This window comes from Acinonyx jubatus, chromosome A2 (assembly GCF_027475565.1).
Source record: "Acinonyx jubatus isolate Ajub_Pintada_27869175 chromosome A2, VMU_Ajub_asm_v1.0, whole genome shotgun sequence".
NCBI lineage: Eukaryota > Metazoa > Chordata > Mammalia > Carnivora > Felidae > Acinonyx > Acinonyx jubatus.
In genome coordinates, this window is record NC_069383.1 from 150873490 (window position 1) to 151000120 (window position 126631).

General features: G+C 50.8%; 1 protein-coding gene and 2 long non-coding RNA genes across 5 annotated transcripts in view; 2 read left to right on the forward strand and 1 right to left on the reverse strand.

Moving 5' to 3' along the window:
* Positions 1 to 4201: 4201 nt before the first annotated feature.
* Positions 4202 to 9640, reverse strand: LOC128314912 (uncharacterized). Its single transcript, XR_008297175.1, has 3 exons — positions 8887 to 9640; positions 7875 to 8553; positions 4202 to 7092 (listed from the first exon to the last, which is right to left on the reverse strand). It is a non-coding gene; the product is annotated as an uncharacterized LOC128314912 (long non-coding RNA).
* A 40409-nt stretch (positions 9641 to 50049) lies between these two features.
* On the forward strand, positions 50050 to 120290 carry CDCP1 (CUB domain containing protein 1). Of its 3 annotated transcripts, none has more exons than XR_008297177.1 (10): positions 50050 to 50247; positions 79551 to 79760; positions 84347 to 84709; positions 86282 to 86650; positions 94876 to 95097; positions 96567 to 96947; positions 99336 to 99701; positions 101874 to 101961; positions 109193 to 109522; positions 119932 to 120290. XR_008297177.1 is itself a non-coding variant. In XM_027038515.2 (9 exons), the coding sequence occupies exons 1-9, from the start codon at positions 50172 to 50174 to the stop codon at positions 104833 to 104835; spliced, it is 2490 nt and encodes an 829-aa protein (XP_026894316.1). In that variant the 5' UTR covers positions 50050 to 50171; the 3' UTR covers positions 104836 to 107724. The 3 variants fall into 3 exon arrangements, 1 of the variants encoding a protein (XP_026894316.1); XR_008297176.1 differs by lacking the exon at positions 119932 to 120290 and adding an exon at positions 117493 to 118164; XM_027038515.2 differs by lacking the exons at positions 109193 to 109522; positions 119932 to 120290 and adding an exon at positions 104421 to 107724.
* Positions 120291 to 125868: 5578 nt separating this feature from the next.
* The window catches only part of LOC113593534 (uncharacterized), a 3228-nt gene continuing 2465 nt past the window's right edge, over positions 125869 to 126631 (forward strand). Inside the window, exons 1-2 of the long non-coding RNA XR_003413738.2 lie at positions 125869 to 126158; positions 126588 to 126631. The exon at positions 126588 to 126631 is cut by the window's right edge and continues 85 nt beyond it. This is a non-coding gene — a long non-coding RNA (uncharacterized LOC113593534). The remainder of the gene's footprint in view (positions 126159 to 126587) is intronic.

Genomic DNA, 126631 nt, shown 5'->3' on the forward strand with positions numbered 1-126631 from the left:
CTGACCGTGATGCAGACAATGGGCCGCTGGGATTCCGGCTCCTTCTTGCCCCGTGGGCAAGCCAGCTCCCAAGTTCAGTGTAGGCACCACCGTGAGCGAGTGAGAGTGGGAAGGAAACCTCCTGTTTCCACCATTTCCCTCTTCTCTTCTCTCCTCCTGGGTCTGAATGGTGCAGGAAAAAAAGAATGCTAAACCTATTCCCTGGCTCTCCCCGGCAGGAGAATCATTCCTTTTGTTACTTTGTTATGATTCCAAGAGACTCCCAAAGAGTCTTGGGGGCTAGAGGCAGCTGTGGGGCTTGGATGAGTCCTTTACCGGCGCAGACCCAGGGCAGAACAAAAAAGATTCAGCCTTGACATTTCACAGATGGAAACAAATTTCTGCACAGTCACGGCTGGGCTCAGAGAGAAAGCATATTCATTCAGGCACAGGATGAAAACTCTCTCCGATCCTGGCACTAGCAGGGGCCCGCAGTACCCGCCCACGGGAGACCAAGGCTGGTATCACCTGACCCCTGACCTTCGACCAGCATCCCACACCCTGGGAGCCTCGGTTTCCTTGTCTATAAAATGGGAGACATCGAACACCTGCTCGTAGGGTCTCTGGCACCCAGCCGTCCCCACAGCACACAGTGTACCTGTAGCCCCTTCTGGTTTATCAGCCACGTTGCATTTTGTGGAGAAAGGGGCCCCGACTGGACCTCTGATATGTACTCTTATTGTTTTTTATGTTTATTTATTTTGAGAGAGTGAGAGCACAAGCAGGGGAGGGGCAGGGAGAGAGGGAGAGAGAGAATCCCAAACAGGCTCCGCGCTGTCAGCACAGAGCCCAATGCAGGGCTCGAACTTACGAACCGTGAGATCATGACCTGAGCCCAAACCAAGAGTCGGATGCATGACCGACTGAGCCACCCAGGCGCCCCCTGATGTGTACTATTATTAACAGCGACTGTTTATTGAGATGTTACTAGTGCCCCACTCTGTTCTGAGAACATAAAAATACGCAAGTAGAAGATTTTGGCGGTCCGCCCCCCCCCCCCCCCCCCGCCGTTGCAGACAAACGCCCAGCTCCTCCCAGGCCACATCATGCTGAGAAGGACTGAGCGCCCGGTGCCCCAGTGGCGGCACACACAAGCTGGATACGCCACTCCTGCTCTCTCCTCAACGGGTATTTACTGAGATTCCCTCCCAAATATACTCCTTACATCTGAGTCTCTTGGGATCTGCTTTGGGGAGCCCAAACTCAGTTAACGCATCATCCCATTGACTCTTTACAAAGAACCCAGGGAGGCAGATCCTTTGGTTTCCCTTTACAGGTAGGAAGTTGAGGTTTAGAGACATTTAGTAACTTGTCTTGGGTCCCACGGTGGTGATGCTGGGGCTTGAATTCTAGCATCTGGCTCCAGTGCCCCCAGCCAAGCCCTCAATCACAGCAAGCCGGCACCTGAGCCCAAGGCGGTGGCTTGCCTGAGAAGTCTGGGGCTGCAGAGGGTAAATGTCCAGCCCCCAAGGCCCCCCAACCCCTTTAGCCCCCACCTCCCTGACACCAGCTGTGCAAAAGTGAAGGGGAGGAGAGAGAGCTCCCAACGCGTAGAGCACCCACCACCAGGGGGCGCCCTGCCCAGGAGTCTAGCACCCAGAGAATCCAGATGCCAGGGGTGGTGATGAGATCTCACCAAGGTGTCCCCCTTCTGCCTTTGCACAGAAGGCAGGACCTGAAGTAGGTTTCTCAGAACTCCCAGGGCTTCTGAGCTGTTTGAGAAGAGCGTGCACTTGCCCACGCATGTATACACACACACACACACACACACACACACACACACACACAGCTGTTAGCCTGGAGGGCAGAGTGCGTTTCTCTCTGAAGCTGTCAGGATGGGGCAGTGTTCTAGGCACCCTCTCTGTGGTCACGCGGGCCAGCACCAAACCCCATCTCCATCCAACCCCCTCACAGTGGGACACAGGCACCCCCACCCCGCTTCCTCCTTCCCCTTGGCCTGTGGTGGACCTGGAGGGTGGGCAGCACAGTGATTTCAGTCGAGTCGCCCCCCTTCCAGCCTCTGGTCTCAACTGTTTGCTGGGAGGAGCAGCGGGGAAGCATGGGAAGCCCGTTCTCCATTGTCTGAGATGGTTCCAGCCCCCGAGGAAGTGACCATCCGTGACTTACAGGGATCCCCACCCCTGTTTCCCTGCTGTTCAAGTTCCAGCGCCCGGCTGATGTGCCAAGGGAAATGAGCCTGGCTTTATTTTTTACTTAATTAGCTGTACAAACCAACTCAAATCCCTCAAACCAACAGAGCCTGGTATTTTTTCAAATGTATTTTAACATTTAAAAACGTATCGCTGGCTGACTTAGGTTAGGCTCCCCGAACAGACGTTGAGATGAGCTTAGCCTGTAAGTGATTTATGAGGGATGTGCCCTCAGGGAAGCCCCTGCCAGGGTGCCATCTCAGGCAGAATCCCGTGGAGGGTGGCTTCAGGGTTGTCCCATCGTGGGCAGTGCAAGTGGCCCCTCGGAACCCCCTCCCACAGCGCACCCTCAGTGCACCTACACAAGACCCGTGCCTCCTCACACCCCACAAGTCACTGGTTCAGGGTCACCCCAGAAGGGTGTGAATTCTCAGGCAATACCTCCCCTAATAGCCCAAGACCGGGTGTCCAAAGAAAAGGCATAGGGATTGGCTGTTGGAAGAGGCAATAGGGACACACACACACACACACACCAGTAAAAGGGGACCGGAGGGATCTGGGCAGAGAGTATCAACATTGTCCTGTGAACCTGTCTTATTCCATAAAGGATTCAAAATTACGGACAATACAAAGAAATGAAAATGATGAATTGTTGGAATTGAGGCAAACGAGAAAAAAGGGTCAACAGTAAATATATCCAGAAGGAAACTTAGTACATTAAGGTATTTCTAGATAAAGATTGCAACACGGGGCACCCGGGTGGCTCAGTTGGTGACGCATTTGACTCCGGCTCAGGTCATGATCTCATGGTTCATGAGTTTGAGCCCCGAGTTGGGCTCTGTGCTGACAGCTCAGAGCCCGCTTGGGATCCTCTGTCTCCCTCTCTCTCTGCCCCTCCCCCACTCGCACACGCTCTCTTTCTCTCTCTCAAAAGTAAATAAACATTTTTTAAAAATTGCAGTTTTGGCACTGAGCTTCCCAGCAGCCAAAGCAAAGAGGGAAAATTAACTGAATGCAAAGTTTAAGATGCCTAAGGGTTTAGACCCTCTTGCTGGCCCCAAGGTTAAGACTTTTCTAAATATCAAGTCCCTACATATAAAAGAGTCTGGATAAGAGCTGTCCAGTGGAAATATAATCCACACCACAAGTGTGATTTTAAGTTTCTAGGGGCGCCTGAGTGGCTCAGTCAGCTAAGCGTCCAAATCCGGCTCAGGTCACGATCTCACGCTTTGTGAGTTCAAGCCCTGCGACAGGCTCTGTGCGGACAGCTCAGAGCCTGGAGCCTGCTTCAGATTCTGTGTCTCCCTCTGTCTCTGCCTCTCCCCTGCTTGCGCTCTGTCTCTCTGTCTCTGTCTCTGTCTCTGTCTCTCCCTCTCTCTCAAAAATAAACATTAACAAAAAATAAAAAATAAAAATAATTATATACAAAGTATTTACTAATTGGGTAGCTTATATTCTTTTTTTCATATTGAGTCTTTGAAATGCAGTGTATATTCTATACTTCGGCACATCCCAGTTTGAATGCCAAATTTTCTTTGGAAATACTGATCGGTATTTAGTTACTGTTCACAAAATTGGTTTAAAAAACAGATTCGCATACTGGGGTTGTTCCAAACACACCTAAAAGTTTTTCAATAACTGAATCAAATATCAGTTTTTCGGGGCTCCTGGCTGGTTCAGTCAGTAGAGCATGGGACTCTTACTCCCAGGGCTGTGAATTCTTGGTCCCAAATCGGGTGTAGAGATTGCTTAGGGGTTGTGAGTTCGAGCCCCACGTTGGGTGTAGAGATTGCATAAAAATAAAATCTTTTAAAAAATCCGTTTTTAAGTTAACTAAAATTGAAAAAATAAATTTAAAATTCCATTCCTTAGTCACACTAGTTCAATAGCCACGTGTGACTAGTGGCTGCCATATTGGACAATGGAGGTATGAAGAGCCAATGATAGTATGTTCCAGCTTTTCTGGAACAGTCCTGATTCCAAATATTTTTTCCCACTGTCCCTTAAGGATGCCTGGCCTTGTCAAGCTGGATCGAGATTTGTCCTTACCGTATGTGAGTGATACGGGTGATATCTGGAACCCTGGCATGGACCGCCCTTCCCCGGAACCTTCAGGAGTAACTCTCCCCTCAGCCTGCTCTGTGTCTTTATTCCCCTGGCTCCGAGGAAGATGGCAATGCCTTCTCCTATTCTGTGTGGGACCCACACACGACAATGAGGCCTACAGCGCTGTTCTAGAAAGCAATTTGGCATTACATTACAAAAGCCCTGAATATCTTCATAACCATCAACCACGGAGGTTCCCTTCTATGACTTTAACCCAAGAAACCAGAAAGGTACGCTGAGATTCATGAGCAAGCATTGTTCAAAGGGAGATGAGTTTAATGAAAACCAAATTGAGTTCAATGTAAATGCCCAACAGTTAAGGAAACGGGTTAACTAAATGATGGCACATCCATCCTGGCAGATGTTATGCAGCCATTAAAATTATGAAACAATATTAGGAGAAAAAACAAGAATGTCAATATTATATGCCAAATAGTCAATGAGAACGAGAAGCTGTAGTTTCAGTATGACAGATTTTTTTTTATTTTTTATTTTTTTACCATTTATTGATTTATTAGAGACAGTACGAGACAGAGCATGAGCAGGGGAGGGGCAGGGGGGGGGGGGACACAGAATCCGATGCAGGCTCTAGGCTCTGAGCTTTCAGCACAGACCCTGACGCGGGGCTCAAACTCACGACCTGTTAGATCATGACCGGAGCCCGAGTCGGTCGCCCAACCGACTGAGCCACCCAGGCGCTCCCAGTATGACAGATTTTTATCTAAATCAGGCCAGCAACACCCCCTACCAACCACCCTTCCCCTGGACAATTGCAAAACAGGATCATAACAGGTCAGGCTACAGAGTGAAAAATACCAGAGCAAGTGTCATTCTGGGGGCAAAGACAAGGTCTACAATAAATCAAACCATAACAGAGCTGTCGGCATCAGTAATCTGAAAAGTTCCTGACCCGTCGTCCTTTGTCCCATCACAGTCACCCAGCTCTGTAGGCTGAGGGAAGGAAAGTTGCGCCCCTGGGGAGAGATAAACACGGGAAGAAGATGATGATGAAGAGAGGCTATAAATCCATGGTCTTGGCACCTTTGTTAAGTGTGTGAGTATAAGCACCGTTCCATACAGAAATCCTTGTCAAATTGTGGTCATGTTCTGTCCCCATTTTAAGGCACTTAAAAGCACACGAGCTCATTTGATGTATTGGAGATTTGTCATCAAATGTCTAGGGAAGTGTAATTGGTCATACTTCAATGTTTAAGCATTGGGGGAAATCAAATTTGTTAATTTCTTACATTTCCATTTCAGTGGTAATGACTACTGCAGACATTTGGAATTGTTCATGGTTTGAAGGTTATAAAGTAACATAGTAGTGGGTATTCCTTCCCACAAGCAAAAGCGCCTCATGCGTTAAAGAATCCTGTCCACATACAAGATGTACAAATGTGCAGTCACAATAACGCACACACACAACACACATACAAACTGACAGGAAGGAAATAAACCAAGACGGTAGCAGTGGTTATCTCTATTCTGTGACATGACGGGTTGACATTTATTTTCTTCTTCTTTACAGTGTTGTTCCCCAAACTCTCTAAAATAGGACCCTATCACCATTATAACTGGAAAAAAATGAAGTCTGTTACTAAAGAAGTCATGAGTATCTTGTGGAGGTGGAGTTTGCCCAAGTGCACGTAATGTGACTGCCAACAAAATCCAAATCAGCTCCAGAGGCCCCATATCACCGCAGGCAAAAGATTCTTGTTCTTGCCATTATGGTATCTCAGAGTCTCCTGGTGTAAAATCATCTCCTTTTGGATAATTACTTCATCTTTGGGTTTCTCCATAACTACAAAGTTTTTCCTTTCACCATTCCAAGATGGCGACTTCTTGCAAGGGAAAGTTCCTTATTTTCAGATCTTCTGACTCAGTTATATGATGCTTGCAGGTTGGAGGCTCTGGCCGGCTGCCGTGGTCTTACCTGGTTCTCCCTGAGGCTCCTGCTTCCCCGAGGCCTGATCCCCCATTTGATCCCCAGTTTGAGAAGTCCATCCTTCAGCTTTGGTCACTCTGCCATTTGCCATGGTGACAACCTAGTGAACTCACCAGGTAGCACCCCAGCTACTTTTTGGGTCTTCCTGTGGCACACAGGAACTTCTGGACCTCCTCCACATTTCGTGCTGGACCGTATGTCATGAACCAGGGATTCTAATCTCACATCCAGCATTCCAAGCACCTCTCTCAACCATTTCTACTCTATGACTTGGGCGCCATGATGGATTCAATGTCAGGCTGAGCCCAGGGCTCCTCTGAAAGAGAAGACTCCTTAGGCTACACTCAGGGACAGGGGGGTACAAGTCCTGATGTTCTCAGAGTGCTTAAAACTACTGGGTGTTTCTACCTTCCCTTCCCTACTGGGGTTTGATCCCAATGGGTAGAGTGGGGGGAACCAGCACACTCAGAACTTGACCCCACTTGCCTTTTCTTGCCCTATTTCTCATTTCTTTCTCCAAGTCACAAGATACCCGTTCTTCTTCCTGTGAGGTAGAAACTTCCCTTTTGTCCTATCTGCATTCTGCCCTCCTCTATGATTCACCAAACGATCGTCCAACTTTTCTGAGCTTTGATCTTTTGATGTGTGAAAACTCCAGCCTTGGTAGTTTTAAGAAAACCCTTTCTCTCTCTGAAAAGTCTGACTTACAAGACCCGGCGTCTTGTATGAGATTTTAAGACTGCTTCCAAACTCAGAGCAGAGAAATGGCCTCTTTGATTCACACTGTAGCCACCTTCCTCTGCCTTGGAGAGTCTTGCCTCTGCCTCCTGGCCCATGCTGATTGGCACAAGCCTGTAAGAAGGGAAAGAACAGATTATGGAGAAATGAATATATAGTAGGTGATATTCAAAACATTACCCACTGCATTATTTAAAAACAGAAATACAGGGGCACCTGGGAGGCTCAGTCGGTTAAGCGTCCGACTTCGGCTCGGGTCATGATCTCACGGGTTGTGAGTTCGAGCCCCGCGTCGGGCTCTGTGCTGACAGCTCGGAGCCTGGAGCCTGCTTCGGATTCTGTGTCTCCCTCTCTCTCTCTCTCTGCCCCTCCCCTGCTCATGCTCTGTCTCCCTCTCAAAAATAAATAAACATTAAAAAAATTTTTTAAATAAAAATAGAAATACAAACACGAACCAACAATAAATATCACTCTGTACCTATCAAATAAGGAAAAGTGTTAAAATCTTCATATCTAACGCCAGTGAGAATGTGCTGCATCGCATTTGGTGAGAGCATAAATCTGTGAAAGCGGTTTGGGATCTAATTTAGCAATCCATAGCCCTCCAAGTTGAACGGATACCCTTTGCAGGAGTGGATATTCCTGGGAGTAGGCCCTCACCCATTTTCAGGGGGAATACTCATGTGCTAAGTTGTTTCCTACCACCCCATGCACCTGCTGAGTGGACAGGCGTGTAACCAGAGCCTTCAAAACATTTGGGGTTGCAGAGGGAGTATACAGGAGACATAAACCCACTCACTCCTCCCATGAGAATGGCAGTGGGCACCTTGTGCCCAGCAGAGCCTTGTCTTTTAAGGCTGTCCTTGCGGGGACTTGGGGGACCTGGGAAGCCTTACCTGTCTCTGGAGGCAGGCAGAGTTGCCTCCTGCTTTCTAGAACCATTTCCACGTGTTCCCATAACCGTCCTCACTCCAGAGACGTGACTTCCTCCACTGATGTCTGTTGCAAGTTTCCACTGGGCACGTCACGTCCTGTGGTGGCACGTCCTCGTGGCTTCTTGACACGGCCTTCCCGAAAAGACTCTCGCAGGGGCTCTTGGAAAGACTGCGCTTCTGCCAACAGTCAGGTCATCAAGATCCACAGCTGTAACCATGGGGAAATATTGCAAACTAGATCTGCCTCTGCCATCAAAACGGTTTAATCCACCTTCCCACCAATGCCTGAATTTTTGTCAGCCCCATATTCCCAGAAACGCTTCATCATCACCATAAGATCAAGCAGCACCTAAGACGATAAATCCTGGGTCGGTGAGTAGATTTCCCGGTATTTCTACATCACGTTCATTCGAGCTGTTCATTGAGCCAACGCATATTCTTTGAACACCAGCTGGATTCCCTGTCTTAACATTTGTGGATCGGGGAACTGGGGCTGAGGCTGAGCCTGGCTTAACCCCTGACCTGGATGGTCAGAAGGGAAGTGGGCAAAGGGGTGGCCCAACCCGACTCACTGTTAAATCTTGAACAAATGCCTCTGCATTCTTGGAGCCAGACGTCTGAATTCACCTTTGGAGGAAGTCTGCTTTTTTGGGGCGAAAAACACTAATGGATGTATGAGTCAGGACTTTTTTGATTGTTGAGGGCATAAAGCTATTTCAAACCAGCCTGGGCCAAAAGGGGGATTTTCTGGATTAAGTAATTCAGGCCCAGGAGGTGGGACCCCAGGAGGCCTCGGGGGAAACGGGAGCTAAGACTCATGACTCTCTCCCTCTGTCCCTCTGTTCCTTACCCCTGCTGTTCTCGGCCCCTTGGCTTCCCCCAGAAGGATGGAACCAAGTTCACAGCCATCGTCCTCCTCATCCTGGCTCCCCCCACACCTGCCCATTCCAGAAGACATCCAGGGAATGCCTACCTTCAAGTCTCTGTGAGGCATAGAGAAGGGGGAAGCAGGCCCAGCGGTAACAGTAGGCGAAGGCAGAGGTGAGGTGGGGGCAAATGGAGAGCATGTCTAGGTCTCACAGGCTCCACAGGACCCCCGGGAAGTGAGACGAGGATCAGGGCTGCCATGGACCGTTGTGTAGGTTATGCACTGCATGACTCTAGGGACACCACATGCTGGTGGGGCTGAACCCATCTCTCCGGAAGAAATTCCAGGGTGTTGCCCATGCTGAGAAAACAGACTACAGGTGACACAAGCCACAGACACTTGAGCAGGGATGCAGTACCAAGAGCCAATACCCAAAGATGGGTCAGATGAGCTGTCCCTCAACCCAGACCAGTGGGAGCCTGCAGAGAAGGACAACCCTACAGAACCCTCCTCAACTGCTCTCATATCGAGAGGAAAAACACTAGGGAAGATGCCTTCCTGAGGACAAAGGGCTTTATTTGGGAGCGTGTGCTCTACATTGGCTGAAGGACATAGTGTATACAAAGCTTTTGGTAAAGTGTTTATTCAAGGATCAGAAAAGGACATAAATCATAGGTGCCCAATTTGGTGCATTTTCATGATAAAGGAAACACACCCATGTAATCAGCACCCAGATCAAGAATCAGGACTTACCCGCACCCAGTGTCTCCCTAATTCCCCTTGCAGGCTTTACCCCCAAGTCAGTTGTACACATTTTTGTATGTAGGATATGAATGTGTGATATGATATGATATGATATGATATGATACGATGATATGATATATGATAGCTTCAAACCGCATAGACTGGTTCTGCCCAGTTTTGAAGTTTATACCACAGAAGGTGTACTTGGTATTCTTTCGTGATTGGCTCCCCTGGCCCACCATCATGTTCGTGGTAGGTGCCCATCGCGTGTGTGGGATCTCACCTGGTGTGGGACGCATCCCGTCTCCTGCGTTCCCATTGCCTGTGTGGTGTCTTCTAGTGAAGCGAGTGTGCCTGTCCCAGTCAGCTCAGGCTGCTGTAACAAAATACCACAGACCAGGGTTGGGGGGTGGGGAGGGGCTTAAACCACAGCCATCTATTCTGGAGGCTGGATGACCGAGATCAAGGTGCCAGCACGGCCGGTTTCTCCTGAGGCCAGCTTGCAAGATGGCCGCCTTCTCGCCCCGTCCTCACAGGCTTTTCTCTGTGCGCCCACACGTCTGCATCTCTGTGTATCCAGATTTCCTCTCACCAGGACACCAGGCAGACTGGCACGGGGTCCATGCCACCCGTCTCTTTTCATTGGAACCGTCTCTTTAAAGGTCCTCTCTTTAAATACAATCACATTCTGAGTTACTGGAGTTAGAACCTTCCATACAGGAATTGGGGGCGGGAGTGGGGGGCACGGATCAGCCCCCAATAGTGTCGCTGTAACCACTAAAGGCATGTGGGCCGTTTTTGGTTTCCAGCGATTACAAACAGGGCTACTATGATCATTCTTGTACATTTATTTCCCCAAACATAGGCACCCATGTTGGTTCACCGTATGCCTAGGAATGGCATTTCTGGGCCAAATGGTCTGTGCACGTTCAGCTACAGCAAACAGTGACAAATAGTTCTGCTGAGCTATCGAACTTCGCCCTCCCGGGAGCAAGGCAGGAGACACGTTGATGTTCCAGGTTCTCTCCAACACTCGGGATTGTCGCCTTTTGCCTTAGCCATTCCGGTGGATGTAGGCTGCTATTTCCTTAGAGTTCTCCGTCGAGCCTTGAATGGGGCTGAACTGCGTTCCCTCCAAATGCACACGTCCCTTGACGTTCAGCGTGACGGTGTTTGGAGAGAGGGCCCATAAGGAGGTCACCGAGGTTGGTTACATGAGGTCATCAGGATGGGGCCTGGTTGCAATGGCATTCGTGTGTCCTTAGAAGAAGAGACACCAGAGAGGGCCCCTCTCCCTCTCCCTCTCTCTCCCCCTCTGCCGCGTAAAGACACAGCAACAAGGTCGCCATCTACAAACCAGGAAAAGAGCTGGCACCAGAAACCAAATCAGCCAGCGCCCTGATCTTGTATTTCCCAGCCTCGAGAACCGCGACAAATAAGTTCCTATTGTTTAAGCCACCCAGTCTGCTATGGCAGCTGGAGCGAAGACCAGCCCCCCTTTGTGTACTTACTGAATAGTTGAATATTCTCTTTTGTCAGGTGCCAGTGCAAGCCATTTGTCTATTTTCTATCGAGCTGTCAATTTTTTCTATTGACGTATGTGAGTTCTTTATGGACTCTGAATCCTCTGTTGGATATACGTATTACGAATATCCTCCCTTAGCCCGTGACTTCTTTTTCACACCGCAAAGGGCGTCTTTTAATGACCCAAAGTTCTCCGTTTTAGTGCCGCCCAATTTATGCAATTTCCCCCTTCTGCTTAGTGCTTTCTGTGTTATATTTAAGCAACCCGTCCCTATTCCAGAGGCTGTTAGTTTTAAAGGCAATTTTAAGTGAAAAGAAATGAAGCTTCAAAGCAGAATGAATCATTGCGAGAGAAAATTCGCCGCCACATTTGTATGTACATCTGAGTTGTAATGTGAAATTTCGAACTCCACAACATCTATTTTAGACTCTAATTAGATTCTGAAAATGAGGTTCACTGGGTAGGCACTTTTTAAAAATTCATCATGGAATATCAGGGTTGGAAGAATGCTAGAGGTCTTGCCTTGCCTCGCTTTGATTCCGGTCTACAAATACCGAGTGAGCACCGCTCTGGGCCCAGCTCGCCGCTGGGAATTAGGAATGTGAGCAGGAGGGGAGTGGCTGCGTCTGCAGGGCGTGGGGCCCGGCAGAAATCATCAGGGTGTCGATGCCCAGGGGGAGCTTCGGGGTCCCAGGTACCCCATAGCCCCAGAGGAGAAAGGCATATCTGCCTGAGAAGGGATGCGGAGGGCATTTATCTCCAGGGACAGGGAGTAAGATGATCTCTGGGGTGTGTTCATAAAGGGCTGGAATTGAGCGGGGCACCTGGAGTCCGCCCTCCAAGGCTTCCGTGTGCCTCGCCGACCGAGACTCCACAGCAAAACTGCCAGACGTCCCTTCCTGAACCTGTGATGGCAGCAGGTGACCGGCTAGGAAAGCTGCGATCCTGGATCCAAAAACCAAAGCCAGGATGCTGGGTGGATTACGTCCCTGACTCGTGGCCTAGATCTGCTCTTTGGGAGAGGAGGTGGATGTTCAACTCACCAGGGGAAGACCCCCCCCTTGCCGAAAAGTTGGTTCGGAAAGCCCAAACATAAGAAGACGACTCTGGAAAGGAATCTTCCTTTGCTGAATCCCCCAGAGAGATAATTACCTGGCCCTTATTACAACCATGTTTTGACTATAAACACCTTGCTTCTTTAATGCACACCTGGCAAAAGAAATAAGTTCGAGACTGTCTGCACGATGCAATAAAGATGCTTGGTGGGTAAATGATGAGGAACCAGGAAGAGAACAGACCTGATTAAGCACCAATTGGATCCAAGGCTCTCCCAAATACTTTATTCATATTATCTCCCTTTTTCCAGTTTATTTATTTTTGAGAAAGAGGGCGGGCACAAGCAGGGGAAGGGCAGAGAGAGGGAGAGAGAGAATCCCAAGCACGCTCCATGCTGTCAGCGCAGAGCCCGATGCGGGTTCGAACCCACAACCCGTGAGATCATGACCTGAGCCGAAATCAAGGGTCGGACGCTTAACGGATTGGGCCACCCAGGCGACCCCATATTATCCCGTTTTATCAGAACACAGAGGTAGGTACAACGTTTACCCCTTCACAGTTTCCATGAGCAAACAGAGATGCAGAGAGGTTAAGTGACTTCCCCAAAGTCACACGGCTCGGGGGTGACGGAGCCAGAATTCATGCTGGGGTCTGAGTCCCACCTTCTCTGGCTGCCATTACAAGGAAGTAAAGGGCATGTGGGGTCTTGTAATTTCACTGCCACCTAAAAAAAAAGATAAATACCCGCAGGGAGGAGAGGGTGGCAGCACAGCGTCACCTTAGGGGACCTAAGTGATTCCATGAACAGGTCTCTCCTGGCCAGAAGCACCTTGCTTGCCCATGAATCCACTCTTCTTAACAGCCACATGGGAACGCCCTTGTCCCTCTGTTGTCCTGCCTCTGAAGGTTCCCATCCCGACCTTCCCTTTTGCATCATTCTCCAGGCTTCTAAACAGGACCTATTTTCTGTTGATAATATAAGAACATTTACTGTAATTATAATAATGATTATTATTAAAGGCTCCGATTCTAGGCCTGTTGCATATTATTATCCTTAACCGGGCTGCGTGACAACTGGCACTGATTCCCTTACAGGCGACCTGGGACAGTCCTGACATGCCTGCGGGCTTGGAAAACATAGCCTGAGAGCCTTTGCTGGTCTCCAAGTCGTTTTTATCTCCCTGGGTTCGCCCCCAGCTTTCCACTCTGTCCTCCTCCCCGTCTGCTCAGCCCCCATGTAATTAAGTATCTCACTGGTGTGTGCAATGCTCAGATCAAAGAATGCAGGATGTTCCCATCAGCCAAGTGTCCCCGGGGCCGCCCTGCATCCCCGTCAGCGTTCTGATGGATTTCTGCACTGCCTTCCTTCTTGAGAACTGTTAGCTCAACCCCTTTTTGGGAAAGGCTCACCCAGCAGGAAAGCTGGAGAGCTGGAGAGGTTTTCCGTCTGAGGTGCTGCATATTAAACAGGGTTCAGGAAGAAATGAGCCCGGGGGAGGAGCGGAGATTCAAGCAGGTAAGAAAGGTGGCTGAATGCTGATCAGGAAGGAGCATAGTCACCGACTGAGGCTGTCTTAAAAGAGGCCTTGGAGGAAGGCTCAGAAGAAGATTTCGCCCCGCACGGAAGACGCGGTGGTGGCTGTGTTTTCCAAAGATGGCTGCAACAACGTCTCCCGCCCCTGCCCGCCCCCCATGTGCTTCTAGAATCTTGTCCCCCGCCGCCATCGAGAGGTGGGGTCTAATTCCCCTTCCCTTGACATGAGGGGAGCTTTTGTGACTGGTTCAGTGAATGGTGTGCTTCCTTGAAGTGATGCTACGTGAGACTTCCCAGGCTGGGCCGTAAGAGATGATCCACATTCTACCGTGTTCCACCTGCCGTCCTCGCTGCGAAGCCTCCAACCAACTCCAAGCGTTTTGACTGCCCTGAGACCACCATGCTGCGAGGAAGCCGAAACTAGACGACAGGGAGAGGCCGCATGAAGGGACGGAGGTGGCCGGCCAGCCACCCGTGGCTTCAGCCCTGGCGCACTAAGTTCCAGCCACTGTCCCACAGCCACCACGTAAGAGACGAGGCGTCCCGTGGGGGTGCCCTCCGGGCCTGCTAACGTGCTGCGACTTCTCCCCTCCCCTCCCCACTTCTGGGGGCCTCCCCACTGCCACTGCCCCATATCAGACACCAAGGTGCAGGCCATGGGCGGGCCATCAGTGGTTCGGAGCAGAGGCCAGCCAGGGCCCTTTCCCCCTGGCCCTGAGACAGTTGTGTTTAGATCCAAGGCCTCAAATACTCCCCCTTGAACATCTTCAGTCTCGAATCCCTTTCTCTCTCCCGGGTCAAAGAACAAGTTCCCTAGCATCCCTCCCAACGTCCTGTGTCTCCTCCAGCCCATCCCCCAAACAAAACTCATCCCTCCCCCACTCCGTACAGATCCGAGCTCCCACGTATCCAAGAGATGCTGGGTGGGAGCAGACTGTCTTTTTGAGCATCCAGGCCCTGCACAGCCGCCAACGCTCTCTCTTAACCAGACCCGTCTCAACCAATGGCATCGACTCCACGGTGTCCATCAGACCTCGAGGAACCAGAAACTGAGAAAAGCACTGTTCAAATTGCATTCAGTGAAACGAGGGTGACGGAACGGAGACACAAAGGCTGGTGGCTTCCTGTTCCGGGAAGCTTACCTGGTGGGTGCTCTGGAAGCATTGTGGCAAGTTTCATTCGAGACTCGCGCGGACACCCGCGCCATGGCCGGAACGTAGAACAACAGGGTTATTTCTGGGGCGCCTGGGTGGCTCAGCCGATCAAGCTTCCGACTCTTAATCTCAGCTCAGGTCATGACCTCACGGTTTGTGAGATCGAGCCCCACGTCAGGCTCTGTGCTGTCAGAACGGAGCCTGCTTGGGATCTCTCCCTCTGCCCCTCTCTCTGCCCTTCCCCTGTGCGTGCCCCCCTCCCTCAAAATAAATGAATAAACATTAAAAAAAAAAAACCCACAATGGGTTATCTGCAATACCGCTTGGTTTCAAAATGCGTGTTAGGGGCGCCCGGGTGGCTCAGTCGGTTAAGCGTCCGACTCCAGCTCAGGTCATGATCTCGCGGTCCGTGAGTTCGAGCCCCGCGTCGGGCTCTGTGCTGACCGCTCAGAGCCTGGAGCCTGCTTCGGATTCTGTGTCTCCCTCTCTCTCTGACCCTCCCCCATTCATGCTCTGTCTCTCTCTGTCTCAAAAATAAATAAACGTTAAAAAAAATTTTTTTTAAAAATAAAATGCGTGTTAAAGGAGGCCATGCAGACAGAGTCTCCCCGGGTGAGAAGTGGCCAAACGCAACACAGCTTATGCTCAGCGGCTCAGATATCACCCTCCGCAGCCTCGCCCTGCCCTGGGGTTTGTAAGGAAATAACCAGAACCTCCTAAGAGCAGGGAGCGCTGTCTGGCCCACCATCTCGCTCCTCCCCTTCCTTGGCCACGCCCTCCATGCCCCCATCTTTCACCCACCACCCAAAGACCAGTAATCGAGTGTCTCTGCGCCCCCCCCCCCCCCCGGGGCCACCTGCCCAGTCACTCCTCCCAGGAAACCCAGTTCGGTGCCGGTAACCACCTCCCTCCGTGGGAGTTACCTGATCCGTGAGACTCAGCCAAGGTTGGCAGCTCTGCCCCCCTCGCCTGTGGCTGTTTTAGGTGGCACCACGCAAGGTGATTCCATCCAGCGAGAAACGAGTGAAGAGTTCTGGGGAGCTTCGGGGCGGTGTTTCACTGCTGTTTCACTCACCGGTTGCTGCCGGGTCCTCCGCTGCCGCTGGAACTGAGGCAGCCGTCCTGGGGGCGAAGCAGGGCTGAGGACGGAAAGGAGCCGGGGTCTTCCGTAGTATCGCTGAGCTGCTGAATTTTCACCCTTGGAGACATCCGAGCTTGGCTACTTTTATTGCTTAATGCACTTCTAGTTGGTGTTTCTGTTGCTCGTATTTGGAAATTGACTCAGTGACCTAGCCATTTCCCTTCCGTCCCTTCCCGTTCCTCCAGCTGGCACCCGGTTGTCTTGGGGAAAGGGGGGTACAGGTGCTCTGCGTCCACCTTTTTCCTTTTTGGTTCCTTTTGTGAATCCAAAGAGGGCCCTATTAATTGCTGGTGAGTTTAGGTGACAGCTCAACCTTGCACCTCTTTCATAGAGATAGAGAATGTAAGTTTTAAATGGTTATTTCTTTCGGGGGGGGGGGGCAGAGAAAGAGGGAGGGAGAGAGAGAATCCCAAGCAGGGGGTTCCTGCTGTCAGTGCTGAGCCCGACACCGGGCTCGATGCTCTGAACCGTGAGAGGATGTCCCGAGCCGAAATCAAGAGTCAGGCACTCAACCAACTGAGCCACCCAGGTGCCCCAAGAATTTAGGCTTTAAAGTAAAATGGGACATCAAACTCCAAAGCCTGGGCTCTCAATTCAGAGGTCACAAACACCTTTGAAAATCTGGTAAGAGCTAAGGAGTAGCGTGTTAGGAAAATACGTGCACCCACACAACGTGCCCGTTAGGCGAAAGCTTTCAAAGAGGCTCAGAAATCACTACTGAGAATCCCTACAGCTGCAAGGATGGTCATGGTGCCATGTGCCCGATCTATTCTGGATGCTTTCATTCAAGAAATGGGATGGTGGGGGGTGGGGCAGGAAGGCCCCAGTGGTACCAAGACCACACACAGCCTTGTGTTCAACAATGTGCCCAGAGGGACACGGTTCACAAGTGATGAGCTGGGGTCCCAAGTCATTCTCAGATCCATCAAAGGAAAGAAAGAGGTTTTCAACGTTTTCTTTTTTTTTTTTTTTTCCCTTCACTACTGGTATCTGGTATTTCCACAATATTATCTTCTGGGGTTTTTCTTAATGTTTATTTATTTATTTTGAGAGGAGAGAGGGGGGGGGAGGGGCACAGAGCGGGGAGAGAAAATCCCAAGCAGGTTCTGCACTGTCAGCACAGAGTCCGACAAGGGGCTTGATCCCATGAACCGTGAGATCATGAACCTGAGCCGAGATCAAGGGTCAGACGCTTAACCGACCGAGCCACCCAGGCGCCCCTTCCCTTCTGGTTTTTATCGTCCCTGTGCAATAATTCAGCGACGTGCGTTAAGCTTGCGCCCACATCAATCAAAAGTCTATCATTTGTGTAAGGTATTCAAGGTTGGGTTTTGGTTTTCAGATCCTGACGTCGCTTGCTTCCCCCTCTGGGATCTCTCACCAGGGGAGCTGTGCTCCCCAGAAAGGAGAGCCAACCGGCAAATCGGGTACTGCTGGGTAAACACGGAGCTCGAGCCCTGGTTTGCCCGGAAGGTGCCCAGTGTGTATGTATTTTCCTGGGGTCAGTATGATAAGTTCCCTTTCTCTCTCAAAACGCCTGATTTGGGTGATGAATCCTCTGAGGCTCGGCCGAGGCTCCCAGGGCGGAGTTCTGGCACCAGCTGGTTTGGAGGGAGGCGGTTCAAGTTAGCAAACCTACGTGGACGCTTGGTCCTCGCCTCTCAACACACGGGAACCTGCGGCCTTCCCCCTTGGCAGAAAGTGGACCAGAAAGAGAGGCCACTTTGCCAGGCATGAGTCCTGTGCGGAACAGAAAGTGGAAGACGATGGCTGAGACTACCCTGGGGTGGGGGTGGGGGGGGACAGACAGGTTTTGCTTCGTCATACTTACCACGTGGGGATGGGAAGGGCAGGAGGAGATTCACTAAAGCGCCCTCACCTCTGATGGCACGTCTTCCCAGGAGTCACAGTTCTTTGTTGTGCCTGTCCGATTTCCTAACCCTCCAGTAGGAACAGTAAAAGGCCAAGTGAACGGAAGAAGAGAGGAGGGCAGGCCCAGAGGGAGGGAGTGCCCCCTCCCGGGGTCGAGATGTCTAGCTCCTCCTGTTGTGGTCCCCAGAGGTATTTATATGGCTTCTGGCCTCGGGGGACCCAATTTCATGGTTTTCCCAGAACCACGTGGGTTTCCCTGGCTTCCCGAGTGGGCGATTCCTTGCAGTAACTGTAGTCTGTCTTAGTTAAGGGAATCTGAGGGCGTTTGTTTTTCTCGGAATCAGGGGCGCCCCCTCCCCTGCCCCCACGCTGTGACGCAGTAGAGCCCCGAAGAAGGACGAGCAGCGCTGGCATGGTTATGAGCTCCTGAGGGGACCCAGGCGGGCCCCTTCCCCTCTCTCTGCCTGGTTTTCAGTAGCTGCGTGAAGGCTGACGTCCGTGAGCGGTAACCCAGTTGGGACGCAGGTAGAGACGCTTGAAAGACCTGACCTCTGATTCTCCGGAAACCCCTGCACCTGCCAGCGTGACTCCTTAGAGGAGGCTCCTCCCCTCGGGGGGAGGGGGGGGGTCCCTGTCCCTGACCACCCAGGGTTTGTACAGTGGGCTCGGGAACAAGTAGCCACGTGGCAGAAATGGGGTCTACGCATGGCCTTCCGCTTCCCAAAGGTCATCTGGCTCTTGCCGCTGCTGAGCTGTGCCTGCCAGCGACAGACACCGAGACCCCAACACGGTATTAGCCCTGCAGGAGGGCAAGCAGCCACTTGGTGGGAAGCTAATTAGCCTACAGGGGGCAGTGAGCCACCTTGTCCAGGATGGACATGTATCCCAGCTGTGCGTCTACCCTGCCTGCCTGACAGGTGCCACTGAGCACCACGGCCACGCGTAGCCCTTGAAAATGCTCATCACATGGGGCGCCTGGGTGGCTCAGTCAGTTGGGCGTCCAACTCCAGCTCAGGTCATGATCTCAACAGCTCGTGAGTTTGAGTCCCGCATCGGGCTCTGTGCATACGGCTCGGAGCCTGGAGCCTGCTTCAGATTCTGTGTCTCCCTCTCTCTCTCTCTCTCTCTCTGCCTCTCCCCTGCTCACAGTCTCTCTCTCTCTCTCTGTCTCTCAAAAATAAATAAAAATGTTTAAAAATTTTTTTGGTGAAAGAAAATGTCCATTACAGGAAGCCCAGAAAGGTTCTAACCCAGTTTCAAGGATTAGTCTCAGGGGTAAAGGGGACAGGAGGTAAAGGAAGACGAGAGTTGAGATCCCAGGAGACCTTAGAACTGACTCCAGACTCCCTTGAAAGATATGAGCTCTGGCAGAAGGTTTGGGTGGCTTGTTCGACCCTTCCTGGGGTTCACGCCAAGACCACATCAGCTGAGTAAGTGGAAGACGCTCCTTATTTTCAACTCTTGTGAGGGAAGGCAGAGGTTGGCCTGTTTTCTTTCAACATTTCAGGCCAAAACGTTTTGTGGATGTGAATTATCCCAGTATCCATGCCCATGCTCCATTTCAACTCGCTGGAGAAGACCTGGTCTTTGTGCAGCAAGCAATTAAGAAAGAAGGGATTGGGGGGGCATATACATGTGTATATGTATATACATGTATATATATGTATATGTACATGTATATATATGTATATATGTACATGTATATATGTATATATACATGTATATATGTATATGTATATATATGTATATACATATATGTATATGTATTCATTTATTTTTGAGAGACAGAGAGAGAGAGAGCAGGGGAGGGACACAGAGAGGGAGGGAATCCCAAGCAGGTTCCGCACCATCAGCGCAGAGCCCAACTCGGGGCTCAGACTCACAAACGGTGAGATCATGACCCAAGCGGAAACCGAGAGTCAGATGCTCAACTGGCCACAGGCGCCCCTAGAGCTGTCTTTCCTTCATGCGAATCTGACCACATTAACTCCCTGCTTAAAAACCTTCCACGGCTCCCCAGTGTCCTCAGGATAAGACGATATGCTTTTGGCCTGGGAAAGGCAGCCTTCAGCGATGGCCCCCTGACCTCAGGAATGCCACCTCTCACCACGCTGCCACATGTACCACATGTTCCCCGAGTGTGCTGTGGCTTGCCTCCGGGACCGGCCGGTGCTTCTTCCCCCAACCGGTCTCGCAATCATCACCCGAACTTCTCTCTTCACTCTTCAGCTTAGACATCCCCTCCTCCAGGAAGCCTTCCCGGATAGCTTTTTGGTTGCTCATCTGACCACCCAGCTTCCACTCCCTCTCCCTCGGGAGACAGCCCCCTACATCCTCCAGAGAGGGACGCACTCCCCAGTTCTGGTGCGTCTGCCGGAGCCTGCCGAGACCAGCCCCACTGTGGGACTGCAGTGGGGGGTGGGGGCACTGCACACCCTTGGCCACCAGGATGGCCTCCGGCACTGCCCCCGCGCACGGTGAGACTCCGGGCAGCTTTGGCTGAGTCAGAAAGAGCCGGGAGACCTGGAGCTGAGAGACGCCGGAGGTGGGTGCAGCCTTCTCAAGGTCCCCAGCGAGGGGGGGCAGGGGAGGGGGGAAGGGCTTCTCAAGGTCCCGTGAGGTGGAGGGAGCTTCTCAAGGTCCGGGGCATGGGGGAGGGGGGAGGGGGAGCCTTCTCAAGGTCCAGGGAGGGGGCCCGTGAGAGAATCCAGCAAATGTGCAGGGAAAGTAAAACACCAGAATAGGTCTGGGGTGGGGGAGGAGGGAGCATTCCAGCCGTAAGGAACATGCAAGCCAGTTACCCCCTGTGCTCGTGCCCGCATCCACCTTTGCTGTAAACCAGTTTACTCGAGTTTTCTGTCACTTGCCCTCATCCGCCCCACCTGCCTCCCTACAGACGGCGGTTCCCAGGGCGCTCTGCATGGGTCCCTAGACCCAGCACCACAGTTCCGTGTTTTCCTAAGTCAGATCTTTCCCTGGACGATGTCCCGGATCACTCATCTCCACACCTCCTTTGAGTTCTATCAAAATTCCAAGGAGTGTATAATCCCAGGAAAATGGGGAGGCCGGTCTTGGTCCCTGGGGACACCCACAGTACTGTGACACCCGCTCCCTGGGGCTACTGCTCCTCCCCAGCCCCGAACCCATGACCAGGGTCGCCTATCACAGGAGGGTCCCCTGGGGAACCCTGCCTGGGAAGCCTCCTTATGTTCAAGCCCTCTACACTTAACGCCCTGCCTCCAGCCGCCCCACAACCTGCTCCCCTCGCCTGACAAGGGAGCTTCCACTGACTCAGGCCCCGCCCCGGGACACCACCACACGCGTTCCTTGGAAGGAAAAAAGGCCTCAGCGAGCCTCCTTGTCCCTGGTGCCCCCCTGAACCAGAGAAAGTTTACTAATGGTGTGTGTGTGTGTGTGTGTGTGTGTGTAGATGGAGGCAGATGGTCCTTGGGTTTTTGGTTTTGAGGTTTTTCTGAGATGAAACTTACATGATAGAAAATAAACCATTTTTAAATGAACATCTCAGGGGCATTTAGTACATTCACAGTGTTGTACAACCATCACCTCTACCTAGCTCCAGAACCTTCCCCAAACCCCAAAATAAAACCTGGACCCGTGAAGCACTCCCTCCCCATCCTCCCTCCCACAGCCCCTGGCAACCATCTGTGTTCTGTCTCTATGGATTTGCCTGCTCTGGACGTGTCACCTACGTGGAATCACACACTATGGAGCCTTTTGTGACTGGCTTGTTTCGCTCTGCACGATGTTCTCAAGGTTCATCCACCTTGTGGCGTGAGTCAGTGCTTCGTTCCTTTTTATGGCGGAGTGCCACATGGCTGTTGTCGGGATATGGCACTTTGCTACCCATGTATCCGCTGATGGACACAGATGGGTTTGGGGGGGGGGGGTCGGAAACTGTCTTGACAATTATGTGTTTTTAAGTCTGTTTATTTTTGAAAGAGAGAGAGCGCGCGCAGGAGAGGGGCAGAGAGAGAGAGAATCCCAAGCAGGCTCTGAGCTGTCAGCACAGGGCCCGACGCGGGGCTCTAACCCACGAACAGCGAGATCATGACCTGAGCCGAAGTCGGATGCTTAACGGATTGAGCCACCCAGGCGCCCGTCTGTAATTACTTTAAATGAGCTAACAGCATTTGCACGAGTTCATGTAGGTGTCCAGCTATGCCTGGAAAATCAGACCTTGAAACCTGCGGCCCAACCGACCGCTGGGACAATCCTAGGGGGTCCGAGAAGCACTCTCCCAGCCCCTCCCTGCCAGTGCCCTCCCTTCCTGGCTCCCATTCTCAGGCCCCGGCCTGCACCCCCCCCCTCCAGGCTCCCTCCAATCTGGCCTCACCCTTAGAGCACAAACCCAGGCTTCTGGGGAGAGGGCAAAGGGGAAGGGGCCTTTTCCTTCTTCTCTCCTTTTGAGGACGAGACATCACTGCCATCTCTGTGGAAGGGGGCCCAGCCTCCAAGCCACCAAAGCCACCTGCAGTGGGGGCCCCCAGCCCAGTCACCAGCCTCTCTTCCCCGAGACAGGGGCTCTGTGGGGGCACGGACTGTCCTGGTGAGGCCCGGCCAGGGGGTCAGCCAGGTCCACACCCGTCCTGCCGACCGTGTCTCATCCCCACAGCAGCTGTCACCCACGTGTGGCCACGCACCAGCTTCCACGGACCCCCACCACCCCCAGCACAGCATGATGCCGCACACCTGCTCGAGTCGGAGGAATGAGATAGAAAGGTCACCTCATGGGTGGGGGCCTTGCCCACCCCACCCTGCCCTTCCTTGGGGCCTCTCCTTTCATGCTTTTCATGGGCCTTCCTCCCCGCACTGGCTGTGGCCTCACATTTTCCCAGCTGGGGGGGCTGGGAAGGAAGTACATACCCATATTATTAAGGTTGTTGAGTGCGCTCACCTGCGAGGGAAGAAGGGCTAGAAGGACCTGGAAATGGGAGTCCCCCACCCCCACCCCACGCCCCCTCCCCCCCACGAACACCAGGCCAGCCCCTCCCCCATGGGCTGGGCTTCCCTGGGGGCTCTCTCCCTCTGCAGGCCAGCCCCCTCCCCCTCCCCTCCCTCCCCTCCCCTGTACAACTGAGGATGACACTTAGCAGCCCCCATGGGCATCAGGCATCAGCTATTTAATGTTTACAGTCGGGTCATCACAGCCTGGGGGCTGTTTCTGCAGGAGCCCATTGGGAGCAGCTTGTAAATCAGAGCAGGAAAGAGCTGTGCCTGGAAAAATACCAGCTTGTAGAATTCGGGGCCCTTTCATTCTGTCATGTTGGGAAATGGTACCTTTGGAGGGCTTGTGTGTCTATGACTTAATTTCCCCAAATGCGCCCAGCAGGGCCCCGGATAGCTCTTTCTCCCCCTCTAGAATCGAGTCCCAAGATCCTCATCTCACCTTCGTGGAGGCAGAGTGAGAGCCCCGGGACCTGGTAGCCGGGATACTCACCCCTGTACCGCCTGAGCCCTTGGGACAACTTTACAGAAGACAGAATTTCCCTCTATTATTGGGGGGCTTTGGGGCTCCGAGCTCGCCAGCAGCTTGCCCAGGGTCTTCCGGCTGCCACGAGTGGGCATCTGCCCCATCTGCCCCACGGTCTGGGCTTGCCATTGTCAGCAGAAGCCCCCAGCCACTTTTGGGTTTGGGCATAAAAGCTTATCTGTTGTGTTTCATCTGGGAGCCTAGGGTTGGGCTTGTTTCTTTTTCTTTCACCAAGTGGATCCCCATGTGAGGCCCTCTGGCAGATGGACCCCATGAAGCTGCTCAAGAGCCCCATTTAATGTTTAGTGTCTGTCGGTGGGGGTGGGGTACAGAGGATCCGAAGTGGCTCTGCACGGACAGCAGAGAAGCCCGATGTGGGGCTCGAACTCACAAACCATGAGATCGTGACCTGAGCCAAAGTCGGACGCTTAATCAACTGAGTCCCCCAGGTGCCCTTGGAGCTCCATTTAAAAGAAAAATTCCCAGGGTGCCTGACCAGCTCTGTCGGTGGAGCATACAATTCTCAATCTCAGGGGCCGTGAGTTCAAGCCTCCCCCCCCCCCCCCCCCCGTTGGGCGTAGTGGCTACTTAAAACCTTTTCAAAAAGGAAGAAAAGAAAAAGTGCATGTCCATAGGGCTGGTGAGAACAGCCTTTTACAGACCACCATAATGAAGGGCAGGGGTCCTGACAGGACACAGACACTTCTGGCTCCTGGGCAGGGAGGATCACTCTGGCCCCAGCCGCCAGCCCGTTAACCTATTGCTGGGGTGGCTTAGAGCCAGCAGCCTGGGGCTAAGCGCATGGAGAGACGCCTGGACCCCCCACCCCACCCCAGGCTTCCATCAGTACACCCAGCCAGCACACTGCCAGGACACGCAAGAGGGAAGACACCGGGGCTCGGAGCCCCCGGCCCTCCACCGCCACCCCACGCACCCATTCTCCAGATGGAGCTCTCCCCTGCCCCATGTCACCTAGCCGGATGGCCCCAAATGCAGTCCCTCGTGCAGGTTGGCACTTCCTAGGTCCTCTGTAAGTGGTGGGTGGTGTTATCAGAAGGCGAGAGGCCTTGACCGCTTGTGGCGGGGACGCCTGTTCCCCCCTGGCTTCATATTGAGCGCCATTGTCCATTTTTATCTTTCCAGATTCCCCAGCCCGCAGGGACAGCCCTCCACCCTAAGAGAAACCAAGACTTGGATGAGTCAGGACATTCCTCCCCGGCCGACTCGCCCAGCCCGGGATCAGAATCAGCCAACACCCACTCCGAACCCACTGGTTACACCGCCCACTGCTATCCTCCCACACCGATCCCCACCCAGCTCTGCCGTTAAGGGTGCCACCCGCCTTGCCATGCTCTCTCTGTGGCTTTACGGTGTCCACTGTAACCCTCCCACAGAAGCACAGAAGAGATTATCCTGGCCCCCGGGAAGCACCCGCAGTTCTCAGGAGGCAGGTCAGTGAGGACTGGTTTCTACTCCACAGACCTCTAAAAGGACCAAAGTCTGCTGTTTACAATAAGAAACAAAGAGACAAGCCCCTATTAAGGCCAGAAATGAAAGAGCAGTAACAATGTCACGAAGTGTTTGCTTGGCAGAAGGCAGGCATTTCTTGTATCAGAAATCCTGATTTAGAAAAAGCACTGTAATTTACAGAAAAAAAAAAAAATCTTGCTCTGAGCCTCCTAGCAGGCAAGGCAAAAGTGATTTGTGTTGCTCTCGTTATCAAATTAAAAAAAAAAAAAAAGTATGCCATATCTTCCCAAGGACCCAAACTCCTAGCAAATTTTTCTAATACAGAAAGAGGCTTCAAAAAAATAAGTGTGTGGAGGGGAAGAAAGGAATGCAAACTCAGTCCTAGTTTTGACACCCTGACTGCTAAATTAATTATCACCCGGAGAGAGCCCTGAATAAGCATGGGCAGGATCATTCATGGGAAGTTTTACAAAATAGGCTGAGTTATTTTCCCTCAGCAGTTTCCAAATCGAGTGTGGAGCCTGTGAAAATGCAAATTGCTGACCCCTGACCCTAGATCGCTAGAATTGGGAGATCTGGAGGGAGGGGACCTAAGAATCTACATTTTACCTCCTATTACCCCATGCAAAACTTGGGCACCCTAAAATTGCAGAACTCATTTAGAATTTCCCTGCACTTAGAACCTGCCTTCCAAGTCGGACTCAGGGAGAGGAGCCCCCCATCCCCTTGCAACTGTGGCTTTGAGCACCAAAAGAGGACCCCACTCCCAGGATCATGCCCGATGTAAAGAAACTAGTTTGTAAGTCAAGACTGCCGACATTTCGCTCCCGTTCCCGGCCCAGCCCTGCTGGGTTAGTCCGGGCCCTCTGGGAAGTCGATGCCAAGGAGGGATTAAACGTGCAAAGATTTTATTAGAGGAACTGCATGTGGGACAGAAAATTGAGAACAGAGGAATCTGCAAGGTGAGTCAGACCCCAGTAGGGTCACCAGATTTAGCAAATAGCCCGCACACACAGGTAAATAATTTTAGATAAACGGCCAACGATTTTTTAGAATAAGCCTACCCCATGCGGTATTTGGGACATACTTATACTAATGGTTTGTGTTCATCGGAAACTCACATTTAGCCGAGTATCCTGCCTCCTGGGATACTCTGCCTCCCTGGCCCCCCCCCCCCCCCCAACAAGCACGCTCGCCAGAGAGTGGGGAATGTGGCTGAGTACTTCTTCACCCTCGGCTCAAAGAGTAGGTGTGTGCTGAGTGGATCGGCCTTGCCCAGAATCAAGTCTCGCATGGGGACGGGACCTTCTGCGCAGGGGCACCGCCTCAGCCCTTCAGAGACCTCCCCCAGCATCCTTGGCGGATGTGACCATGCTGAACCCCTTTCCCACAAAGGTGAAACCCTGAGTCTCTGAGCTTTCGCATCTGTCTCTGGGAACAAAGAGAAAGGAAGCAGAGAGGAGGAAAGCAGAGAGGAGGGAAGCTTCCAGGGAGCTGTCCCAGGGAAGCAGAGAGGAGGTCGGGAGGGCCGGGCTGGCCGGGCCTGGAGGAGGGTGGGTCCAGCAACAGGTGCAACAGCACCCTCCCTCCACCGGGTGGCAGAATGACACGGGAGGGGACCTTAGCCAGGGAGTCCAGGGAAAGAGCTCCTCAAACACACTTACTTGCAAGGTGGGAACAAAGCTGTACCACATTGTGGTGGCTTTAAAACACGTCCCTAAGGGGTGCCTGGGTGGCTCAGTAGGTTAAGCATCTGACTTCGGCTCAGGTCATGATCTCACAGCTCGAAGGCTCATGAGCTTGAGCCCCGCTTCGGGCTCTGTGCTGACAGCTCAGAGCCTGGAGCCTGCTTCAGATTTTGTGTCTCCCTCTCGCTCTGCCCCTCCCCCCACTTGCTGTCTCTGTCTCTGTCTCTCTCTCCCTCTCTCTCTGTCTCTCTCTCTGTCTCTCTCTCTCAAATATAAATACACATTAAAAAATAATAAAAATAAAAATAAAACACATCCCTAAATTATTTGATATGTCTCCCTTTTATGTATTTTTTTTCATGTTTATTTATTTTTGAGACAGAGACAGAGACAGAGAGCAAGCAGGGGAGGGGCAGAGAGAGAGGGAGACACAGAATCCGAAGCAGGCTCCAGGCTCTGAGCTGTCAGCACAGAGCCCGACACGGAGCTCGAACTCACGAACTGTGAGATCACGACCGGAGCCGAGGTCGGACGCTTAACCGGCTGAGCCACCCAGGCACCCCGAAATATTTCTGCCTTTTAAAGCTACTCCCCCTTCCCTGAAGCGTGGTGTACCAAGTAACTGGCTCCTAGTAAGATGTGGCAGAAGTGACAGCGTGTGATGCTCAAGATCGGGAACAAAAGGCATTACGGCTTCCTCCCTGCTTTGTCTCCTGGACTGCTTGCCCGGCTGCCATATGAGGGGCATATCCCAGCAGCCCTGTGAAAAGCCCAGTGGTAGGGAACTGAGGCCTCCAGTCACCCCTGGCCTGAGTGAGCCTGCTTAGTATTGGCTCCTCCAGCCCCAGTCAAGCCTTCGGATGACTGCGGCCCAGCGATCAGCATGAGCCCAACCTTGAGGGAGTCAATACCACCTAGGGAGGCTGCTCTCAAATTCCTGGCCCGCAGAAGCCGTCCTAATAAATTGTTGTTTTGGGGCACCTAGCTGGTTCGGTCGGTGGAGCGTGTGACTCTTGATCTCAGGGTGGTAAGTTCAAGCCCCCCACTGGGTGTAGAGATTACTTTGAGGGAATTTCCCCCCACCATCCCCCGCCCTCCCGGCCACCTGAGGCCAATCACTGACTGATGTGAAGGACAGGTGTCAGCTCCTTCACCTCCAGCAAAACGAGCCCAGAACTCCCCAAAGGATCAGGCCAAGGCTGCCGCTTCACCTGAGCTCCCCCCCCCTTGCGGGGCTCCCTCACCTGCCGTTCCCGTTCCCTTCCCAGTTGGCACACAAACCCTTAGCCCAGGTTCTGGAAGAATCTGGCCTGAAAGTGTGACGACCCACTGGTCAGTACCTCCCAGGCGCCACGCCAAGGGTTACCGTGATCGGACACTTGCTTCTGAGTTGGCCTGTGCCCTCCACACTTAGAGCCAGATGCCAACGCGAGTATTCAGGGATGGCACGTCACATCTGGAGACACCACGCATTTCAGAGCTTAAGAGACCAGCCCAGGCCCCGCAGCAAAGGAAAGTGCCAGGACTCTGTCTCGGATCCGTTCCCCCAAATCCACCCTCCTGGCCGCCCCTCCCCGCCTCCCCCATCCGGGCTGGTTGGGACGTATTTCCACTTGTTTGCTTTTTTTTTAGTGGCCCAGGTACACGGTTGCCACTAAGACCACATATGTTCCGAGGAAGAGGCAGCCCCTCAAAGCTCAGCCCGTTCCCGGCGGTGCTGGGGTCCCAGGGGGGTCAGTTCCATCCCTGGCAGAGCTTAGAGGCGATGCTGCCACCCGCTCCGACCGCCGTGGGGTTTGGTGTTAAATGTGGCTGCTGGTGATGGCCGACGCCAGAAAACGGTGCCCCAAAGGCCCTAGCAGGGCAGAGAAGTGTGCTTTCCAAACAAGCAACAAATCCCAGCTCCAGACGGTCTAGAGAGATGTCCTCGGCTGGAGGCTGTGCCCAGCAGGCCCTGGAAACGTCCCTGGGGGAAGAGCTGAGCCTTCTCTGCTTCCCTGAGTTTCCTCAGGTAATCTCAGCCCCCTCGTGGTCATCTCCACGAACTTTCTCTCACTTTGTCCTCCAGTGACCCCGAGGACACACACAGCTGCTTCCCCACTCTGGGCCTTCGGTTGGGCTGTTCCCCCGGCCTGCACCGCCCTCCCCACGCTTCCTGACTCCGCACACCCTCTCCTGGGCTGTTCATTCAGCGGATGGCAGGGTGACGTCGTGGTTAAAGGCTTGGGATCAGGCTCTGAAATCCTGTGGCCCGGGCTCCCTTCCAGGCTCTGTTGCCGAAAACTGTGTGACCCCGGTTAAGTTCTTCAGTTCGCATGCAGCTCTCGTGGTAGAGTCTTACAGGCCAGGCGCTGTCCTGGGGTAGACACGATGTAGGCCCGACACTTGAGACACAAGGCAGGCCCTTAACGTTTAACTGTAATTGACAGGAACTGACTCGCTCGCACCTCACCTCGAGCTGCAGAGTGTGGTTTGTTAGACCAATAGACAACCAAGAGTATGTTGGAGCTAACAACTCAGACTTCCTGCGGCTGGGTGAGAACCTCTCCGGGGGGGGTGTTCCCTTCAAACCCCAGCTCCTCCCTTTCCAACTGAGTGACTCGGGACAAATGTCTGATTTACCTCCCAAGGCTACGGGAAGGACCGATACTGCTTGGGGAAACAGAAAGCAAGTGCCATACCCTTGGGAAATGTGAGTGGCAAACAGCGGCTTCCCGGAGATGAAAAAGAAACAAAGATATAGCATTCTAATGGTGAAATTCCAGGCACAGGCAGGCCAGAAGAAGAGCTGCTTTTGGAAGTAGGGACCTTCCCAGTGAGCTGGAAAATCAAGTCCTGGATGACTCAACGCTGAACAGTCTCGCATAAAGCGGATTCCGGGCTCAGCCAAAGCTCCGCCAGTCCATCGGCAAAGAACTCCATGAAACCCGGGCATTCAGAGTGAAGAAGTCTTGAGAACATAAAGCTTCCATTCAGGAAACGCTGTATGTGGAACTATGCCAGGCACGTCTATCTCGTATAGCGGCCTGATTACGCTTCACGACAACTCTGCAAACCAGATGCCGTCATCCCCATTTTACAGATGAGGAAACTGAAGCTCAGAGGCTCGGTCACCTGCCCAAGGATATGCACTCCGTTCACGGCAGATTCCAACCAGGATTCCAACCCAGAGTGGATGTTTCCAGGGTGAAAGATAACAGCCGTGACTTACTGTGTGTTACAAATCGTGGGAGCTAACATGAAGGAAAAGGCCAAATCAAGCCCCTGAAAGTGCCCGCCTCTCACATCACATCCCAAGGATACAAAGATGACGGTCCCCTCCAAAAGCCAGATGGACCCTGGAAGACAACAGTGAACTTCCTCAAATCTAGCCAAATAGCAGCCCCAAATAGCAGTTGCCAAATGCAGATTAAGAAGACATGAGTTGCTGGGGTGCCTGGGTAGCTCAGTCAGTAAAGCATCCAGCTCTTGGGTTCAGCTCAGGTCATGATCTCAGGGTTCATGAGATCGAGCCCTGCATTGGGCTCTGCACTGACAGTGAGGAGCCTGCTTGGGCTTCTCTCTCTCTCTCTCTCTCTCTCTCTCTCTCTCCCCCTTCCCTGCTCACACACTCTCTTTCTCTCTCAAAATAAATCAATAAACTTAAAAAAATAAAATTTGCTTTAAAATTAAAAGGAGACATGGGGCGCCTGGGTGGCTCAGTCAGTTAAGCGTCCGACTTCGACCCAGGTCACGATCTCGCGGTCCATGAGTTCGAGCCCCGCGTCGGGCTCTGGGCTGATGGCTCAGAGCCTGGAGCCTGCTTCCGATTCTGTGTCTCCCTCTCTCTCTGCCCCTCCCCCGTTCATGCTCTGTCTCTCTCTGCCTCAAAAATAAATAAACATTAAAAAAATTAAAAAAAAAATAAATAAATAAAATTAAAAGGAGACATGATATACAGGCATTAATCTGGCAAGTGCATTTTCTTTTTCTTCCCCCCATCCTTATCAGAAACACCTCACTTTCACTTAGACAGCAGCACACACTGATGATCCTTCCCGAGGGTCACGTTACCTCTCCCACCCTCTGTCGTAATGGAGTCCAAAGGGACCTGCCCCACTGCATATCCCTCAGGACACCATCAGTCCATTACATTGACGAGATCGTGTCATAGAAACAGACTCGGGCACCCACCAGACGTTCCAGCCAACAGCCCCCGCTGGGGTCTTACCCAACAGCCAGTGTCAGCCATCAGCCGTGTGAGTGAGTGAGCGAGCTTTCGGATACTTCCTGCCCCGGCTTCCGGCTGCCCCAGCTGTCGCCATAAAGGTGAGCAAAATAAAGGTGGCGGTGGTTTTCCCCTCTAGGCCCTGGGACCGTTTGCTCTGCAGTAATGGGTAACCGGGCACAAATCCACAGCCCCGGTTCTGGAAGATAGACTGACCCGCCTCCTGACAACATGCGGCCAAGTACAGAGTCTGGCACAGCCTAGATGCTGCCTACCTGTCAGATGCTTATGCTGCTCGGTTTCAGGTGGAACACATCAGGTCCGAACCCGTTTCAAGCTCCGAGCTGTGGACATCACAGAGCCCAGGCAGGGCAGCAAAGGGAGGCTTCACGGAGGTGGAGGCACTTGGGTTGGGAGATGAGGAGGAGAATTTCAAGCGCAAAGGGCAGCACAGATCACAGGCACTGGGAGCCGGAAGGAGCCTCAGAGCCCCTTGGTTAAGGTTGGCAGCGTGAGCCCCAGAACCCAGGTCTCTGGGGTCCTATCCTGGGCACCTCCCTTTTCTGGCTGCCTGGATGCTGTCTTCAGGCGTCTACACCCGCAGCCCTCCTCTCCCTGGCGGGTAGGAGGGATTTGACGTTTGTCCCCGGGAACTCATCTACCGGCTGATTTTAACTGTGTGCTCTGGCTGCACTCCTTACCTCTCCATTCCCCACCTTGACCCCTGCAGGGCCCGGCAATTTCTCTTTACCTACTCAGTGCAGAATCCAGAATCCGCCGCGCGGTTAGCTGCTCAGATGTCGTCAGGCTTTCATGGACGAACACTTCCCCTCTTGCTCCCCCTCCAACGTTTCAGCCTTCCCTGGGGACTGTGGCTTAGGAGGTAGGTGGTTTAGAACCAGCTTCCCAGATGAACAGCTAGTTCGCATGGCTTTTGAAGTTATAGAAGCGAGATACGCACATTACAGAAAATGTTGGAAAATCAAGAAAAGCAATCACCCACACTCCCACCTCCCCGCTGTGCGAGCCCGTTCTGCTCATCTTTGTCTATTTTTCCCAAAACCTACGGCGTTTTTTAAAAACCTGTTGTAGTCCTACTTTCCATTTCGGTGTGAACCCTGAGCCTTCCATTTAAAGCTGTGGTACACGCTCTTGTCATAGTTTTCTTTCTTAATGAATACATAGAGGCATCGAGCGGCTGAACCACACTGTCTGTAAGGTGGTTCCGCCCCCGTTTGGCAATTCGGGTGTTTGCCAGTTTCTACCTGCAGCGAACGTCCTGCCTAGAACTTTTTCCGAAAGCAAAAAGGACTTCCTCGGACCAGATTCCTGGAAGAGAAATGACCGATCGGAAGTTGTGGGTATCTTCTCGGCTCTGGATATACATCCCTTGTCAGATGGTCACAGAGACTTTATTTTGAATTATGATTGTCATAGCCAATGCCATTATTGTTATGAAAGTATAGAGCGAATAAAAATCAACCATCCCCCCCCTTCTAAAGTAACACGTTGGCATAGTCTTTTCCCGTGTTTATTTTTCTTTATGTAAGTTTCAGGGTTTTGTGCTTGTTCTCCTGCCTGTGTGAATTCACATTTAATTGTGGTGATACGCTAGATAAATGGGAGATCACAATTTTCCTTAAGCGTTATAGCTAAGCATTTTCCATTTATTGCAAACTCTTCGTCAATACCTCGTTTAAGAAATGCATAATTCCCCGCTGGGGAGACAAATCCTCATTGACTTGACAGTTTGGGGCCCTTAAACTGATACCAAATTTTTGCTCTTAAAACCATTTTCTATGAATACATTTACAAGTTGCGGCTTACAAAGCGATTTGGAAGTTGGGTAAATAGAGAAATTATGGAAATGCACAATAGGAGAGTCCACTAATTGGTCTTGATTGTGGAAAAGATTAATTCAAAAACTCTTTCCTTAGACTCATGAATGGAATTTAAATAACCAAGGGTGGTTTTGTCTTATTTCATTTTTTTGATACTCAAAGCAAACCACTGATCCGAAGTCAGGAAACCTAGTCTCCCGATGGCTTCGCTTCCCGCTGCATGACCTTGGGCAAGTCCCAAGGCCCCTAGTGACCTGATAAGACGAGCAGAGGAGAGGGTGCTGGCCCTGGCCACAGCATACTCCCTAGCGGGTCCCTTTGCTGCGACCACACCTTTGTAGACCGCACCTTCTTCAAGCTCTCCTGGATTACCGCCTTCGAGTTGCCACCCACTTCCGGCCCCCTCCAACTCACACATGGCAGCCTGGGGACACAAGTGTCACAGTCTGCAGGCTTGGGGCCAGATGGCGGCAGCGCCCCAGAGCAGAAAGTGCACTTGGTGCACAAGTCATTACAAATGATTGATGTTGCTTCCTCTGTGCAGACGTGGAAAGATAATGGAGAATTTTGTTAACACTGAAAGAAGGAAAGGAAAAAAACCCCGAGGGACAGAGCAGGTGAACAGTATGCTTCGGTTTGCACAAAAATAAAATGCAGCCAGACACAGACCACACATATTTTTTAAAATGGGGAGCTCGGGACCGGGCAGGCAGCGAAGTGCTACGTGGTCACGGCCGACAATCACGAGAAGCGTGGACACTTGTTCCCCAGGTCATCGCTTTATTTTCCACGTGGAGAAATGTGCTCGCTGAAGGGCTCCCCTGGGAAATAACACAGGCGTAGTTGGACAAAGCAAAGCCAGTTTCCCCCAAATGCTTCCTGCCCCCCCCCCCCGCCCCGGTGGCTGCCCTGTGGCTGAGACCCCACCCCCACCCCATCACCCCTCACCCCTGCCCAGCCCCATCAACAGGTCCACATGCAGAGCCCTTAGAAATGATAACCAAAAAGAGTCAGAAGGAGACAAAGAGAGGCACAGGGATGGGGAGAGAAGGGGGACGTATAGGGAGGGAAGGGAGTGAGAAAAAGAGACACTGGCCATCTTCTGAACAACCAGAAAGATCCTGGCGAAGTTTCAGTGATGTTTCATTTAGGATGAGCTTGTTAACGTTATAGTCTTTAAATTTTTTTGAACATTTAGTCCTTTTTGAGAAACAGAGAGAGACAGAGCACGAGCAGGGGAGGGGCAGAGAGAGAAGGAGACACAGAATCCAAAGCGGGCTCCAGGCTCCGAGCTGTCAGCACAGAGCCCGACACGGGGCTCGAACTCGTGATCCGTGAGATCATGACCTGAGCCAAAGTCGGATGCTTAACTGACTGAGCCGCCCAGATACCCCTAAAGTTACATTCTTTAAAGGCCAACTGCCTCTCAGGATGTCTTTCTAGCTCTTAGCAGCTCAGACAGGCGGGGACATTTCCTGGCTGGGGTGGGACCTGAGGCCTCCAGGACCAGCCCTGTCCCTCAGACACAGCTACAGGTGACCAGGCCCTGCCAGCATCCAGCCTTGGGGAGAGCTCAACACCAGACCCCCGTTAGCTCACCTACTAAAAGGAGCCTCTCCAACAACCTAACAAAGCTTTGGAACAAAGCCACTGAAAATGCTAAGGCCCCGAGAGGGAAGATAAGAAGTGACAGAGTCAATATTCTCCAGATGTCCTTTTTCTTATCTGTCGGGATTAATCTTTGGCAACAGAGCAGCAATTCAGTTGGACAGAACACGTGAGGCAATGAATTATACAGCAGCCGTCCGGAATCTTAGGGGGAGGAGGTGGGAACTGAGGGGGGAGCATGGACAGACAGAGTCCATGGACTCCTCCATGGGAGGGGACCCTGAAGAAAACCATTCTCCTGGGGCCCGAAAGCCACTGTTTTTGACTCTTTTGGCTGCCATTTTGACAGCCTCTTCCATTCAAGGGGCTGGGTTGGGCTGGCTGCAGGAGAATCAGTTTCTTGCTTTCTCCCTTCACTTTCTGGCTGAGGTCAAGTCCGGTGGGGGGTCCAGTGGGCCCATGGTGAGAACCCAGAGTGATGAAACATGGCATACTTCCCAGCTTGCTCCAGAGTTGCCCCAATTGGCCGTCGCGTACCTGAGTCTCTGCAGTTCAGAGTCAGAAGCATCCAGCGTGCCCTCAGGTGTCTGTTGCAGACTTTTCATGCCCTTGGGAGATGCCCCCTCCATTCTTGATTACCGCTCTTGACAGACAGCTCTTTCTTGAACCAAACTAAAAGCCTCCTTCCTACTACATCCAAACCAAGCCCGGAGCTCTGCTCGGTAGAGGTATAAACAAGAATTCCAGCCTCACCTCAAGAAAACAGACACCTTCAGACATTAAAACCAATCCTCACATGCCCCAAACCTGCTCTCATCTGGGCTAAAGCCCCTCGTGTCCCCAAGTGCTGCCTATGTCGCCTGTTCCAGCCTCTCATTCCCCTTTTTGGGGTTCCTCCATGGATGATTATTAGGCCGCCAGGTACCAGAGTGATAGCCTTGTGTCCACCGGCCCTGAGTTCTGTCTCTACCCGATAATTATTCTCTCAAATCCTGACCACAATGCCGAAAAACAGACATTGCGATGAGCACTTTACCTATAAGGAAGCTGAAGCTCTGAGCTGTAAAATAACTTGTCCAGGGCCACACAGCAGGGCGTTGGTGGAACTGGGATTCAGACCCAGGCCTGCCTGACCCTAGGACTCAGGCTCATCTCACCAAGCCTCCCCTGCCAGTCCTTCCTGGGGGCTTCCCGGACAGCAGATACTCTGGCCCAGAAGCAGCGGAACCTCCCTTGGCCTAGAGACCCTCCTCACCTAAGACTGGCTTAATCACTTCCAAGATGGCGGACCCCATGAAACCCCAGAAGGCCCGATCAGATAAATGCTCCCAGCTGCCACTGATCCCCCCGTCTCCCCCACTCCACTTTGGGGGTCGTGAGGATTGTCTGCGTTTTCTTCCCACACACTTTGCTGTTTTTGCCACTTCTTTTTCTCCCCACCCCTGCACACGCACTTTCCTTGGAACTGGCCTCGGATTATTGTTTGCAAAATGTGAACAACAGCCCTGGAAATAAAAACCACAACAGCCCACAGAGGGATGAAAATGTTCAGGAATTAGATGGTGGTAACTGACGCACAACATCGTGAAAACAGAAAACGAACACACAACAAGAGACCACGGAGTTGTACATTTCAAAAGGACATTACAAAGAGCCGCCCATTTTAAATTACATTTATGTGAATCATGTCTCATACCCTATGGTATATGAACCGTATCTCAAAAGAGCCATTAGCTTATCGGTTTTTATTTAATAGCCCATAAGGCACATGGTTGAAGGGACTAGAGTGAATGTGGAAAGGTCTGGAAAGAATGAATGAATACAAACCTCGTGAAATCCCTTAAATACCATCATCCTGTGGACATGTTCCATGTGTATAGATTGACCCTGCAAAGCTGACCATCATCTTTAGCATTCTCTCGTTACGGAAAGGAATGTTCGTTTCAGTCACTGTGGAAAGTAGGGCGGGCCGGGCAACGTGCTCTGTGAATCTGGGCTCGGTATTAAACTGAGGAACGCCGGAAGCCAAGGAGGCAAGGCCTCCCACTAGGGAGAGGTGGGGTCTGACCACCTGGCAGACTCAGTTTCTTAACACGGTTTCCACTTTTTACTGGTTCTGAAGAAGGACCCACAGATGTGCCGTGAACACTGCATCTCCTCAAATCTCAAATACCATCGAAGTATCTGATGCTGTGACGGCAGGAACTTCCAAGAAAGAAAAAAACATACTGTTTTCTTGCCCAATCAGCTGAAGATGTAGCTCAGTTTCAGAAATGGCTAACATGTGGGGGGAAAAAAACATGTGTGTCAATGGAATATGGTAAAAAGGCTTCAAGGCAAAATACATTTGGGAAACCTTTGAGTTAAACGGGCCTCCTTATTGCGGGACTTGTCAGAGCCTTTAACGTGCTCCCGCACCATGAGTCTCTACGGAGGGGTAAGGAATGAGCTAGTTTCTGCACGCACTGGTCCGTAGAACCCTTTCCGCCAGAGCATCCCAGAGAAGGGACCTTCTACAGGGTCAACTCAGAAAAAATACAGCTTTAAGGAAAAGAGGAGCATATGGGGACTGAGCCTAAAACCTGGGAGTACTTATATCTAAAGAGGAAAAAAAAACCCAAACGTATGTTGGAAAAGAGACATCAGAAAAAAGACTTAAGGAGGGCGAGGGAAGGAAGAAAAGATGGAGGGAAACACAGGAGGCTGACACTGAAAAAGAAATCCAAGCTCCACCCTAAATGAGAGGGAACACAACTCCCCATTCACTAAGTGTGGTCTGAGCATAGTGACTCAGTTCCAAAGAGCATTACATGGGAAGGGTGGAGGCAGGGAGGGAAACCTGACGAATACCACCTCAGCCAGGCACTCATGATGAATATTAACAGTGCTAAGTCATGTGGGTCATTTAGACCCTTGACAAGACGTGATGAAAATGTCCTCTGTGATCTTCCTGCCCAAAACTCACAAAGCCGGTCTAATCCCAAGGGGGCGGGGGGGAAATCGGAGGAATCCCAAGAGAGGGGCATCTTACTGCACAGCTGACCAGTACTCCCCAAAACCATGAAGGTCATCAAAAACAAGGAAAGTAGGGTGCCTGGGTGGCTCAAAGAGTGAGTCTGACTCTTGATTTCGGCTCAGGTCATGATCTCATGGTTCGTGGGATCGAACCCCGCATCAGGCTCTGCACTGACAGCTGGGAACCTCCTTGGGATCCTCTCTCCCTCTCTCTCTCTGCCCCTTCCCCACTCTCTTTTTTTTTTTTTAATTTTTTTTTCAACGTTTATTTATTTTTGGGACAGAGAGAGACAGAGCATGAACGGGGGAGGGGCAGAGAGAGAGGGAGACACAGAATCGGAAACAGGCTCCAGGCTCTGAGCCATCAGCCCAGAGCCTGACGCGGGGCTCGAACTCACGGACCGCGAGATCGTGACCTGAGCTGAAGTCGGACGCTTAACCGACTGCGCCACCCAAGCGCCCCATTCCCCACTCTCTTAAAGATTAGTAAAACTTTAAACAAAAGAAAGTAAACAAAATTACACAGCCAAGAGGAGTCTGAGGAGACATAAGAACTGTGATGTGGTGTCCCGAACGGGATCCTGGAACAGAAACGGGATATTAGGTTAAAAACTAAGGAACTCCGAATATGGACATTAGTTAACAATAATATGCTAATGTTGGCTCCTTAATTGTGAGAAATGTAACAGAGTCACATAAGATATTAACAAGGGAAACGGGGCGGGCGGGGAGACTCTTGAGGGGGGCACCCAAGGGGACTTCTCCGTACTATCTGCTCAATTTTTCTGTAAACCTAAAACTGTTCTAAAACATAACATCTATTAATAATAAGAAAGAAGGCAGGAAGGAAGGAATCCAGGGAGACGATTATCTGCCCTGTGGGAAGGAAAAGAAATGATAGGGCTACTTGCATATAACTGGAAATCACACACTCTGGTGTGGATTTTTTTTTAAGATTTTATTAATTTTGAGAAAGGGAGAGAGATAGTGAGTAGGGGAAGGACAAAGAGAGGGAGACAGAGGATCTGAAGCAGGCTCTGCGCTGAGAGCAGAGAGCCTGATGTGGGGCTCGAACTCACAAACCGCGAGATCATAACCTGAGCCAAAGTCGGACACTCAACTGAGTGAGCCACCCAGGCGCCCCTAGTGTGTATCTTTTGTGGTTCAGGCACATCTCCTGGCTGAGCCATCAGAAGTCCATGCAGGAAAAGGAACCAGAGGGTTGAACTACCATGAGCACGCCTTCTGATCCCCAAATCCGTTCGGAGACACCCTGAAAACAAGAATGTTTTAAAATCAGGACTCCTGGGGGCGCCTGGGTGGCACAGTCGGTTAAGCGTCCAACTTCAGCCAGGTCACGATCTCGCGGTCCGTGAGTTCGAGCCCCGCGTCAGGCTCTGGGCTGATGGCTCGGAGCCTGGAGCCTGTTTCCAATTGTGTCTCCCTCTCTCTCTGCCCCTCCCCCGTTCATGCTCTGTCTCTCTCTGTCCCAAAAATAAATAAACATTGAAAAAAAAAATTTTAAATCAGGACTCCTGTAGAAAATCTAAGGTGGGCAGTTGGGGGTATGTATTACTCAAGTGGAAAAGAAAGAGAGAGGCCACCGGTATAGCCACGGGAGGCTTCAGCTTGGCCGGGAGCAGCTGCCGGAATGTGACAAGAATCAGAGAATCAGGACGAGCAAATTAACTTGCTGAGAAAGGGAACCGGTTTGGGTTTTCAAACGTTTATCATGACGAGACCTCATCCCCAGTAAATGCTCTGTAAATATATATTGATTGACTGTTGGCTTCATTCCTCTGATAAATATTTTTGGAATAGTTGTAAGCACTGAGCTAAGTTCTATGAGGAGGTTACCCAGATAAATGAAATGAGATTCATGCCAGACACACAGCCAGAACTCTGCATTTCACCGATTCCAAGTCACATATTTTGAAAATTTCTAGTATCTCTGAAATGGGGAGGGGGAGGAGGGGGCATCCCGTTGCCCACCAATGGCGGCCTTGGCATGGCCGTGACCATACATTTGGCCATAACTGTTCATGTTGTGTGTGTCACCTTTGAATGAATGACAGGCATGGGTGGTTAGAGTTTACTTACCATTTAAAATAACATCTAGAGCGCCTGGGTGGCCCAGTCAGTTAACCATCCAATTTGGGGGAGGTTATGATCTCGCGGTTGGTGAGTTCGAGCCCCACGTCAGGCTCTGTGCCGACGGCTCAGAGCCTGGAGCCTGCTTCGGATTCTGTGTCTCCCTCTCTTTCTGCCCCTCCTCTGCTTGCTCTCTCTCTCTCTCAAAAATAAATAAGAAAAAAAATTTTTTAATAACATCCAAAAGATAGCAACATGATTCAGTATGGATGCAAAAAGCTGGTGTAGGCACAGAAAGGCATGGAAATAGGGCAGTGGGGCACAAATTAAACAGTGGAGTAGCAAATACTTGCCCTTACGATTCCCCAGGTTCTTGCAAAGCTACAACCAAGTGCTGTGGGTCTTACGAAATGTACCTAGAAGAAACAGAATTAGATTAGCCTGTGTTGTCACTAAGAAGTGTGCAAACGGACGGGCTCGGCACGTGCACCTGCAAAGCCTGCTTGGGATTCTCTCTCTCCTTCTCTCGCTCTCTGCCCCTCCCCCACTCGCTCACTCGCACGGGCCCGCTCTCTCCAAATAAATTAATAAACCTAAAAAATATTGTTTAAAATACTAAATAAATAAATAAATAAATAAATTAGAGAAGTGTGCAAATGGAGAGCAGAATGCCACAAAGACCTGGGGAGTGTTAAGCACGTTCGACATGCAGCCGTCAGAGGCGTCCCGCCGACTTTGACTGAACTTCCTACAAATGCAAGTCAACGGAGGAAACAATAATCCTCTGGGTTAGTGAAAAAGAAAAACGCTCACTCGACCCTGGTATCGTACTGACAGTGGAGAAGTTCCAAGTGGTAAGAAGCAAGGTGCCATAGCCACGGGGGTTGTCTTTGATTTGCTGGAATCTACTATGTGTGATGGGGGGTGGAAAGTGAGCTGTCTTCGTTTAGGAAATACCTTTGCCTTGATAAGGGAAGTCCTGAGAATCAGAAGGCGTTAGAACGGAGGTAACACACTGGGCGCCAACAGCCTCTCACGTCACAAAAAGGAGACAACCGGTACCTCCTGACCGAAGTCCCCATCCCCACCCGTGAGGCGGTCCTGCTGAGAAAACCAGCCGAGAATCGGATCAGGCCCCTCGACCCAAATATCCATTTCCAGCAACTATCAAAAGCAAAGGAACATGTTACGACCTGAGAAATACCACTGGACAAAGACTGGGTTTCTTCAGAAATAACTTTTGAGAAAAAAAACAAGAAAGATGGGGGGACCTGTTGACTTAAAAGACATATCGTGACATACCAAGACCTTAAAAGACATATCGTGGACTTAGTGATTTGCTTTCAAGGAACGGAGCAGGGAAAGGGGAAAGATGGTAACTTTATGGCAGAGAAGCCTGGAGACATTGTGTGACCTCCCTGGGGGGTCGTGGATGAGGCTCTCAGAGCCTCAGCCCCCAACCCTTCCCCACCCCCACCTCCTTCAAAAGCCATCTCCCTGTTCTCAGACCTGGGAGCACCAAGAGGAGGGGCTTTGGCCCTTCTGGGGAGAAAAGCAGCTGCAGAGCAGTGGGGGTGGAAGCCAAGGCAAAGGGCTGAGTGTCAGGGGCAGGTGACAGCATGCTGATGGGAAAGAGGGCAGGACTCATGTGCTCCTGGATAGACATCTGGCTTCTGCTCTGAAGGTCACTTGCTGGGTGACTTGACTTGTGTCACATCCCCTCTCTTGAGACTCTATCCAGCGGGAGGGGACAACCAGATGTGCTCCAAGGGCTCCAGCTCAATGAGTACATGACTCAATTCCCTCTCCAAGGGCAAGAAGATTCCTGAAAGCATCAGAGAGGCCCTTCCCTTCTGAAACTCCAAGCGGAAACGTAGAAAAGAAAGAAGCAAGGCCGGCAGGCACGGGCTCGACGTGGGTATGGGTCATATCCGAGGGCGGTGCTCTCCGAGGAAGGGCAGGGTGCCTTTCTTCGCCCTGCAGGGCAAGTGACTTACAGGGACCCACTTTCACGAGCTTTGAGAAGGGCGGAGAAGAGAGCACCGTCTCCGGTCCACCTTCCTCTCTTTTTGCCACCTGTCGTTTACCTCGACCTTCTAGGCAGCTTGGCTGGGGAGGTGACAGAATTATGTATCCCTGGGCTTCGGGGAACTCTGGGGTGAGCATCGAAGAGCTGGCTCGTGCCTGAGTCACGCAGACCCGAGATCACCCAGGGTCCCCCCCACCCCCCATCCCCCCCCCACCCCCAGCAGCCGACCTGCTCCGGCAAGATCTTCCTTCTTTTCCTTCTTTTGTCTTACTCATCCCAGGACTGCAATCGTACCACGTGGTTACCCTGAGGCAAATTACTTGGCCGGCTAAGTCATGCCCCACCCCCAACCCCCCAACCCCAACCACCCATCTCATCCCAAGACCACAGCGAGCTCCTCTGTCTCAAGACTCACAAAGGGTCTTCTGCCCCAAACTGGGCCTGGACAGTTTTCGCCCCGGAAACAGTAGTTGGTATCGCAGTGACACTAAGGGCCATTGGTGCCCCGAAAGAATCTCCACTTTTGTGAACTTGCTTCGTGGCCTGGAAAGCAAAGTCTCAGAGAAACGGCCTGCCTGATTCAGACGGATGTTCCTCCCACCCTGTGTTCAGAGCAGGTAAAGTCCTGGCTCACCAGACACTGGTCAATCCCACAAGGCTGCCAGACACCTGGCGGGAGCCACAGTGGCCTCATTCTGGAAGCTGGGGGCCCCGCCCCTTTTTCAAATGAAGTGTGCATTCACCCTCTCAGGGTCCCGGTCTCCAGGAGCTCCCCAGGCTCGGCCGGCTGCGTCGGCGGGGCAATCCGCACACTGGCCGGCTTGACGAGTCCATTCATCTCCCCGGCTATTTGCTGAACGCCGACTAGATGTCAAGCACTCTTTTGGGCACCAGGCACATCCAGATCAATAAAGCCGAGACCGCCCCCTCCCTTGGGGGAGCTGACACTTTCACGCTTGAATGAGACCGTGAAGATGTCTGTCTCCAGACCTCTCTTTCCAGAGCATTCTCTTCCACCCCCATGGCTTCCACTCCCGCCAAGCAGATACCTCTCTCCTGGAGACTCCCGTGGCGAAGGCAACCTCTGGGCTAGATGCATCACACGCTCTATCTCACGAATCTTTACAACGCCCTAGAAGGGTGCCCTCTCCTAGACCCAGTGTATGGATGAGGAAACTGAGGCACATATAGACTTGCACATGCTGGTAACTGGCAGGGCCGTATCTGAACCCGTCCGACTGGAGAATCCACACTGGCAGTCAAGGGGATATTGAACTTCACCCATTTAGGTCAGGTTCCTTTTTGGAGTGAATCACTTGGGTCTGCTCTCCCTTAAACATGCCAGAGCACCAGAAAAATCTGTGATGCCTGCCTCAGGACGAGGTTCGGTTACAAGAGACCAGAAGCCCAAAGTCACAGAAGCTTTAGGAAGAGAAGTTCACAATCCCTATCAAAATAACACCAGCATTCTTCACAGAGCTAGAGCAAACAATCCCAAAATGCGTCTGGAACCAGAAAAGACCCCGAATAGCCACAGCAATCCTGAAAAAGAAAACCAAAGCAGGAGGCATCACAATCCCGGACTTCAAGCTATGCTACAAAGTTGTAATCATCAAGACAGTATGGTATTGGCACAAGAACAGACACTCAAATCCATGGAACAGAATAGAGAACCCAGAAATGGACCCACAAACGTATGGCCAACTAATCTTTCACAAAGCAGGAAAGAAAGTCCAGTGGAATAAACACAGTCTCTTCAGCAAGTGGTTCTGGGAAAACTGGACAGCGACATGCAGAACAATGAACCTGGACCACTTTCTTGCACCAGACACAAAAATAAACTCAAAATGGATGAAAGACCTCAATGTAAGACAGGAAGCCATCAAAATCCTCGAGGAGAAAGCAGGCAAAAACCTCTTTGATCTTGCCTGCAGCAATTTCTTACTCAACACGACTCCGGAGGCAAGGGAAACAAAAGCAAAAATGCACTACTGGGACCAAAATAAAAAGCTTCTGCACAGCGAAGGAAACAATCAGCAAAACTAAAAGGCAACCGACAGAATGGGAGAAGATATTTGCAAACGACATGTCAGAATAAGGGTTAGTATCCAAACTCTACAAAGAACTTATCAAAGTCAACACCCCAAAAACAAATAAGGCAGTGAAGAAATGGCCAAAAGACATGAATAGACACTTCTCCCAAGAAGACATCCAGATGGCCAACCAACACATGAGAAAATGCTCAATATCACTCATCATCGGGCAAATACAAATCAAAACCACAGTGAGATACCACCTCCCACCTGTCAGAATGGCTAACATCAGCAACTCAGGCAACAATGAGATGTTGGCGAGGATGTGGAGAAAGAGGATCCCTTTTGCATTGTTGGTGGGAATTCAAGCTGGCACAGCCACTCCAGAAAACTGTATGGAGGTTCCTCAAAAAATTAAAAATTAGCCTATGACTCAGCAATAGCACTACTAGGCATTTATCCACGGGATACAGGTGTGCTGCTTCGAAGGGACACATGCACCCCCATGTTTACAGCAGCACCATCAACAGTAGCCAAAGTATGGAAAGAGCCCACATGTCCATCGATGGATGAATGGATAAAGAAGATGTGGGATACATATACAATGGAGTATTACTCGGCGATCAAAAAGAATGAAATCTTGCCGTTTGCATCTACGTGGATGGAACTGGAGGGTATTATGCTAAGTGAAATTAGTCAGATAAAGATAAATATCATATGACTTCACTCATATGAGGACTTTAAGACACAGAACAGATGAACACAAGGGAAGGGAAGCAAAAGTAATATGAAAACAGGGAGGGGGACAAAACATAAGAGACTCTTAAATACGGAGAACAAACAGAGGGTTGCTGGAGGGGTTGTGGGAGGGGGGATGGGCTAAGTGGGTAAAGGGCACTAAGGAATCTACTCCTGAAATCGTTGTTGCACGATATGCTAACTAACCTGGATGTAAATTTTAAAAATAAATAAATAATTTTTTAAGAAAAAGAAAGAGAACTTTATTCCTCTCTCGTGTCAAAAATCCAGGTCAGTGTCCTGGGCTGGTGTGCCACTCCATGGTGCCGCCTCCTTGTCTCTCACTGTGCAGCTGTATGTGGCTTAGGTGCATCTAGAAAGCACGGGTATGCTGAGGTACGAGGGGTATGCATCTCGGGCAAACACCGGTTTTAAAAATATGTATTTATTTTTGAGGGTGGAGCAGAGAAAGGAAGACAGAGGATTGGAAGCAGGCTCTGTGCTGACAGCGGACAGCGGAGAGCCCGACACGGGGCTCAAACTCACGAACCGTGAGATCACGACCTGAGCCGAAGTCGGACCCCTAACCAACTGAGCCACCCAGGTGCCCCAGTGGCCAACCACCATTATTATTTGAGGATCTCATCCATAAAAGTAACACGCCATTTGACTTCACCCTGTCCGTCTATTCCCTTGAGAGGGACCCCCACCATCCCTGGCCATACGTTTTACAGCCTGACTCCGGCTAGACTCAACTCTGAGCTCCGTAAGCCTGGTGCACATCTGCCTGGGAATTTCTTGCCTCTCCCGCCAGCTGGATCTTGTGTTTTCTGTGTCCATTGGCTAATATACCACAGGAGCTTAGAAAGCTCGAAGGTCACTGTGCAGCCCCTTCCAAGGGCATGTATGTACTCGCCCGGCCATATGTTTTTCTTGAACAATTTGCAAAGGCACATATGTCAACCGCAGAAAAAGTTCTCGCCCACGTCCCCTACATCACGCTTCCCCTTAGGCAATGCGGCGCTGAGTAGCTGTGGACATTTTGGGATCTCGGTAAGGAAAAGTTGAATTGGAGATACATTTAATTGGGGTTTGATGAAAGGCACGTAACTAATTCACAGTCACTTCCCCATACAGTTAAGTCATGACTTACTCTCATGCAGCAGGGGCTTCCAGGAATATGCCCACCCACTTGGCTGACTCAAGGGGTGAGGTGACCAGAAGGGGTAAGGTCAGAGGTGGTGTCCTATTACTCACTTGTCCTACGGTGCCCAACCAGCAGTACGTGGATGGTGCAGGAGGAGCCAAGTTTGACACGTACACAGCCAGAAACCCCTCTGCAGAACACTCTTCCAATTCCCAAAACCACAATTTTAAGCAGAATATTCAGTTCTTATCATCTTATCAAAAAACTAAAAGTTTTTCTTTCGGTCAGAAATAAATGGATTACGGCAGCACTTACAATGATAAGTGTACCATACTACTTTCTTCTCTGTATTTAACAGAAGTCACACAAACATAATTTGTAAGAATTCCTGTATTCGTAGGGCACAGCAGTGTAGGGTTTCTATGAACAGTGAGTATTTCTATGTGAATTCAACCCAATAAATCAAGATGTCATCTTAGCTCATCTGATGTATCTTGTCATGAAGTCCGGCAGTTCCTGAAGAAATTGCACACACATCAAGGAAGCAAAATCATTTGAAGGAACAAATGATATTGAGCTGTACCGATGAGTTTATAAATAAAGATACCATGATATTTGGCCAGATCTTGTTCCCATTTTTTTTCAAGTTTGTAGTTTGTGGGTATTTCTTTCTTCGTTCTAAATAATAGCCATTTTTCACACCTGATTTTGTTTGTAACTCTGTATTTTTTTTCTTAAGGTTATTAAGTTCAGCCCACAAACCTGTATTGATTCATCTGATTTATGCACTTTTTAATTAAAACATTTTTTTTAATGTTTAGTTTTGAGCGAGACAGAGATAGAACATGAGCAGGGGAGGGGCAGAGAGAGGGGGAGACACAGAATCCGAAGCAGATTCCAGGCTCTGAGCTGTCAGCACAGTGCCTGATGTGGGGCTTGAACTCACAAACCCCAAGATCGTGATCTGACCCAAAGTCAGATGCTTAGCCAACTGAGCCACCCAGGTGCCCCTGCATTTCTTCTTTTAATGGAACACATCCTCCAGTATTTTCCTGGCAATACGTGTGTGGGAAGGGATGCCTGGCTGGCTCAGTTGGTAAAGTGTGAGACTCTTGATCTCAGGGTTGTGAGTTGGAGCCCCACATTGGATATAGAGATTACTTAAAAGTAACAAAATCTTTTTTTTTTTAATTTTTTAATGTTTATTTATTTTTGAGAGAGAGAGAGAAACAGAGTATGAGCATGGGAGGGGCAGAGAGAGAGGGAGACACAGAATCTGAAGCAGACTCCAGGCTCTGAGCTGTCAGCATAGAGCCTGACACAGGGCTCAAACTCACGAACCGCAAGATCATGACCTGAGCCAAAGTCAGAGGCTTAACCGACTAAGCCACCCACGTGCCCCCCAAAATAACAAAATCTTTTTAAAAAAGTGTGGGAGTTTGATGTTTGGAATTATTTGTTTGTTTGTTTGTTTGTTTTACTTGTCTTGGATATTGGATATCTAAAAGTGCCCCTTTTCTACCTTATACTCAATTGGTAGTGTAGCTGGGTATAGAATTCTTGATTGGAAGTTATTAAGCCTTCAGCATTTGGAAGGTATTGCTTCACTATCTTCTAGCTTCCAGGGCTGTTGTTGAGAAATCCAAACCCATTTTGATTTCTGTTCCTTTGCATGAGACCAATTTTTTGCCTCTGGAAGGTATAGACTCTTCTTTGTTCATAGGTTTCTATGCCTTGATGTGACCTATTTTATCCATTGTGCTGGACACTCCATGAGTCTTTAAATCTGGAAACTCATATCATACAGGTTGGCGGGATTTCTTGAATTATATCACTGATGATGCTTTCTCTGTCTCATTTGCTCTCTCTCTGAGAAGAGAGGGCATTATTATTATTTGAGAAATTATTCAGATGTTGCATCTCCTATACTGGATCTCTAATTTCTCAACTTTTCTATTTTTTCTCTTTGTCCTTTTGCTTTACTTTCTGGGAAGTCTTCCAACCCTTCTATTTATTTGTTAATATCAACTATCATTTTTTTTTAAATTTCCAAGAACTCTTTTGTGGCTCCCTGAATCTTCATGTTTTATAACATCCCGTTCCTGTTTCATAGACATAATGTTGTCTGCTATCTCTTTAAGGAATTTAGTAATTGTTTTTGTTCTGCTTTGTTTTGCTTTCTTCTCCTTATATAGTCTCTTTCCTCCAAGTTGTTTTTTTGTGTTTGGCTAGTTGGTTGATTCTGCGTCTATCATGTTAGAAGCTCTCCTCAGATGTCTTGAAATCCTAATTGTCTAGTCATATTTAAAAGAGATTAAAAAGCTGAGTTGGTGGAGGTTATCAACTGGGAGCCTCATAATCGTGTTCTGGTTATTCTGTTGATGGGGACGAATGTCCCCATCTTTAGCTCTTTCCTCTTGGGCTGGTCAGATTGCAGGGAAGGGACAGAGAAAGAGGGAGACACAGAATCCGAAGCAGGCTCCGGGGTCTGAGCTGTCAGCACAGAGCCCCATGTGGGGCTTGAACCCATGAACCGTGAGATCATGACCTGAGCTGGAGTCGGACGCTTAACCAACTGAGCCACCCAGGCGCCCCAGGAACAGTCTATTTTTTTTTTAATTTTTTTTAACGTTTATTTTAGTTTTGAGACAGAGAGAAACAAAGCATGAATGGGGGAAGGTCAGAGAGAGAGGGAGACACAGAATCTGAAGCAGGCTCCAGGCTCTGAGCTGTCAGCACAGAGCCCGACGCGGGGCTCGAACTCACAGACCATGAGATCATGACCTGAGCCGAAGATGGACGCTTAACCAGCCACCAGGCGCCCTAGGAACAGTCTATTTTAAAACTCACCCTTCCATCTGTCATTTTTCTCTGGCAATAGACAGTAACCACCTGCATTTCTTTCCAGCTCAGAAATAACAACAGACTCCTTCCATCCAGCACATTTGTAAGACAAAACATTTCCATACCTTGACAATGCTTTGCTCACCTTCCGCTCCAAGAACCAACACATGACATCAGGACATCTTGACTTCCACTATGTAGTTAGGTTGTCACGCAAAGGATACAGAAATGCCTCCCTACTTTCCTCATCTCTGTCTCCTTGCCGCCGCCGCTGCCTCTGTCTGGGACCGTCACTGATCCTTCACATCTGAGAATTTCTGACATCATTTACAGAAAGTCAGTGTCACTATCCCAGGGAAGACAATTCAACAAACTTTAGAGAAAGAAGACAGTAACGACATAACTTGTTCCTTAGGCTTAAACTTGTCGAGCAGCAATTCTGATATTTTGAGTTCAACACACTGCCATTCCAATATTTATTATTATTATTGTCATTATTATATATGGGAGACAATGGTGCTATGGATGCTAGGAAAAGATGTTGGGGTATACATCCCTGCTTAGAATCAGGACACCAGACAAAATCTGCTTTCGCTCTCTGGGTCAGCGTAAACATTTTAAAAGGTTGCTGAGATTTTTCTCAAGATTTCTTCTTCTTGATGGAGTGTCCTCACTCATTCACTGGGGGAGACCCAAGAGCCTCCCTACTTTTCTCATCTTCCTCCCTCCCTCTAAGCCTCAGTTTCCCCACCTGTCTGCCTGATGAGGGAAGTGAACCGGAGGATAAGCTCTGAGGTCCCCACGAGCTCACAGTCCAAGCCCTTCTAGGGAGGGGAAAGGTTGGGTCATGCCCTCAGTCTGGACGTCTCTGCCTCCCCTGTGGACTGTGGGCTCCCGAGGGCTCCTATGGGCTCTTCTCATCCGTGAAGACACAGAAAAGGAAGGGCAGGAAGCTCCTAAGAGATGACTTCTCAGCCCGTTCACAAGGAGAGTAGGGGCTGCAGTGGGAGAGGTTCAGTGCCCCCCAAGAATTAGACAGAAGTTGGGGCCAGACAGTGGGCTGATGCTTTCGCATGTACTCAGGTTTCTGGCCCAGCCCTCCTTGGCTGTTCTGGGTGATCTTGGCCCAGCCTCTGGCGGCCCACAGGCACAGGTAGCCCATGGAGTCATTTTGGTGAACCCCTAGTCTGCCGGCTGAGAGCCCCTGAACTGTCTACTGCTTTTCTCTGTGGCCCTAGACTTGGTGTGTAGCCTACAGGGTGGAAGGGAGAACCTACAGGACCTCGAAAGCCCGATACAGGACGCACACAGGCAGCTGGGAGGAGGCAAGGAGCCCAGCGCCATCGACTTCTACTGCCCAAAGACTGGCTTGAATGCTTCATGCCCAGGTCACACATTTACTGCCCCACACTGTCTCCTCTTGGCCCTTTCCAGCCTCATGCATTCATGCACCCATTCATGCATTCTTCAAAGCAGCTCCGTTTGTCGAAAACCCTTCCTGTGCTGTCGAATCCTGCCTCTGTAGATGACTAACTGCCTTTGGGCAGGTAGCAGAACTCAGCAGTCTGCCCCATGTGCAACGAGGACGGGGGTGCTGCGAGCATTAGACCCTGTGCAGGTGAAGAGCCCGAGGCTGCAGACTCGCAGTTCTGCAAACAGGAACGGCGGCCCGGCTTTAAAGACTTGCGAGCCCAAAGCAGGTAGGAGAGGAGCGAGCCCACGAGAAACCAGGGCTTGGGTGACGCACAAATAGGATTCCCGTGCAAAACAGGGCTCACAAGGGCCTCCCTGTCGCCTGGACAGTGAAAGGAAAGCGGATCGGCCTCTCCAAAGGCGACCTTTGCGCCTGTAGGCACAAAGACTTGAGCACTCTCGGCCTTAGGAGGAAAGACTAGCGCGGGAAAGTGGCAACAAGTCCCGGCACCCTGGGAGGGAGAGGCGGGCGGCTGCGGCAGGAAGGGGAGGAGGAGGAGACAGAGGAGGGGACAGGCCGGCCCAACTCGTGCTCCCCCGCGCAGGGCGGAGCCCGGGCCCGCCCGCCCGCCCGCCCGCAGGTGAGCTAGCCAGGGAGGAGCCGGTGCCAGGCTCAGGCGCCCGCGGCCGCCGCTCCGAGCCACTGGCCACAGCCGCTTTCCCCGCCGAGGCCGAGGCGCCCCGGAGCCATGGCCGGCCAGACCCGCGGGGCCACAATCGCACTGCTGGGGGTCCTGCTGCTCGGCGCCGTGCGCCCGGGAGCTGGTGAGTGCGGTGCGGCGGTAGCGGGTGGCGCTGGGCGGTGGAAGCGGCCGGAGAGCCGGCGCCCGGCGGAGGGTGCGGGGGCGCAGAAGGAAGCAAGGTGCGGGGGATGCTGAGCCGGGGTGGGGGCGACACAGTCGGGATGCATGGACGGCGCGGGGTCCCCGGGACCGCCCGGCGCCTGGGCGCGCCGCGTCGGGCAAAGTGGCCGTGCCCTCCTGGATTCCGAGCAACCTCGCCCCGGGCGCAGGCCGCGGCACATGGGAGTGTCCCCGAGCTGGGAGCCCGGCGGTCGCGGGGATGAGCCCGGCGCCGACGGCTCAGGAGGAGAAAAGCGCGCGCCCCAGCTGAGGCCCGGGGACCTGCCGCGCATCGGGGGCTTTACCTGAGTGCTTGGGGGGCGCCGGGGCTGGCCGTGGGGAGGGAGCTTTCCTCTCTCGGCCCACCCTCTACCGCCTCACCTGGGGCTGGAAGAAGGGACAAGAAAACAGCGGTTTGGCCCCGGTAGCGCACGGGATCACCCTTTTCCCGGTCCGCACGCCCCATTCTAGCTCTCTCGAAGTTCCGGAAAATTAATTTGAAAATGCAAGCGCCAGGCTGGAGAAGGGTCCCGGCGTTCTTGCCACGCGGGCGGTGAGCTCCCGCCCCTCGTGCCTCAGGGTAGTGTTTGTACTTTGACCCCACGAGGGGGTCGGCGAGGGGAAGTTTCGGAGAGGTGTGTGAATTTCCAGTTGATTCCGTTGTGCGCCGGGACCGCCACCTCCCCGCTGCGGGTGCGCGCTCCTGTGCCTGCGGGCTCTGGAAGTAGATCGAAACGTAGAAATAACCGGGGTTCTTCGTGTAAGAACTTGATTCGAAGCCTTTCCTGAGGCTAGCCCAGGTTTTGTGATTTCTAAAGAGTTATCTGGGAGGCGAGTGGGGTCTTGGATTATTCTTTGGTGCCCCTAAGGGGGCGTTTGTATTCGGCGGGTAGGTAGATTAGGGTAAATTAAGTTAAGGAATAAAACGAAGCGGGTGTGGTGGACTTTGGCGTTCTGGCAACTGCCGTCATTGCAGACCTACAGGAAAGCTTCCTGGTTCCTTTCTCCAACGGCATCAGGTGACATATTACTTACTGTACATTCCCTAGACCATTTTAAGACCACATTTAAAGCCTTGTGCCCGTATGCATATCTCTTGTAATACAAATTTACCGGAAGACTGCATTTTCAAGATTTCCTTTGAAGAAAAAAAAAAAATCCGTCTAAGAATAAAGAGTGATTTCGCGGGTGAAAATGCATGTAAATGTGTGTGAGAGAAAACTGTGTGCCCATCACACTTGGGAGCTATACTGAAACTCGGAGTTGTCTGAGGTGTTTCCGGTTGTCTGTGATAACCAGGAGTCCCCCAGTAAGAATATGGTGTAAATCAAGGCATTACCAATGCCAAGGATGACAGGCTGGCCTGAACGGGCCTCTGTTAACTAACTGATTTCTCCCTTTGGCCTGGAGAGGCTGCCATTTTGGCCTACAGCACTGTCCCTTTCTTCTAGGAAGTTGTTGACTGTCGGAGCGAGCTCTCATGGTTCAGGTATAAATATGGGGAAGCCTAGGGACTTCCCACCTCACTTTCCAAAATCTTCCTGTGGTCTCCGGAATTGGCTGTGTGTGGCCACCTCGCTGGCCTGAACTGGGGGCTGCGTCTTGGAGGTTGGAGCCGTTTCAGAGGACAGCCGCTTTGCCTGACGTCTTGGGGTTGGCCTAACAGGGAGGGGTCTTTGAGAAGTTCCTGGAGTCTGTCCAGAGAAGATGGAAAAAGCCGGAGAGCCCGGCACTGTGGATTTGTTTTTTAAATCCCTGAGCTCTCTTAATGAAGACGGCCTAGTGAACATGAAGTTGGTGTCCCTGCAGAACTGAACTGCAAAGGGAACGTTAATGTCTTGGTGTGATGTGTTGGGGTGAGTGTGGTGTAACCCCCCCGCTCCCCCACTTCCAAGAGTGAAGGACTGGTTAAGTTGGAATCAGAACCGTGGTAAAACCTCGACTTACTGGCTTTTTAAGAATTGCTGAGTGGGGCTCCTGGGCAGCTCGGTTTTTTGAGCCTCCGACTCCGGCTCAGGTCATGATCTCGCGGTTCACGAGTTCAAGGCCCCCCGCGTCGGGCTCTGTGCTGACAGCTCGGAGCCTGGAGCCTGCTTCGGATTCTGTCTCCTTCTCTCTCTGCCCCTCCCCCACTTGCATTCCGTCTCTCTGAAACATAAACAAACATTAAAAAAAATTTTTTTTTTTAAAGAGAATTGCTGAGATACCAGAGTCTGGGTTCGGTGACCCCATTCTTGCCGCCATCGTGTTTGTTTCACCAGAAATGTGAGCAAGCATCAAATGATGTGTTCGCTGACCCCGGATGAGTCTGCGTCTTCGTCATTCTTTGGATTCAAATGAGCAGCTGGTAGCTGTCGTCTGGAATGTGTAACTGGTGTGAGTGATGAGTCTCCCTCACCCCCACAGATTTTCGTGGTTCAGGGTCAGAGAGGGCCACTCTGCTGACCCGGAGGATGTGCCCTGATGCTGGCCCGTCAGCCTCAGGGTTCACCTCAGATGCTGCCATTTTGTCTGTGAAGAATGAACCCTGCCCCCCTTCACGCTCTTCTGGGGGGTTCTCCCGGGCTATCAACGTAGAAGAAGGTCGAAAGCGACAATTAAAATATCTCACGTAGTATATAGTTACTGTAGAAAAATTGGTAATAAATATAACCAAAGTGAAAAAAAAAATAATCTGTAAGCAAAGCACATTGGTCACTTTGGTACAGTCTTATCGTGTGCGTGGGTGCGCCCAAAACCAGACCTGGGACCATCCATCGTATGGCTTTAACCAGCCCCCCACAGGTGGACATTTAGGCGTCTTCCCACTTTTCCTGCTAAAAAAAACAGAACGTGTCCAACAGTAGGGGACCGACCGCCTGTGTCCATTTTGATAGGTCTGTTCAGTGAAAAGACATCGAAAGTGACGTGGTGCGGATTCTATAATGACATCAGATGATGTCGTCTCTGTGTTGCCGAGGTTATAAAATAGAAGCTGGATTGTCCCATTTTGATGTATCCGAGCATGAGTTCTTGTTGGCTAAATCGCTCTGCACACTTCCTTGACGATCCTGTCCGACTGAAACTCTGGGAATAGAATTGCTGGCATGGAGAGTAGAGAAAATGCTCAGGCTTTGGAGACATCCCGCCTTGTGGCCCTCTGGAGAGCTCGTCCTGTGGCCCTGGTGTACGTTCGGGCCAGCGTGTGCCGGTCCCTGGTTCCCACACTATCAGGCTGTCCTCATAGATGTCAGTGACATCTATGGAAGAAGAAGCCTTTTCCTCCCTCTAGTGCAGCAAGCTGGGTCTGAACGGTGTTGATGGATGTTCGAGAATCTTAGGAGCACCCCAGCTAAGCGATTATGTTGCTGAAACACACACACACACACACACACACACACACACACACGCAACAGAATGGAGCCCCTTGACTTATAACACAAGCCTCACCTGCGGGTTTGGACGGGGGCGAGGGTGGGGTTTGCTGGTCAGGATTCATGATTGCGGTCAAGGTGGGTGGGGCAGCGGGGGAGGTCAGGACCCCTGCTAGGGAAGACCCATGGCTAAGGCTGTCCACCTGAGTGATGAAGAACAGTTCATACCCTTTAATTATCATTCTAAGTGATAAAAATTCTCCCACAAATTATTTCAAACCACTTCCTACAGCCTTGTAATTAGCCCGTCACCTTCTCCCAGGCAGCTGGCAACGTTCTAGACAATCGGGCCGGGAGAGCCAGGTTTCCTACCTCACCCCTTTGTAGCCTTGGGTTTGTGTTTCAGGACATCATTTTTAAAAATCACTAACCACTGCTTGTAATAGCGAACACGTACTGCTCTGCGGCAGCCGCCCTTCTGAGTGTTTTATGTGCCAGCATCTCCCGTTTACCGTCAGTGATGTTTTCTTTAAAACCACACGTGCTGCATAAACACACTAACCGATGCCCTGCGTCTCACGATTTCACACGGGAGACATGGTAACAACCCCCACCCCCATTTGGAAATATGGCATTTCCAAAAGCCATATATACACAGGGGAACCGGGGGGGCTCAGTCAGTTAAGCGTCCAGCTTCGGCTCAGGTCATGATCTCGCAGTTCATGAGTTCGAGCCCCCCCATCGGGCTCTGTGCTGACAGCTCAGAGCCTGGAGCCTGCTTTGGGTTCTGTGTCTTCCTCGCTCTCTGCCCCTCCCCTGCTCACACTCTCTCTCTCTCTCAAAAAATAAACATGAAAAAAATTTTTTTTCATGTTTAAAACAAAACACTGAGTGTTGTGTTCATATTTGTTCTGGGGATGTGTATGTGCTTTTAATACTCAAACAGTTTAAAGACTGTGCTTCGAAACACCTGTACCTGGTAACAAAAATTCCAGTTGTACAAAAGGGTACGTGGGAAGAAGTATGTCCCCTTCCACCTCTGACCCCGGGCTTTCGCCCAGAAGCAGCCACGGTTTCTTGTGCATTGTTCCTGAGCAATTCTACGCAAGCACAACCTCATAAATGTACGTATGTCCCTTCTTTACACAGCCAGACCATAACCATGGTACATGGTATGGGATGTATCTCATATGCTTCTGGAGTTTGCTCACTTAGCAACCCATCTTGTTGCTTGCTCCATATCAGAACATACGGGGGCTGCCGTTCTTTTCGACGGCCACGTAATATTCCTGGCCGTGGGCACGCCGTGTGGTGTCACCAGCCTCTTACTGCTGGGTTGTTTCCAGTCTTTTGTTTTTAAAATTGTTTTTTAATGTGTATGTATTTTTGAGAGAGAGAGAGAGAGAGACAGATCATGAGTCGGGGAGGGGCAGAGAGAGAGGGAGACACAGAATGGGAAGCAGGCTCCAGGCTCCGAGCTGTCAGCACAGAGCCCGACGCGGGGCTCGAACTCACGGACCGTGAGATCATGACCTGAGCCGAAGTCGGACGCTCAACCGACTGAGCCACCCAGGCGCCCCCAGTCTTTTGTTTTTATAGAGAGCTTCAGTTGCCATATTTGCAGTTGTCTTTTTTAGGAATATAGACCAGTGTGTCTGTGGGTGCACTCCCCAGAGGAGGGAATTACTGGGTCAAAGAGTTTGTACAGAAAGTGTCAGGGAACAAATGGAGGAAAGTGAGTCACAGAAGTGAGGCAACTCCCCCAAGGTCACAGCTAATAAGCGGGGGTGCCATCCGTGAACCTGGGCAGACTCGTTTCAGAGCCCAGGCTCTGTCCCTCCCCGCACTGCCGTATTCTCCTTCCTTCCCTCCTTCCTTCCTTCCTTCCTTCCTTCCTTCCTTCCTTCCTTCCTTCCAGGTGTAACTAACCCTAAGTTTTAGTCAGAGAAATGGTTTGAACTTCCTTTTAAATATTGACTTTTGATGACGTGCTCAAGAAGACTTGAGGACAGGCATGGGCCCTGGGAGCTCCTCCCGGGTCTACGTCGAGTGGCACTGCGTCACGTTCGTTCTTGCTGACTTTGACATCGGCGAGTCTAGCGGTGTCAGACTAAGCCGCAAACCCAACCGTGTGCGATGGCTCACACACGACAGGTGTTTATTTCTTGCTCAGATGAGACCCCCAAACAGGGGATCTCCTCCAAGCAGTGATGAGGACCCATCATTGACTTCCTGGCTCTGCTGCCTTCAGCATGTGTCCTGTCCTCCGTGCTCATCCACGTCACGCTGACAGAAGGAAGAAGAGTGCAGAGGGGCTCCCGTGGGAGTCTTGACGCCTGAGCACGGAAGCCGTTTCACATCCTTTGTGTGGCCGTTCTCTTGGCTCCAGATCAGTGGCCTGGCCCCATCCCGGTGGAAGGGAGACCGGAATGTCGTCTAGATGGGACCCCGGAAGAAGTTAGCGTTGTGCAGTTGGCAAGACCGTGGGCAAAGTGGGGAGCACCCCATTTAAGAGTGAGGACGCGTGGCTGTAAGCTCAAGTCTTATCGACAGCGAGCTTTATGACTTGGGAGAGTCGCCTCGCCTCTCTGGGCCTCGCCTTTCGGGTCTTTGACATAGGGGCTTGGACCATGCAGAGGAAGTACCAGCCCTAATCTTTTATGCCAAAGCTGATCTGTGGACCTGCTGGAGACCCCTGAGCTGAGGGAACAGCTCAGGCAGGTTCGTATCCAACCCCCGTGAAGTTTCTGGCTAGAACTGTGCCTGGCACGTAGCTAACATTGAATAACTTGCGTGTGGAATGAACAGATAGGTACTCCGGGTCAGCCATCAAAGCGAGTCTTTTTAGGAGGGAATGAGCACAGAGGAGTTAGAGGACTTCTGGGCCACCCGGGTGGCCCGGTCGGTTGGGTGTCCGACGTCAGCTCGGGTCATGATCTCACGGTTCCTGAGATCAAGCCCCGAGTCGGGCTCTGTGCTGACAGACATAATCTCTGCTTCAGGTTCTGTGTCTCCCTCCCTCTCTGCCCTTCCCCCGCCCACTCTGTCTCTCTCGTGTGCTCTCTCAAAAATAAATAAAAAACATTAAAAAAAAATTTTAAAGAAGTGAGATGACTTCTTTAAGTCACACTGTTGGAAGGGGCTGAGGACCAGAAGTGCTAACTCCCAGATCTTCTGGCTCCAGCTCTGATGCAAATCAGACAGAAGAAGAAGAGGAGGGAAGCTGGGTCCTGAAAGTAGAAAAAAGAGACTGTGGATGGGCAGAGGGAACCACAGCTCTCTGTGTCCCTGCAGGAGGTGGGGGAGACCTCCCTGGTATCCGGCCGGGGTCTCTACCTCAGGCCAGGACCTGGGGTCTTCACTAAGTCTCTGCTGATCCCCCAAAAACGTGTGCTCAGGAGGCAGCAGATGGGGGTGTGGGTGGGTCCGCAGGAATGCAATCCCGCTTCTGGAAACCTTCAAGGGAATCGCCAGGAAACGACGAGGACTTGCTTGTGATACAATGAAGGAAGCAGGGAGTAAAGTCATGTGTGTGCAGGGCGACTCGTGTCAGCTTGCTGTCCTTCTGTCTGTATCTCATAGGAGCTCAGGAAAAAAGACTGGAAGGACATCCCACCAAAAGGGTCTGGCCTCTTGGGGTGGCTCAGCAGAGTCCTCTTGTACAAAGGACAGTTCGTCGGTAGCAGTAAGGACGGTGACAAGGACTCTATGTTATCCCACGTGTTCTCCCCATTTGACCCACCATTGCCCCACCGTCTCCTAACCGGGTTGGTTTGGTTTGATTTTCTCTACATAGCGATGCTGAATTTGCAAGAGGAGACAATAGAATATTAGAGTTGGCCGTCACTTCACAAACTTGTAGGAAATTAGAGGTTCTTTCTTCAGGTACCGGACTTAAAAAATAATATGCATGTCTCAGTTCTCTCTCGAGTGGAGCCCAAGAGAAGGGCACCACTGGAAACCTCTCTGGTCTGACTTTGCCAGGGAGGGGCCGCCCTCTTGGACCAGCTGCCCATCCTGCCAGATGGACACACAGCTCACGACCCTGAGGCCATTAAACACCTCGCTGCAGCGTGTGAACGTGTGTAAGTAACAAATTTGGAAACATCTTGCCAGAATAAATTAAAACTGGCCCATAAGCACAGACGATATAGCTTTCTTTTTTTTTTTTTTTTTAATTTGCTTTTTTAATGTTTATTTTGGAGAAAGAGAGAGACAGCCAGAGCGCAAGCGGGAGGAGGGGCAGAGAGGGGGACACAGAATGGGAAGCAGGCTCCAGGCTCCGAGCTGTCAGCCCAGAGCCCGACGCGGGGCTCGAACTCACGAACCGCGAGATCGTGACCTGAGCCGAAGTCGGACGCTCGACCGACGGAGCCACCCAGGCGCCCCAGCGTAGCTTTCTTGAAGCTGTAAGTGAAGTGCGGATACTTCTGACCCTCGGTGACAGAAGATCAGAGGCTTCAGGGTGCCCTGATTCCACCACCTGCTAACTAGACAACCTGGGCTGGTCACTTAGCCTCCCTAGGAGTGTGTCCTCAGTTCCAAACGAGGACACCGCAGCCCTTCGTGGGTGGGTCGCATGGAATCACGGCTGTAAACCCCTCAGCACTAAGGTCGGGCCTGAAACGAATTCCTCGGTGAAGAATTGCCATTTTCTTCGATAACTTGAGCCGAGCCCAGGAAGAACTTGGAGATTTGCAGCAGGAGGCAGTCTGGACCAAACTGCCAGGGCAGAGTCTGCCCTGGGTCGCTCGTGGGAGACAATTGACATTGTTCTCGGGCTTCTGCTACTACCACACAGTGCTTTGGATACTCCCCCAGTGCAGTTGACTTTGGGCACGTGTGAAGGCATCTTGGGAGAAGTTCCTAGAAGAGAAGCTGCTGGATTAAAAACTGCAACAAGTTGGGGCACCAGGGTGGCTTAGTTGGGGAACCTGATTTCGGCTCAGGTCGTGAGCCAGTTGTGAGATCGAGCCCGACGTCGAGTGTAAAGCCTGCTTGGGATTCTCTCTCTCTCTCTCTCTCTCTCTCTCTCAAAATAAATAAGCATTTTTTTTTAACTGCAAGAAGTTGTCCTCAATGATACTAGCACAAGTTTTTAAAAACCGTTTGCAAGTGAACACAGACACGCATGCACACACACACACACACACACACACACACTTCCTGTTAACCAGGGAACTGACCAGACCAGTTTTCTATGACTTCAATGCCAGGCCCAGTTATTCTGAGACATGAATGTGAACACCCCAGGAGGCTTCTGAGGATTACAGCTGTTCTCGTGAGCAGGTGTCATACTCCAAGACTGGGCTGGAGGGTGCCAGGCCACAAAAGCCGAGTTGGACCCCTGCCTTTAATCCTCTCCGAGAGATGGAGGATTGCTCAACTGGCCCAGAAGTTGCTGACAATCTTATCAGGCACTTCAGCCTTGGGCTAAACCTGTCGGGAGCAAGTTCTCAACTTGTCAGAACACAGAAGATGTTTTTCAAATTGTGAACGGTGCTGGGTCGTCTTGCGGAAGCCCGTCACAACCCAGTGTAGCCGAACCCCTGGCATTAACATCTCCCAGCCTCCCTGGTCTCTCCCCGTGTGGGGAGTACAGCCCAAGTCGTGACCAGGAACCTGGGACCCGGGGAAGGCGTACCCCACCAGCGCCTTGAAACCCTAGATAAGCATGGTTTGCTCCTTGTGCTGGTGGTTGGAGACTGGAAACAACCCAAACATCCATCATTAGAAGCCTGGTTAAATAAATGATGGCAAATCCCAGCAGTGGATGCTACGCACCCATATAAGGTCACTGGGTAGCTCTCGGTGTACTGATGGGGAGTGACCCCCAAGATATATTATGGAGAGGAAAACATACGGTTCAGAACAGTGAATAAAGCATGTTGCCTTTTGGCAAAAGGAAATGAAATAACATAAAATAGGGGTGGCATATAGATGTACACTTGCGTATTCACAGATTTCCTGTACAAGGACATGCCAACCAGTGTCAGGGGTTGCCCCTGGCAAGAACACCAGGTTCAAGATAAGAGTGAGACTTTTTACCAGTCAAAACTCATTTTTGTTTGTTTGTTTTTTTACCTTGTGCTTTGTGTATTATTTAATTTAAATGTAAACCATATTTTTCAGCTTTATGAAGATACACAGAGGCACCTGAGTGGCTCAGTCAGCTAAGGGTCCAACTCTTGGTTTAGGCTCAGGTTGTGATCTCACCGTTCATGAGTTCGAGCCCTGCATCAGGCTCTGGGCTGACAGCTCAGAGGCTGGAGCCTGCTTCGGATTCTGTATCTCCCTCTCTCTGCTTCCCCCCCGCCCCCCACCGCCGCCGGCCACTGCACCCCTGCTCGTGCTCTGTCTCTCAAAAATAAACATTAAAAAAATTGAAATTAAAAAAGTAGTTTTAAATTAAGAAAACATCCAAAGGCAGGTAACGGGTATAGCAATCAATAGTTCTGCTTTGTTAAAACACAGATATCATGAATGTAGATACTGTCTTCAAAAAGTCTACAGTTGCTTCCTGCAGGAATTTGGTTGTGGAGAAATATTAAGTCACTAGGAATTGGGGAACTGATGACCAAAGCTGCCTTCTCCACTTGGAGCGACATTTCTAGAAGAGGAAATTGCTACACTTCCCTCCTGTCTGCTTTTAGAGCATAGCACTGAGCAGGCCTAGAGAATTTGATTTCTGCCTAGAAAATCTTTGAAAGTTCCAGTCTAATCTTAGGCCATTTGGTAATAAACCCCATCCATCCACAGATCTTGGAGGCCCCCTGTGCTAGACGGTGGACATTCAGAGGTAGGAACCACCAGTCCTTTGCTCCCCAGGGACTCATCATACAGAAGGGATTCAAACATGGGAACTAGGGGCTACAAATTGGTGGCCTAGAGGTCTTGGCCCAGTTCTGTTGGATGTGTTTTGGAAAAAAAGCTGACTTACAAAGTATTCAGTGAAGCATGCACCCTCTGTTTCAGCAAAGACGCTGTGTTGGCTTTTCTTGTTTACGTTGCTTGCCTGGGTCCCCGAAAGCAGGAGTCTGAGACACTGTCCAATGTGATAACTACTCTTCAAAGATATATATGTATAAAAACCACAGTAAAAGTACGGGATGGAGAATAGCTTTCATAGACAGGAAAAGAGAAGGCAGAAGACAAGGTGTTCTCCTGGTGTCTGAGGTCTGTGGGCCATCACAGGAAACCATGAGGCTGGCCCTGGAGTGAAAGTGTGGCTCTGTCATTCGTTTCCAGTAATCCCACTGTGTTGTCAAGCGATGGATATTAAGGAGTGCACTTGCGGGGCGCCTGGGTGGCTCAGTCGGTTGGGCGTCCGACTTCGGCTCAGGTCATGATCTCGCGGTCCGTGAGTTCGAGCCCCGCGTCAGGCTCTGTGCTGACAGCTCGGAGCCTGGAGCCTGCTTCGGATTCTGTGTCTCCCTCTCTCTCTGCCCCTCCCCTGCTCATGCTCTGTCTCTCTGTGTCTCAAAAATAAATAAAACATTTTTAAAAAAGGAGTGCACTTGCTGTGATGAGCACCGGCTGTTGTATAGAATTGTTGGATCACTACGTTGTACACCTGAAACTAATATTACACTGTATGTTAACTCACTGGAATTTATTTATTTTTTTTCGGTTTATTTATTTATTTATTTTGAAGGGGGGAGTGGGAGGGGCAGAGAGAGGTGAGAGAGAGAGAGAGAGAATCCCAAGCAGGCTCCACTCTGTCAGTGCAGAGTCCGCCGACGCGGGGCTTGATGTCACGACCGCGAGATCGTGACCTGAGCTGAAATCAAGAGTCAGACACTTAACCAACTGAGCCACCCAGGCACCCCTGGAATTTATTTTTATTTTTATTTTTATTTTCAATGTTTATTTATTTTTGGGACAGAGAGAGACAGAGCATGAACGGGGGAGGGGCAGAGAGAGAGGGGGACACAGAATCGGAAACAGGCTCCAGGCTCTGAGCCATCAGCCCAGAGCCTGACGCGGGGCTCGAACTCACGGACCGCGAGATCGTGACCTGGCTGAAGTCGGACGCTCAACTGACTGCGCCACCCAGGCACCCCTGGAATTTATTTTTTTTAATGTTTGTGTATTTTTGAGAGAGAGAGAATGCACGCATGCAGGCTGGGGAGAGACAGACAATCCAAAGCAGGCTCCGTGCTGTCAGCACAGAGCCTGAATGCAGGGCTCAGACTCACGACCCGTGAGATCGTGACCTGAGCCGAAATCAAATGCTTAACCGGCCGAGCCACCCAGGCGGCCCGGTTAACTAACTGGAATTTAAATTAAAACTTTAAAAAAAGAGTGATCCTTCAAAGTGTGATTTACAACTGGAGACCAGCTATAGGAGCAAAACCGAATGCAGTTAAATGAAGATTAAATGCCTCATCGCTCTGGGATTTTATCTGGATTTGTTCCCATCTCCCCCCCCCCCCACCCCTTCCTTCCTTGGAAATAGCACTTAGCAGTAGGACCAACTCCAGATGTAAGGAATATGGCTCATGAAAAGGGAAGTGCTCTTAACCACAGTCTCTCCCTCCTTTTCAGTGCTAACCATCTGCCTCTTTTCTTCCACCTGCCGACACGATGTGCTTGGGAACCAGGCTCCTCAAAAGCCTCATCTCAACATTCATGGTCCTTCAACCTTGTTTTTTACGTGCCTGAATGTTTAGCGTAATTATCTTAAGATCGCTGGCTAGTCCCCTACTGGCCAGTATGACCATCCTTGTTGATGTAACTCTTTGCGTGATGGCGGGGCCCCTATAATATCCATTCTTACTGATTTAAGACCTTCCGTGCCAATATCTTCCATACCATCCACCCTCATGGACGTAACACCTTCCGTAGCAACAGTTCGTGTTGGCATAGTACCTTCCCGTAACGACCTTCCTCATTGGTGAGACACCTTCGGTGGTGGTTGACCTTGTTGACATAACACCTTCCAGAATCACCATCCAGAATCACCTCTGTAACGTATTCCAGAACGATCCTCCCTGTGGACGTAACACCTCCTGCACTAGCCCCCGTTGGGGAGGAAAGCACGCGTCTGTCTGGCCCCAAAGATTTCCTGCAGTGTGCAGCCTTTCTTTGCTGGCCAGTTTTACTCTGGCCCTACCCGGCCTACCAGAGGAATCGCTTCATTGACCTGGCCTGTAGTCGTTTGAGAGCGCTTCATTCAGAGACTTGTTCTCCAAGTCAGGCTGTGTGGATTGCTCTGCACTAGGGCAGAGGGCAGGGTGGATATTCAGAGCGGGTGTCGGGAAAGCAAACACACACACTTCTCTCTGTGTTGGTGGTGTTGAGTGCTACAGACGGAAGCAGGTCCCTCTGACTGCTGCCCCCTCTCTAACGGGGGTGGGGGTGGGGGCAGACGCTTGGGCCCAGGCTGCCCAGCAGCCCGTGACCTTGAGGGTGGACGTCTTGAAGTAGCAGCCGTGCGTGGGCTTTGCCGTCAGGCAGTCCCGGGTTTGAATCTCAGGCATGCATCTTCCCACCTGTGAATGTGAACAGTTTACCTAAAGGATACCTACAGGAAGTATCTGGCACATAGCAGGTGCCAAACGGATGGGGTGGTAAATTACTGCCGTCATTCCCAGAAGCCACCTCCGTTTGGCCAGCCCTACACAGCCTAACGCCCCTGGGCTCTTGGGGTATGAAAGCCAGGCTTCCCGCCGGATCTGTCCCTGATTTCTGGTTGGCATCTGAGGACCCTCTTCTTGCTCTGGCTCTGCCCACAAGACCAGGTGAGATGAGCAGCCGCGAGCCCTCTTGACCACAGCGCCCCCTTGCCTCTGACCCACCCTCCCTGTCACCTTCTAGCTTCTGGATACTAACGTTTTACGGTGAATACAATGTGTTTAGACATCCTCACTGATGTACCCTTCCATCAAAGCTGTCCACTTGGCATCACATCATAACGGCAGCTCAGCTCAGAAGGGAAGGTTCCGCGCCCTAGACAATACCGTATACTTATCCAAACCCCTTTCCTTGAGCAGCTCAGCATGTCCTGCCTGGTACCCTATCTGGTTACAAGTTCTACACGGGTTTTCTACTGCCACATAACAAATTGTCACAAACTTAGTGGCCTATGACAAAGTCCAGATAAGATGTGGACGGCTTCTTGGCTCAGTCTCACTAGGCTAAAATCAAGATGTTGGCCAGGCTGTGTTCTTATCTAGAGCCCGGCTCCTCTTCTGCGTTCACACGGTTGTAGCAGAATTCAGTGCTTTGTGGAGGGTAAGTCCAAGGAACTCCCGCTCACAGCAATTAGAGGCCACTCAAACTTCCCACCATGTGGCCCCCTCCGTGTTCAAAACCACCTACAGAGAATCTACCTCTAGGCGAATTCCTTTTTCTCCAGGAAAAGCCCAAACCCTTCTAGGGGTTCAACTGATTAGGTCAGGCCCACCAGGATAAAGTTGACCTGGCCCTACATCAGTTAATCACATGAATGATATGCCTTGATATTTGGAGTCCTTTCCACACTCAAGGGGAGGAGTACCTACAGGTCACGGGGTCTCTGGGGTCACCTTGAGATTCTGCCTACCACAAGGTTCAGAGGCTCAGGGGCTCGGTCCCGTCTGTGTGGATGGAAGTGATATTCTTTGCACTTACACATGTGGTCTCACTGCGGTACTTGTAGAAGTCCCATGTGGTTCATGTTTGTGGCCAAATATTACAGATGAGAAATCTGCAGTTTAATGAGGTAAGATGGGGGGCGCCCGGGTGGCTCAGTCGGTTAAGCAAGACTTTGGCTCAGGTCATGACTTCACAGCTCGTGAGTTCAGGCCCCACGTCGGGCTCTGTGCTGACAGCTCAGAGCCTGAAGCCTGCTTCGGATTCTGTCTCTCCCTCTCTCTCTGCCCCTCCCCTGCTTGCACTCTGTCTCTCTCTCAAAAATAAACATTAAAAAAATAAAATAAAATAAAATAAGGAGGTAAGGTGGCTTGTCCAAAGCGGCCCAGCCAAGCGTGGCCCCAGTGATGACCGCAGAGACTGGGCTCATGAGGCAGGGAGGGTTACTCACATCAGACTGAGGGGCAGAGGTCAAGACTCTAGTGGCCCCCAGCACAGGTCAGGCCCAAATAGAACCTTCTCTCCTGCTGCCCCTCCCAGCTCCCTCATGACGGACCTGCTAAGCTGCAGGCCAACCTAAATCAAAGACGGATTTTTTTTTTTAAGTTTATTTATTTATTTCTGAGAGAGAGAATCCCAAGCAGGCTCCACTAGCATGGAGCCCGATGCAGGGCTCAAACCCACAAACCCTGAGTCATGACCTGAGCCGAAACCAAGAGCCCGACGCTCAACCCACTGAGCCCCCCAGGCGCCCCTCAAAGGTGGATGTTTCCATAATGAGGCATTTCCCTGCTGCCTCCCTACCCCCATCTCTTCACGTTATCTTTGAGGGACAGTGAATAATAAGATGGAAAGAGGCTGATATAACCTTCTGGACAAGCCCATTTTAAACGAAACTCACTTGAAGATTAACCAGCGCGTGGCTTCTGTTCGGACAAGTAAGAGCGTCTTCATGGATATTGTTGCTAATCGGCGAGGAATGCGGGCCTGTCAGAACACTGGTCACCGTAGCCCGTCGTTGGGCCTGCGGCACCGGGAAGGTCAGGGTCGCTGAGTGCGGGTGGCTAGCAGGCTGAGGGACGCTCTGACCGGCCGCGTTTCAGAGAAATGCTCCTGCTTCTTTCTTTCATAACCTTTTCCCATCTTCTGAGTCTTCCAGTTCATTGACACCGTTTTTCGGTTCAGAGAAAACTTCCTCCCCCTTCTCGCAAAGCGAATATCGTGTGTAGCTATGAGTTTGAGCCTGTGTCCTTTTGCTCACTCTTGGGTTGTTACTCAAATCAGCGGTCAGCGATGCTCAGGTTGAAAAGCAAAGCCCGCCTACCACGTGACGCTCGGTGAGATGAGCGAGACGCAAAAGGACAAATAGTGAGTGTCCCCCTCCCACTTATGCGAGGTCCTTAGAGGAGTCAAATCCATAGAGACAGAAAGATCAGTGGGTGCCAGGGGCTGGGGGAGGGGAACGGGGAGTTAGTGTCCAATGGGGACAGAGTTTCGGTTTGGGAAGATGGAAATATTCTGGAGATGGATGGCGGGGGTGGTTTCACAATAACGTGAATATATAGACTTAATGCCACTGAATTGTACCCTTTAATGTGATTAATCAGGGGCGCCTGGGTGGCTCAGCCGGTTAAGCGTCCGACTTCGGCTCAGGTCGTGATCTCGCGGTTCGTGGGTTTGAGCCCCGCGTCGGGCTCTGTGCGGACAGCTCAGAGCCTGGAACCTGCTTCAGATTCTGTGTCTCCCTCTTTCTCTGCCCCTCCCCTGCTTACACTCTGTCTCTCTCTCTCTCTCTCTCTCTCAAAAATAAGTAAACATTAAAAATTTTTTTAAATGGCTACCATGGTAAAGTTTCTGTTATGCTTACTTTACTACAATTTTAAAAAGGGGGAGAAAAAGTGTGTGGGATTTATTCATGGGTAGCAGAAGGATGAATACTCTTTTCCCAGAATTTTCAAAGTTTATTTATTTATCCTCAGAGACGGGAGAGAGAGAGAGAGAGAGAGCACGAGCGGGGGAGGTGCAGAGGGAGAGGGACAGAGAGAGAATCCTAAACAGGCTTGGCATTGTTAGCAAAGAGCCCGACGTGGGGCTCGAACACCCAAACCGCGAGATCCTGACCTGAGCTGAACCCAGGAGTCGGACACTTAACCGACTGCACCACCCAGGTGTCCCGTTTTCCATTTTCTTTCTTATTTTTTTACCACAATGAAGAAAAAAGAGTGGAGCACACGTTACGATCCCCAGGCTTGCTTGGTAAATGTACCGATGGATGTATCTGCTTCTAACGGTGGCCTTAGAGGAAATCTTGGACACACCCCACAGCATCCCCCCTTCCACAAGCCTAATTCGCTACGCTCCTGGTTGTGTGGACAAGACCCTGTGCCCAGCACCCTGCGGTCACAAAAAGGGACTCAGGAGGGTTTAGTGCACGCCTGGAAGGATAGAGCGGGGAGGGGGGAGGGGGGTTGAGTCTCTCATCAGAGCACGTTCCAAACAGTTAGCTATTGTTTCTCTGAATTTTCAAAACTGTTTTATTGAGGCACACACGAGGATACGTAAATCTTAAGTATACAGCTTGATACATTTTCCAGATGTATATACACTTATACATACACATTTATACGTGTGTGTATGCCCTACCAGCACCCCAGAATTTTCCTCTTCCCCCTTCCTACTTAATACCTGTCCCCCGGGCATTCGCTGTTCTGACTTATGCCAGCATAGGTTGGCTTTGTCTTCTGGAACTTGATATGACCGGAATCATATACTATGTAGTCTTTTGTGTGTGGATTCTTGTTTAACCATCTTGCTGCTCACTTTGTGTTTTGTTTTGTTACTGTTTATTTATCTTTGGGAGAGAAAGAGACAGAGCACCAGCAGGGGAGGGGCAGAGAGATCATGACCTGAGCCGAAGTCGTACGCTTAACCGACTGAGCCACCCAGGTGCCCCTGGTTTGTTTTGTTTTGTTTTGTTGTTTTAATTGTTTAATGTTTATTTATTTTTGAGAGAGAGAGCATGAGCGGGGGAGGGCAGAGAGAGAGAGAGAGACACACACACACACACACACACACACAGAATTCAAAGCAGGCTCCAGGCTCTGAGCTGTCCACACAGGACCCGATGCAGGGCTCGAACTCGTGAACCGCGAGATTGTTTTGGTTTAAAGTCTATTTATTTATTTTGAGATAGAGAGACTGGGAGTTGGGGAGGGGCAGAGAGAGGCAGAGAGAATCCCAAACAGGCTCCACACTGCCAGCACAGAGCCCGACATGGGGCTCGAACTCACGAACCGTGAGATCGTGACCTGAGCCGACACCAAGAGTCGGCCGCTCAACCCCAACAGCTAATCCCTGGTGGTTAGGTGGGGCCAGTCGAACAAAGTACTTTAGGGCGGGAACACCGAAGAAATTGGAGATTCAGCAACTTGTAAACATTTAGCAGTTGGGAAAAGGGAACTATGGGCCTCCTGTCCTGAATATGTCCGTGAGCAGACATACAGATGCGTTTTAGAATCTGCTTCTTTGATTCTTCCCCATCCATCCTTTGATCCTTATTGACTTTCACAGTCGTGCTAGCTCACACTTCAGGGTCTGACAGAAGGAATCTTTTTAACATTTCATAAAATGGAAATGTGGTTCAAACTGGCCTTATGGCATTGGAACATACCATCATGAATTATTTACAGAGGTTATAAGCTGAGCGTGTTACTTAATTCTGCAATTCCCATGTTCACGGTCTGTTATCATTTTCCTCCCTCTGTGGCCCTCTTTGAAATCATTCCTTCACCCAGTGCACTTTGACTCAATCTGGAGTTAAATGTGAAAGTCCATGTTTTGGGTTGGCAAGAAGCCTTAAAATGGCCATAGTCCCAGAGCGATTTATACATAGATGTGTGCATTTGCTCCAGACTGGGGCCCAGACCATCCACAGCCTGGTTGTGCGTCTCTCACATGCATCTCTAATATGGTGTGCATCTTTGATCATAAAAGGGAAGGGATGCAGGGCCACCTGGGAGGCTCAGGCTGTTGAGCGTCCCGCTTCAGCTCAGGTCACGATCTCATGGTTGATGAGTTCAAGCCCCGCATCGGGCTCTCTGCTGTCAGCGTGGGGCTCGCTTCGGAGCCTCTGTTTCCCTCTCTCTGCCCCTTCTCCACTTGCACTCTCTGTCTCTCTCTCAAAAATAAATAAACATCGGGGTGCCTGGGTGGCTCAGTCGGTTAAGCGTCCAACTTCGGCTCAGGTCGTAATCTCACGGTCCGTGAGTTCGAGCCCCGCGTCGAGCTCTGTGCTGACGGCTCAGAGCCTGGAGCCTGTTTCAGATTCTGTGTCTCCCTCTCTCTCTGACCCTCCCCCATTCATGCTCTGTCTCTCTCTGTCTCAAAAATAAATAAACGTTAAAAAAAGAGAGACAGAGAAGGATACAGCAGAAAGGTTTGGATATGCACACTGATCACCACGTTAGAAAAATAATTCAAAACACAAGCCCCGAAGATTGTCGATGGCTAGCATCCCCTTTAGAGGATCATTCAGTTACTTTAGAAAATAGACAACTTGCATCGGTGCATATAAATTTCTTTCCTGAAGAGTTTAGGAATTAAGACTAGGAAATGGATGGGTGGGCACAACAGCCCCCTGTTTTGATAGACTGTTCCCCAAGTCTGTTTGACTCGGAGTACACACAGGTTCCTTGTAACATTGTTCTTTGAACTTCAGTTTACTGTGTCCTCTAGGATTGCTCTAAGAGCCATGGAAACGGGAAACTTTTTTTTATTATTTTTTTAATGTTTATTTATTTTTGAGAGAGAGAACATGAGCGGGGGAAGGGCAGAGAGAGAAGGAGACACAGAATCGGAAGCAGGCTCCAGGCTCTGAGCTGTCAGCACAGAACCCAACATGGGGCTCGAACCCACGAACCGTGAGATCATGACCTGAGCCGAAGTCGGATGCTTAAACTGACGGAGCCACCCAGGCACCCCAAAACTATTTTTTAATGTTTATTTATTTATTTTTGAGAGAGAGAGCAGTAAGGGGCAGAGAGAGAGAGAGAGAAAGGGAGAGAGAGAATCCCAAGCAGGCTCCGAGCTGTCTGAGCAGAGCCTGACGTGGGACTCGATCTCACGAATCGTGAGAGCGTGACCTGAACTGAAATCAAGAGTTGGACGCTTAACGGACTGAGCCACCCAGGCGCCCCTGGGGAACTTTAAATCTGAAGTTCAAATTCAGACTACAGTTTCAAAGTACTTTGACATGACGAATGATTTCTAATGCAGGGTGCCTCTTTAGCCGTTTTAAACAAACACCTTTCCCTTCTGACATCCTGGAGATCCCTCCCCCCCGGACAGACAGCAGCTGGGACATGTTCTACTCTGTCCTGACTCTGTCGGTGAGAACAAGCCATTGTCATCACCAGGTTCCTGGCCGTGTGTGGAACTCCCTGGGCAGGACGAGGTTTGCAGAGTACTCATCTGGCAAGTGCTGGGCTCCAGGGTCATACCGCGTGGCCACAAAACCCGGCCCCACCCCTACCTGGACAAATCCCTTAATCCCTCAGAGCCTCAGTTTCTTCATTTGGAGAATGGAGGATGATGTTAGCACCCACTCTGTGGGATGGTTGCAGAGATTTTTAAACACCGAATACGAGCACGAAGGCTGCCCGTACTAATCAGTCGCTGAATATTCATTGTAATCATCGCCTGGGCAAGCCAGGTGCCTAGATTCCAGAGGCTTCTCACTCAGGAGGACTGATTGGTTCCTTGGGTTGTGTCCTGTTTTATGTGGATGTGAGAGATTCGCTCTTTCCAGGTAGGCAGGTGGGTGACTTCCTGCCATTGGGAAGACAGTCCCTTCAGTTCACCAGTATGTAAACAGACCTGGCCAGGTCGCTGCCAGATGGACATAGGGGGTTCTAAACCAGTTATCCCCTCCACTGTCTGCAGGGCCTCACTTCCCCGGGTCCACCGATTAGTAAGACTCTGAGTTTGATGGTATGACAGCCTGGCACCCCCTCCCTACAGCGGACCCCACTAAACAGGTTATGTTGGTGGTGATGCCCAGCTCCTTGGTGTCGATCAGCAACTCACTGCGCGTTGTAAGAAACAGCAGCTCCTGGGCACCTGGGGGGCTTAGTCGATTAAGCGTCCGACTTCGGCTCAGGTCACGATCTCACGGTTTGTGAGTTCAAGCCCCGCATCGGGCTCTGTGCTGCCGGCTCGGAGCCTGGAGCCCGCTTCCGATTCTGTGTCTCCTTCTCTCTCTGCCCCTCCCCTGCTCAGGCTCTGTCTCTGTCTCTCTGTCTCTGTCTCTGTCTCTCAAAAATAAATGAAGAAAGGAAGGAAAGAGAAGAGAGGAGAGGAGGGGAGGAGAGGAAAACAGCAGTCCCTCCTCCCTTCCGTTGGTTGACTTGACCAACCTTGACAGCCTCCAGGAGGGCAGCTCGGTGTGGTAGAATGGACGGGGCAGGGGTGCTGTGGTCCGACCAGCATGTCCCAGCTGCCTCCCGTGTCTGGGAAACATGGGGAAGTGAAAGTCACTTCTCTGAGCTGCAAAGTGTTGCAGAAATCTAATGAGTCAACACCTACGGAAAGGCTTTGATAAGCAGTGAATAGGGCCAGGCCAGGGCAGGGAAGGCGTGGAAAATCTAAGGAGGCCTCCGTGCTTGCACAGCCCTGAGAGCGAATGCCTCCTTCAGGTTTGCCCCAAGGTGCCTTACCGGCCTCACCCTCGCCCCCGCCCAGCCCTGGGCTTTAGACTGTCAACAGCAATAGCAGCTAACCTTGATCGACTACCTGGCACATTAGTACTTCTTTTCATCCTTACCACGGCTCTTGTATTATCCTCATTGGCAGATGAGGAAAGCGAGGCACAGAGAAGCTAAGGAATTTGTCCAAGGACACACAGCCGGTAGAGCCAGGAATCCATCCCACGCAAGGAGATTCTAGAATCTAAGCTCTTAACCATTGTGCAAAGCTGCTAAGTTATGCTGGTCCCCTGGGGGAAGCCCAAATTCCCTGGCCGCAACCACGCCCCTTCCCAGCCTGTCCCCTGCCTCTGTCTTCTCTGCCTCTTCTACCCACATTTCCCTGGGCCTCCAGCCAAAACAAGCTCCATGGAGTGGCCCCAAGGGAGCCACGTTCTTCATACCTCTGTCTTCGCACCTGCTGTTGGCCTCCCCCGATCCTTCCCGACACCCATCTCGCTGTCCCTGACTGGCAAACTCATTTATTTTTCAAGACCCATCTTAAGTCGTGCCTCCTCTGTGAAGCCTTCCCGGACCACCACCCCTAGACAGTTAATAGCTGACCCTCAGTGTCCCCAGGGTACCTTGACTTTCCTTGGTGCCTAAGGTTACTGACTATCAGGTAGGGTCTGGTGGGGCAGACAAGCAAATGTATATTCAACGTACACGAATTCAGCTACTGTTTCCTGCAGGGAATAAAAGCAGGAGAGATTGTATAAATGGTGTGAGCGTCCCCACAGGGTGGATGCGAGGTGTCCCTTCTGCTGGTGTCACTTCCTCGGGCTCCCATGATCCCATGCCCTGAGGGATCACCCACAATTTAACAAAATGTGTTCTGCAAACCCGGCCCCTAAGACCAAATCGCTGCTTTGTCTGGTGCTCGACCTGAGAGGCAGGGATCCGCGCCACGGATGAGCAAACGCCGGCCGCAGCCAGCAGACTTGAGGGAGGGATGTTGACGTGCAGTGTGACACCTTCCTCAGAGAGGACACGGCTGTGGTGGCCGGAAGTGCTTTTCCCCTTATGGGCTTGCTTGGGAATCGGACTCCCACGCAGGCTGTGACTGATCAGCCATGCTGATTCACGATTATGCCACTTGGCTTCTGCGTTCGGTCTCCCTCGACATCCCAGGCTCTCCTGCAGGGCATCATAGGTGTCTCCTGGTGCCCTGCTGGGAGCTGCTTGGTGTCGGGGGTGGACAGAGAGTGAGTGGAAGTCAAGCCCCCCCTGGGAACCACACCCAGAATTGAGGCAGCTGGTTATGACCCATCGAAAAAGTTTTAAATCACATTCGTCAGTCTTTTAAACTGTATTTCAGGGACGCCTGGATGGCTCAGTTGGTTGAGCGTCCAACTTCGCCTCAGGTCGTGATCTCACAGTTGGTGAGTTCGAGCCCCACATCAGGCTCTGTGCTAATAGCTCAGAGCCTGGAAACTGCTTCCGATTCTGTACCTCCCTGTCTCTCTCTTCCCCTTCCCCACTCACAGTCTCTCTCTCTCTCAAAAATAAATAAACATTAAAAAAAATTTTTTTAAACAAAAAAACCCTGTATTTGACAAATCTGGGAGCAGATAAGTCCCCTGATGTGTATCTGGTGGAATCCCCTTCTTTGGGTGTATTTTCCTTGCCTTGTCTTTCCCTTGCAAAGAGATAGGGTGGCAGGGAGAAGAAAGAACAGGGGTGTTTGTATAATATCCTGTGATACGGTGATTAATACCATTGGAAATTTCCGCCTGAGATGCCGCTGGTGAGGCAGAAACTAGCGAAGTTATCCTAATAAGGAGTGGTCGGAAGGCCAGAGAGTGAGGAGAGGTGTGATTCATGACCCCAAGCCCATCGCCTGCAAGCTTTCCCGAATGCCCGGAGCCCGCGAGCCCGCGAGCCCGCTCGCTGCTTTCCACGAGGCTGGGCTTGACTTGGCTTGGATTTCTTTCCGCTCGGAAGACCTGGAAATCACGCCAGAATCTGGAGCTTTGTCTGAGTTTCTGTGAACCTGGGTAATAGATCTTCCAAAATTACTACACCAGCGAAATACCAAGTTCCTGGGGAGGCAAAAGAAAGAGATGGTGAAGAAGAAAAAGCCCAACCACTTTCTTTAAATGTGTATTTATTTTTGAGACAGAGAGAGACAGAGTGTGAGCGGGAGAGGGGCAGAGAGAGAGGGAGACACAGAATCCGAAGCAGGCTCCAGGCTCCGAGCTGTCAGCACAGAGCCCAATGAGGGGCTCGAACTCACGGACCGTGAGATCATGACCGGAGCCGAGGTCGGACGCTCACCTGACTGAGCCACCCAGGCACCCCCACCCCCACCCCCACCCCACCCAACCACTTTCTGTAAATTACAGCACGTCTGTCAAACACTCAGATGTGCTGACCCGGTGGGCGGTGGCCGGGGTGGGAGGCTGAGATTTATTCCGCGGTGTTGGAATTTCCGATTTCATGGTATGATTAATGGTGGGGAATGCAGAAGACAGAAATGTGCACGCAACATGACGTTCTCAAACTCCGAGCATCTGTGATGAGTTTTAAGTGATTTCACTCAAGCAATGAGGGGTCTCTCTGCCACTGAATGGAAGGGCTGGGGGCGGGGGAGGCGGAGAAGGGGGGGATTCTGGATTTCAAGTGGGCACAAAGTTGGGTCATCAGCCTCTCGCTCCCCATCTCCCCCTTCTGCTAATATATTCATCACTGAAGATGAGGAGGGCTGTCCTGTGGGTAATGTGTCCTTGGCTGTGACCTTAGGAAACAGCCTGTCATGTAAATCGTCCCCTCCTGCTGCAAAGAGCCTTGGCTTTCTTGCACGTGTTTCCTGTGGGCGAGGAAGCCAGGTGGAGATTCTCTGGTCTGGGGTACTAAAGGAGAGCTATGAACCACTGCTGGGCAGTAGAATGTGCTGGGGGGCGGGGGGGAGGGGGGGGCGGGTCACCTGGGAGGCAGAACAAAGAAACATTGTGAGATGATAAAAGGACAACGGAAGTGAGTCATTTAACCCTTTCAAAGCTTCATCTTCTTTGTTTGCAGAATGAGTTAGAATGTAAATCTACGTTATTTTGACCCAAAATAAAAAATATAGGGGCGCCGGGGTGGCTCAGTCGGTTAAGCGGCCGACTTCGGCTTCGGCTCGGGTCATGATCTCACGGTCCGTGGGTTCGAGCCCCGTGTCGGGCTCTGTGCTGACAGCTCAGGGCCTGGAGCCTGCTTCCAATTCTGTGCCTCCCTCTGTCTCTGACCCTCCTCTTCTCGCACTCTGTCTCTCTCTCAAAAATAAATAAACATTATATGTACATATAACAGAGGTAGCATTAGCGATTTGTGAAGGAAGGATTGGTGTATTCAATAATTAGAGCTGGCTTTCCATATGGAAAAAAAAATAGTAGAAGTGAATCCCAGCAGAGACAGAAAAAAAGTGTTTCCAGTAGAAATCCCTAGGTCCGATTGGGACTTCATCATTCTTAAAGCCCTGCAGAGGCCTTTTAGAAACCCCCAGTCTGGACTGTTAACTCCCTGGGGGCAGGAACTCCAGCAATTTTTGTCATGAAATCATGTGTACCAAGTATGGTTTCCTAGAACATACTATTAACCCAGACGATGTTTGTTGAATGAATACGTGATTTCATAGATTCTGAAAGAAAAAAACTTTGCTAAAAAAGATTGTCCACTTTTCCCGGACTGTCACTAATAGTAAAACAGATTGTTGTATACCCAGAATTAGTTGGGGGTACTGACCTGCCTGGAAGCAGGAGAGAAAAGCTGATGGGGTGCCTGGGTGGTTCAGTCATTTAAGCATCCAACTTCAGCTCAGGTCATGATCTTGCGGTCCGTGTGTTCGAGCCCCTTGTCCGGCTCTGTGCTGACAGCTGGAGCCTGGAGCCTGCTTCGGATTCTGTGTCTCCCTCTCTGCCCCTCCCCACGCACACTCTGTCTGTCTCTGTCTTCAAAAATAAATAAATTTTTTTTTTTTAATTTTTTTAAAGGAAAAGAAAAGCTGAGTGGAGGCATTGTAGTGAGATCAGCTTTGTTCTCCAAATCTAATTTAGGGATATTTTAAAATATTACACATGCCACGAGAGAAACAAGGCCCACCCCCAAGATTTTATTTAGCAATATTTTAACTGTGGTCACGACTACTCCTTTAGTCATTTATTAAGTGCCTACTTTATGCAGTAAGACAATCTTCCTAACACACGTTTTTTCCTCTTTTTAGTTTATTAAGGCATAAGTTCCATATAATAAACTTCACCAATTTTAAGTGTACAGTTTGATGAGTTGTGGCATTTGTGTTCAATGCGCAGTCACCTCCATGGTCAAAACACAGAATGGTCCTCCCATCCTGCAAAGACTCCTCTGCCCCCTGGGACCCCAGCCCCTGCCCCCACCTCCAGCATTAGGCAACTACTGGGCTGCTTAGGGTCTAACACTTAATTAATATAACCGTAATAATTGTAGAGTCAGGATGTGTTTTTTTACTGCTTGTTTGTTTTTGAGAGAGAAAGGGGAGGGGCAGAGAGAGAGAGAGAGAGAGAGGGAAACCGGGGATCCAAAGCAGACTCCGAGCTCACAGCACAGAGCCCGACGCGGCCCTCGAACCCACAAACTTCGAGATCGTGACCTGAGCCGAAATCAGATGTTTAACCAACTGAGCCACCCAGGTGCCCCTGGTGTCAGGAATTTTGAAATAATGCTGTGGCCAAAGGGTGTAAACAGAGACAGAAGAGAAGTGAGAATGGGGAGGAAGGTGATAGCCTGGCTAAGCTGGGCTGCAGTCCAGACACTGGGTGCAATGAATTAGCCCCACCAGAGACCCGGGGTCGGAGGCCGTAGAGAGCATGCCATGCCTCCCAGGACTGGGTGTTCCAGGAATTTTTTTTTTACCAATAATGTGGTAAGACGTTTTCACGACTACAGAAAAAGAACACAAGGTTGACATATACCGCTTGCGTGGAAGCCTGGCAACTGGGTTTCCGAACACGCATCTGGATTCATTTTAAGTTTTTTTTTTTTTAATTTGTTTTCAATGTTTTTTATTTATTTTTGGGACAGAGAGAGACAGAGCATGAACGGGGGAGGGGCAGAGAGAGAGGGAGACACAGAATCGGAAACAGGCTCCAGGCTCCGAGCCATCAGCCCAGAGCCTGACGCGGGGCTCGAACTCACGGACCGCGATATCGTGACCTGGCTGAAGTCGGACGCTTAACCGACTGCGCCACCCAGGCGCCCCTCATTTTAAGTTTTTATTTAGTTTTGAGAGAGAGAGAGAGAGAGAGAGAACGCACAGGTGCACACAAGCGGGGGAGGGGCAGAGAGAGAGGGAGACAGAGGATCTGAAGAGGGCTCTGCACACACAGCAGAGAGCCTGATGCAGGGCTCAAACTCACGAACCGCGAGATCATGACCTGAGCCAAAGGCAGCCGCTTAACCGACTGAGCCTCCCACTTGCCCCTGGATTCATTTTAACCTGATGTCTTAGAGAGCCCCCGAGCCTTCAGATCCGTCCCTGAAGATTTTAAACGTCACTTCAGCCTCCATGGGGACAGCAGGCACTGTCTGGATCCCGAGGCCACCACCGAAAAGGACAGGGAAATTCCTGCTGCCTTCCAGTAGGAAGGTGCTCCCATTCTGATCATAGGAGGCGAAAACAAATGAACACTCTCAAAGACTAGAGCAGGGAGGGACATAAAAGCAGGAAGACTGGGGGTGGGGGAGGAGGGGAGCACTGGAGGAGGCTGGTCAGGGAAGGTCACTCTGAAGACATGACCTTTGAGCTGAGACTGGAAGGACCAAAAGGACCCAGCTCTTGCTAGAGAAATAGCTTCATAGAAACCAGGACCAGCACGCGCAAAGGCCCTGGGGATGGGAAAGAGGTTCGTGTGGTCAAGAAAGAAGGCAAAGGTGGTCACTGAGCACGGTGACCAAAGCAGAGAGGGGTACAAGCTGAAGTTGGAGAGATTAAGACATTTTGCTCCAAAAATGCAAACTGAGGCCGTCTTGAAAGCAAAGTCAGGAAGGCACCTGAGCTGGTGTCCTGGCGCCCTGAGGCATGTGTTGCTGCCGGGCAGTAGCTGGGAATGCGTACAGTTGCAAGGTCACTTCTTTCTCAGGTACTGATCACAGACTGGGAGCTGGCAGGAAATGGTTGATTTTTTTCTGGCCTAGCCCCCTCCTTTTATAAATGGAGGAACAGAGGCCCAAAGAGGGTAAAGTTCTTACTGATAAAAATGGACAAGATATTTGCAGTTCACTATCACAGACCGAGGGATCAACTTCCACACTACGTCAAGAGCGGCTGGCTGGTCAGGCCAGAGCAGAGCGAACAAGGGGGAGAGAGGTTCAAGAAGAGGCTGACGGAAGTCCCAACATTTTATCACGTAGCTGCTGGCCTGGGGAATGCAAGTGGGTTCATACCTTCCCATGGGAGGAAAGTGCGTGTAGCCCTCATGCAGGCTAGCAGTTTTGATCCAAATGAAGCAAGGGGCTGGTCAAAAAACTAGAAGGAACTCACTTATCACCCAACAGGTGCATGGAAATAAATACACCATGGTCTATACAGACAATACAACACTACTTAGGAATAAAAAGAAACAAAGTACTAATCCCTGAGGGAACAGTGGATTGATCTCACAAACGTGCTAAGCAAAGAAACCAGGTACCAAAGAGAATATACTGTAGGATTCTGTTTATATGAAGGTCTGGATCGGGCAAAACCAACCGATAAGTTTTCTGGGACCAGAAGCCGAAGTTGACTGCAAAGGGGACATTAAAGGAACGTTTAGGGACCATGAAAATTTTTTAGATCTTGATTGTGATAGTGGTCATGTGTATATACATCTGTCAAAACTCTTAAAATGAGTGGGTCCTTTTTAATGTACGTAAACTACAGCTCAATAAAGTTGATTTTATTTATTTTTTATTTTGAGAGAGAGAGTGCCCGAGAGAGACACAGCACGTGCTCACGTGAGCAGGGGAGGGGCAGAGAGAGGGGGAGAGAGAGAATCCCAAGCAGGCTTCACGGTCAGCACCAAGCCCTAGGTGGGGGCTTGAACCCACGAACCATGAGGTCATGACCTGAACTGAAAACAAGAGTCGGACGCTTAACCAACTGAGCCACCCAGGCGCCCCTTAATAAATTTGCTTTTAAAAAGTTTTTTTTTAACATTTATTCATGTTTGAGAGACAGAGAGAGACAGAGTGAGAGCAGGGGAGGGGCAGAGAGAGAGGGAGACACAGAATCCAAAGCAGGCTCCAGGCTCTGAGCTGTCAGCACAGAGCCTGACACAGGGCTCGAACTCATGGACCGTGAAATCATGACCTGAGCTGAAGTCAGATGCGTAAATGACTGAGCCACCCAGGTGCCCCAAAATAAATTTTTCAAAAGGGTGGGAAAAGCATAGCTGGTTAGATTGCTATTGATTCATTGGCTGAAGACTTACTGGGCACCTTCCATGGGCAAGTGCCATAACAGGTACTAACTGTCCTTTGTGCCAGAACGTGGTGGAACAGAACACCCACATCAGCCCCACACGTCTCCACGAGCCCCTGGGTTCCCTCCACGGGACTCCCCTACACATGACTGCCCCATCATCCACTGCCCCCAGGCCGTCAGCTACTCAGTGACCCCAAATCAGGATCCAAGTCACAGAAGGGGCCGAGATGGCACTTGTTCGTGAATCAGGGCCCCGTCCTGACCGGTACGTACCCCTCTGTTCAATGATCAACTGCCGTCTCGCCGGCTTGGTGTTGTCCATTCAGATCATTTTGCAGAACCCCAGTCTACGGTATTAGCGCTCTTCAGCTCTTTCAAAGTTGGTTGACACAACATGTTTGTATCTAATTTCTGCAAACATTTTCCTAGCCTCCACTACTGAATATAGGCATATCCTGGGCATGTGAAGCGCTCAGGGCAGGAGACAGCGGCTCGTTGCAAACAAATATGTCCCTGTGTACATAGACTGTACGTGGACTTTCGTCTCTGGTCATATTGAGAAGAGGTGTGACAGTGTCTCTGATTGCTGTTTAATGCTGCATAGATGGGGTACGTGAATATATACTGCTCAAGGCATCTAGGATGTGGTGCAGTGTTTTTAATTTTTAGAAACATTAATAAAGCAAACAAGAGGGGTACCTGGGTGGCTCAGTCGGTTAAGCATCCGACTTCGGCTCAGGTCATGATCTCACAGTTCGTGAGTTCAGACCCCGCATTGGGCTCTGCGCTGACTGCTCGGAGCCTGGAGCCTGCTTCGGATTCCGTGTCTCCCTCTCTCTCTGTCCCTCCCCCACTCATGCTCTGTCTCTCAAAAATCAATAAACTTAAAAAAAGGTTTTTTTCAATAAAGCAAACAAGAGATACTTGTCAGCACCCCATCGGCCATAGCCTGGCACTTTCCCATCGGTAAGGACAGCACTGACATTTTATTTTACATCACTCTCCTTCTCAGACCAGGAGGGAGGGAACAAAGGTGTCAAAGTTGGGGGCTCCCTGGACCAGCGGGGTGGTGGGGGAGGGCAGCACGTTTGGAGATCTAAAGCCTCCTGCTCACTCCCATTTTTCTTCCTTCTTCCAGAAGCTTCCGAGATTGCTCTGCCACACGGAAGTGGCATTACGGTTCTCATAAAACCTGGGACCCCCACGCTGCCGGTGAAACCCTGTTACATCATCAGTACTAAAGGACACTTAACCACATTGACCATCAAATCCGGAGAAAAGGCGGTCTTTTCCTTTAACTGCCGAGACCCAGAGAAGCACTTTGTCATCGAGATCCAGAAGAATATTGGTAAGTACACACTCGTGACCTGTTTGGCCTCCCTGCCTCTCTTTCCGGTGCTGAGCCGGTCTCTAATGCTAGGGAGGTAAGAGCTGTTCTGAAACTCCACACTCTGTTTAGCTGTTATGTGGCCATGTATGGTTTTGAGTGCTTTACACAGGTTAAGGTCTTGAATCTCCAAAACAGCCCTGTGAGAAACTCACCAAGACGGTAACTTGTCTAAAATGACATAGCGACTAAAGCAGCAGGACAAGCACTGAGGTATTCTGGCCCCAGGATTTGCCTGCCACCACTGTGCTGCATGGTTTCTATTCATTCATTCATTCATTTAGAGCATGCACTCGAGTGCACAAGAGGGGGAGGGGCAGACGGGGGGAGGGAGGAGACAGAGAATTCCAAGCAGGCTCCCCTTGGTCAGGGCAGAGCCCAAGGCGGGTCTCAGTCTCACAAACCATGAGATTGTAACCTGAGCCAAAATCAAGAGTCAGACGCTGGAACAGACTGAGCCTCCCCCAACCCCCGCAGGCGCCCCACCACACTGTTTCTTGATAGAACTTCAGATCTTCAGGTCTGGGATGCTCCAGCCGATGTGCTAAAGTGTTTTTCAACTGAGGTTCAAAGTTTTTAAACGAAAACCTTAAAGCTAATTTAACTCAAATTTCAGCTAATTTATTATTTTTTAATTTTTTTACCATTTATTCATTTTGGAGAGACAGAGAGAGACAGAGCGTGAGCTGGGAAGGGGCAGAGAGAGGAGATACAGAATCCAAAGCAGGCTCCAGGCTCCGAGCTGTCAGCACAGAGCCTGACACGGGGCTCGAACTCATGAACCGTGAGATCATGACCTGAGCCGAAGTCGGACACTCAACCGGCTGAGCCACCCAGGCGCCCCTCAAATTTAAACTAATTTAATTGTAGGCTAAAATTTTGCCGACAAGGAGCAAAAAGCAAGGAGTTGGAAGACAAAGAAATTGGAGGGGCGCCTGGCTGGCCTAGTCGGGTGGAACGTGCAACTCTTGATCTCAGGGTTTGAGTCCCATGTTGGATGTAGAGATGACTTAAAAATAAAATCTTTTTAAAAAAAGAAAAGGAATTGGAGGGTTGAGCAGATAAGGGTGGAGAGGTGGGTCCGCGAAGCACGATGGGGAAAAACAGAATTTTTGAGGCTGAGGGATCTGGTCTGGCTTCAAGCTTCAGGCTCCTGGTCATGTGAGCTCATCACATGGCTTTGTATAAGTCACTTAACTGCTTTGTGACTTAGTTTTTTAGTCTGTGAAATAAGAGTCATTGTACCAACCAGTAGGGTTCTCATGAGGGTGAAATAAACTAATACACTGATGATGTTTGACACACAAGGATTCGACAAACTATGACTCTGACATTATTACTATTACTCACAACTTGAACTTGGGATGAGAGATTAACATAAGATATAATAACCAGGCAGAAAGAATTAAATGTATAATTTCCTAATCGTTTTAAGATGGGCATGCCAGCTAGGAACATAGATGTCGTAACATCAAGGAGAACACTATTTGGGATCCAATCAAAGCCATACTCAAAAAATGTCTTTGCTGGAGCATCTGGGTGGCTCAGTGGGTTGAGCGTCCGACTTCTGCTCAGGTCACGATCTCACGGTTTCTGAGTTCGAGCCCCGCATTGGGCTCTGTGCTGACAGCTCAGAGCCTGGAGCCTGCTTCAGATTCTATGTCTCTCTCACTCTCTGCCTCTCCCCTGCTCACGCTCTCTCTCTCTCTCTCTCTCTCTCTCTCTCAAAAATAAATAAACATTAAGTTTTTTTAAATTTCTTTGCTTTCCATTGAAAATAAATGAATCAGGCAATAGATAAGCAAGGAAAGGGGTGAAATAAACCTTAGGAAGAAGGCATTCAGAAAAAGAAAAGAAATTAAAGTGCTTACCAGCAGCTTTTGAAACTCCATCTGGTAACTAAAGCTAAGGTGTGGTTCTCTGTAAAGACTAATTAAATAGACAGATCTCTGACTAGTCTGCTGGAAAAAAGACAGAGAAAATACAAATGTACAGCTTTGAAAGGCTAAATGTTGCTTTCGTGACATTTACAGAGGCGATTTCTGAAATAGACTGTGTACAGCATTATGGTAGAAATGTGAAAATCTGAATAAAAGGAATAATTTTCAGGGAAAATTCAGTGAGCCAGATTGACTCATAGAAAGGTAGGAAACCCCCAAAAAAAAATTAAAAAAAAAAAAAAAGGGGGCGCCTGGGTGGCGCAGTCGGTTGGGCGTCCGACTTCGGCCAGGTCACGATCTCGCGGTCCGTGAGTTCGAGCCCCGCGTCGGGCTCTGGGCTGATGGCTCAGAGCCTGGAGCCTGTTTCCGATTCTGTGTCTCCCTCTCTCTCTGCCCCTCACCCGTTCATGCTCTGTTTCTCTCTGTCCCAAAAATAAATAAACGTTGAAAAAAAAAAATTTTTAAAGAAAGGTAGGAAACCCAAATCAATAAATAACCGAGGAGGAGGTTGGAAAAAAATGTGCAAGATGGAGGAAAGTGGCGTTTGGGTTTATTAGAGATGGTTTCATAGAGGATCCTATAATACATCGAGGAGAAGATCATTTCTATAATATTTAAACCGTTCTAGGGGCACCTGGGTGGCTCAGTCAGTTGAGTACCCGACTCTTGATTTTCGATTTTGTTTGGGATTCTCTCTCCGTGTCCTCTTCAAATTAAAAAAAAAAAAGAACATTCTAGGAGAGGGTTGGCAAACCTTTTCTGTAAAAGACGGGATGGTAAATATCTCAGAGCGTCTCCGCCCAACCACTGAGCTCCGCGCTGGGACAGCACGAAATCAGCCACGGATAACAGCTGAACGTATGGGCAGCGCCGTCCCACATGTCTCTTCTCAGTAGCAGGTATTGGGCTGGACTGAGCCCACGAGCTGTGATTTGCTGACCCCCTCCCTGTTCTAGAGCACAGAAAGAGGTGGCATTTCCCGACTCATGGAATAAAGCTCTTCCAACCCTCACATCAAAATGCGCCAGAGCCTAAAAAAGAAAACCACTGTCTAAATAGGGTGAAGGGATCCCACAGGAGCCCAGCAGGAGCCACTCCATGGGGCCCTGGGCACACTGGAGGCGTGGCTGCAAAGCCCAGAAAGAAACGGCTTCACGGAGTGGAGTTTCCCCGAGCTCCTAAAAACAGGTACTATCCTTACCCACACACAAAATCTAATTTTAGCCAACTCCGTCACCTTGTTATCTAACCCTGTTTTGTAGGTCAGGCAGCACACTGTGCTGGCATGAACTCGGGCGGACCAGCCACAGCCCGGGCTTTCCTCCTGGGGGGCTGTGCGTTGCAAACACACTTGTCACCGAGGTTCCAGGACTGCTTTGCAAAAATGAGTGTTTGGGCGTGAATGACCTCAGGGGGTCCTCAGACAGCTCTGAAAGACTCCCATGATCCTGCTTCACGTTGCCGGTGCTTTTGGACACCCCACTGGAGCAGCAGTAAGGGTTCGAAGGGTCCCCTTAGAGTGGCCGGAAGCCAAGGCACCGTTCAGATTCCCTGCACGGGAGACAACGGAAGCCTTACTATTCTGTGTCTGCTCTCTGTCCCTTCTTCCACATGCTTCCTTCCTCCTCGAGAACAGCGTTCTTGCTTTGTCTTAAGAGTCTTGGGAAACAAAAGTACATCAGAGGATGTCATCAGCTGCTAGCCTTTAAAAAAAGAGGCGGCGGGGGGGCACCTGGGTGGCTCAGTCCGTTAAGCCTCTGACTTTGGTTCAGGTCATGAACTTGCAGCTTGTGGGTTCGAGCCCCGCATCGGGCCCTGTGCAGACAGCTCAGAGCCTGGAGCCTGCTGTAGATTTTGTGTCTCCCTCTCTCTCTGCCCCTCCCCTGCTCGTGCTCTGTCTCTCAAAAAATAAAACGTTAAAAAAATGTTTTAATTATTTTTAATGTTTATTTATTTTTGAGAAAGAGGGAGAATGAGCAAGAGAGGGGGAAAGACGAGGGGACAGAGGATCCGAAGCGTGTTCTGTCCATGCCGACAGCTGAGAGCCCAACATGGGGCTCAAACTCATGAACCGTGAGATCATGACCTGAGCCGAAGTCAGAAGCTTAACCGACTGAGCCACCCAGGCACCCCGAGATGGGGATTTTTTTTAAGTCATTTGTCGAGAGAGTACCCTTGGAGGACACTTACAGAGCAGTGAGAAAAGCAGGGTAGAGCCAAGGGAAGAAGGAAGCAAAGGTGTGGTTTTAGCTAGTGGAACCACAGGCTGATGCTGGTGTCAGAGGGCATTCCCAGGCTGTCACATGAGACAGGGAGGTCAGGCTTGTTCCCCCCAGCCTTGGGCAGCGATCGGCCGTGGGCTGCTACCCACCTTGGGGGGCAGGGGTAGGTGCAGGACAACTCTCAGGCTTTCTGGCCAAAGGGGGCTCCCCCGGCCTAGGCGACTCCCCAGAGAAGAGTGAGCTGTTGGCCACCAACACTCACGCAGCCAGGAGATCACGCCTCTGCCTGGCGGTGCCCCCCCGGCTTCTCCCACAGGGGTCGAGAGGCACAGTGCGTGGCCTGGTAGCATCTGTGACCAAGCTTGCTCTTGTGGCTGTGTTTCAGACTGCATGTCAGGCCCGTGTCCTTTCGGGGAGGTCCAGCTTCAGCCGTCAACATCGGTGCTGCCCGCCGTCAACAGAACTTTCATCTGGGACGTCAAGGCTCACAAGAGCATTGGTCTAGAGCTGCAGTTCTCGGTCCCTCGTCTGAGGCAGGTGGGGCCGGGGGCGAGCTGCCCAGACGGAGTCACTTACAACATCAGCGGCCGCATCGATGCCACCGTGGTGAGAATCGGAACCTTCTGCAGCAACGGCACTGTGTCCCGCATCAAAATGCAAGAAGGGGTGAAAATGGCCTTACATTTGCCGTGGTTCCACAAGAGAAACGTCTCTGGCTTCAGCATCGCTAACCGGTCTTCTATAAAACGTGAGCACACCTCCCCTCCTCCGTCCCCACCGTTTGCTGAGGCTGAAACATACCAAAACAAAAAATGCCCGTTGCTCTAGACGGTCAGGTGTTGGGCAGTATGGTATGAATATCTTGAAGGAAGATCTCACTCTTCTGTAAGTGGTGCGGATCTCCTGGTGTGAAGTCACCCTTCTCTATTTAGAAAAAAAATTTTTTTAACGTTTAGTCATTTTAAAAAAAAATTTTTTTTTAACATTTTATTTATTTTTGAGACAGGGAGAGACAGAGCATGAACAGGGGAGGGTCAGAGAGAGAGGGAGACACAGAATCGGAAGCAGGCTCCAGGCTCTGAGCTGTCAGCCCAGAGCCCGACGCGGGGCTCGAACTCACGGACCGCGAGATCATGACCTGAGCCAAAGTCAGACGCTTAACCGACTGAGCCACCCAGGCGCCCCACGTTTAGTCATTTTTGAAAGAGAGACAGTGTGTGAGCAGGGGAGGGGCAGAGAGAGAACGAGAGAGAGACATAGACTCAGAGCAGTTTCCAGGCTCCGGGCGGTCAGCACAGAGCCCGCCTTGGGGCTCGAACTCACGAACCGTGAGATCATGATCCGAGCCAAAGTTGGATGCTTAACCGACTGAGCCACCCAGGCGCCCCGTCACCCTTCCCTCATAAACAAACCGTGATGCCACTCTCTTTTCTTGGTCCTTTGTTGCCTGTGAGGTTTGTTTGCACAACACGAAGTGGGATTGGCTCCACAGACCTCTCTTGATGACCCCGTCCCTCATTTCTTTGTCCTGTCGTCTAACCCCGTCACGTTTTCTGTAATTGTGTCGGTGGCTTGCCAGAGGGGGGTGCTAAACTGCTCGGGAATTTTGTGAGCTGAAGCTTAAACGGAGCTGCTGATGAAGATACAATCACGCAAACTCACAGTTAAATTAGAAACAAAAGGGGCGCCTGGGTGGCTCAGTCGGTTGAGTGTCCGGCTTCGGCTCACAGTCTGTGAGTTCGAGCCCCGAGTCGGGCTCTGGGCTGACAGATCAGAGCCTGGAGCCTGCTTCTGATTCTGTGTCTCCCTCTCTCTCTGCCCCTCCCCTGCTCAGGCTCTGCCTCTCTCTGTCTCAAAAATAAATAAAAACATTAAAAAAAAAAACATTAAAAAAAAAAAAAAAGAAACAATGGTAATACGCGCTCAGAACTCATCACTTCCTAATGATTTCACCACATTTGACGGTTCTCTGTGCTCCTGAGGTTATTTACGCTGACTGTGCCTCTACGGTGGCGACACCATACGGCGACAAGCTACTGCGCGTCTGCTCCCGACTCCACATTCGTGCTTGAAATCAGCCACGGTGCGAGGAAATGGACAGGCGCCCCACGTTAGGGTGCTTTTCTCCCCCTGCCGGGTTGGTAAACACCTCCTCACCCGCCACTGATGTATCCTTAGCGAGGATGAGACCAGACCCAGAGCTCGGGAGCTGAGAGCCGCCCTCCCCTCTTCCTGACCCCGTTGCCCACCTTCCACCGACAGCCAGGACAGGGGTCTCATCGCCTCCCGTTTTTTCTCGTTTGGGCCCCGCTCCCTATAGGGCTGTGCATCATCGAATCCGTGTTCGAAGGTGAAGGTTCCGCCACCCTGATGTCTGCCAACTACCCGGATGGCTTCCCTGAGGACGAGCTCATGACCTGGCAGTTCGTCGTTCCCCCGCACCTGCGGGCCAGCGTCTCCTTCCTTCACTTCAACGTCTCCAACTGCGAGAAGAAAGAGGAACGGGTTGAATACTATATCCCGGGCTCCACCACCAACCCCGAGGTGTTCAAGCTGGGGGACAAGCAGCCCGGGAACATGGCTGGGAACTTCAACCTGTCTCTCCAGGGCTGCGACCAAGACGCCCAAAACCCAGGGATCCTCCGGCTGCAGTTTCAAGTTTTGGTCCAACATCCACAGAATGAAAGTAGTAAGTGAGCCCCGCTTTCCTTTCCCTCCTCCTCCAGCTCTTTCTTTCCCTCCTGGATAGTCCGCTGGGCGTGAGGTTCCCTTTCTGCTTCTCACCTGTGGCTTCTGGAACACCTGAACTCTGGACCCTGTAAGAGTTTCAGGACACACGTTGCCAGGCATTAGGACAGGCTCGCTGGTGAACACCCACTGCGAGAAGCAAATGCAAACTTGCATTCAGGCCAAGTTATTTGTTTTTTTAAGTGTATTTATTTTGAGAAAGAGAGAGAGAGAGAAAGAGAGAAGGTGGGAGGGCCAGAGAGAGATGGGGAGAGAGAGAGGCCCAACCAGGTTCTCCACTGTCAGCGCAGAGTCCGATGTGGGGCTCGAACTCAAGAACTGCGAGATCTCGACCAGAGCTGAAACCGAGTCGGACACTTAACCGACTGAGCCACCCAGGTGGCCCCAGGCTAAGCTGTTGTTGTTGTTTTCACTTTTTTTAATGTTTATTTATTTTTGAGAGAGAGAGAGAGAGAGAGAGAGAGAGAGAGCACGAGTGGGGGAGGGGCAGAGAGAGGGGGAGACACAGAATCCGAAGCAGGCTCCAGGCTCCGAGCTGTCAGCACAGAGCCCGACGCAGGGCTCGAACCCACAAACCATGAGATCACGACTTGAGTCGAAGTTGGACACTTCACCCGCTGAGCCACCCAGGCGCCCCTAGGCTAAGTTGTTTTTAATGAAAGTATTGGGAGGTTACTTTCTGTATCACATGTCTTGACCCTCGATGTGAATCAGGATTCACATTGCACGGCCACCGTCAGCAATAACAAACCCAGTTTTATTGGCTGAGTGCCCCATCCGTACTGTGGGCACACACTCCATGCCAAGCCCTGACCTAAGCAACCACTTACACTGCCTCAGCTAATCCTTATTACAACCCCAGAGGGGAGGCGGGTATTACCCTCAATTACTGCTGGAAAACCAAGAGGCCCAGATTGCTTATAGAACTAGCCCAACGTCACATAGCTTGTCTGGAGCAGAGCAAGCCCAGAACCCAGAGCCTGTGCTCTGGATCATTCTGAACCCCGAGTGGGGGGTTTACATCACTCTACACACAGTTACTGAGATGCCACGAACCTAGAAAAGGGGAGTCAGGGCCGGAAGTAGGGGGAGGCCACGTGCCCAGGTGGCGACATTGAAGGAAGCACCTGCTCTGCGGCACTTACTTGCCCTTCTGGAGGTGCTCACCCTCAGGGTCACGTAAGTACAAGGTCAGCCCCTGAGAGCAAGCGCCTCCTTCAGCTTTGCTCCGCGGGGAGTGGCGCAGCTGTTGAAATAAAAGGAGCCTGGGTGGCTCAGTCGATTAAACCTCTCACCTCAGCTCAGGGCATGATCTCACAGTTCATGGGTTCAAGCCCACATCAGGCTCTGAGCTGACCGTGTAGAGCTTGCCTGGGATTCTCGCTCTCCCTTATCTCTCTGCCCCTCCCCAACTTGTGCTTTTTCTCTCTCAAAATAAATAAATAAACTTAAAAAAAAAAAAGGTACAACATGAGTTCAGAGTGGAATTAAATGGGACCATGGTGTTTATTTTAGTAGAGCTGATAAATGTCTGGAAAGTCACAGTGTGGGACCCGCCCGAGGGGCTGCCTCTGGACATCTCTGGAAGATGCAACACCACCACATCCATTTTTGTTTTTAAGTTTTTGTATTTATCTTGAGAGAGAGAGAGAGAGAGAGAGAGAGCAAGCAGGGAAGGGACAGAGAGAGAGAGAGAGGGAGAGAGAGAATCCCAAGCAGGCTCCGTGCTGTCATCACAGAGCCGATGGGCAGGGGCTCGAACTCATGAACCGTGAGGTCATAACCTGAGCCGAAAGCAAGAGTTGGACACTTAACTGGCTGAGCCACCAAGGTGCCCCAGCCCCACCGTGTCCTGACCCAAGATGACTTCTGATTTATAATAACTGTGTAGAAGGTGTAGCTGTGTGTGTGTGTGTGTGTGTGTGGTGTGTCCACCGACGTATTTCCATGATCCCACTGTCACAATTTTATCATCAGAATGTTAAAAACCACCACCCAAGAACGGTGTGGGTTTGAGTTTAGGCGACAGAGAGATTTACCATCTCAGCTATGGTAAGTGCTGTCGATTTCTTGTATTTCCTGGAACGTCAGCTGAATTGATCTCTACAACGAATCAGACTGTTAAACAGGCTTTCTTCACCTGCATCAAGAAGGGTTTGGCTTTAGTTTCAAGGTAAGTAAAGAGTCGCTAGCTGCGGTTTAAAGCTGTTTAGCGGTGTCCCGGCTTCACGTAAAGTGGGATCTGCCTGCGTGGATTTGAATCCCAGTTTCCCTACGTGCCGTGGGACTGTGGACAGAGCACCTCACCTTTGTGTGACTCAGTTCCTCAACTTCAAATAGAGAGGGTGGGCCCGCCCTCGTGGGGATGTTTTAAGGATGAAAGGAGGTAGCACAGTGCCTGGCAGGTGGTCAGCGCCCTTACGTGTTCTAGATCAAAGACCCAGCGCTTGACCTCAGAGACAGCCTGTAACCCAGAAGACACAGGACTTGCAGGATGCAGGAGGTCACGTCCCAGGAGTTTTCGGGGGTGTGTGTGCCATGGGGCTCAAGGCGGGGAGTGCAGAGCAGGCTGGCAGGATTTCCGGGGGGAGACTCAAGGCAGAGCCTGGCGTTTCCCGTCTACGCAGGAGGCCCCCGGACGGTTGCTGCCTCTCGTTGCCTCCGGAAGGGAGTCTAGTCTGTGTGCTGTTTGTTTCTGCTCTTTCTTGGCCTTGGAAATGAGAAGGAAGAAGCTGTGGGGTTGCTTCAAGACACGGAGTCCCTCGGTAGGAGCCTCTGCCCTTCACTTGACCGCCCTTTGCCCCCGTAGAAGAAACAACTGCCCAGAGCAGAGCCCGCACCCCAAGCACACACATGTGGGGGGGGTTTGCATTCATCACAATGTTGTATTTATCTGTCCGCACAGCTGTGTCCCGCTAACCTCCTCCCAATCAGGAATCTTGTCTCATTCCTCCGTCTTCCTACACCCACCACAGTTTCTGGCACATTCCAGGCCCTTTTGTTTTTGTTTTTGTTTTTGTTTTTGTTTTTTAAGTAGGCTTCATGCCCAGCATGGAGTCCAACGTGGGGCTTGATCCCACAACCCTGAGCTCAAGACCTAAGCTGAGATCAGGAGCTGGATGCTCAGGGGCGCCTGGGTGGCTCAGGGAGCTGAGCGTCCAACTTGGGCTCAGGTCATGATCTCACGGTGTGTGAGTTTGAACCCCACTTCAAGCTCGCAGCTGTCAACACAAAGCCTGCTTCGGATCCTCTGTCTCCGTCTCTCTCTCTGCCCTTCTCTTGCTCAAGCACCCTCTCTCTCTCTCTCTCTCTCTCTCTCTCTCTCTCCTCTCAAAAATAAACATTTAAAAATTAAAAAAAAGAGGGGTGCCTGGGTGGCTCAGTCGGCTAAGTGTCCGACTTCGGCTCAGGTCATGATCTCATGGTTCAAGCCCTGCGTCGGGCTCTGTGCTGACAGTACGGAGCCTGCTTGGGACTCTCTCTCCCTCTCTCTGCCCCTCCCCCACTCTCAACGTACGTGCATAAACTTAAAAAAAAAATCTCTACAGATTCCACAAAAATGATGAGGGGCCTTTATGAAACTTCAGTCAATAAGCTCATCCCTTCAGGGGTTTCCACAGTGTCCGTAAGTAGCAGGGAGTGAAAGGTTGTCTTTTTTCTTAAGGGGGAGGTGTCTTTCCAAATCTCCAGCTCCGGTGTTTTTTTACCGAGAGGAAGCACCTGCTGATTCTCTTGCGGTAGGAAACCTTCCATCAGGATGTAGCCTTGAGCAAATCGGAGGTCTCTTTCAGCTGTAAGTTGGCCAAGGTCACACCTACCCCTCCTCCTCTTGGTGAGGGTGGGGTGAGGCAAGAATTACGAATGTAAATAGTGACATTTCCATTTCTCCCATCTGTGAGAGGTGAGGGGTGCACACGTCCATCTTGCTCTGATAGCTGAGGCCCCCTGGGAGCACATGCCTGAGGCAGCACGTGAATTTACTGTGTCTGCCCTTCGAGTCATTGAAAAAAGATCTTTTAATGTTTATTTTTGAGAGCGAGAGACAGAGAGACAGAGCGCGAGCAGGGGAGGGGCAGAGAGCGAGGGAGACACAGAATCCGAAGCAGGCTCTGGGCTCCAAATTGTCAGCACAGAGCCCGATGCGGGGCTCGAACCCGTGAACCCCGAGATCATGACCTGAGCTGAAGTCGGACGCTCGACTGACCGAGCCACCCAGGCACCCCAACCCCTCAACTTACTTTGAGAGCCAACCAGACTCAGTGTGGAAAGAAGGCTCGTCAGAGGACTAATGAATGAAAGGCATACGCAGAACCAGAGAACCGGCTGCATGCAGTGTGTTAGCACGGAGGCCGGGGGTCTCCTGACGCTCCCCACGATGCAAGGTCTGTCTTGCCCCGGAATCAGGATTGTTCTCCCCAACAAACTCCGCTCTCTGTTTTGGCTTAATCGCTGGGTGTCTCAGTATACAGTGGGTGTCTCTTCCTCAAAGAAAAGAGGAGCTGTGCCACTGTGGCAACAGCAAGGGTCCGCGAGCATGAGGGGCACTGGAAGCCTCACACGCTGCTGGCAGGAGGGGTAAGAGGGTGAGATCGTTTAGGAGAACAATCTGGCAGTTTCTCACAAACTTATACCTACCTATGACCCAGAAATTTCACTCCAGGGTAATTAGCCCAGAGAAACAAAACCGTAAGTCTGCTCAAAGATCTATAAAAGAATATGTAACAGGGGCACCTGGGTGGCTCAGTCAGTTAACCGTCTTATTCTTGATTTCAGCTCAGGTCATGATCTCGCGGTTAGTGGGTTTGAGCCCCATGCGGGGCTCGAACTCACAAACCGCGAGATCATGACCTGAGCTGAAGTCGGTCGCTCAACCCACTGAGCCACCCAGGCTCCCCTTAATCCTTTTTTTTTTTTTTAAGTTTATTTATTTATTTTTAGATCCAGAGAGACATATAGACGGTGAGTGGGGGAGGGGCAAAAGGGAGACAGAAAATCGCAAGCAGGCTCCGTGCTGTCAGCACAGAGCCCGACATGGGCCTCGAACCCACAAACCGTGAGATCATGACCTGAGCCGAAACCAAAGGACTCTTAACCGACAGAGTCACCCAGGCCTCTCTGAAAATTACTTAACCTTTCTAAGCTTCAAAGTCGTAGTTTATAAAATGGAGATAATAGGGGCACCTGGGTGGCTCAGTCCCACTGAGTGGCCGACTTTAGCTCAGGTCATGATCTCCCGGTTCACAGGTTCAAGCCCTGAGTCGGGCTCTGTACTGACAGCTCAGAGCCTGGAGCCTGCTTCAGATTCTGTGTCTCCCTCTCTCTCTGCTTCTCCCCCATTCACACTCTGTCACTCTCTCTCTCTGCCAAGAATAAATACACATTAAAACATTTTTCAAATAAAAAATAAAATGGAGGTAATAAAAGCAGTATTACCTTAAACACATCTCAACTTTGAACTTCCCAAAGGGAAGGTCCTTTTTTTTTTTAAATTTTTTTTTAATGTTTATTTTTGAGAGAGAGAGAGAGAGAGAGAGAGAGACAGAATGTGATCAAGGGGAGGAGCAGAGAGAGAGAGAGGGAGACACAGAATCCGAAACAAGCTCCAGGCTCTGAGCTGTCAGCACAGAGTCTGATGCGGGGCTCGATCCCACGAACCCCGAGGCCATGACCTGAGCAGAAACCAAGAGTCCTGATGCTCAACTGACTGAGCCACCCAGGCGTCCCCCCCATTGGCTACAGGCTTGGCCACGTGAGTTTGCCTCAACCAATGAGATGTGAGGGGAAATGCGGGTACCACTTCCAAGCAGAAGCTTCAGCACATGTCCTGTGGTTCACCTTTCAAACACCATCATAAGACCGGGGTGTCGCAGAGGCCTCTCCTTCAGCCTGGATCTCAGAATTAAAAAGACATGCCCCAGAGGGGTGCCTGGGTGGCTCAGTTGGTTAAGCCTGTGACACTTGGTTTCAGCTCGAGTCATGATTTCACGGTTCATGAGGTGGATCTCCGCATAGAGCTCCGAGCTGGCAGCGCAGAGCCTGCTTGGGATTCTCTCTCACCCTCTCCCTCTACCCCTCCCCCACACGGGCTCTCTAAATAAATAAATAAATAAGTAAACTTAAAAAATAATAAAAGACAGGCATCAGAACTGCAATCAACTCACGACGGATGTATACATTGAATGCAGAATAAATCTTTGGTATTCTAACCCTTTGGATTTCGGGACCACTTGTTACCGCAGCATAACGTAGCCCGAGCTGACCGACACACTCCCTCTCAAGGATATCATGAGGCTTAACCTAACACGTCAGGGACTCTCTGCCATGTGCCAGATATGCGGGTCATGGAGATCCATGAAGTTCACTCTCTGACGGGAAGAACAGGCAAGCAATTGGAAAATGAGGACTTCCCATTAAAGAGAGATTCGCTTCCTTCTTCAGCCACCCTGTCATGGCATTTACAACATTTTTAAAAGCATAAATCCCAAGGGAAATGACAAATGGAAAGGAAACAATATGCTCACATTTCCCAAAGTGGGATGTAGATGGGTAACTGATTCAGCAGACCCCAAAGTGCAGAATCTAATCCCACAGTGGGGAAACTTCCAGAAGAAACTTTCAAAGGCCCAGGAGTTGGCAGCAAGTTACCTCCAGAACTAGGGCTAAAAGCTGGAGTAGCCACTCCAGCCCCAGACCAACAGAAGATAGGAATTTCTTCCCTGGTAAAGGGAAGGTTTTGAACCAGAGATCCTATTTGCATGAATAGGGAGGTGCTAAGCTGAACACAGGGAGCTTGAATAAAAGGTTGATGTGCTGACTTTTTTTTAAGTTTATTTATTATTTATTCTGAGAGAGAGAAAGGGGGCCAGGGCGCAAAGAGAGAGACTCCCAAGCAGGTAGCTCGGCACCTGATGCGGGGCTCTGACTCACGAGCCGTGAGATCACGGAAGTTGGGCGCTTAACCGACTGAGCCACCCAGGCGCCCCTAAACATTTCTTTTTTCTTTTATAATTTGTGTTTGCTCCACATCTATAAGGATATTCTCTTTGCTTTGAAGTACCAGTCTAATTTGATTATTTTACTAATGGGAGACACTGTTCTCCTGGCCCAGCCAGGAGTGGTTCATCTTTTTCTCACTTGTTGGAAATAATAGCATTTATTAGAGACCACATTATAATATCAATGGGTATAAAATCTATGAATAATGATAATATCTATGAAGAAATATTATATCTATTAATCTTCTATCCCTGAACTAATGGCACACTGCTGCTAATTACTACACATGAGAATATTTATACAGGAGGGGCGCCTGTGTGGCTCAGTCAGTTAAGCATTTCCACTCAGGTCATGATCTCACAGTTCGTGGGTTCGAGCCCCCCAGCGGGCTTTGCACTGACAGTGCGGGGCTTGCCTGGGATTCTCTCTCTCCCTCTCTCTCTCTGCCCTTCTCCCTCCTCTCTCTCTCTCAAAATAAATAAACTTAAAAAAAAAGAGAATATTTATGCAGGAAAATATTTAAATAAATGATGGCGAATATCACTTGTTCATTATCAAGCAGCCACTAAATGACCGAATATTTTCAAAGATTTGTGAATATGAAAACTACCTGGAAACATAATCAAAGCCGTGTAAAGTAATAAAGGAAAAGTCGAGTATACAATTTTATGTATACTATACTTTTCCGTAGGTGAAAACGTTCATATGCGTGCGTGTGACCCAGGACCAAGATGAACTTGAAGGAGTAACAGCAGTTAAGCAGTGGTAGAAACTCAGTCCATTATTTTTCTTTTTCAGTTTCTCCTAGAGTTCTTGTATGTTCTCTCTCTCTCTTTTTTTTAAAGTTTATTTTATTTATTTGGAGAGAGAGAGAGAGCACAAAATGGGGGGGGGAGGGCAGAGAGAGAGGGAGAGAGAATCCCAAGCAGGCTCCACACCAGCAGCGTGGAGCCCGATGCGGGGCTCAGACTCCTGAACCATGAGATCATGACCTGAGCCGAAGCCAGACGCTTGACCGGCTGAGCCACCCAGGCGCCCCTTTGTGTATTCTCTTAATAAAACGTGTTTCCAATGCTTCCCAGCCAGGAGAGGTTTGGTGCTAATTTTTGCCCTGTCCGCCGGGTGGCCGCTGACCCGTGCCTCAGACCTGTTTTCTCTTTGCGGTTTCAGATAAAATCTACATGGTCGACTTGAGCAACGAGCAAGCCATGTCGCTCACCATCGAGCCGCGGCCCGTCAAGTTCAGCCGCAGGTTTGTCCCCGGCTGCTTCGTGTGTCTGGAGTCTCGGACCTGTAGCACCAACCTCACCCTGACCTCCGGCTCCAAACACAAGATCTCCTTCCTTTGTGATGACCTGACTCGCCTGTGGGCGAACGCCGAGAAGACCATAAGTACGTCCCCTTGGTTGGCGCTCCTCTGGGGCCGTGGGTGGCTCTCCCTGCCCCTCCCCATCTTCTCCATGGGGTCCACTGGGTAGGCTATAGACAGTCTGATCAGAAATGTCCCCTGCAGGGGTGCCTGGGTGGCTCAGTCGGTTGAGCATCCGACTTCAGCTCAGGTCACGATCTCACGGTCCATGAGTTCAAGCCCCGCGTCGGGCTCTGGGCTGATGGCTCAGAGCCTGGAGCCTGCTTCTGATTCTGTGTCTCCCTCTCTCTCTGACCCTCCCCCGTTCATGCTCTCTCTCTGTCTCAAAAATAAATAAACTTAAGAAAAAAAAAATTAAAAAAAAAGAAATGTCCCCTGCAGTACAGAATAGGCAGGGGCGACCAGGAGAGGTAGAGATGTGCCCCTCTCGGACCAGAGCCTCTGGTGCATCAGTGTCCTTCAGAAGTACACTACGTCCCCACGTCCCTGCTTGTCTCCTCTGCCCAGCCTTCCAGAATCCCTCGTGAGATCCTCTCCTCTGTGTAGCCTTCCCCAGCCTCTCCCATCCCCATGTCCCCACCTCCACGCTCACTGTGCACTTAGCACCCCTTGCGTGAGACCGAGCGTCTGGAGGTCAAGAACTGTGGCTTATTCCGTTGTTTCGGTCCCTTGAGCCCCTCGTGGTGCTGCACACGTATTAGTCACCTAATAAATGTTTGACGGTTGGAGAGCAGCGAAACACATAGTCCCCTCCCCCCGCTGGGCCACCATGACCTTCGACGTGGATGCTCTCCGAGTTTCCGCAGATGCAGCAGCCGAGCCCACAGGACACAAAGCAGCTTGCTCACTAGGAGGCGGCCGAGCTGGGACGCGGGCTAACGTCTCCCCAGTTCCAGCCCTGCTCTGACCACTGCACAAAACTACCTGCCCACGGTCATGGACGCTGGGACGAAGGTCTGGGTGGAGGGAGAACCTATATGCCCTGCTCATACTTAGCATCTGAGACTCAGATCCACAAAAGAGACGCTGGCAAACAAGAACAGAACGTTTCCGCCCCAAATACTCCCCAGAAGTGGGTCTGCCGGTTTAGGGAAGAGTAAGAATCTGGGGCACCTGGGTGGCTCAGTCGGTTAAGCGTCCAACTTCAGCTCGGGTCATGATCTCGTGGTTCACGAGTTCGAGCCCCACGTCGGGCTCTGTGGTGACAGCTCGGAACCTGGAGCCTGCTTCGGATTCTGTGTCTCCCTCTCTCTCTGCCCCTCCCCTACTCTCTCTCTCTCTCAAAAATAAACATTAAAAAAAATGTTAAAAAGAATGTGAGGGGGCGAGAGGGGCAGCTGGAACAGGAGCATCAGGGAGCCAGGAGTGGAGGACAGAGCACGAGAGGAGAGACCAAAGGGAAAAGCAAGAGAGCCTGGGCGGCCTTGAGGGCAGGGCAGGATGCACCTGCTGGTCTCCTCCCTGCCTGGTGCCACGAGCTCTTCTTTTCCAGGCTGCATGGACCACCGGTACTGCCCCAGGAGGCCCTACTCCCTCCAGGTGCCCAGGGACATCCTCCAGCTGCCCGTGCAACTGCACGACTTCTCCTGGAAACTGCTGGTACCCAAGGACAGGCTCAGCCTGGCATTGGTGCCGGCCCAGAAGCTGCAGCAACACACGCCCGAGAAGGTCTGCAACACCAGCTACAGCTACCTGGTGGCCAGCACGGTCCCCGGCCAGGACCTTTACTTCGGCTCCTTCTGCCCCGGAGGCTCCATCCAGCACATCCAGGTGAAGCAGAACGTCTCCGTGACCCTCCGCACCTTCGCCCCCAGCTTCCAACAAGAGGCCTCCAGGCAGGGCCTGGCCGTGTCCTTTATCCCCTACTTCAAAGGTGAGGACGTCTCCCTCTGTGTCCCCATCTCCCTGCCCCTTGCTTGTCTGGGCATCCCTCTTCTGTTGGGTGGGCGATCGCCTTCATTAAGTTGTCAACTCGAAGGGAAGGGGCAGCTGAGTGGCCAGGTCCTGGCGCAAGAAATGTGACAGACTGGGGAGCCCTCCTCCTGACTCTACCCTTAGCCTCGTGTGGAAAATTCCGGGAGGTAGAAATAAGTCTCTGACAGTGGGAGGTGACGGGTGGTGGGCAGAAGAACAAATCATCAGGTTCAAGTCTGAAAGTTTATTCATTTTGAGAAAGAGAGGGAGAGAGTGCAGGCAGGGGAGGGGCAGAGAGAAAGGGAGGGAATCCCAAGCAGGCTCTGCACTTGGAAGGCTCAATCTCCTGAACCTTGAGATCACGACCTGAGCCAAGATCAAGAGGCAGATGGACACTTAACCAACTGAACCACTCGGGCGCCCCAACCAAGACTTTTATCTGAAGTTCACTTCGTACTTTGTTCCCAGAGGCCTGAGTGGGGAGGGAGAAGAATCTTTGGCCATAAGATTAAGGTCAGCCTTTGGGCACCTGAGTGGCTTAAGTGGCTTATCCAGAGTTGGCTAAGCATCTGACTTTGGCTCGGGTCCTGGTCTGCAAGTTCGAGCCCCGCATGGGGCTCTGTGCTGACCGCTCAGAGCCCGGAGCCTGTTTCAGATTCTGTGTCTCCCTCTCTCTCCGCCTCTCCCCCACTTTTGTGCGCGCTCTCTCTCTCTCTCTCTCTTTCTCCATCTCTCTGTCTCAAAACATAAATAAACCTTTTTAAAAATTAAAACAAAAAAAAAAAAGATTAAGGTCAGCCCAGGCTGCCAGATCTCGCCAAGGCTGCCCGAGAAACCCCTTCTGGGGGCTCTTTGAAAACAAGACATACTCCGTGCAGTGTGAATGCTGGGGTTTTATCTCACTTGAAGGCCAAGAATGAATCCCGTTACGTGTCGGAGGCTCTTCAGGTTTGCAATTCTTTCATTCTTCCCAGAACCCCAAGTGGGTTTTTCTTTTAATGTTTATTTATTTATCTTTGAGAGAGACAGAGAGGGCACAGGCGAGGGAGGGGGAGAGAGCGAGGGAGACACAGAATCCCAAGCAGGCTCCGGGCTCTGAGCTGTCAGCATCAGAGCCCGACGCGGGGCTCGAACCGTGATATCGCGACCTGAGCCAAGGTTGGACGCTTAACCACCCAGGCGCCCCCGAACCTGAAGCGTTTTCGTCTCTGAAACAGAAATCGCTGTGTACCAGCCCCGCTGGGAACAGCGCATCGGGTGGACGTTAGTTAGCTGGAGGGCGTTTCTGAAAGGAAGCTTCCAGAGACAACCAGCGGTTTGGCAAAGGAGCCTCTTTTTTTGTTGTTTGTTTGCTTGGTGGGTTGGTCGGTTTTGTTCAAGATCTGAGCACCTGACCTGAGACTCTAACCTTGTGCTGACCAATACTCACTGGCCACGTGTGGCAATTTATGTTTAAATTAATAACAAAATTAAAAATGTAGGTCCTGTCACATCAAGCACTTTTCAGGCCGTCCACAACGCTCATGGCTGTGGCTCTGCCCCCGGATGGTATAGATAGAGGCACCCAGGAAATATTGTAGGTTCGGTTCCAGTCGACTGCGATAAAGCAAGTGAAATGAGTTTGGTTTCCCAGCGCATGTAAAAGTTATATTTACACCATACTGTAGTCTAAGATAAATAAAAATAAGATTTTTGTAAGCAAAAAAAAAAAAAAAAAAAGTTATTGCTTAAAAAATGCTAACCATTGGGGCGCCTGGGTGGCTTACTCGGTTAAGCACCCGACTTTGGCTCAGGTCACAATCTCACAGTTCGTGAGTTCGAGCTCCGTGTTGGGCTCTGTGCTGACAGCTCAGAGCCCGGAGCCTGCTTCCGATTCTGTGTCTCCCTCTCTCTCTGCCCCTCCCCAGCTCGCACTCTGTCTCTATCTCTTTCAAACGTAAATAAACATTAAAAAAACATTTAAAAAATGCTAACCATCGTCTGAGCTTCCCGCAAGTTGTAATCGCTGATCACAAGACCGCCGTAACAAACACAATAATGAAAGAGTTTGAAACGTCACGGGAATCACCAAAATGTGACACAGAGACACAGAGTGAGCACATGCTGTTGGAAAAATGGCGCCACAGATTTGCTGGACGCAGGGTTGCCACGTTTTTCAATCTGTAAAAAACGCAGGATCCGCAAAGTGTAGCAAAATGAGGTGAGCCTGTGAGAAACTTTAACGTCACCGCAGAAAGCTCTGTTGGACGACGCTAGTCCAGGCACTTGAACGTCCTCTCCTCCGTCGTTTTCCCCTCTATTTGGGTTCAGTGACACATCTGTGTGGATTCTCTCCCCTTTCCTGCAGAGGAAGGCGTTTTCACGGTGACCCCAGACACAAAAAGCAAGGTCTACCTGAGGAGCCCTAACTGGGACCGGGGCTTGCCGTCACTCACCTCAGTGTCCTGGAACATCAGTGTGCCCAGCGGCCAGGTGGCCTGCCTGACCTTCCTCAAGGAGCGGACCGGCGTGGTCTGCCAGACGGGGCGTGCATTCATGATCATCCAGGAGCAGCGGACCAAGGCCGAGGAGATCTTCAGCCTGGAGGACGAGGTCCTCCCCAAGCCAAGCTTCCACCACCACAGCTTCTGGGTCAACATCTCCAACTGCAGCCCTGTGAGTGGCAAGCAGCTGGACCTGTTCTTCTGGGTGTTGCTTACCCCAAGGACTATGGGTAAGGGCCTGCAAGGTCTTGTGCGGGTGGCGGTGGACAGCAAATGGGCAGCCGAAGCCTGGGGGGCAAGCCTGGGAGGGAGTCAGAAGACATGAATTTGAGTGCTGGCTGTCCATGTCTCTGTCAGCTTTTGCATCAGCAGTGCTGTGTAACAAACGGCCCCAGCACTCAATGGCTTAAAAACAGCCGTTTGTTATTGCTCACACGTTGGCTGGGCGGTTCTGGTCTGAGCTGGGCTTATCCGGGTTCACTCACTCATGCACCCGTGGGCAGCTGCACGGAGCTAGAGGACTTTGCCGAGCTTGGCTGCACACTCTCACAAGTCTGGGGCCCAGCCGCAATTAGCTGGGACACTTGGGTTCCTTGGCTCTCCTCCCCACTGTCCCTCTCACTCCAGCCTGGGCCTTGTTCCCACGGCAGAAGCAGAGAGATCCAAGAGAGTCTGGGGGAAGCCTGCAAGGTCTCTTGATGCTTGGGTTAGGAACTCATACACCATCCCTCCTGGAATTCTTTTGCCCTGCCCAAAGTCAAGGGGTGGACCAAACGACTCCACTTCTCGGTGGGAGGAGCCGCAAGGGTCACATAGTAAAAGACATCGTTCAGGGAGTGGGGAGAACTAGTACGTTTTTATTGTCCGTCTGTCACGGTCATTTACCATTAATCTCTCTCTGACAACTGGGGAAGTTTCTTCACTCCCCTGACCTTCCTGGTCTGTAGAGGGTGGATGGTAATAACTACCTCAGAGAAATATCAGTGGGAATTTCACGCTGGGGATTCACATGCAGGGACCTGGAAAGTGCGACACAGATGTTTGGTGTTGGCATTTTTTTCCAAGTCCGGGGAAGCCCTGGAAAATGCCCCTGGGGGCAGGTCTCGTGCTCAGAGTTGCAGAATCCGCTGAAGGGTTCCCAGCGAGGAAACGCATGTGCGGCACGGCCACCATGATGGGGCCACGTTTGCCTTTATTCCAAGACAGTCACCGAGCACCACAGAGTGTTGGAACCAGAAGGGACCGTGGAGGTGGTTTCTCCCGGCCCCTTCCTTCCCTCTCTGGAGGTCAGAGAGACTGCGTGTCTGCCCAAGCCACACGGCTGATCAGCAGCAGGAGAACTGGGGGGAACCAAAAACCACAAGTGAGAAGCTCTGTCATACTCTCAGCTCAGCTCCCGGGTTTGCTGACTCTCTCACATTCATTTTCTGTCATTAACTTCTATTTCTTTCTTTTTTTTTTTTTAAGTTTATTTATTTAAGCCATCTCTACACCCAATGGGGGGCTCAAACTCACGACCCCAAGATCCAGAGCTGCACGCTCCTCTGACCGAGCCTGCCAGACGCCCCATTTATTCCTGTTTCTCTCTTAACCTCACCTTTCGTTTTCTTGGTAAACAAGCAAGAAATGCTAAATCCCTGCTCAGCGTGGGTCTCCCTGTCTGACTTATTTCCTTTCTTCTTATACAGCTGTAGGAAAAGAATAGCGTAGATGAAACAACCCTGTCCTGAACACCTTCACTGCTGACTTTTGACTCCCTGCTTTCCCTCCACCCCTCTGCTCTCCTCTCTCACATAAGCTGTGGCGACCCGGTAGATACACCCAGGGGTAGGCCCAGCATAGCCTTTGGAGTGGATCTGGTAGGGCCCCCAGTTTGTTTTAGTTACCTATCACCGTGTAACAAACAGCCCCGAGATTTAGTAGCTGAGACAATGCACCATTTTGCTTGCCCGCAATCCTGTGGGTCAGGAATTTGGACAGGACACGGCAGCGTGGCTCTTCTCTGCTCTTGGCTGGGATGGTTCACCTGGGGACAGATGTCTGGAGCCTTAGTAGTCACCTTCGGCCAGGTTCCCTGGTGTATGTTCCTCACGGAGTCTCCACATGGCTGGCTTGGGCTTCCTCACAGCATGGTGGCCTCAGCGTCGTCAGACTTCTGTGGCATCTGACTGGCTTGCCCTCAGACAGGAAGTGCAAGATGTAGCCAGGCCTGTAGAAGGCCCCGGAACCGGCGAGTCGAGAAGGGGGGAAATAGGGTCCTCTCACTGTGAGGAGCAGCGTGTGTGTATGGGGGGTGGGGGGAAGGAAGGGATGGCGGCCATCTCTGGAGACTGTCTCCGGTTGATCGTCGGCCCGACGCCCCCGCGTCTCCTCATCCCTCTCCCTCGTGTCTCTGCTCACAGACCTGACTGTCATCATCACGGCGATCGTGGGAGGTGGCGCCTTGCTGCTGTTTGCCCTCGGACTCATCATTTGCTTCGTGAGAAAGAAGTAGGTGGAATTTCTCAAAACTGTCTTCAGCTGCCCTGACGCCTCCTTAGATCCCACAGACCAGAGCTGTCGTGAATTACGGATTTCTTTCCTTACTCCCGGTTTCTCTCCTGAGGATCGGTGTTAGATAATATTGTTTGGAGGGGACGGAGCGGAAAAAAACAGAAAACACGGCTGGTGACACTTTGGCCTGCAGTTTTTTACACAGCTGCCTCAGCACAAGTCAGCTGTGAATCATGTACTGTCTGCTCATCACACGGTGGCCATCACCGGGGTGACCTTAGCAGGAAAACCATCACGTCAGCCCCGCCAGACCGGGCCTCTGAGCCTGTGTCCTCTGTCCCCTTGAGAGCAAACGTACGCTGCCCCCCGCCCCCCCCCCCCCAGCGTGTTCTCCTCCGGTTTCTTAAACTATTTTATGACTGTTTATTGGACTCCAGACAGGCACCAAAAAGTTAGCCCTGTGGGCGAGAGGAAGGAAGACCCAGTTATCTGACTCAGTCTCCCCTCCCTCCCCCTCAGGGTGACGGCTGCTGTTTCACGAAAGGGAAGCGTTGACCTTTTTAGACCTAATATACGCTGCTACCAGATTTGATCAGTTCTGCTTGTATTTCTGACGAAAGCCGTGAGGAAGGGGGGGAAATTGCTTTCCTTAGCACGACTCAACCTTCCAACAAGCCAACACGAAATTTTTTTTTATTAACTGGGGCCATGAGCACACAACCGAAATTCCTGACCAACAGTGAGACTGTCCAGAAATGTCTCTGCTGATGAGGAGGGGGCTGCCCACGGCCGATCCGGGGAAACACCTCTTCTCCATGAGATGGGATTGTATATATATCGCACGGGGAGAAAGGACTTCTTTTTGTGAATCATCGATTTATGGTTTCTCTGGGAAGCTTCCTTGTCTGGGGTGCAGTCTCTTCCACCCAGACCAGAAAGCTCCATGTTAACACTGGGCCCCTGCCCATCAGGAGGGAACCGGGCGACGAGAGGGTCCGGCTTCTGGCCTGAGGATCGCCGGCCCCAGCCTTGCGGTGGGGGAGGCCACCAGCTGTAGGAGGGCAGGGAGGTTCTGCAGTGAGAATGACGGCCTCCTGGACATTGGGGACCGTGCACGGTGCTGGGGATGCAACAGTGAGCAGGACAGAGTCTCTCCCACTGCCCGGTGTGGGGGCAGAGGGACGAAATGAAGGACCAGCTTCAGAACTGCCTAAAAAGCGCGTTCGCGGAGAGCATCGAGGCTCTGCGAAGCACGAATGAGGGGCGTCCGTCTCAGGGCTTCAGGCTGGAGCCTTCGGAACCCATCAGTCCAGCCAGACATGCGGTGCTACAAGCTAAATGTACTAGATTATTTTTTTTATCTCAGAAAAGGACAGAGAGCCTGTCCACAGTTAGTGAGCCGCCAGCCTGTGCGTTATACGGTCCATTATGTTAATTGGGCTAATGTCCTCCATTTGAATCACTGGTCAGCTAAAAAGCCAGCATCCCCTGCTTTTGGCTCGTGGCGATGGAGGGCGAAGCTTTGTTTTCCGTGGCGGCGAGTGCTAATGCCCGTCCACGCCCAAGGACCAAAGAACATTACAAACCAAAGGTTAATGGTGTTACCGAGGAACTCTGGCGTCCCGGCCTAAATGGTGTTTTCTTTTGAGCTCTTTCCCCTTATGCAGCTTCCTGCATAAGGAAGGGGCTGGACCCCTCTGCTAATACTGACTTCCATTGTCCCCGGCTCCAGCTAAAAACTCGGATACAGCCTTCCATCCTGAGTCTCCTATGTCCTGTCCTTGAGAATGCAGACGGTCAGAGTTCTACCCATGCAAAGGAGGGGTGAAGCCTTAAGCTACGGGAAGGACTGAGTCGTAGAGGGTTGGCCTGGGCATGACCGCACCTGATGTGGTCGGGGTGGGGCACGGCCCTTTCTCGTAGGACAGAGGGGAGCTGGTTGTCAGATGTTTCCACCCCGGGCTACTGCGCATTCGCCGAAGCACATCCAAGCGCAGACAGTGTTAAAACGGGCACTGTCTCCACCACCCTGTTTCCACTGTGAAGACCGGAGACAAAAGCTGGTCCCCTTTTTTGTTTGTTTAGTGTTTATGTATTTTGAGAGAGAGAGCATGTGAGCAGGGGGAGGGGCAGAGAGAGGTGAAGACAGAATCCCAAGTGGGCCCCACACTGTTAGCACAGAGCCCAGCGCGGGGCTCGATCTCACAGACCGTGAGATCATGACCTGAGCCGATATCAAGAGTCAGATGCTTAACCGACTGAGCCACCCAGGCGCCCCAGAAGCTGGTTCCCTCTAAATTCTAAGGACAGGAGTTTCCACTTCAAGGACCGAGGGATTTGAGAGACTTGGGGGAGACGTGTGGGAACCCCAAAGTGCCCGAGTTCCGGTAGGGGCTCTACAAATGGAACACAGCTAAGGTCGTTTCCTTCCTGTCCTGTTCCCTTTCTGCCGGTAGGAAAAAGAAGACAAGCAAAGGCCCATCTGTAGGCATCTACAACGGCAACATCAACACCCAGATGCCGATGCAGCCAAAAAAGTTTCAGAAGGGACGAAAAGACAGTGACTCCCACGTGTATGCAGTCATCGATGACACCATGGTATATGGCCATCTGTTGCAAGATTCCAACGGCTCCTTCCTACAGCCAGAGGTGGATACCTACCGGCCGTTCCAGGGTCCCACAGGGGACTGCCCTCCCTCCCCACCCCTCACAGGCTCCAGGGCCCCGACTGCAAAGCTGACCGTAGACGAGCCATCCCCCAGCTTCCCTGCTGAGTCTGAGAGTGAACCATATACCTTCTCCCACCCCAACAACGGGAACACAGACATTCCCTTGCTGGACACCCATGAGCCCACGGAGCCTGGGGAGTAACCTGGACCCATCCCAAAGACTTTTGCTGAAAGCGGGGCACTGAGACACCCTTTAGGGGCCTCCAGCAGAAACCCTAAAGAGGAGTTTCATGGAAGGAACAGCAGGAGGTTTTACTGGACGCCACCAACCCCTGATTTCCAAGCGGGCTTGTTCCGACAATGGGACGTTGAAAGTGATGAACGCCTACCTGAATACAGTCGTCCCAGTCCGTATCCTTCTGAAGCCAGGTTGGGTTGTAAACCAGCCGTAAGGAGAGGGGAGGGCTGTGAGTCACCCCGTACGAGGTTGTAATGAGCTCTGGATCTGGATTTGGAACTCTTCAGGGCGACAATTCTGATCCCTAGGAGCCCATCCAAGGTCCCTGCTCCCCCGGGAGCCCCCTGGATGAAAAGGACGATGTGCCTTATTATTATTATTTATTTGGGGGTCCTGTGTATTTAAGAAGTCGAAGGTATGACCACGCAGCTCTTTTCACCTGACGTAGTGACAGCTCGCGCTCACTGGTTGGATGGCTGGGTTTTGACTTCTCCCGACCACTAGATAAACATGTGCCTGTTCCCTGGAAGATGGGAATGATTTGAGATCTGTCCAGCCAGGAAAGGGTGTGCCTGTTTGAGGGCATTGACACTTACCTGCTTTGACAAGAGGCTTCATGGTTCTCTTGCTCTGCTCGTGGTCATCCTCACTGTCCTTCAGTCCCAGAAGGAAGAGAAATTTCCTTGAGTTGCCGTGGGTGGCTGTCCCAGCTCCAGCCGTACTTCCGTATTTAAACAGAAATGTAGAGAGGATTTGCATCCCCTAAAAGTGTTTAATGACACAGGGGAGACTGGCCACTGGGTTCCTTTCCTATCACTACCGTAACCAATTATCTCAAACCCGGTGGCTTAAAACAAGGCAAATTTCTTAGCTTCCGGTTCTGGAGATGAGAAGGGCATAGATGGGTTTCACGGGGCCAGCTAGCATCAGGGTGTTAGCCCCTTCTGGAGGCTCTAGGGGAGAGTCGGTTGCCTTGCCTTTTCAAGCTTCTAGAGGCTGCTCACACTCCTTGCCTCCGATGGGGCTGGGCACACCGTGGCACCCGCACTGTCACTGGCAGGGTGACCCTGATGCCCCTCTTTCCTTCTTTCGTTTAGAAAGCCCACCCACCCAGATAATCCGGGATCATCTCCCCGTGTTGAGCTCTTTAATTTAATCACACTGAAAAGTCCCCTTTTGCCGTGTGAGGTACCATATCCACAGGTTCCTGGGAATTAGGCACATCTCTGGGGAATCATCGTTCTGCCCATCACACCCCCCTGCCAGTGCAGGACAGACTATGAAATGACCCAGCCCGCCAGTGTGCTTGGTTTGGCCTAAGAATCTTTTTTATTTTTTATTTTTTTAAGAATTAGCCACTAACATTTAAAATTCTAAAATGTTTGCATAAAAATCCGGATCGGGACATGCGGCTGGCCTGGGGGGCTCACGCTGTCACCCAGCAGCCGCTGGCTGGAGCTGGTAAAGCAGGCCCAGTTTTAGGTGGGACACCTGGTGTCCCGGTTCAACCCAGCCTCCCCCCCCACCCCCCACCCCTGCCACCACATTTCTTCTCACACTGATGCTGAGTCTGTAGCTAAAGATCAGTGCGCGTCCCCCCACCCCGCTGCAGGGTTGCTCTGTTTATAATGAAATGGAAAGTTTGGGCCCTAGATCTCTCATCGAATGAGAAGACAGGCGTCGAGGCTGGTGTGTGTTTCAGGAAAGGTTTTTCCCACACACAGCCCCGCGTCCCCCGTTCATACTAATGACCAGCCGAGCTCCTGTGGGCGTTTGCCTCTGCGGCCCCTGCTGTCCTCTGGGAGGAGAGGGATGGTGTTCCGGCTTGACAACACCATCCAGAGGTCAGTGTTTCTGTGGCCAGACCTCCTTTAAAGGTAAAGCGGCTTCATCGTGTTCGGTGAATTCACCTGGGAAACACCCGGCCTAGACTTTGCTACTTTGCCTCCGTGAGGACTTGTGCAGTCTCCGGACTGGTGTATCTTCTGAGGCCTCTTGGACTCTTTCCAGAAGGAAGAGTCGGTTGTTTTAGTGATGACCTTGGTGGTGCCCCCGGCAACTTTCCCTTCTGAAAGGCGGCCCCCTGCCCAGTTACCCTCGGCCTCTCGGCCTGAGATGCGGGCGACCTCCCCCATGAGGGGCCAGCGGAGGGCTGGGGCTTCCTGCCCACCACTGAAATTGGATCATTGCTTCCAGTCCCTGTAGGAGCCCCAGCCTCCACCTGCCGCCCTCCCCGACCTCCTGGGCTCTGCGGAAGCCCCCTCCACCCATGCCCTGCATCTTGTAGCCACGAAGCGTGGCTGGCCACCCTTGGGCCCCGTGTGGCCATTTTTTAACCGAGAGCTCAAAGCCCCAGACCCAGTTGCCTTTTTCCTGAGACCGCAGGTGAATTAAACCGTTTTCTGAAGCTTTGCCTCCCTGCAGGTGCCGGCCCAACATACCCCTGGCCCTTTTCTTGAAAGCCCAGACCCCCACTGACGTAAAGTACGTCGGGGTCACTGGAAACCAGTCGGACACGTTTGCTGATGCCTTCTATGCTGGCACGGTGCCCTCCCTGCTGGGACTGCCTGCACCGGGGCCGCCCCCATACCCGTCTGCTGGGCTGGTGAAGAAGCCCGGCTCGTCCAGGCCTGGGCTGTAGCGCTGGGGTCATTTTGCCCAGGAGGAGAAAGGCCCAGGAAGAGTCAAGGGGGAAAAGCATATGTCCGGGGGGATGTAACGTTGGTCACGGTTAGAGAACTGGTGTGTGTGGATCTGTAATCCTTCGCTGGAAATAATTTATTTTGTTGTAGATACTTTTTAGGTGCCGTTTTCTTCATTTCCTACACTTTTTGTTTTTGTTTTTGTTTTTTTTAATAAACAAATGTACTGGAAAGAAAAACGGGCGTTGAGTTGTTTACATGCTTTGGTCCTTTGCCCCCCGGGTTGGCTGAGGGCCAGATTCCCCAGGTCACTGTGACGGGCTCAGCACAAAGTCAGGAGATGCCGTGTCTTCTGTGTGCTTATGGCACGGGATGCCAGGCTTTGGGCTGACAGTGGGTACCTCGGACGCCAGAGCGCGCTCTGCTCTGTCTTTGTGGAGACAACACGTGCCTCCCTGTGTGACCGCTCGTGATTTGCTCCTGCCACTATTCCTGGACTACTCTCTACCAAAAGCTGTGCCACCTACCTCCCCTCCTGGCGAAAAGCCTACCAGCGCTTCAGAATACACCATAGCCCACTTCCTCCAAGAAGCCCTCCAGGCTCTCCCTCTGAATGGCAATAGTCTGCACGGAGGGACATTAGTTTTATTACTTAGAAGTTTGTACTTGCAGGGGCCCCTGGGTGGCTCAGTCGGTTAAGTGTCCGACGCGTGATCTCAGCTCAGGGCGTGATCTCATGGCTCGTGGGTTCAAGCCCCGCATCAGGCCCTACACTAACAGTGCAGAGCTTGCTTGGGATTCTCTCTCTCTCTCTCTCTCTCTCTCTCTCTCTGCTCCTCCCTGCTGTCTCTCGAAATAAATTAAAAAAAAAAAAAAATCAAATGTACACTTCAAAAAAGGAAGTTTGGGGGCACCTGGGTGGCTCAGTCGGTTGAGCCTCTGACTGCGGCTCAGGTCATGATCTCGCGCTTCGTGAGTTCGAGCCCCGCGTCGGGCTCTGGGCTGACAGCTCGGAACCCAGAGCCGGCTTCGGATTCTGTGTCTCCCTCTCTCTCTGCCCCTCTCCTGCTCACGCTCACGTGCTCTCTCTCTCTCTCTCTCAAAAATAGATAAAAACATTTTTAAAAAATGGAAAAAAAAAAAAAGGTTATACTTACTTGTGTTTTGCCCAGTACGATTGTATTTTTCTTGGAGGGAGGAGTCTGTATTTTATACTTGGTTCGGCTTCCTCATACTGCCCAACACAGCAGGTGCCCAGAAACAACATCTGGGACGTTAACTGTCACAACAGAGACATATTGTGCTTCCGCAGTGACATCAGGCAGGTATCCTACTTGAGGCTACCAGATGGAGGGCGGGGATTAGACGCCAGGCAAAGACCGTGCTAGAAGCTTTCAAGCCTTCCCTCGCGGCAGCCGCTGCCGACTCCCAACAGCAGTGCTTCATCCCGTTTACTGGTGAGGAAAGGAGGCCCGGAAAGATGGAGTCACTTGCCCAGGGACACAAACCCAGAAGAGGCGGAGCAACAAATGTATAGCAGCCTTTCCACCTTGCTCCCCTGCTCAGTTCAGCCCAGGGGGGCCCAGTTCTGGGATCCGGGATCAGGTGAGGGGCTGCCAGAGGTGGCCCAGGACTCCCATGGGATCCTTTTCTCCCCCATCTTTTTCCCCTTCCTACAGGAGGCCGTGAACTTCGGGGGAAGGAAGCCTCAGGGACGCCGTAGCCGCCACAGGCCCTCTCTGGACTTTGTGCTAGCGGCCCCTCCCCCTTGTCGGGGATGCCTGGGAATCTGGTGTCAGCCACAGAGCCAAGGGCCTGTAGCCCTCCAGGCCCTGCCAAGTCCAGCTCCCCACACTCACCCCTGCCGGCATGGCCACATCTCTGAAGGATTCCTGCTCCTGAGGGGAAGGGGGGAGTCACGCTTCACACCTGTGTGGCCTCCCGGGTTGCTGCCAGAAAGTGCCACCTCCAGGCACTGATATGACCTCAGCCCAGGCTCTCCTCCGGAGGTAAGCAAACAGTTCCCTACCCCAGGGCTCACTGTCCTCTGTTTGGGGGTTGATGGGGCTGCTTTTTGGCTTTAAAGGTGCTTACTGGGGGGTGGGGGGGGTGGCACTGAGGTGGCTTAGTCAGGTAAGCTCCCGACTCTTGGTTTCCGCTCAGGTCACGATCTCACAGTTCGTGGGTTCAAGCCCCGTATCAGGCTCTGTGCTGCCGCCATGGAGTTAGGATTCTCTCTCTCTCTCTCTCTGTCTCTCTCTCTCTCTCTGTCCCTCCCCTGCTCGTTCTCTCTCTCTCTCTCAAAATAAACTTAAAAAAAAAAAAAGATTAAAAACTGGAGCACCTGGGTGCCTCAGTTAAGCATCCAACTTCGGCTCCCGTCATGATCTCAGGTTCATGAGTTCAAGCCCCACGTCAGGCTCTATGCTGGCAGCTCGGAGCCTGGAGCCTGCTCTCTCTCTCTGCCCCCTCCCCTACTCATACTTGCTCACTCTCTCTGTCTCAAAAATATATAAACATTTTAAAAGTAAAAAAAAATTAAAAACTAAAGAAAGGTGCTTATGAGGAAACAGGGAGACATGGAACTCAATCTAACTCCCACCCCCGCCCATCCCCTCCTTTCCTCTGCCGATCCGTGACTCACAGAGCTGAGCTGTAACGGCCCCTTGGCCAGTCTTTGCTGAAGGTAATTGCCAGAAGCTAGACTGTGGTCGTTTCAGACCCAGACGACAAATAGGCCTAGAAAAAGATTTGCTGCAAAGTCGTCTAAGGATGTGGAAAGAGGGAAGACCCAGAACAGATGCCAGGAAAGATCTCCCACCCCAGCCTTCAGCCCCAGGCCAGTGCAGCAGCCGCAACAAACCCCCTGAGCCCACTCTTTAGACCACCCAGCAGCCCCTCTCAGACCCTAGAGGCAGCTTCACGTGTGGGCCCCCTTGCAGCCACACAAGCCACGTGTTCAACAGGACCTACGCATAGTTCAGCGCTCCACTGTGGCCAGTTCGAAATTCTTTTTTTTTTGGGGGGGCGGGGGGGTAGGTGCAACTTAGCCAGAGGCAGAAAGCGGGTGGGGAGAGAGGGAGAGAGAGAAGAGCAGGGCTCATCCAAAGCAGAGCTCCTGTTTGACCAGAAGCGGGGCTCGTGTTCACCCCACTCAGGGCTCGAGCTCACCCGGAGCAGGGCTCGTGTTTTACCCAAAGCGGGACTTGTGCTCACCGGATGTGGGACTCGAACTCATAAACCATGAGATCGTGACCTGGGCCAAAATCAGAATGCTTAACAACTGAGCCACCCAGGCGGCCCGCCAGGTTGAAATAACTGTTGCACGAGGGGCCTCACGTTTTTCTTCTGCACGGGACCCCACCAATGACGTGACCACCTCTGCCTGGAGGTCAGGGCTGTTACGACCCCTCATCTCAGAGGGTGAGGCTGGCTTGGAGACGTCCAGTAACTCGTCAGGGCCCCGCAGCCAAGGGACAGAAGCAAGATTCGAGTCCTCAAGCGTTTTCAATTCTATCCCTCTTTCTCCAGGTTTTTTGCCCTCCCGTGCACCTGACTTTTGAAACGCTACCGAAGGCCCTTTCTATACCACTCACTTATTAACCGGTTAAAACACGTAATTATTGGGCTGATAATCTGAAATTTATAATAGGTCACGGGATAGACCACAGAACCATTCTGTCCGATACAGGAAGGAGCCACATGCGGCTGTTTAAATTTTAAGATTAAATTAATCCTAATGTAGTTAAAGTTTAAGCAGGTTGGGGCACTAATTAGTACATCAACATATATTGGGGCTTTCTTTTTCAAATTAAGTGCACGTGGCTGTGTATGGAGGGGACACCAAGGTCCCAGGGTGGGAGGACGAGGAAAACGGGCCTGGGGCTCACACTTGGCTTGAATGTTCAGCTAAGGGTGTTTGCCTGGATGAGGTACACTTTGGCATCTTATCGTGTTGGAATTGAATTTCATGAGACTGCCGTGTGTCAGCCCCTCCCATAATGTAGTTTCTCAATTGCACTAGACACATGTTCAAGTGCTAAGTAGCCACCTGTGGTTAAGTGCTAAGTATGGGACTGCACATCACAGAAAAGTCTGCTATGAGGCACTAATAGTGTGTGTGTGTGTGTGTGTGTGTGTGTGTGATATGTAAAGTACCACCTTCCTTGCACAGAATGCTTTCTATGTACCAAGGACTCTTCTGAAGGGTTTATGTGGCCAGCTTGACAAGCAGTGAATACCATCTCTCACTCTTTCCCCGTGAAATATTTTTTTCTCTTGGCTGTGATGGCCCCAGGCTTCCTGGTTTTCCTCCTTCCCCTCTGGTTTCTTGTCAACCTTCTTCACTGGTGCCAGCTTGCCTCCAAATCTCTAAACATCAGAGGGGCCTGTGGTTCAGGATTCAGATCCTTTTTTCTCCTCCACCCTCACTCACTTGGTGACGTCCCCCAGTCACGTGACGTTGAAAACCGTCTACATCCTGATGGCTCCCGAGCCGGATCTCTCCCCTGAACTCCGAGCTGTGTGTCCCTCTCTACTCAGCATCTCCACCTGACATCTGATGGGCATCTCAAATTCAAAACATCCAAAGCTGACCTCCTGCTATTCCCCCTCCAAATCTGCTCCTCCCATTGAGGGTAAGAGTAGAGGAAACAGTTTGCTCTAACTCTGTTGATGGCGATCCCAACCCTCTGGTTGCTCAGTCTAAAATCTTTGGAGTCCTCCTTGACTCTCTCTCTTACATGCATGTTTGGTCCACCAGCAATCCTGTTTTGTTTTGTTTTGTTTTTCCAGTATGCTTTGCTCCCAACGTGGGGCTCGAACTCGTGACCTTGAAATCAAGAGTCATATGCTCTCCTGACTGGACCATCCAGGCCCCCCCGGGGCCACCACTCATCTTAATGGCTCTTCCTTGTATCCAGGATCCCCTATCTTCCTATCCCTCACCTCGACAATGCCGTCACCTCCTCATCAGTCTCTGTGCCTTTGCCCTCTGCTCCCTCATTTCAAGACCACAGTGATTCTGCTCATATAAGGCAGATCCCGTGACTCCCTCGCTCAGAACCTTCCCCATCGCTCCATCTCATTCAGAGTAGAAGCCGAAATCCTTCCAATGGCCCGTGAAGCCCTGCTGGACCCTGCCCCTATCACTTTTTTTTTTTTTTTAATGTTTATTTTTGAGAGAGAGAGAGACCGAGTGTGAGCGGGTGAGGTGCAGAGGGAGAAGGAGACACAGAATCCAAAGCAGGCTCCAGGCTCTGAGCTGTCAGCACAGAGCCCGACGCGGGGCTTGAACTCACGAACCACAAGCTCATGACCTGAGCTGAAGTTGGACACTTAACCAACTGAGCCACCCAGGCGCCCCATGGCCCTATCACTTCTTTGAACGTCAGCTCCTAATACCTAATCCCTCAATCATCCAGCTCCACTCACGCAAAACCCTTGTTCATTCTTGAACATTCTGGCCTCACAGCCTTTGTGTTTGCTGTTCTCTCCAACTAGAATGTTCTTCTACCAGAAATCCCTCTGTTCTCACCCTTACTTCGGCCTATTTTCTCACATATGTGACGTTCAGAGGTGGGACCTAGGTTCCTATCTTTCTCCTTCACCATCCTGGCTGTGGCTTCTACTGTCAAGTTTACCTCATGGTCTCACTATGGCCGCTGGAGGTCCAGAAGCCACATACACATTCCAGGCAGGAAGAAGAGAGGTGGGGAGTAAACACCTTGCCCCAGAACTCTGCTTAACTTTTTATTGCATTCCCACCTCTATCTTCAAGGATGACTGGAAAGTTAGCTAGGCACATCGGTGACTCTAGCAATGTAAAACTCTGTTAGAGGGGGGGAAATGAGAACATGAATACTGATTAGGCACCTTGGCATTTTCGCTTCGTTTCTGGTTTTTTGTGTAATTGTTTGCATGTGAATATGATTGTAAATCTCAAAAATGTTCAGTGTTTGTTTCAGCATAAAGTAGCGGGCATATCCGATTAGATGGCCAGATTGGCTAGATTCTCTTCCCTCAGACATTTATGCATCTAGGTGTTCTTTTATTTCCTGCCTTATTGGGGCGCCCGGGTGGCTCAGTTGGTTGAGCATTCGGCTCAGGTCATGATCTCGCGGTTCGTGAGTTCGAGCCCCACGTCAGGCTCTGTGCTGACAGCGCGGAGCCTGGAGCCTGCTTCGGATTCTGTGTCCCCCACCCGCCATTCTCTCTGCCCCACCCCTGCTTGTGCTGTCTCTCTCTGTCTTTCAAAAGTGAATAAACATTAAAAAAAAATTATTTCCTGACTTATCAATTTAAGAACCTCTAAGGAGATTCCACCTTATCCTATCCCTATCCCTAGCTTATTAGAGACCATGCTAAAAGTCACCATGTGTTTTAAATAGGTCGATCCTGCCCTTATGGAGTAGAGAAATGTCTCCATTTATAACAATGTGTCAGAGCACCTGGGTGGCTCAGTCGGCTAAGCGTCTGACTCTTGATTTCAGCTCAGGTCATGATCTCACGGTTCGTGAGTTCAAGCCCCACATCAGGCTCTGTGCTGACAGCATGGAGCCTGCTTGGGATTCTCTCTCTCTTCTCTCTCTGCCCCTACCCCCTTCTCTCTCTCTCTCTCAAAATAAATAAAATAAACTTAAATAGGTTCTATCACAAGAGCAGGGCTTTAAAAAACTATTGGGTCGTTTGGCATTCAAATTTTTTTCAAAAATGAAAATGAGCCTGTTTTCGGCAGGCTTCAAATGAGTGCCGTCCTGTAATACAAACACAGCCCATTATAACGCCGTAGAAAGATCTTGAGCCTAGCTGTAACATGATGATGTTTCGTTCTGTTTCGTTTTGTTTCCATAATGGACATTAACCTCAAAGTGCAATCTGCCACTGAAAGTCTCTGCATGTGACGTAGAGCTCTGGGCACCAAAGAGGCCCAAGTGGGCAGATCCGGACCAAGAACGAGCTAATCGGAGCTGTCCATCCACTTAGGAGCTTTCATTATATAACAGTTCATCTTTATTTTCCCCAGTTCCAAGTAGGGCCTGAGTCTGTTCACACTCAAGGCCTCCTTAAGACTTGCCTGGGTATGATATTTGCCCTTGTGGCCTCAGTGGAAAAGCTTCTAGATGTTTTCTGCTCCACCCCAGCTGATTTCCCATTCCAGGGCCCAGGAGTGTCTCAGTGTGATTTCTCGAACCCGTGTCCAAATTGCCTGGAGTCTGTAAATCAAATGCGAATTTCTGGCCCCATCTGTGACCGCCCTAGTCAGGATCTCCGGGACTGGGGTTGCCACGTTCTCAACAGGCTTCCTGCGCTTGGGCCAACCGACCAAGACTTTCTTCAGAAAGGGGACTCACAGGTGACGAGACGGGGGCTCACTTTCTGGCCCGCCCGTGTCACCATCACCTGTTTGCTGCTCCTTGGAGCACCAGTTGGGGAGTGGGCTTGCCTTTGAGGGAGTCACTGCTATTGTGACCGCCCGCTGAAGAGTGTCCCACAGAGGACGCCATAGGCCACTCGCCCTCCATGTGTCAAGGAAATGGTGCAGGTCTATCAATTTGTGTTCACGGGTATGTATGGCAAACCCAGCCTGTCTTGTTTTGAGGGAACGTTTGTCCCCAGACCGACAAAGACCTCAGAATTGCTGAGAGGCAGCTGTGAAGTCCAGCTGTTTCATCCGAGCAAGCGCCTTCGCTTTTCTGAGCCAAAATATCCTCGACTCCAAAATACGAACCCTAACGCCTACCTAACAAGGTGATTGCGAGGGTGGGGAGAGGTGACGTATATGCCAATGTCTGAATTTTAGTGGCCAACCTTCATTAAATCCGCGTCCGAAAGGAAAACCATCGCCGGTAGTCGGCTTATTCTGGCTCGGACTCGTCTTCGGCAAGCTGGTTGCCTTTTCCTGTGAGTTGACCGTTCTGCAGCTAGCTGCGTCACATTTGAAGATGTCATTCTCCTCATCTTCTCCAAACCCACTTAGCTGTCAGCTCCCGCAAGCTGGCACGTGATCGCACAGCTTTTGCGCAGCCCTAGAAAGAGCCGTTCCTGGAAGGAGCGTCACGGCGTGAGCCGTGGGAGCTCAACTGCCAGGGAAGAGGGAAGTTCAGGGTCTCATCTTGTAACACTATAGCGGTGAGCTGAGATTTGGCGGCCCGTGCCTGAGGCAGCCCTGTGTGTTTGGGTCTGCCTGGTGAGCAGTGGACACCAATGGAGAGACATGGCGGGGTGGGGGGTGCGGGGGGAGGCAGCATTCCCAGCGCTGCGGCTTATAGTAACCATAACAACTGTCCAGTCTTTTCTCCCTGCCCCATCTCACTTGCCAAAGGACAACGTTCCTCACTGACAAGGGGATGGACAAACACCACCATTCCTTTAAAGATGGTGCTGGGGAGGGGCGCCTGGGTGGCTCAGTCGGTCAAGATGTCAGCTTAGGTCACGATCTCTCCGTCCGTGAGTTTGAGCCCCACGTTAGGCGCCGTGCTGACAGCTCAGAGCCTGGAACCTACTTCGGATCCTGTGTCTCTCCCTCTCCCTGCCCCTCCCCAACTCGCGCTCCGTCTCTCTCTGTCTCTCAAAAATGAATAAACGTTAAAATAAATAAATAAATAAATAAATAAATAAATAAATAAATAGATGGTGCTGGGGAGGAAAAATTTTTCTCCGTCCTTCAAGATTCTTCTAGCTGGTCTAGGAATTAAATTGACACGAGATAGATTAACAGGGGAAAATCTCATTTAAACTTGTACATATGGGGAATCTACACACACATGAGATTCCAAAGACAGTCGGGCAAAATGAGGTACATATGTCATCCTGAACTAGAAAGAGGGGGGAGAGGGTCTGGGACTTCAAAGGGAAGGAAAGCAATTCACGGGAAGGTGAAAAAAAAAGTAAAGGTTTGGTAAACACGTGTTTGCCGGGGCCCTCAGAAACAATGGGACAGAGGGAGGAATTTTAACAAACAGACTTGCCAAATCCCTTTCTGTCTGTGCTCCGGTTCATATGATCAGGTAGTTATCTAATGTAGCAAAATCTCCTTCAGGCAGGTTCTTCATCTACATCCTTTCAGACAGTTAGGGGGAAGGTCAAAGTTTCTTCCTGAGTCTTTGGGCCATGATTATTTTGCAACTCTGAACCCCTGCCATGGTCAGAAACCACCCCGATTCTTCTCCCGTGTAGAGTTCAGTCAGTGCCTTGAAATAGCCTCTAAGCATCTGAGAAGTTTTAAAAGCAATTTTTAAAAAATCTTGTTAAACAGAAACTGTGAAGCGTTTGCCTTCATGGAAGGAAACTGTGAGATTGGGAATCTTGTCACCATATACCCTTCCGTAACTTTTGAATCTGAACCTGGAGAATGCACCTCATATTTTAAAACGTAATAAGGGGCACCTGGGTGACTCAGTCGGTTGAGCGTCCGGCTCTTGATTTTGGCTCAGGTCATGATCTCATGGTTCATGGGTTCAAGCCCCACCTAGGGCTCTGCGATGAATATGGAGCCTGCTTGAGATTCTCTCTCTCCCCCTCTCTCTGTCCCTCCCCTCTCTCTCTCCTCTCTAAAATAATAAAAAGTTTAAAAAATAAAACATTTTTTTTAAATATACAATAAAATTGGGCACCTTGGGTGGCTCAGTCAGTTTAGCGTCTGACTTTGGCTCATGTGATGATCTCACAGCTCGTGGGTTCGAGCCCCGCGTCGGGCTCTGTGCTGACAGCTCGGAGCCTGGAGCCTGCTTCGGATTCTGTGTCTCCCTCTCTCTCTGCCCCTCCCCTGGTCACGCTCTGTCTCTCTCTCTCCCTCAAAAATAAATAAAGATTTTGAAAAAATATTTTTAACACAATAAAATGAAGATGAAAACTTCCGTGTTAAAACGCAAGATTCCGCGGTTGTTAAATGTCTCAGAAAAGCACGGCAGTCTTGCCAGCCTCCCTTAAGTCCAGTTTTTCAGACTTTGAGCCTCTCTTCTCCCCTCCCCACCCCCAGGTGCTGCGACTGGTTTGGCCAGATTTCACCCCCACCCTCTGGTCAGAGATCCGAGGTTACTCCCCGAGAGGCTGATGGCTGGAAAAGACTGGAAGGTGTGGCAGCAGAAATGCCGCTCACACCCTGCCAGAAGCTTCTTCTACACACCCCTGGTGACTCGGAACCCCATCGCCCCGCACGCTCCTCAACTGTTGGTTCTCCCAAGCCAAGATGTCTCCAGAGGGCTGGCAACCAGCCCTGGGGGAGGGGGTGTTGGGCCCCCACCTGGAAAGAAGAGTCCCGGCACCAGCTAGTAAAGTGACTTCAGAGCCCTTCTCGGGTTCCTCGTGTTACCCAGGACGTTGAGATCTGACCTCTCAGAGGCCCAGGCTCCAATGACTAAAATCCGCTCAGACCTTAACCTTGGGACTCGGGCTGTGAGGGGACCAGGCTGCTCCTCAGAGTTCAGGGAAAGCAGCCTGCCATACGAGAAGGGCTACTCAGAAGCTCTTTTTGGGGGCGCCTGGGTGGCTCAGCCGGTTAAGCGTCCGACTCTTGGTGTCGGCTGGGGTCATGATCTCGTGGTTCGTGAGTTCAAGCTCCGTATCAGGCCCCTCGCTGACAGCGCAGAGCCTGCCTGGGATTCTCTCTCCCTCTCTCTCTCTGCCCCTCCTCCACTTGCACTGTCCCTGTCGCTCTCAAAATAAATAAATAAACCTACGAAAAAAGAAAAAGAAACTTGTTTCGTGGCTGTTCTGTCATTTTAGGAGAGAATATATTTTTACCCGAGATCCAGGTCCGCAGGCCTGCGGGAGTGAGTGGAAGAGCCTCCTGCTCTGCCTCAGACTTGGGACTCAAGTGTGTCCTTTGGACCCCACGTGGGCTCGCTTGAGCTCAGGAGCTGAGTAGCCACCAATTCCATTCTGGATCCCTTTCTTTTCACAAGACACCAGTCACTTGGCTGCTGGCCACCCGCTGTGTTGTCTGAACTTGTTTGCAGGCTGAAAACACCAGCAGGATCGTCAGACGTTCCTGAGTTAAATCTCTTTTCCCACCATCACCACCCCCCACTCTGGTCCCTGCAGCCACCCAGGAGACCCAGCCTGCAGGCTGTCATGGGTCTTTGATCGCAACTAATTACACCTTCTCTTTGGGTTTACAAAACGCCCTCACAAACCTTATTACAGGTTTATCCCACTGGGCACCGTGTACCTGTGTACCTTAACAACTCAATAAACTCGGAATTCGTTCTCATAACCACCCCATGAGTCCTGCAGGCTAATTGCCTTCTTCCTCTTCTCTTTCTTTCTTTCTTTCTTTCTTCTTTTGTTTTAATTTAAATGAAGAAATACAAAGAATGTGTGGGTTTTGCCTAAGGCCACCAGCAGGAGAGGCGCAGACCTGTGGATGGGCTCCAGCCTCCTTTTTTGCGGACTAGGGGAGGCGCAAGGGAGGGCTACCCAGACACCATGTGGCACTCCAAAATGCAATTGATATTCACAACGACACGGATGGGCCTAGAGGGTACTATGCTAAGTGAAATAAGTCAGACAGAGAAAGACAGATACCATAGGATTTCACTTAGAGGTGGAATCTGAAAACCAGATCAGAACAACAACAAAACCCAGAAACACATTCATAAATAGAACAAACCGGTGGTTGCCAGAGGGTCCGGAGGGCGGTGGGAGGATGGGCAAAACAGGTGAATGGGATCAAAAAGTACAAACTCCCAGTTGTACAATAGATAAGTCACAGGGATGAGAAATACAGCATAGGGAATACAGTCGATAATACTGTAATAACTTTGTATGGTGACTGCACTTGTCATGGTATTTCATAATGTATGTAATTGTCGAATTGCTACATTGTGCATCCAAAACTCATATAATATTGCACGTCAACCATACTTTAATTAAATATATATATATTTATAATTATATAAATATTTATATACACAAATGTTTGTATATAAATTTAAATATATGTTAATATATATTAATAAATACATATTAATATATTAATAAAATATATAATAATAAAATAATAAAATAATAATAAATAAATAATAAAATGAATAAAAATAAATAAAATAAATAAATAATAAAATAAATAAAATAATAATAAACAATAATAATAAATATATATATTTATTTATTTATAAAATTGTCTAATGGCTGCTGATCTCTTTACTCAGTCAGCATTTTGGTTGTCCCAATGGCACGGACCCTACAGAGCTTCAGGGCAGGCATTCTCCAAAGGCCTTCAACATAGGGATTACTATGACTCCGAATCAGGCCTATTTCCTTTCTTTTGCTTAGATGTCTTTGTATAAGTAAAGTCACAAATGGGCCAAAAAGCTCAATTTAAAGTTGCCAAGGAAGAATGAATCAACCTTTTTACTCACAGTCCCAATTTCCAGGAAAGCCAAACGTTCTTGAGCAATGGTCTTTCCCATTCCAGGAAGACACCAACCAGGAAGCTGCAAGAAATAACTCATTCATCAGATTGAACTGAGACATCGCCATTTCCCCCAGAGGACAGAGGAAGAATCTGGGGAGAAAGACATCTGATATGGTAGTGATGAGGTTTGGAGAAGTAGGGATCTGGAGCTGATGGCCAAGAAAGAATTCTTGAGATGTCTTTGATGCAAAAAGGTGATACTGTTAAAGCAAGGGGACAAGACCCCTGGGCAGAAAGTGCGGCACTGGGGTTGTAGAGTGACTAGTTATATACTAAGGAGGTGGGGAAAGTTAAAGGCAAAAGGGAGGCCTCCAGAAGGACTTCCATATGCTAACGAAGGCTCATAAGATACGGGAGGCCTAGCTATCGTCAAGCTGAGGTTGTTTCGCTTAGTAAGGTATTCAAGTTAAGACAGGAGGGAGTTCCTGGAAGAATGTTATAGTCTGTATTTGCTTCAAGTATTTGTCAATGGGCTGCGGGTTATCAGGAAATTTAATTTTACCTACCGTTTCCTTTTTGCCTTTGTTCCCCACATCACTATAGTGGGGAGGGTGATGTTGGGTCTTCAGGAAACTGAGTCTATAGGTTTCTGGAGATTAGGCTATTGATAAGATTGCCTTTTTCTCACAATTTACTAGAACACTTGTAAACTGAAGGGACAGTGATCTCTAACAGTTAACCGTTTGTTCTTCCCTTTCCTTTGTTCTTGGGCAGCCAGGGGTGCCTGAGGAATGCCAGACCTAACCACATATTCCCCCCGGGCAGGAGGGGGGGGTGCAGGTCGCAGGGGAGGGGGAGAAGGGGAAGGTGTCAGCTTGCCTGATGCTCCCTCATCAGTAGCTCGAGCTGCAGCAGCTCCACAGGCCATGGAAGAGGCACTTGTCCCTTTGATCTAATGACGCTTGGTTATTATTTTGCAGGGGTGTGGGCCATCATGTGAGGAGAGACAATCCAAAACTCGAAACTTACACAAAATGATGGACTGAATGTCCTTTCCAAGTCTCCCGGAGCATTGTTTAAGTTCACCTAAGGATCATTCAGTGCTCTAGGGAAATGAAATTGTGGGTTGACTCACTATTGATTGGGACCTAGACCCTGCCAAGAGTATATGTTTATTTGTAGAAAACTGATAAGTTGCAAATGATTTTTGTCAGGTAGACAATGCAAATGAACTCTGTCCAGTAGAACAGGTAACCTTAAAAGGTTATGGTTTCATTGCCCTGTAGGACATTAACCAGTCTTGTATCTAACTTTGCCTTCTTGTTCTACATTATTTATCCCACTGAGTAAACATTTACTATGCATCATGATTCTTCAGAAAAATAAATAATTCTTAGGGACTGTTTTTCTAAAACAAGCTACCAGCTTCAAGAGAAGAACAAAACCCATCTGAAAAGCCCAGCAATTCTGCTCCCTGCTGTTATCCACTCGGAGCCTTTGGGGTTGGCTACCCCAGCTGTTGCAAAAAGAAAAAAGAATAGAAGGGAAGACTCCATTGGTATTCAACTGCAGGAGATACTTTAAGAATATCTTCATCCTGTGAGAAAAAGCTGTTTGTTTCAAGGCAGTGGGGGCGAGAGGGGTGGAGCCCCCATGTGGGGCATCCTCCAAAGGTCTAAACAGAATCTTATCTCTTTATCCAGTAACAGAGGCTGACGTAGTTAAACTGGGGCTCAGGCTAGCTACAGAATTGCTCACTCTACAGCCCTAGGGTATAAGGCCCCTGAGCACAGAGACTGGGCCTTTGTTCACCTCTGTGTCCCGAGGAAAGTCAAAAAATGGGATGCAAAGGGAAGATGTATGTATCTGCACTGAAGATCCAGTCTCATGATGACCCGCTACAAAAGGAAATGAGGGAACTTTGGGGGGTGATGGGGATGGTGGTTTGTCTGGAGGCAAATATTTGTCGAAAGTGATCAGCAGTACACTTCAAATGTGTGCATTTTAGTGTAGGTAAATAACACCCCAATAAAATTGATTTAAGAAGAAAAAAGCACTAATTGAGATTTCCAGTATCTTTGGGGTGCCTGGGTGGCTCAGTCGGTTAAGCGTCTGACTTCAGCTCAGGTCATGATCTCACAGTTTGTGAGTTCGAGCCCCACATCGGGCTCTGTGCTGACAGCTCAGAGCCCGGAGGGAGCCTGCTTAGGATTCTGTGTTTCACTTTCTCTCTGTCCCTTCCCCACTCACGCTCTATCTCTCTCAAAAATAAACATTAAAAAATTTTTTTTAATTAAAAAAAAAAAAAGATTTCCAGTATTTTTAAGATAATCTGTGACTCATTCCAAGCGATGCCTGGTTTACAGAGGGCAGACTTCACTCTCCTGCTATTTTCAGAGTTTCTATTTGAAATGCAAACACTTACCAATAAACACAAATACTTTGGGAGACCCAGTGAAAGCAGAAGTCTTTTCTTACGGAATCACATTTAAGAACAAAAAAAACTAAGATTCATCATTTGGTATTAGTTGACCAATTGACCAATTGCCCTTCATTTCAGCCAACAAAAAAACAAAACAAACAAAACAAAACAAAAACCACTAAATAATTGTGAAAATTCTAATTAGAAAGAATGTTAACAATTATCTGGTGACCAGCCCATTCATTTAACAGATGTGGAAACTGAGGCCCAGCTAAGAAAGGACAATTGGGAAATGTGTTGTTCAGAGGTGATCCTTCCAGTCAGGGGTTAGATCTTTCCAGAAATCTTCCTCACTTCCTCTTGAATGGCAACCCAGTGATATTTCTGCAGATAGTCTCTTTGAGAAGCACTGGCAACAGAGAGACTTCCAATAATGAAGATAAAATGTCCTACACCTTTTAAAAAATGTCTAATGTCAAATTGGTCCAGGATACCCAGGATGAAGTTGTATTTTCAGTTATGTTTTCCTTAAATAAAATGGATTAGGGGCGCCTGGGTGGCTCAGTCAGTTGAGCATCCGACTTCGACCTCAGCACAGGTCATGATCTCGCGGTCCGTGAGTTCGAGCCCTGTGTCGGGCTCTGTGCTGACAGCTCGGAGCCTGGAGCCTGCTTCTGATTCTGTGTCTCCCTCTCTCTCTGCACCCCCACTCGTGCTCTGTCTCTGTCACTCTCAAAAATGAATAAATGTTAAAAAAATTTTTTTTAATGGATTCAAAGCCCTTTTTGAGATAATAAAGTCTCTGTCTTCGGCATTAAAAAAAATTAATCTAGTTTATTTTCTTCCACCGATTTTTATTTATTTTTTTTTAATTTTTTTTCACGTTTATTTACTTTTGAGACAGAGAGAGAGACAGAGCATGAACGGGGGAGGGTCAGAGAGAGAGAGGGAGACACAGAATCGGAAACAAGCTCCAGGCTCTGAGCTGTCAGCACAGAGCCCGACGCGGGGCTCGAACTCACGAACTGCGAGATCATGACCTGAGCGGAAGTCGGCCGCTTAACTGACTGAGCCACCCAGGTGCCCCTCTTCCACCGATTTTTAAGATAAATATTTACACTTGCAACAGATGTTGCAAGGGTAGACTTCTTGCACAGATAGATCAAGACGTTTGTTTGTCTTCAGACACTTGCCAAGAGTTAAGCAATCATTGAACATGGCATCACATCCACTTTGGGTCCCCATGAAGAGTTTTAGCACACTCCTATCAAATACATACGATGTGAAAGACGCGGTGCTAAGCTAAGTGTGGGTGGAGAAGCCCCTGCAAGTGCTAGAAGGAAGGCGGACGGCAGGGGGTGAGGTGAGGGGTGGATTACAAACCTTAGGTGGTAGCGTTCATTCATTCATTCATTCATTCATTCAACAAGTCTGGCTACGCTACGGCGTGCTCTCCTGAGCTGTTAAGACACTTCTAAACCACCAGAGGGGATGACTGTGGGGCCGAGGCTGGAGCTGCAGTAAGTAAGTGTGATGAGGGCTCTTTGCCAATTTCCATTCTGTTTTCCCAATTCAGAGGGAAATTTCCCATTGTTTCTCACCTGCTCCCAAGAGTTGCGAGCTGTTTACACTAGCAAGCAAGCTGTATTGATCTATAAACCGAGTAAAGCATATTAAAATGATTTCTTAGCAATAATCCTTTAACTAAGAACTTACATTTTGGATGCTGTAAGGGAAAATCATGCACTCCGTCATGGCCCCCAGCAAGGCCGAAGGCCAGAGCAGCGAGATAGGCTCACCTCAAGATTTAATCTTGATTCCAAACCTTTGCAGAGAGAACTGTTTCTTTCATAGCAACCTGGTATTTTCTCTCACCTGCAGGGGAGAGGAAACCCATATTCAGGCGACCCAGAAAAAAATAAAAATAAAATAAATAACCAAACAGGCTCAGCTGGAGAGGGTGGCCCTCTGGGGTATTCCTGACCCATCGCATCATACCCAGGCTTGGGGGTGGAGAGGGCAGACGCTTCTAGAATGCTTTAGCCCCATCTCAAGTTTCTGAATTAACATTCTTCAGGTCCTCTTTCCCCAGATCTTTAAGCACCCAAACAATCGGGAAGAAAGTGTTTTTTTTTTTTAATGTTTATTTATTTTTGAGAGACAGAGCAAGACAGAGTGCGAGCCGGAGCGAAGAAGAGAGAGAGGGCAACACAGAATCTGAAGCAGGCACCAGGCTCTGAGCTGTCAGCACAGAGCCCAACGTGGGGCTCAAACTCATGAACCGTGAGAACATGACCTGAGCTGAAACCAAGAGCCAGACGCTCAACCCACTGAGCCACCCAGGTGCCCCAGGAAGGGTTTTTTTTTTTGCTTTTTAAATGTTTATTTTTGAGAGAGAGAGAGAGAGAGAGAGAGAGCGCGTGAACGGGGAGAGGCAGAGAGACAGAGCATCTGAAGCAGGCTCTGTGCTGACACAGAACCCAACATGGGGCTCGACCCCACAAACTGAAATCATGACCTGAGCGGAAGTCCGATGCTCAACTGACTAAGCCACGCAGGTGCCCCAGGAAGGTTTTGAAGATAATGGCTACGTTAGGGATGAGCTTCTGCAGAATAAACACCATTCGCGACCGTTCTCTGAACAGATGCCCCAAGATGCTGAATAAGCAATATGACGTGAGGACAGGGGAAGGGAATCATGAACTTGGTCTCCTTGGTTAGTCAAATTCTTCCAGCAAATCCCAATGAAAGAGCTCTTGCCACTGAGGACCATTCAATACAGGACTGCTGGTGCACAGGGGACAGCTTCCTCCCCCAAATCTCAAAGAGCTGCCCCCAAATGCCAACTAAAACAAAAAGCCCCATCCGAAGATCCTGGTTTACTTCAGGCCCTAATCCTTCCACATCTTTCTACGTAATAAGGTAGAACTCTCATCCTGGGACTGCGGGGCGAGAGCGCCTAGGTCAGACATCCAGACCCTTCCTGCCGCTTCATCTCTAAGGGAAGAATGAGACAGGTCTTGAGATGTATGCCCAAACCAGCTACTGTCCCTGCTCTCCAACCTGCCGCCCACTTCCAAGCCACGATTTTAAACTATGTTTAAAACGGACCATGGTGCAAAATACGCCTGGGCCTCACAGGTTCAGCGGGTGAGAAAGATCCTTGAGGCCTGGAGGAGGAGACTCCGTGGGCGATGCCTAAGAAAGGGGCGGGGCCCGAGGCCAAGGCGGACTGAGGGCGTGGTGGACGTGGTGGGGGCGTGGCGTCTACGAGGACTTGCTGGGCGAGGCAGGGTGAGGTGGGCGGGGCTGCGGGCGTGGGGCGTGGCTGGAGGACGCGGCGGCGACTTGCTGGGGCGTGGCGGGGCGTGGTAAGGTGGGGTGGGCGGGGCTGTGGGTGTGGGACAGGGGCGTGGCGGACGTGGCGGGGCGTGACGTCGGTAGGGACTTGTAGGGAGGGCGTGGGTGTAGGGGAGAAGCTGGGCAGGGCCGGGCGGGGCCGGAGCTGGGCCGGGCGAGGGGGGCGGGGCCGGAGCTAGGCGGGGCTGGAAGGGGCGGGGCCCAGTGGCCTTTGACTGGATCTCACCGGGCGGTTGGCGCCGTTAGTCTCGCGGAGTCGAGCCTGTCGGTGTTCCTTGTTCTGAACGCCCGCCCTATCGCCATACAGTGGATAAACCGCTCTCTGGTTAGGGTGGGACAGACTGCAAGGAGGCCCCGCCTGGCCCGGCCTCCGGGTAGAGGGCACTGCTCAGGGCGCAGCCACGGCAGCAAGCCAGTGAGGAAACTGCTAGGACCCCCAGGCGAGGATGTAGGCAGGTGGAGAACGAGCCGGTTCATCCATGAAACTGTCCCAAGGGCTTACCGAGTGAGTTTCTGGTGAATGTTTTCACCGCTGAAGGCAGAAGAGGTTTGCCCTAGAAGACACCCCTCTTGGTTTGGGCCACGTTTTTGGGGGGGGGGGAGCATGCATCTCTCTCCCCACCTGGGGCCCCACAGCCCTCCCTCAGTGAAAGAGAGCAGGCAGCTTGAGAGGGTGGCAGTGTGCAGGGGTTGGCGAGGCTTGGAGGCCCCGACCCCGGGCCCTGGGCAGCCCGCACACCGCCCGCTGCCCCGGCCCGGTGGGCCGGGTGGGACGCGCGGAACCCCTTCCAGGCACCCTTATTTTCCTCGTCTGGGCCCTCCCAGGACCCTTTGTTTTCCAAACTGGAGCACTCTGCAGCCTCTACACTCCTTATTTGGCCTCTGAAGTCTCTGGAAGCCACCCTCATTATTGATCTGTATTTTCTCCTGACAGGCCTGTGCACTTCTAAATTGCACAGCGAACCCGAGGTGGAGACT

Excerpts from the sequence above, each read along its gene's own strand:
- CDCP1 (XM_027038515.2), top strand. The coding sequence starts at position 50,172 with ATGGCCGGCCAGACCCGCGGGGCCACAATCGCACTGCTGGGGGTCCTG. Across the intron at positions 50,248-79,550 it reads CGCCGTGCGCCCGGGAGCTG|AAGCTTCCGAGATTGCTCTG; the intron begins GTGAGTGCGGTG and ends TCCTTCTTCCAG. Across the intron at positions 99,702-101,873 it reads GCTTACCCCAAGGACTATGG|ACCTGACTGTCATCATCACG; the intron begins GTAAGGGCCTGC and ends CTCTGCTCACAG.